General features: G+C 44.5%; 1 protein-coding gene across 2 annotated transcripts; it reads right to left on the minus strand.

Moving 5' to 3' along the window:
- Nucleotides 1-17,291: 17,291 nt before the first annotated feature.
- SUSD6 (sushi domain containing 6) lies at nucleotides 17,292-105,664 on the minus strand. 2 transcript variants are annotated; one of them, XM_082275092.1, is made up of 6 exons: nucleotides 105,530-105,664; nucleotides 76,637-76,794; nucleotides 34,460-34,657; nucleotides 28,020-28,158; nucleotides 21,919-22,343; nucleotides 17,292-18,496 (listed from the first exon to the last, which is right to left on the minus strand). In XM_082275092.1, exons 2-6 carry the CDS (start codon nucleotides 76,746-76,748, stop codon nucleotides 18,471-18,473), a joined length of 900 nt encoding a protein of 299 aa, XP_082131218.1. In that variant the 5' UTR covers nucleotides 76,749-76,794; nucleotides 105,530-105,664; the 3' UTR covers nucleotides 17,292-18,470. The 2 variants fall into 2 exon arrangements, with proteins under 2 accessions (XP_082131218.1, XP_082131219.1); XM_082275093.1 differs by lacking the exon at nucleotides 105,530-105,664 and adding an exon at nucleotides 94,850-94,937.
- Nucleotides 105,665-144,179: the final 38,515 nt, after the last annotated feature.

The raw sequence follows: 144,179 nt of genomic DNA on the forward strand, positions 1-144,179 counted from the left end.
GTACTGACGTCATCTCATGAGACTTCCTATTGATCCAAAACTGAGAATGATTAACAGTCATGAAAAAAAAACATATATATCAATTAGATAGAGGAAGCATTAGATTTCCGATCAGGTTATTAGTGCTATCTGCAGCTTTGTTGGAGAGATTTTCCCCTCTCTCACCATCACAGTAACAGTTTCCCCTGAGGTCCGGTTCACACTTACGCGATGCAGGAAGGCTGCGAATCCGCAGCCTGTTCCCGCATCGCACACGCACCCCCGGCAGTTCACACTGCCATATGCGATACGCTGGGGGTGTCAATGTAATCTTAACGACACCCCCAGTTTGATCGCATATCGCAGTGCGATCGTGCAGTTCGCACAGGATCGGATTGCACAAGTGTGAACCGCTGTGCGATCCGATCCTGATGCGGCTTCCAAAAAGGGTCCTGTGCGTGTTTGCTGCGGCGCGAATTTAGCCATACAAACTGTATGGCTAAACTCGCACCGCACAGCTGATCGCATGTAATGAAGGAGCAGTGCGCTCCGACATTACATGCGAACCCCGCACTCGCATAAGTGTGAATTAGGGTTATGCTGCCCTCTACAGGAGTAGGACTAGACAGGAAAGAAAACATTCTGGCCACACCTTAGGGGCAGTCCCAGAGGGTATATCCTCTCTCTCTCTCTCTCTGCTGCAGCAAATCAGTTATGTCACAAAGCAGTGTTTAGAGAATTTAACCCAACCCAACTCAAAAACAGAGGGGCGGGTACTACGTCTGTCAATGAGCTTAAGAGAAAAGGATTTTACGGTAAGATTTTACAAAAATCCATTTTTCTCTGTCGCTCATTGACAGACGTAGTCCTCGTTGATTAATAACTCGGGACGTCCCAAAGCAGTACCACAAATGAGGGGTGGGAAAATGGAAATCAAAATCCAATCTAGAAGGCCCAACCGGTGCCAACTAGAAGTTCTAAAGGCTCATCAAACAAAAGATGAGACTCAACAGAAATTCCAACGGAAAAAAACCCTCGAGGTAGACAACCGGTCTCCTCAAATTGCGGCCTGCAAAACCTTGCGGCCAAATGAGGCATCCGCCGATGCCATCACATCAACTTTATAAAATTTTGTAAAGGTGTGTACCGACGACCAGGTGGCCGCCTTGCACACCTGGACCACTGACGCCTGATGGTGGTAGGCCCAGGAAGTGCTGAGCGCTCGAGTGGAGTGCGCCTTAACAGGGAACGGAGGATTCCGACCCTTAATAGAATAAGCCTGTACCACCGTCTGTCTAATCCATTTGGAGATAGTCGCGGCAGATGCAGGCAACCCCTTTCTGGGGCCATCCGTAATCACAAAAAGTGAATCAGTTTTAAGGAACGATTCCTTAGCCTTCAGGTATACCCTGATTGCCCGAACCACATCCAAGGAATGCAACGCATGTTCCCGATGATGATTGGGCTGAGGACACAAGGAAGGTAGCACAATATCTTCATTCAGATGAAAGTCTGAAACCACCTTTGGAAGAAAGGATGGCTTCGGATGAAGAACTACCTTATCCCTATGAACCACTAAATATGGGGACTGGCAAGATAATGCAGCCAGTTCTGACACCCTGCGTGCAGAAGTGATAGCCACCAAGAAGGCCACCTTCTGGGATAATGTAAGCAAGGGAATCTCCCTGATATTTTCAAAGGGAGGTTTCTGCAGAACCGACAAAACCAAATTAAGATCCCAGGGCGGTAAGGGCGCGCGGACTGGTGGAGCCAGGTGCCGCACCCCCTGAATGAAATTCCGCACCAAGGAATGACTAGCCAAGGGCTTCTGAAAGAAGATTGCTAATGCTGAAACCTGACCCTTGATGGTGCTCAAGGATAGTTTCTGCTCAACCCCCTTTTGCAGAAAAGCCAAGATTCAGGTCACCGAATAGGTACGTGGAGGAAATCCCAAAAGATTCGCACCACGCGATATAAGTCTTCCATGTGCGATAATAGACCTTGCTGGAAGTCGCTTTCCTTGCCTTAGAGGGTTGTCAGCTTCAGTTATTCCTACTCTGTCCTTCAGTACCTGGGTCTCAATGGCCAGGCCATTAAAACCAGCGACTGTAAAGCACAATGGAAGATCGGTCCTTGAGACCGCAGATCCTCCCTGAGAGGAAGTCTCCAAGGAGCGTTCGCGACTAGCATGTCCAAGTCGGCCTGACCGGCTTGACGAGGCTAGCCTAGAATTTCCAGGATAACTGGAGTTCCCTCCATCTCTATCCTGCGGAGAAATCTCAGCAGCAATCTGAGAGGAGGGAATACATCTAATAGCTGACACTGCCTTTACAGGCCGTTCAGCGCGTCTGCTGCGTCCGCTAGAGGATCGTGGGCGCGCGTTACCAACCTCCGCGCCTCCGGGATGCTCTGAAGAAGACACAGATGGTGAAATCCTTGGTGATCGACCTAAGTCATCACCCTGATATTGTCTGACTGGATCCGAACCAGGCTGCCCAAGAACTACCTGGCCCAGGTAATCCGACAAAGTCTGATCGCTCTCTGTTCCCACACATTTATCAGACACCTGACTCCTATCAGGAGTGATGATTTCTCCTGGTTGAGCATTGGAGACCGAAGTCACCCGACTAGAGGCTCCTTGGTCTGTCTGCTCAACCGGATCCGATTCCTGTGGGGAACTGAGACTAATCTTTGGAAAATGTAAAGAAAATGATCTGTTCAGGGAACGATAACTACCGCTCCCTGTAGTACTTAAATGTTGGAAGGGAAGAATCGCACCGGTAGCAGTGATCGATGCTCGATCTAGTGCTCTGAATACCGGTGAAGACGTCCCCCCACCCTCAAGCCGGGTGGGGGCGCACCTTCAGGCTGTATAAGCCTTAACTTCAGGTTTGGCTGAGTCAGTCTTTTGTTTGTCCGACCAGCGCTTCTTGAACCCTCCTAGAGGGGTTTTGCCTTTTCCGCTCGCTTCAGCAGAGCGAACGAACCCTTTAAGAGCGGCAAAGAAAGGTCCACGCTTGTTACGAGGTCCTTTAGCTTTTGCAGCCTGCGGCAAAAAAGTGCTTTTGCCCCCAGTGACATCCTTCATGATCTCATCTAGGGTGGCCCCAAATAGGCGATTCCCCTGAAAGGGGAGATTCGCCAAGGTCTTTTTGGAACCTAGGTCCGCTGACCAGCATTTTAACCACAGCACACGTCTGAGAATTACCGCTGACATAGATGCATGCCCTAATAAGGGGGTGGCATCCAAGGCTGCGTCACAGACGAACTGTAGTCCTTGTTTAATCTGTTCCATCAAATCAGATGTTGCCTGGGGGATACCTTTCCCCTTCAGGTCCTGGCGCACCAATCTCGCCCATTCTGTTAATGTCTGTGAAACTAAACCAATGACAATTACTGGTCTAAAGGCTGACTCTATCAGGGAAAAGATAGTGCGGGACTCCGCTTCCATCTTCCGATCCACCGGATCCTTAAAGGACGGAGCTTCCTCCAACGGGATAACAGTGGCTTTATTCAGTCTGGAAATAGGTGGATCCACCACTGGTGGTACAGTCCATTTCTTAATGAGGGATTCCTCAAACGGATAGCGTCTAGCAATGCGCTTGGAAATAGTAAAGGTACGCTTTGAATGATCCCATTCCTCTGATCTTATTACCAAAACATTTGGGTAAAGGAAAAACCTTCACCGTCTTGGTAGGTTTGCTAGTACCAAAGGGAATTTCCATTTCAGTTGCCTCTGCCGGTAAAACCTCAAGTCTTAAGGTCTCCCGAACCGCCACAACTAGTGCGTCCACCAATGCTTCTTCTTGTGCTATGGCGGAAGCAAGAACGTCCTCCTCACCGTCTGAGGGAACTTTACCTGAGACAACAGCCCCTGCAGAGGGACCTGCAGCTGCAATGACCATCTCAGAATCTGAATCTGAAGTATCAGATGATATAAGGGTATGCGGGGGTCACTTTCTTGAACCCCGTTCCTGACAGGCCGTCTCCACCCGAGACACCAAAGACTCCAAAACTGCTGTAAATGCATCCATACTCTGAACTGGCGGGTCCTGCGGCCACCTCGAGGGAAACAGGTGGGGGTACCTGTGTGGCAGGGTCCATGATAATTCCAGATACTAACCAGAAAAAATCAATTGCCAAAAAAAATAAAACTTTTTTTTTTTCAGACCCCCAGTGCCACAATGCCCCTCAGTGTTACCTGCTTAGGGACCCCTACAGAGCGAGAGAGATAGATAGACCCCAAGGCTCACCACTTGATGCTCAGAGTCTCAAATGCAACTTGTTTCAGCACTGTATTACAGACAGGAAGTCTTTGGCTGGCTTCCCGGGTAAAAAGGAGGCAGCTCCGCCCCTTTGCACGCCTTCCGGCGCCTCCCCTAGCTCCTCGAGGTGTTTTGGTCACCTCAAACATGGCCGCCCCCATGCTGGAGACACGAGGCTACGCCAATATGGCGGCCTCGTGCGATCTACCAGACAATGGCGGCGGCCTGTACAGGATAACGGCGTGTCTGGCGGCCTGCGGGAATATCTCGGCCCCACAAACCTTCACCCTGATAAACCTGGCCGGCAGTACCGGACCGTGGCGGGCCGCATGCGGTCCGTGGGCCGTGGGCCGTCGGAAGGCAGCCCTCTGCCCTTGCTGGACTGCAGTGATTCATGCCTGACAGGTAGGATACCTTATGCTACAATAGTAACATTCTAGTACTGCCACTGACTTCAGTCACTTTTACAATTTTGAAATGACAGATTGTCAGCTCCCAAACCAAGCCTCCTGGTTTCTTGTTCACAAAAATCACACTCAAATAGGGGGATCTGTGACCTATTATAGGATAGAGGGGAGACCCATCCTTACCATTTCAGAGAGGGGCCCACGTTCACCACAAACCCGTCAGGGGGAAAAGGGGGAACATACTACTCACCATACTGGAACCAGGCGGGCGTCACTCCTGACAGAACCCCTCTCCACCGGGGTGGGGGGGCTGTCGACCAGTACGGACGCCGTGACTCTTGGTCATTGGCGTTCAAGCGAGACGTTTAACTCGCAGGGTCAGTCCCCGTCCAGTGGGACTGTCGCGGCCGACCCAGCGCGGAGCTATGGCCTGCACGCCCTCGTAGGCTGAGCTGGGGTGACCACTGGATCTCAACATCCAGCCCGTCGCCCAGTTACAGCTTGCTTGCTTGAAGATCTCACAGGAAACTGGAGAAAAAAAGCTGTCTAAAAAAATCTTTCTAAGGAAAAAAATCCTGCCAGGACCGAAGATCCTAGCAAGGCATCTAGGTCCTTACTCCTAACTAGACAGAAAAAAACTGATTTGCTGTAGCAGAGAGAGAGAGAGAGAGAGGATATACCCTCTGGGACTGCCCCTAAGGTGTGGCCAGAATGTTTTCTTTCCTGTCTAGTCCTACTCCTGTAGAGGGCAGTATAACCCGAGTTGTTATTAATCAACGAGGACTACGTCTGTCAATGAGCGACAGAGAAAACCAAATTCAGGTCCCAAGGAGGCAAGGGTGCCCTCCTAGGGGGAGCCAGATGATGCACCCCTTGAATGAAAGTGCGGATCAAAAAATTTGACGCCAGTGGGCGTTTAAAAAGAATGGCCAGCGCAGATAACTAGCCCTTAATAGTGGTCAGCGCCAGACGCTGCTCCACACCAGTTTGCAGGAAAGCTAACACCCTCACCACCGAAAAGGAGCAGGGATGGAACCCCTGGGATTCACACCAGGCGAAATAAGCCTTCCAGGTACAATAATAAATCTTACCTGATGAGGCCTTCCTAGCCTTGAGTATGGTAGGAATGACCGACGAGAGACTCCGGTCTCTCAAGACCTGGCTTTCAACAGCCACGCCGTCAAAGCCAGCGACTAAAGCAGGATGGAAGATCGGCCCCTGAGAGAGAAGATTGTCTCGTAGTGGGAGCCACCAGGGAGGCTCGACGACCAGTTGCATGATGTCCGCGTACCAAGACCGGCGCGGCCAGTCTGGGGCTACTAGAATCACCAACCTCGGTTCAGAGACCAACCTGCGAAGGAACCTGAACAACTGAAATCGGGGGAAAGGCATAAATCAGGCGACAGCGATTCCAAGGCACTACCAACGCATCCGAGGCATCCGCCAGAGGGTAGCGTGTTCTTGCCACGAACCTTCCCACCTTGTTGTTTAGCCAAGACGCGAACAGATCCACATCCGGGGATCCCCACCGCGCACACAGCTTTTGAAACACCTCCGGGTGTAGGGACCATTCCCCCTGGTCCAGGGTCTGGCGACTCAGATAGTCCGCCTGCCAGTTCTCCACACCTGGAATGTGAACTACCGAAATCGCCGGGACCTGCGTCTTGGCCCAAGACAGAATCTCGGCCACTTCCTTGGCCATTGATGTACGCCACCGCAGTTGCGTTGTCCGTCTGCACACGCACAGGGCGGCCCTGAAGACGATCCGACCAACGGAGCAAACAGAGCCTGACTGCTTGCAGCTCCAAGACATTTATTGGAAGGGAGGACTCCCTCTCTGACCAAGTGCCCTGGGCAGACAGATTGCCCAGAACGACACCCCAGTCCGACAGGCTGGCATCCGTGGTTACCACAGTCCATAGCAACGGTCGAAAGGATTTTCCTTCCTTCAGAGTCAGAGACTGGAGCCACCACAGAAGATCCGATCTGACTTGGGAGGCTCAAAGAGATCCTCCTTTCCAAGGAGTGAGGATGCCTGTCCAACCTGGTCAGAATCTCCGCTTGCAGAGATCGTGTGTGGAACTGTGCAAATGGTACCGCCTCAAAAGCCGACACCATCAAGCCCAGGGACCGCATGCAGGTCTGGAGTGAAGATAACTTGTTGTCCCTGAGGGACTTGACCTTGTCCTGCAGAGTCCGGAGTTTGTCTTCCGGAAGAAAGACCTTCGCCTGGGCGAGTCCAGAATCATCCCCAGGTAAGGGAGACGAACAGAAGGGGACAATGTCGACTTCTGAAAATTGATGGTCCACCCGAACTCCTGGAGCGTCTTAAAGGCACGAAAGGACCCCTGGTTAGGGTTAAAAGAAGGGCCCGCTTACCGCGGAAGGATCTTACCCTGGACACCTGGGGCAGCAGCGTGCTCTTACCCCCAGTGACCCCCTTCACCAGTTCATCCACAGAGTCCCCAAAAAGAAGACTCCCTGCATAAGGGATGTCAGACACCGTCTTCTTGGAAGACTGGTCGGCCGACCAGCTTTTCAACCAAACGATGCAACGAATCGTCACTGCAACTGCAGACAGGCGTGAGACTAAAGGGGCCTCATCCAAGGCCGCGTCACACAGGTATAAAACAGCCTGAATAATTTGATCCACCATTTCCAGAGTAGCAGGAGGGGCAGAGCAGCCTGAGAGACCATTACGGAAGCGAACACGGGTTTCATTAAGGAACCTACCATGTAGATGTGGCGGGTAAGAGTTTCCACCCGCCTGTCCGCCGGGTCTTTAAACACCGGAGAATCCTCCGCGGGCATTAAAGTGGCTTTATTTAACCTGGACACAGTGTGGTCCACCTTAGGAGCCACAGTCCAGTGCGAATTCACCGGAGCCGCAAAGGGATAATGGTACTGAAATTGCTTGGGCACCACAAAATTGCGCTTTAAATTGCGCCATTGGTCATTCACGGTCTCGTGAAACTCAGCAGGGCAGGGAAAAACCTGACCTGACTTCTGGGTTTTGCGGGTCTCAAAGGAAGACCGCTTACCCGACAGGTGGGGCTCATCATCTAAATTTAGCGTGTCTTTTACAGAGCTAATAAGCGGAGACATAGCAGCGCGTTCGCTTGCTGAACCGGAGGTGGAATCCTCCTCCTCCGACCGAGAGGACTGAGACCCCTCAGGGGGTACACGGTCTGTGGCAACCATATCCGATTCTGAATCGGAAGACTTTTCCTAGAAGCCCAGTCAGACATTAAAAAATCCACTTTTGACGCTAAAGTCACAGTAAGTGAGACTATAGCAGAGGATTCAGGGGTACCTGAACCCTCCACCAGAGCAGGGGGGAATTTGCTATCCTGGGACTAAATCATAGCACTTCAGAATTTAAATAGCGCTGGCCCTTTAAATTGGCAATTACCGCGGTTCCCACCGCAATGAGGAACTAAGCCTGTGCTACTAAAAACTGCAAAAGAATGAATGCCAGCAGGAATGCAGCCCAGGAAACACCATAAAATCCCCTAAAAGTGTGCCTATACCTTGCCACACGCTGTCAGCTCGATCTGCATGTGAGAAGACGGAAGTGACCTCACGCCACTAGAGGCAGAACACAGCTCTGAGCCACAACAAAATGGTTGCCAATACAAGTCTATGGATAAGGCTCTGAGAAAATGGCCGCTGTTCACATAAAGAACAGTGCCCACACTAAAGATGGCGCCCGCGGTTTTTCACCGATTGCGGCCCCCACACACCATGTCTGTACCCCCAAAACGTTGCCGAAGCACCTCAGGGACATCAGGCTCGTCCCTGAGGAAGGGGACATGGTTGTTTGCGAGGCTTGGGCGTACGCATAGCCTGCTAACGCTCTATGGCAGGCTGGGATTCCATAAGGCCCTAGAAAAACCAGTGCGATTCCCAGCCCGCAAAAACGCTGTAGTCTTCCGAAGTCCGACTAAGCGCAGGAACAAATAAATAGCTATTATTGTAAAGAAAAATCACTTTCTCAGAGAGAAAAAATAATAAGAAGTAAAAAGGCTGAGACTGCAGCCCCAGCCAGGGAAAAGCCAGCCTACTCCTATGCTAGGCAAAGACAAACTGATTTGGGAATGCTGCTAGCTGGGGGTATTGGACCAGAGGGACAGCCCCCTGTAGGTGTGTCTATACAAAGGTTTTGTGAATGTTTTCTAACAAAATGTTATGCCTAGCTTACTCCTGTGGATAAGACCAATACCCAGAAGTGCAGACTGTATGAGTGGGCGGCAACTGTCATAGGACGCAAGAGAAAAAGGAATTTTTAATTTCTGTGTTGCAGTTGGAGATTTTTTCCTTTCATGTCTGGTGAGACCATTGTCACTGAGGCACTGATAGAGCCTTGGACAGACATGAGCTCAAATCCTTCCCCACACTGTCCAAACGTAAAAAAAATTTGTCTGTGTACTTTAGAATTCCTTGGACATAATTTGGAACAGTTACAAAAATGCAGACTTAATGAATGAATGGTAGAAGGATGAATAACTAGCCATTCTAGTAATGTTATGCAGTAAAAACCATAGAGCCGAGTGAATTATCTCCCTAGGATGTGAAAGGCATTCTTTAAATGCTGCCATTTAATGGTCTTTATGGATTACCAAAAGTACTTTTGGCGTTTCAAGGGGAAAAAATAGAGATCACACAAATTTTTCTAACTGCATTATCAATAATTCCCCAGATAAGCCTCAGCTAGGAATAATTGACATTTTAATGTTGCCTGATCAAGCTGAAATAGCCAACTTAGTCTGTCCCAGGACATATTTCGTACAGGCACATAGGGCAGAGGTGCTTCTGATCAATAAAGAGGAACTTCACAAAATGAGCAAGCAGCTAGTATAAATTTACCTGTAGGCTACATGCACTCAAGCGGTTTGGCCCGTCAGCATTAGGGAATGAGCTCAGGCCTATTCATACACAAGACCAAACCTGACATCATGTGAGGTCATCAACAGGCATGTAAAATTCTTGTAGGGACAGTTGCTGGGAACTATTAATGCAAATACACCCCTAAAATATATCTCCCAGGAACCCTTTCCCTACACACAGTATGCAGGCAGGCGCTTGGGAGTCCAGCAGCTTTGTTTTGCTGAAAATAAAAATCAATGTGTGACAGAGAGGGCTGGGGAATAGGCAGAGTTTTGTAGTCAAGCCAGTTGGCAGGACTGACAAAGTTGGTAAGGATTTCAGTGCAATAAAGACACTGCATTGTCAGCTTAAACAGCTAGGCGCTCTCTGGATTTCTGACCGGTCCATACATTTTTGTACCTCTAGCATCTTTGATGGGATAAAGCAAGGAGGAGAGATGACTATATGGGAGATACATGTAGCCCAAAACAATAAATATAGTACTGCTCAAATGTTCTCCAAACCTCTCAGTTGGATTAGCATGTGAATAGACTGGTGTAAGACAGACAGGATCGGCTTGTTTGGTTCTAGTAGACTTTAACAAAATGGTGACCATCTGCACACAGACATCGACTCCTGATTGCATAACATTTAAAAATGAAAGATGGGTAAAAAAATGGCTTCAGCTCTTGTTCTCCATCAGTACAGAACTCCTCAGATGTGTTTCCCTTTTCAGGGCTTAATCGTATGTGAGATAATGGGATTTTTGACTTACCGAAAAATCCATTTCTCTGATGTTCACGGACGGACGGACGGACGGACACAGCTCCTGTATTCTTGACCATTGGGTTATACTGCCCCCTACAGAAGTAGGAAACTATGCAGAAAAAACTTCTGGCTACACCCATGGGCAGTCCCAGGGGGTAGACTCCCTCTCCCTGCTATAGTCACTCAGTTTTGTTACAAGCAGGTTCAGGAGAATTATAACTCCACAGAGGGGTGGGTGCTGTGTTGATCAATAAACATCAGAGAAAAAGTTTACAGCAAGTCAAAAATCCCATTTTCTTATTCGTTCATTGACAGACACAGCTCCTGTATTCTTGACCACTGGGACATTCCAAAGCAGTGTTAAACATGAGGGGTGGGAAACAGCAAAAAATTTGCAAGGTTAAAACATTAGCCAACCAGGCAACAGGGGCTCAACCAAAACAACTGGAGCCCACCTGTAAAAAACAATACACCCTCAAAGAGGATCTGGTCCTCTTACAGAGCAGCCTGCAAAACCTTGCGGCCAAAGGAAGCATATGCAGATGGCAACACATCCACTTTTTAAAACTTTGTAAAAGTGTGCACAGACGACCAGGTGGCCGGTTTGCAAACCTGCGTCACTGAGGCTTGATGATGGAAGGCCCAGGAAGCACTAAGCGCCCTAGTAGAGTGCCCCTTGACAGGGAAAGGAGGAACCTGACAGCTGATGGAATAGGCCTGAAACACCATCTGTCAGATCCCTCTTAAAATGGTTGCAGAGGAAGCGGACGACCCTTTACAATGCCCATCCATGAGCACAAAGAGTCCGACTTCCTGAAAGACTCCGTAGCTGCCAGGTACACCCTAATTGCCCTGACCACATCCAAGGCATGCAAGGCAATTTCATTCGGATGTTTAGGCCTGGGACACAGGGAAGGCAACACAATGTCTTCATTCAAATGAAAGTCAGAGACCACCTTAGGAAGAAATGACAGGTGCGAAACACCACCTTATCTTTGTGGATCACCAGATAAGGTGGACAAGCAGGATAACGCCGCCAGTTCCAACACCGTGTGCAGAAGTGATAGCCACCAAAAAGGCCACCTTCTGGGACAGCGTAAAACAGGGAAATCTCCCAAATATTTTCAAAGGGAGGCTTCTGTAGAGCTGAAAGCACCAGATTAAGATCCCAAGGCGGCAATGGAGCCCACACTGGAGGAACAAAACGTCTGATACCCTAAACAAAAGTACACACAGGGAGTGTGCGGCCAAAGGTTGTTGGAAAAAGACCGCCAAGTCCTGATCCTTGATGGTACTCAAGGCGAATTTCTGTTCAACCCCCCCCCCCCCAATTGAAGGATGGTTAAGATCTGAGCCACTGAGGAGTGAGGATGAACCCCAAAAGACTCACACCACGCAACGTACATCCACGTACGATGGTAGATCTTCCTAGATGTATATTTCCTGGATTTTAACAACGTAGGAATCATCGACTCAGACAAACCTCTATCCTTTAGCACCTGGTGTTCAACAGCCAAGCTGTCAACGCCAGTGACTAAAGCAGGATAGAAGATCCTCCCTGAGAAGAAGCTTCCAAGGAATCTTGACGACCAGCTGCACCAGATTGGTGTACCAAGCCTGGCAAAAGCAGTTCGGGCCACCAAGATGACCGGAATCCCTTCTGCTTCGATCCTGTGTAGGAATCTGGGCAGAAGCTTGAGAGGAGGGAAGGCGTAGATAAGACGATACTGACACCACTGAGCCACCAGCATGTCTGTGGCATCCTGCCAGAGGATTCGTTGACCGAGCCACAAACCTTACGATTGACATAAGCCACAGCCGTGGCATTGTCCGATTGAATGGGCACTGGGCCATGAAAATGATCCGTCCAACGAACCAAACACAGTCGATTGCTCGGAGTTCCAAGACATTGATTGGTAGTCTTGGCTCTTCCAGTGTCCAGATCCCCTGAGAAGAATGCTTGCCGAGGACGCCACCCCAGCCGGACAGGCTGGCATCCTGCCCAATACAAGGGGAGGAAGGCTTTTCCCAGCCGAAGCACCAAAGAGCGAAACCACCACATCAATGACTTCTTTGTTCCCCCACTAAGCTGGATCGGATTGTCCAGAGACTGCGGAGTCCTGTCCCACTTGGTCAGAATCTCTCTTTGCAGAGACCTCGTACGGAACTGTGCAAACAGAACTGCCTTGAAAGTAGATACCATCAGGCCCAGCACCCGCATGCAAGTCCGGAGGGATGACCAGTTGTTAGACAGCAGGAGGCGAATTGCAGTCTTCAATTTCTGGACTGTGTCCAGAGAAAGGAGCACTCTGGCTATGAGTCCAGAGTCAGTCCCAAATAGTGCAGCTTTCTGGACAGAACCAGGGTAGACTTTTGAAAATTCAGAATCCAGCCGAGCTCCCGCAGAGTTCGTATTGTGATCTCCAGGTTCTCCAGAGGGAAACTCAGCTTGCAGAAGTAGATCGTACAAGTAGCCCAGTACCGCGATCCTCCGTTGGCGTCACAAGGCTAGCACCTGAGCCAACACTTTTGTGAAGACCCAAGGAGCATAGGCGCGACCAAAGGGTAACGCCACAAACTGATAATGCTCTTCCCCCACAGCAAAGCGGAGAAAATGCTGGTGGCTGTCACATATTGGAATGTGAAGATAGGCATCCTTGATATCAATAGAGGCAAGGAAATCCCACTGACGCAGGGATGCCACCACCGTTCGAACAGACTCCATTCTGAACTTCTGTAACCGCACAAAGCAGTTTAGCGCCTTGAGGTCCAGGATTGGACGCGCTTTGCCTTCCTTCCTGGGGACTGAACAGGTTGGAATAACAACCCTGAAAACTCTCCGGGACAATCACGCCTTAAAAGGAACAGGTCTTGTACCACCCCAAACAGACCCTGCAGCAGGTCTTGGGAGAGGCGCAGTTTGGAAGGAAAAAACCTTGCCGGGGCACAAAAGCAAAACTCGATCTTGTAGCCGGACGGAATGACTTAGTGGACCCACTTATCTTGTACCAGGGAAGTCCATGGGTCTGAAAACCAGCAAAGACATCCCCCCATCCCTGATTCGGGTGAGGGCGCACCTTCATGCAGGAGCAGCCTGCTCTCGGCTTGCCAGACAAGGTTCGTTTGGATCTGCCAAGAGGCCCTGAAAGGCTTTGAGCCCTTGTCAGTCCACCCTAAGGGACGAAAAAACTTTGAGCCGAGAAGGAAGGTCTACATCTACGACGAGGTTCCTTGCCCTTAGTAGCCTGCGGAAGAAAGGTCTTTGACAATTCTGTTAAAATAGGCAGGGAAAGGAAACACCTTTGCCGCTCTGGATGGCTTGTGAGTGCCAAAGGGTACCTGCGCCCCGGTCGCAGATTCGGCTGCGTCCTCCATCTTCAGGGTCTCACGTACAGATACAATCAGTGCATCCATTAGCGCCTTTTCATGAGCGATCGCAGATGCCAAGGAAGTCATCTTCACTATCAGAGGATTCCAGGTGCGTGGTCGCAGACCAAGAAGGGTGACCCACGTCCACGGCGGCTGAATCAGATTCAGGATCTGATGAGACAGATGAGGCAGGGGAAGACAGGGGGTGCTTTTTGCTAGCCTGTCACCCGCAAGCCGCCTCCACCCGGGACACAAGGCACTCCAGGACTACCGTCAGTGCATGGATGGTTGGTTGGGACCCGGAGGGTCCTGCAGCCTCAGAGAGGGGATCATGTTAGAAAATGTGCTCCAAAGACTCCATGAGTCACTAGGGGGACCCCACAAAAGGTGTAACACACTGCTAAGGGACAACCCCCACCACGTTGGCAGCACAACAAACACAAGACGCAGAGAAATCCTCAGCAGAGAGGGAGAGGACCCCACCAGACTCACCACCCGCCAACACAGGCACCTGTAACCACCAGGAGTATCTGCACATGCAGCGATCAGGAAGCTAAATGATCCAGGAGTCAACCCCAGGAGATAAGGAGGGGCTCCCACCGCTGAATTCACAGCTCACAGGGCTCCACTGTCAAGGCCGCCACTATTTGCAAGGCCAGACCACAAGAAAATGGCCGCCGGAATACATAAACATGGCCGCCGTGTATAAGAATGCACAGGCTACAACAAAAAGGCGGCAGCACGAGGCATACAGGGTACCGAGAATTGGGAGACTAGGCCTCAAGGCCAGATCCTGGCAGGACGAGGGGCCCCCACCAGGTACAAACCCCCTCAGCACAGTCGATCGTCTGGTCGCCGGCAGCGCAACCCCCCCCCCCCCCCGGCCCCCATCGCCAGTTACCGCCCTGCCCCCATCCCAGGCCAGTGACCAGACCACACAAAAAGCCCCAGTGTATGTGGAAGGGGGGGGAGAGGCAGAGGGTTAAAAAACAGGTGGGGGGTGATGGTGGGAAAGAGGGAAAGAGTAACCCGGGGATCTGACCGTCCCAAGGAGGGGCCCACATGAACTCCAAAACCCTCAAGGGGTGGGGAGGGTGGGGGGGGAGGAACAGCTACTCAGTCAATTAACTAAATAAAAATGATTTTTGTTTTGCCTAGACAAACAGTTGAAAAACAATTGGGCCTGTCACAGAAAATTCCTTTCGATTTATAGGTAGAAAGTGAGGACATTTTTTAATGTTACTTTAACACTGCACACAGAAAACCACCACATGATTTAAACTTTAAAAGAGACTTTTTATTATTTAGAAATGCAGTTATATACATAGAACAATTAAAATTAAATTACTTTGTACAAATATTAAAATATTATCTTCAGCCCCACAGCAATGTCCAAGTTGACAGTCAGAGCAGAGGGAATAAAGCTGTGATTTGTTTATAATGTATCATTCTGGCACCAGAGGGGGTTTACCTGTCCCTGTATGCAGTCATGCAGTGCCCCATAAACCCTACAACACATGATGACTTCCAACATGCCCAGGGACAGCCGGAAGACAGTACTGAGGTCAGAACACCATTGAAGTGGTTCTCTATTGTCAACTTTCATGCAGTGTCATAGGGCAGTAACCATCCATAACTCTGAAATAGTGGGTATAATGAGGAATCACCTGATATATATTTGAGGGCACTGTTTGAAGAACATATAGAAATAAAAATATAAAAAGAAAAATGAAAAACACCCCAGGATATAAAGCCAAGCCTTGGTAATAGTTGCAGAGGAGTCTGATTATAAGTATTTACAAACTGGTGAAAGATTGTGCAGCTCACACATTAATGCTCTTGAAAATATTGCACTTTAGATTATAAGGAAGGACGTCTAGTGACAATGCTGTATGAAGCAGGCAAAAGCAACCTAAGGCCTGCCAGCTGTGGTAGCCCAACCAATACCAGAAAGCTCTGGTACATAAGTTCCAGCAGGTCATGCTAAGTTTTGCAGCTCCTTTACAGTTGATAAGCCACAGGCTACTTGATCCTGACTAAAGGAAAATAAAAAAGTGGCACAATGTAAACCAGCGGTGCTGAAATCAGGTCCTCAAGACCCATCAGGGCATGATTTTTAGTGGAATAATAAAAAGGTTCTCCTATACAATTTTCCAATTTATACAGCAGTTTCTACTTGTTAGTGGGCTTTGAGAACCAGAGATTAACACCACTAAAGTAAACCACCACTGTGAATGAAGGCCATTTTTGGTTGAATATTCACTATATTCATGCTTGAGGAAAGTGAATAGGCAAGCTGCAAGGTCCGCAGTATGGGCTGAATTCACAAAATGGCTGACCTTTCTATATATGCGACAGGCCCCCTTTTTTAAAAAGTGCATCATTTTTTTGCTCAACTGATACATTTTGTTTTTAGCTGTAACAAAAAAAAAAAAAAAAAAATATATATTATATATGTTGTTGCATGCCTGCATGTTAAAACCCCACTGCAACAGTGCCGCCTCTGAACAGTCGCTTATAAAACAAAACTAAAAAGGCCCCAAAAAAAAAGCATACAGGCTGCAACAAAAACATGAACAAATATACACACGCACTCAAAACCATACACACATACTCAAGGTGACTTGTGTAGGTGTGTATGTGGGCATTAGTCTTTTGTAGTAAAGGATATATACAACCATACTCAGATACACACACTTGCAAAAATTCCAATCTCCCTTCTTATTTCCTCTTTCTCACTCCGGCCAGCAGCTCCCATATCTTCCTATAAAAAACTTGATACACTCGATGCGTCCATTTCCTTGAGTTCCTGGTCAACTTAATGAACCTGACATTATATGTATGAAACACTGTTGGTAAGGATGGTCCTTTTACTGTGTTCAATATGCACCCCTCCCCCCCCACACACACACTCATATCCAATTCCCATTCTTGACATCTCCTTTTTGGCCTTTCTGGGACAACTCATTCTTTGTTAGGCTGCTGGTTTGGAACGGGATTATAAACTAGGATGTCTAGGATAGAGTCCTCAGGAGCACTGCAAACCTGGAATCTTTCCAGGATTCATATACGGGGCTATACATTTGTAGTTTAAAGGGAAAACATTTTAAAACGATGCATCTATGTGGCACGGCTCTGATAAAGCTACCTAAACTGTGCATTTAAAGCAGAGCCCCACCTCCACTTGTTTGCCTCCTCCTCCTCCGCTGCCATATTTGGCATCTTTCTGGTTTTGACAGGTCCCTGCTCACACTTCTGGCTGACTTCGCCGCAGCGAACTCAGCTGGAAGTTCGGCCCCCCTCTTCCAATGCCGCCGGGCCATTCACAAAGTGCAGCGTGCATGCACAGTAGGAAACCTTAGCCGAGATAGCAGCAGCACCCGAGAGCCGATTGGAAAATTAGCTTAGGTGCCGACACCGTTGGATTTGTGGACAGGTAAGTGTCCTAATATTAAAAGTCCGCATCTACAGTATTTGTAGCTGCTGACTTTTAATTTCTGCTGAAGGAGCCTGGAGCGCTGCTTCAAGAAAGCTCTTAGCATTTAATTCAGGCCTAAATTCTGTACAGATTTAGATCTCATATACCACCTTCACTAAACCATAAATGGGTTTATTGTCTTCTAACTGGATAAAAATCTTGGCCAAAAGGGTAGTTGACTGTAAATATATGAGAGATGCAGTTTCCTACATTATTGAGAAATGTAATTAGCTAGTAGAATTATCTTGAAGTGGAATTGTTAGACATACAGGACCTACTATACATGTGAGGAAATTTAAACCATTTTCTTCTAAATTACAATATTCCCATGTCTAGTGCTTGGCATACAATTTCGCACATGCACCAGTTTTTGGGCCTCCCACATCATCTGGGAGAGTCACACGTATGGAGCAATGAATCAGTGCATGAGATGCATCTCTCGATAAAACTCAAATTTTAAGATGTTCCTCCTTTTAAAGTTACAAAATGCTTTGCAGTAACTTAATAGTAGACATATATCAGAAACAAAATGCCAAACCACCAGCACAGTCTATGCAGGGGTCATGGAGCGGTGCTGCTTCTCTGGTACAAACAATCATTGATAGAAGATATCAATCATCAACCTATTTTTAAAAGGCAAACCTCAATAGGCAAAGTGCAGTAAATCCCTGTGCCAATCACCTTTGAGTTATTCAACATTGAAAGCTGATTGGGTACTGTACATTGTTTCTCCTTGCGTTATGAATTCTGTAATGATCATTAACAGAACAGTGAACTGAACAAGCCTCCAATGGGGAAAGCAGCCAGCCTGAGAAGTGGTCTACACCTTAGGTGTTGGAAAAATCCTTGTCCAGTGATGCTTGAGAAGACAGCGAATATTGCACTGGACAATGAATTTTTTTTTTAGCCACCTGAATTAGATGGCATAACCTGAGACAAGAGTCTTCCCTTGGGAACCATGTAAATATACATGTGAAAGTTTCTTATGGAGGTCCACAACAACATTTGTGCGTGCTGAAATCACTAGGAAGGCCAAGAGGTATTAATATTTAGTAGGAAAACGTGCCAGGCAATGTATGATCCAGCCCATATCACAGGAGTAATCTTATATAGGTTACAGCATAACACATACATATTAAATAGAGTTGAACACCTCTGCAAGCATGGCTCAGACAACCTGCTCCCAGCATTGTGTAGATGGGGAACAAAGCGTCTGTGCTAAATGGGTTGGTGGGGAGAGGGAGGCACATGTCCGCTCCAGAGCTCCTGTCCATACAGGAAATGAAGAGCAGGAAGATTGTTAGGATCCCACAGGGTTGAGTGAGGCATCAGATCTCTTCAAGCTTCTTTTAGTAGAGGGATATCTGAGGGGGAAAGATGAAGAGAAAACCATCAGAAGAAACCTATACACATTCCCCTAACACAATATGCATATAATACGAATTTATTTGTAATTTAAACCTGTTTCCTAGGACATTTTGCTGTTGAGGCAAGGTATCTAAAGCTGTCTGTACATATGCAACACAAGCCTTTTTATTGGCTTAGTATAGTGTGATGCCAGGAAGGGTTGTCGAAGCTCATAAAAGGCTTTTAAGGCTACAAGGCAGCAAAGAAGCAGCTTTTATCACCTTGGAGTCTGCCCTACAGACCTACAACGTTGTATACTGTACTATACTATACAAAGTGGAACAGCTGGGCAAAATATGACTTTCACAAGAGTGTATAAAGTTAAGGGACCAAAAGATTATCGTTCAGGATAGAAAGAAAGATATAAACAACATAACTAAGCGGTTTTCCCTGGCACCCACCCGCCTTATATCTAACCATTGAAACATACATGGAAAAAGAGAAAAAAGGAGCAGAATGTAATCCCAAATTGAATCCCTTTTTTTCCCAACCTCACCTCCCAACATTTTAGATAAAACTGCTCCCCAAGTTTTCCTTTGCTTTCCTCCCAATTCCCTTGATACGAGGACATTTCTAAGTTTACAAAATGTATGTTGTATCAGTTTAGCGGACTCAGAGATCTGCAATGTACATTGTAAAAATGATTCCCCCAATTATACATTATGATGAAATGTCACTCTGCAGCTCCCCTGCAGCCCCCCTAATCCTTACCCGAGTCCAATCATGATCCAGCGATGTGCATGAGAGCAGCTGCTTTCCCGGGGTTCTGCCTTCTCATTGGCTGCTGTCAATTACAGCCAGTAACAAAAGGATCAGGGGATAGGGCTGAGCCCTGTTCTGTGCGTCATTTTGAAGCTAGCACGCACGTGTGCCCCCATAGCAAGTGGCTTGCTATGGGGGCACTCATAGAAGAGGAGGAGCCTGGAGTGATGGTGGGGGACCCGATAAGAGTAGGATAGGGGCTGATCTGTATAAAACCATTGCACAGAGTAGGTAAGCATATCAGGTTTGTTTTTTTTCTTTTAAAATTATTTTTAAACCACTTGACCTCCAGAAGGTTTACCCCGCTTCATGACCAGGCCACTTTTTTTTTTTTTGCGATACAACACTGCGTTATTTTAACTGACAATTGCGCGGTCATGCAGCGCTGTTCCCAAATACAATTTTAAGTCATTTTTTTTCCCCACAAATAAAACTTTTTTGGTGCCATTTGACCACTACTGCGTTTTTTATTTTTTGCATTATTAACAAATTTTGAAAAAATAAGTGTGTGTGTGTGTGTGTGTGTGTGTGTGTGTGTGTGTGTGTGTGTGTGTGTGTGTGTGTGTGTGTGTGTGTGTACACACATACATACACACACACACATATATACATATACAGCCATTAACCACTTGCCGACCGCCGCACGACTATCTACGGCGGCGGTCAGCCCCTCACAGGCAAAGTGACGTAGGTCTACGTCGCTCGCCTGTGAGGGTTTAGGGAGCGAGCGCGCGCCGCCGGAGGCGCGCTCCCGCTCCCGCGTGGTCACGGACCCCCCCGCGCGTGTGACCGGCGGACCCGATCGCCGCCGGCCACTCTGTGATCGGCGGGGGAGAGGGAGAAAGTCAGGCAGCTTGTGTAAACAAGCTGCCTGTCATTCTCCTCTCTGTATGAGAGATGATCACATGGATCTACTATGTAGATCCATTGATCACTCTGCATACAGTTGAAGCCACAGCCAATCACAGTTAGAATCACGCCCCTAGGGACACACACAGCCCCTCCCTCTCAAATAAAGTTAACCCCTTCACTACCAGTGTATTTTTACAGTAACAGTGCATATATATAGCACTGATTACTGTAGAAATGTCACTGGTAACCCCAAAAGTGTCAAAAATGTCAGTCAAGGGTCCGATCTGTCCGCCGCAATGTCGCAGTACCGCAAAAAAAAAAAAATCGCAGATCGCCGCCATTACGCGTTAAAAAAAAAAAACAACAAAAATGACAAAAATCTTTCCCTTTGTTAGTAAACGCAATAACTTTTGCGCAAACCAATCAAAATACGCTTTTTGCGATTTTTTTTACCAAACATAGGTAGCATAAAACAAATTGGCCGAAAATATTAAAAAATTTTGATTTTTACATTTTTTTGGGGGGAATTTCATATAAAAAAAAAGGGAAAAATATTGCTATTTTTGCAAAATTTACGCTCTTTTTTTGTTTATAGCGCGTGATCAAAAAAAATCGCACAGGTGATCAAATACCGCCAAAAGAAAGCTCTGTTTGTGGGGAAAAAAAGGACGCCAAATTCGTTTAGGTACAGCGTCGCACGACCGCGCAATTGTCCATTAAAGTCACGCAGTGCCGAATCGCAAAATACCCTCTGGTCGTTTAGCAGCCAAATCCTCCGGGGCTTAAGTGGTTAAACATATCCAATAAAAAAAAATGTACAAAAAAAGAAATAAATCAAATTTATTCATAAATTTATGCCAATATGTATTCTGCTACATATTTTTGGTAAAAAGAAAAAAAAATCCCAATAAGCGATATATATTGATTGGTTTACGTGAACGTTATAGCCTCTATAAACTATGGGATATATTTATGGACTTTTTATTTAATTTTTTATACTAGTGATGGCGGCAATCAACGACTTATAGCAGGACTGTGATATTGCGGCAGACAATCGGACACTGACGCTTTTTGGGAACCAGCGACACTAATACAGTGATCAGTGCGGAAAATATGCACTGTCACTGTACTGGCGACACTGGCTGGGAAGGAGTTAAACATCTAGGGTGATCAAAGGGTAAATAGCTAGTGTTTTTGTGTACACTGTGTGCAGCTTTCGCTAGCGGAAGAGATAAGATTCTAGTCCCTGCTTTTCAGGAACACAGCGATTCGATCCCTCCCCCGTCAGAACTGAGATATGCCTTGTTTACATAGGCATTTCTCAACTCTCTGTGTACTGCCGACGATCAGTGGGTGCCGGAAGTCATTGAGTGCCTGGCATCTGCAGATCAGAGTCTGCTATGAAGAATCATAGCAAAAGCGGCACGCCTCCTGAAGGCAAAAATGCAGAATTGCATATAATATATATATATATATATATATATATATATATATACATATACACACACACACACACACACACACACACACACACACTACACACATTACACACACACACGTGATCCTGTGCACAGCTGCTGTCCTGTAGCAGGAAAACTGCTATAGGGTGGGCAACAAGTGGTAACATCACTTTAAAGATATATAAATGGGTTAATGTCCAAAATGGGAAAAAATGCACTTTAAAATTAGTCTTAAGTGCAAAACACAACTATAACTTGAAATGAACTATAATACGTGTTAATGTATCTACATGACATCCACTTACCATCTGTATATTCCTCAGAGGAGAGTGAAAGAAGACTCTGCACATCGCTGTTTTCAGAGTCAGCGCCCTCCCTTCCCAGTGTCCGTCTCTGTGCTCCAGACACCCACTGGGAAGAAGTCTGATGGACGAGTACAGTCTCTGATCGCTGTGAGCTGCCAGCTGTACACTGTGAATTATGTGCTATGGCTGGGCTAGCGGCTTGAGTATTCTGCAGAGATTGTCCTGGTATGCTGGAGTCGGGTACTTCCTGCTGTATATCCTGCTCTTCTCCTGGTCCTTCAGATAACACAATCTGTACACGAGAGCTGGCAGATGGGATACAATTTCCTGCACTGCCATAAACAGCTTCTTCATACGAAGGAAGGGCAACCTGCACCCCATCAACCATGATGGAAACTTGCTCCCCCGTCACATGTGTTTCACGCCTGTATCAGATCATATAAAAAAAAAAAAAAACTGTTAAAATTCATGAATGCTTTAAGTGCCTTTGTTACAGAAAACTTTACTACTGGTAAAACATGATAAAACAAAGTAGCTGAATGAGCCATTGTGGATTTAAAGGGAACTTTTATCGGATTAAAAAGCGGGCTGAACTAGCGGACCTATACTTCTGATGCTGCTAGTTGCCCATCTCTCTGACCTGGAGCAAGCATGCAGATCAGAAAAGTCATAGGGATGTCAGAACTCCTGATCTGAGTTGTTGGCGTTTGCAACATTTTCATATCAGAGCAGTTATTAAACTGGTATGGCAGTAAGACTGATTATCAATGGGCGATCTGTTGTCACTACAGAAGAGAACCCTAAAATCAGTGGTGCAGAATTATCCAACAAGAGGTTTATGGCTGAGGACCATAAATGGAAAGCGGTCTCCTGGATAAAAAACTTCACGCATAGCACCCTATAATGTTTTATGGGGGTTAGATCTGTCCCAGTGTGAGATTCCATCACAGTTCCAGAGAAATGTATTCATATCAAAGCACCTTTGAGATGCCCTGCAGTGCTGATGACTATAATGTGCTTATTGCCCATCACCAAGGCATCAAAAGAACAGACTAACCTGATAGTGACTTGCGTCTCGGAACTTGCCCGCAAAATGAGGGTGCCATCTGCTAGAGCAGTGGTCCTCAACTCCGATCCTCAGGGCCCACTAACAGGCCAGGTTTGCAAGATAACTAAATTACGTCACAGGTGGTCTCATTTGCTGCTCAGTGATTGCAGTATTCTAGTCTGCATCTCCCCAAGGTAATACTTAAAATCTGGCCTGTTAGTGGGCCCCGAGGACCGGAGTTGAGGACCACTGTGCTGGAGGATGTCAACAAGTGTAGAAAAAAATAATCATATGAAAAAATGTGGATTGGACAGAGGACACTTAGGGGACTGTGAGGACAGCAGATGAGGGTGCTTCATTGTGTGAATGAAGTCCTGGGTATTATAAAAGTAGTAGCCAAGGAACAGAACTTTCTGCATAATGTGTTATCTTTGCTCTTTTATTGTAAATACTTTATAAAAAATAACAGATCTAAAGACACTTACAAAGAAAGAAAAAAAACCTTCAAGTAGTACACAAGACCTTTATTTTAGCACCTTTAATATCATTAGAGAACTGGCTTCTATATAGGAAACTCAATATGTCTGGTATGGATTTTGGAGAGAACTCTAACATTTCTTTAATTCCTTCTGTAGGATGTGTTACAGCAACAGTGACATTTAAAAATGAAAAATGCCCACTTTTTTATTATTTGAATTTAAAGAACAGCACACAGACTCCTCCAAAAGGTTCCCCAAATATTTGGGGGAACTTTAAATGAGTGCGTTTTCCGATTTTTTTTTTTTTTTATAGAAGCGTCTTTTGCTGGCAGTTTGAAACCAATTGTAAATGTCAGTGTTTTCTGCTCCTGGCAAAATAGATTTTTTTTTTTCACTGGCACATGTTCTCCAGGGCAGTGAAGGCATTTTGATTCCCTTGGTACCTTCTTGCCATTACCTTTATGATTTTACTGTCTCTACTATATTGTGTTTCTATTCCCCCCTAAAAAACCTTCCACTCTCTCACAGCTGGGTATTGAATCATTTGTATATTCTACAGCATGGAGCATCTCTTTGGGGGACATGTCACCACCATCTGTCCCCTAATGGCCACACAAAGGGCATTTCCATGAAGAGGAGTCTGCGAGGTAGAATAATCCAGTATGTGCTTTTCCAGCAACCACATAACACTGAAATATCATTTTGGGTGGAGATGTAATTTACTAATCATCTTTTTGTCTCCACAAATGGTAGCACTCAAACAATTAAGTCTAACATGTGTAAACCTAAGGTGTCCACAGAGAGTAGTGGAAAATCAATTCTAGAGGCACAATATAGCCAAATCGGAATTCCAGGCAAACAGCTAAATACACAGATGAAATATTAAAGTAGTATATGAGCTGCTTTATCTGTCAAGGGATTTATATTTCTAACCATCTTGTCCCAAGATTTTCATAGCTCTTTCACATAGCACAGCCCGGCCTTGCAAGGTAGGGCATATGATATTTCTCTGCTTCAAATTTTATTTTCACTTCTAAGTCTCTTTCCGTGCAAACAGTGAAGAAAAGAAGGAGCACACTGATACCCTTAAAACAGTTCTAAAGTCAGAAGGTTTTTCATCGTAATGCATTCTTCACATTGACATAAAAAACCTGTGTGCAGCAATCCCCCTCATACCTGAGCCCCATCTTGATCCAGCGATGTTGCATGAGAGCCTCGGATGTCCGGGACTCTCCCTCCTGATTGGCTGAGAGACAGCAGCGGGCCGCTGCTGTCAAAGTCAGTGAGACAATGAGGAGAGAGATGGGGCTCTGCGTCTGAATGAACACAGAGCAGCAGATCGGCTCGGGTGCCCCTATAGCAAGCTGCTTGTTCTGGGGGCACTCGGCAGGAGGGAGGAGCCAGGTGCACTGGCGAGGGGTGCAGGGGTGCTCTGTACAAAACCACTGCACAGAGGAGGTGAGTATAATATGTTTATTTAAAAAAAAACAAACACAAGACTTTAATATCACTTTAACTCCTATCAGCATGCTACTTGCATGGCAAAACACTTGACTGACCTCTCACTCCCCCCACAGCAACCAGAGATCACCTCTATCTGATGCTATTGGTTGTACCAGGGAACTGTGTGTCCTCATAATGCAGGATTGTTGGCTTTGCCACTGCACCTGATGATGTTACAGCTGTGACTGCCAGCCAGAACACTGAGAAGAAGATTTGGGGGACATGTTCCATTAAAGGGGCAGCCTGCACGAGCGAGGGATAACGCAAGTAAAATGTGAATTAAACTAGCCTTTACCTGGGGTAAAAAATCTAAATGTATCCCTTGCAGTGCAGGGGGAGCTCCACTGCAACAATAGATTTTTTCATTTTTTTTGCCCAGAGTTGAGATTAAAAAAAAAAAAAAAAAAATTTGCTGATCTCTTCCTGGCTTAATCGTCATTTGAGCAATATCCGAGGCCCTATTGTCCTGCTTATCCAAGGGGCTACAACAAGGTACCTTAACTTTCATGTTGCGGTAAACATTTAGGTCTTTTTCACACAGACGGACCAATTGGGTCCACCAGACAGTTTTTCAGGCGGAACCGACCGGACCATCTATTGCTCTCTATGAAGTTGGGGTATCCATTGACACTCGCTAACACCCAATCTGATAAAAACAAACAGGTAGGATTCCGTTCCCCATCCATCTATTGGATCAGATGACAGTCGGATGGAAACGGACAGGCAATCCATTTCAATTTCACAGCCTATAGAGGACAGCGGGCTGTGTCCATTCTGCATCAGCGGAGCGGACATGGACCGGTTATCCGCCTGCTCAGCAAGGATCAGTGGAGAGATTCCCTGCTGAGCAGATGGATGCGCTGATGGACTCCACTAGTATCAAAAGGAGCCTAAATCTATGTCAGGTTTACTTTCACACCTGAATCAGATAAATGAAAAACCTACAACTAGCAGCCGGCTAGATAAAAGCAACAAATGCATGATCATAAATTTTAACCACTTTACGACTGCTCACTGTGCTGCTACTGCAGCACAGTGGCAGCCCTGGGTCCAGCGACGTAGACTTACGTCACTGGACTCCTAGCTGTCTCGGCAGCGCGCGCCACCCGGAGGCTTGCTCCCGCTGTGTGTAGACACAGCGGGAGTCATGCCGGAGGAGGTGAGGTGGCGATCGCCGCCTCTCTTCCCCGATCATTGGGGGAAAGTGTGAGAAAATATGCCTGCTTGTGTAAACTTCTCTGTGACAGACAGGGAGAGATCACAAGATTTAGCATAGCTGAACCTGCAATCTCTGTCACAGAACCCCCTTTCCCCACACACATCAGTAAGCATGAGGCATACATTTAACCCCTTGATCACCAACAGTGTTAATCCCTTCCCTGCCAGTGTAAATATTACAGTAACAGTGCATATTTTTAGCACTGATTACTGTAGTAATGTCACTGCCCCCCCCCCCCCCAAAAAAAGTGTAAAAAATGTCAGTTAGGGGTCCGATCTGTCCGCCGCAATCTCACAGTCCCACAAAGAAAAGAAAAAGAAAAAAAAACGCAGATCGCCGTAATTACTAGTAAAAAAAAATAAATAAATAAAAATGACAAATCTTTCTCGTAGTTAGTAAACGCAATAAATTTTGCGCAAACCAATCAAAATACGCTTATTGCGATTTTTTGACCAAAAATATGTAGCAGAAAACAAATTGGCCTAAAATGTTAAATTTTATTTTTTTTTGGGGCATGTTATATATCAATGTGAAAAAAAAATATATACATTTTTTTTTTTTTCAAAATTGTCGCTCTTTTTTTCAAACATTAAATAAAATCGCACAGGTGATCAAATACCACCAAGAAAGCTCTATTTGTGGGGGAAAAAAGGACGTAAATTTAATTTGGGTACATCGTCGCATGACCGTGCAATTGTCCGTTAAAGTAACGCAGTGCCGAATCACAAAATATGGCCTGGTCAGGAAGGGGTACAATTTTCCGGTCTTAAAGTGGGTAACAATACGTTCATTGAGAATTTTTTTTTTGTCAAAGACATGTAGCTAAATACATTTTGGCCTAAATATATGACAAAAATTGAATATATTGGATATTTTTTAACAGTTAAAGTAGAAAATGTCAATTTTTCGCAAAATTTTGGCTATTTTTTTATTAATATCGCAAAAAAATAAAAAAGCACAGAGGTGATCAAATACCACCAAAGGAAAGCTCCGTTTGTGGGAAAAAAAGGAGGTAAATTTTGTTTGGGTTTAGCTTTGCAAGACCGTGCAAGTGTCAGTTAAAGTTACGCAGTGCCAAGTTGAAAAAAGTGCCCTGGTCATTGAGCAGCAAAATCTTCCGGTCTTAAAGTGGTTAAGAAACATACATGCCCCAAGCCAGAACTAGAAAAAGTACATAAACACCAACATACTGTACACATTTTAGGATAAAACACACATTTAGGCCCTCTATCAGTATATATAAATTTTGTTAATGGGGGAACAACGAAACTGATCAAAATATTAGGAAAGTTGGTGAAGAGCAGAACTTCCTTATCAAGAATAGGCAGCTCTTCTATAAAAACAGGGGCCTGCCAGTCCCCTCCCTATTGCGAGTCAGCTCATTTTAAGCTTCCCTTTATATTAGTACATTTAATACTAGTACCTTCTGCCTGTGTATGCATGTTTCACAGCAATCAAACAGAATTTACAAAAAAAATAAATAAAAACACAATGAAAATACCAACTGCTATAAATGACTATATTCCAAATGTCCAAACTTATATAAATGTTCAATATTCAGTGCCGACACCAACCCTAGGGGCCGCCACCTACTTCTAGAAGAGACCAACATAGTAAAGTGAAAGCAGTCTGACATTATTTCCCTCTCAGCATATAGAGTATAGTTTTTCTGGTTCTACAGAAACCATTAATTAACTTTTAATAAATGGAGCGTCTTGAGCTCTAGCTTCAGTTGAAAGCTGCCTGAGGTGAAAGTGAACCTGTTGAGACAGCGACGTGCTTTCTTACATGATCAATTATGAAGGTTTTGGAAATTCAGAAGATGTACAGAAACTGTTAGCGTAACACTCACCTGCTGTGGTGGAAGGACTTGATTTTGGGTTGTAGCAGGACAAATAAGACAATTAGGAGTAATATCAAAGCCACAGAGCTGGCTGTTGAGGCAACAATGGAAAGTGTGGGGACCCCAAGGCTGGTATTTCTATTGGGTTCTGGAATAAAAAAAAAAGGAAGTTACAAAGATTCTCCTCTACATTGCAGTGTTAACTTGGAAGTCTGGACAAAACATTTTTCTTATTGTTTTTTTTTTAATGGTTATCCAGATTATTCCCCCCCCCCCCCCATTTTTTACTGACAGTAAGTGAGGAAAAAAACAAAACACACAAACCGCAAAAAATTCAAAAAAAATCGGGTTTTTGTCTTACCGTAAAATCCTTTTCTTTGATGTTCATTGAGGTATACAGCTCCAGAATCTTCTTGACCATTGGGTTATGCTGCCCCGTACAGGAGTAGGATACCAAGCAGGAAAAAAAAAAAAAAAAAAAAAAACTTTACCACGCATATGGGGCAGTCCCAGGGGGGTATACTCCCACTTGCTGCTATAGGCAACTCAGTTTTGTTGCAAGCAGTGTCAGAAGAAATATAACCCAACTCAATAGAGGGGTGAGTTCTGTGTCCATCAATGGACACAGCACCCACTCCTCTGTGGAGTTGTAATACTTCTGACACTGCTTGTAACAAAACTAAGTACATCTAGCAGAGGGGGGGGGGGGGGGAGTATACCTGCTGGGAGTGCCCATAGGCATATAGGCATAGTCAACTTCTTTTTCAGCCCAGTGTCCTACTCCTGTAGGGGGCATTATAACCCAATGGTCAAGAAGATCTGGAGCTGAGAATCAGAGAAAAGGATTTTACGGTAAGCCAAAAGTCCAATTTTCTCTTTCGTTCAATGGCAGACACAGCTCCAGAATCACCTTGACCATTGGGATGTCCCAAAGCATTGTCAAACATGATGGGTGGGGAAAAAAAAAACAAAGCAGAAGAAAATTCCCAAAAGGCTAAACCTAGCCAACCAGGTAACAAGAGCTCAACCAGGAACAACTGGAGCTCACCTGAAAAATACACCCTCAAGAGGACTAGTCCTCTCAAACAGTGGCCTGCAACACCTTGTGGCCAAAGGCAGCGTCCGTAGATGCCAACACATCAAAAATTTTGTAAAAGTGTGCAGACGACCAAGTGGCTGCCTTACAAACCTGCACCACAGACGCCTGATGAATAAAGGCCCAAGAGGCACTAAGCGCTCTTGTAGAATGCGCCTTAACAGGGAAAGGAGGATCTGACCCTTAATGGAATAGGACTGCACCAACGTCTGCCAGATCCATCTGGAACTGGTCGCAGCAGACGCAGCCAGCACTTTACGAGGTCCATCCGTAAGGACAAAGAGCGAGTCCGATTTCCTAAACGGCTCATTCACTGCCAGATACACCCCGATTGCCCAAACCACATCCAAGGAATGTAAGGCAATCTCCTTAGGGTGTTTAGGCTTGGGACACAAGGAAGGCAACACAATATCTTCATTTATATGGAAACCAGAAAGGACCTTATAAAGGAACGACTGACAGGGAGGAAGCACCACTTTGTCTCTGTGGAGCACTAGATAAGGTGAACAAGACAAGACAATGCAGCCAACTTTGACACCCTGCGTGCAGAAGTAATAGCCACCAAGAAAGCTACCTTCTGTGTCAAAGTGAGCAGAGAAATTTCACAAATATTTTCAAAAGGCTGTTTCTGAAGAACTGACAGCACCAAAGTGAGGCAATGGACACCTTACCGGGGGAGCCAGTGCGTAGCCAACGAGCGTTAAAAGAAAATCGCCAAGGCTGAAGCGTGGCTCCTGATGGTTCCCAATGCCAAGCATTTATCTACCCCTTTTTGGAGGTACTCCCAAGATTCTAGCCACTAAACAGGAACAGATGGGGGGGGGGGGGGGGGACCTTCCCGAGCCTCACCCCACGCAAAGTACACCTTCCAGACGTGACGATAATTTTCCTAGAAGTACACTTCCTAGCTTTCAACAGTGTGGGAATCACCGATTCCGACACCCGGCTTTCAATAGCCACGCGGTTAAAGCCAGTGACTGTAAAGCAGGATGGACGATCAGCCCTTGAGCCCGAAGATCTCCAAGAGGGAGTCTCCAAGGAACGTCGGCGACCAACTGTACCAGATCGGAGTACCAAGCCCAGCGAGGCCAGTCTGGGGCCACTATAATGACCAGAATCCTTTCTGCCTCGATTCTCCCAGAAGTCTTGGCAGAAGTTTTAGAGGGGGAAAGGCGTATATCAGATGATACTGGCTCCAAGGGGCCACCAGAGCACCTGTGGCATCGGCCAGAGGATCCCGAGACCTTGCTACAAACCTCTGTACCTTCCTATTGAGACGAGAGGCCAACAGGTCCACTTCGGGAGTTCCCCACCAGAGACACAGTTGATAAAACACCTCCGGGTGAAGTGACCATTCTCCCTGGTCCAACGCCTGCCGATTGAGGTAGTCCGCCTGCCAATTTTCCACAGCAGAGAGGGCTGGAACAAAGTGCTTTGCCCACCTTAGAATGCCAGCAACTTCCCCGCCGCAAGGACACTTTGTGCCCCTCTGGTAATTGACAAATGCTACGGCCATGGCACTGTCTGATTGAATCCTGACTGGGCGCCCCTGCAGATGATCTGTTCATTGGGTCAGGCAAAGCCTGATTGCCCAAAGTTCCAGGATACTGATCCGCAGTCTGGACTCCTCCAGAGTCCAAACACCCTGAGCGCAATCCATTCCCAAGACAACTCCCCACCCGGACAGGTTGGCATCTGTGGTGACCACCATCCAGTACAGGGAAAGAAAGGATTTTCACTGTCGAAGAGCCAGAGAGTGAAGCTACCAAATCAGGGACCCTCTCGTACCCACCCCGGTTCAACAGGATCAGATTGTCTAGAGACTGTGGATTCTTATCCCACTTGGCAAGAATCTCCCTTTGCAGAGGTCTTTTATAAAACTGTGCAAACGGAACTGCCTTGAAGGTGGAAACCATCAGGCCCAGCACTTGTATACAAGTCCTGAAAGATGACCTCCTGTTGGGACCACAGGAGCTGAATCGCATCCTGAAATTTCTGGAGTTTTTCCCCCGGAAGAAACACCCAGGCTGAGTCCAAGTCCAAAGTCAGGACCAGGTAGTCCAGCTTGGTGGACAGACAGAACCAGAGCAGATTTTTGGAAATTCAGTTTCCATCCGAACTCTTGCAAGGTTCGCACAGTGATGTCTAGGTTGTCTTTCATGGCAGTAGGAGACATTGCTCGCAGAAGGAATCGTCCAGGTACCCTGGTACTGCAACCCCCCCCGCTGGCGTGACAATGCTAACACCGGGGCCAACACATTTGTGAACACCCGAGGAGCTGATGCTAGACCAAAGGGAAATGCAATGAATTGATAATGCTCCTCGCCCACAGCAAAGCGAAGAAAACGCTGATGTCCGACATATTAGGATATGAAGTTAAGTGTCCTTGATATCTATAGAGGTCAGAAAATTCCCTTGATTAAGGATGCCACTACCGTGCGAATGGAGGCCATCAGGAATTTTTGTACCCGCACAAAGCGGTTCAAGGCATTGAGGTCCAGGATTGGACAAACTTTTCCCTTCTCCCTGGGAACAGTAAATAGGATTGAGTAAAACCCCTGAAAGCCTTCCTGAATCGGGAACCAGTACAGTGACCCCTTGTAGAAGTAAATTTTGCACCGCAAAATCCAGCGCTCCGGGGACAAACACAGGTTGGAAGGGAAAAACCTTGCCGGAGGCAAAGACGGAAACTCGATCTTGTAACCGGACTGAATCAGCTCCTGGACCCACCCGTCTTAAAATCAAGGAGGTCCAAGGGTCCGGAAAAAAGCAAAGACGTCCAATCCCACCCCAGATACGGGTGAGGGCGCACCATCAAGCAGAAGAGGGCTTGTCTGTGGGTCTGAAGGAACCCGCTCTCGGTTTACCAGACCAGGGCCTCTTGGAACCTCCCAAGCACCAATTTGAGATCCCAAGGCAGTAGTGGGGACCGCACTGGTGGAGTCAAATGTCGAGCCTCTGAATAAAAGTAGACACCAGGGAGTGCGTGGCCTAGGGTCATTTAAAAAAGACCATCAAGGGGGACACCTGACCCTTAATGGTACTCCAGGCAAATTTCTGCTAAGCCTCCCGTTGAAGGAAGGTGAAGACCCGAGCCACCAAAAAAAGAGCGAGGGTGAACACCAAGCGACTCACACCACGAAATGCATGCTTTCCACGTACGATGGTAGATCTTCCTAGAAGTAGACTTCCTAGCCTTCAGTAATGTAGGAATCACCAACCCAGACAAACCCCTGTCCTTCAGCACCTGGCTTTCAACAGCCAAGGCGTCAAAGCCAGCGACTGTAAAGTAGGATAGAAGATTGGCCAATGGGACAGCAGATGAGAGGTAGTCTCCAAGGGATGTTGGCAACCAGCTGCACTAGGTCGGCGTAACAAAACTGGTGAGGCCAATCCAGGAGTCCCTAAATAGACTGGAATTCCTTCTGCCTCAATCCTGCGCAAGAGTTTTAGCAGAAGCTTGAGAGGAGGGAAGGTGTTATCAGACAATAGTAGCCTCAGGGGGGCCACCAGCACGTCTGTGGCATCTGCTAGCAGATACCGTGACTGTGCCACAAACCTGTGCACCTTCCTGTTGAGCCGAGACACCAAACAGATGCACCTCGGGGTGCCTCACCAGAGACACAGCTGGTGAAACACGAAACGTTCTACCCACTTAAGAATGCAGGCTACTAGAGCTGCCAATACAATCCTTGTTCCACCCTGGTGATTGACATAAGCCACGGTGGTGGCATTGTCCAACTGGATTTGCACTGGACACCCCTGAAGACGATCCGTCCAGTGATTCAGGCACAGCCTGATTGCTCAGAGTTCCAGGACATTGATCGAGAGTCTGGACTCTTCCAGTGTCCAAACTCTCTGAGCGGAGTTCCCACCTAGGACACCTCCCCACCCAGACTGGCATCCGTGATGACCACTGTCCAATACAGGGGGAGAAAAGATTTGGCCTCGTGAAGAAAAGGAAAGCGAAGCCACCAGATCAGAGACCCTTCTGTTTTTCAGCTCATCCAGATTTGATTGTCCAGAGACTTTTGACATTTGTTCCATTTGGCCTTTGCAGGGACCTCGTATGGAAATATGCAAAGGGGACCGCCTCTAAGGTCGAAACCATCAGGCCCAGCACACTCATGCAAGTCCGGAGGGACGACCATCTGCTGGACAGCAAGAGAGGAATCGCAGCATGCAACTTCTGGCGGTTGTGCAGAGGAAGGAACACTCTGGCTAGACCTGAATCTAGAGTCAGACCCAGATAGTCCAGTTTCCTTGAAGGAACCAGAATGGAATTCTGAAAATACCAAAGCCAGGCCAACTCCCTCAGAGACCGTATAGTGATGTCCATCAGAGCAGTAGGAGACTGTTTGCAAGAGAAGGTCATCCAGGTAGCCGAGCACTGCGATTCCTCCCTGACTTAACAACGCCAGTACCGGAGCAAACACCTTTGTGAAAACCTGAACAGCAGAGGCGAGACCAAAAAGAAACGCCACAAACTGATAATTGCTCCTCTCCTACAGCAAAGAGGAGGAAGTGTTGTGTTGGTGACAGACACATATTAGAATGTGTAAGTAAGCGTCCTTGAGGTCGGTCAGGAGGAACACAGACGCAGGCCGAGACCCAGTCATATGGGACCTCACGAGGCGTTAACTCACAGCCCAGCCCCCGTCCGGTGGGGCTATGTCGCGGTCCACCTAGCAAGGAGCTGTGGTCTACGCCCACTCGCTGTCAAGACTTGGGTGACCCCTGGATCTAGATTATCTAACCCCCTTGCTCAGTCCGGCAGTTGATTTAGAGATCTACAAAGAAAACGAATTGCCAGGACCAATTTAGTACCTATAGCAGAGAGGGGGAGTATACCTCCTGGGACTGCCCATAGGTTTAGTCAAGTTCTTTTTCTGCCTAGTGTTCTACTCCTGTAGGAAGCAGTGTAACCCAATGGTCAAGAAGATCAGGAGCTGTGTCAGTCAATGAACGACAGAGAAATATAAATATATACTGTGTATATGTGTGTATATATATATTTTTTTTTTTTTTTTTTCTGTGTGCATCGCTGTTAGAGATTTATCTTTGAAATCTTTGTCACCAGAATAGTAAGTGATGGGGAATCTAAAGCAAACCCAGATAGAGGAAGGAAGCAGACAGAAGTTCTAACATTTTCCCACTATCTGATATCGGGAATGACAGTGTACAGTTCAAGCAGACAGATAGCTTCATCTTTTCCATGGAATACCTATAGCAATGCATATCTTGGACGATCGCACATGACGGAGAGTGCCTTCCATTGATTCCCATAATACAACAAACATCGCTGCATTTCTGGAACCAGGTATCCCCCTTAGCTGTAAGTAAAAGCACTCACCTTGGTTCAGTCTACAACTAACGCCCATAGGTGGGCTCCAAGCACCATTCTTGCATGTTAGGAACTTGTAGTCTCCTTTCAGCATGTACCCCTCGGCACAGAAGTACTCTATGACACTTCCAGAAGTAAACGACTTTTCACAGTGTGGGGGGTGACACATGAATCCACCATTCTCTGGTTCTGGGGGTGGTGGACACACTAAAGAGGAGACAACATAGAAAAAATATGTTACAACACAACTAAGCCAATATTTCTGCATTAGGCATTTCATCATGTACTATAATCATGTACTATAAATTCACAGTAAACATTATTGGAGAAAATATTGTTGATGCACAAAAGTCCAAAACCTTTTTTCAAGGACTAAAAACATTTAAGGAAAAGCAATTTATGGCACAGCAAGAGAAACAAGGAAAATACTGGACTCCAGGGCCTGTAGGAATGTCTAAAGGAAGAATCATGGGCATGTTCAGCATAAAGCTAATTTCACTAAATGGACAAATTATTTTTCGTTGACCATTATGTTATCTAATGACAGTGGTCTCTAACAAAAAATGCTGTTTTACAGATCAATAACAGCCAGGGCAACAACTGTCCATCATCTGCTAACTGCAGCTGGTTTTCCTCTGACTTACCTAATGGAATAAAAAATGTGACAATTATTATTGCCCTCCAGCACAGCAGAAGCAATACAACTTTTTTAAGCAATGGTTGAAATGGAGCATTGCTTGCTGTCAGTTTTCAGCAAGTACTGCTGTTTGGAAAGAAATGCCAAATATCACCAAGAGTATTATCCCCAAGAAGATCTCTCCATGTAAACAGACTGTCACCAACTTACAAATGCAGATAAAAGGCCCATAAAAATTAAGTATTTAAATAAAGTTTAAATTTTAATTACTCAGAATGATTTTTATTTACCAGCAACGTACCTCTGAATTTGGTAGAAAATTTCACTGCAAGCGAGTCAATTCCCTACTTAGTCCCCTCCTTTCTGGTACATCAAAGATGGGCTTTCGCAACCTTTTTTCAGTCACTGCACCCTTTTAAACTATGCACACAATCTTGAGGCTACCTTAGTCTAAACATGTTAAAACTGTAAATGTTACTTATAAATGGGGAACTTAAGCCTGGGAAGATGCACACTATAGTCTTGATTAAATTACCTTCACATCAGAGGTCTTCTCATCACATGAGAAGTCCCCTTCACATCAGAGGCCCATTCTCCATGCCAGTGAAGTGTCCTCTCGTCACACCAGTCTCCCCCATCATCGCAGACCTGGCGTAGTGCAGGCCGACTGCTAACACCATAGCAGCAACTTAAGCCATGTATTCAAGTCTTAGAGCTTCAATGGCTGTTGTGGAGCTGGCAGAACCTTTCAAAACCATAGTAACTAATGATGCTGATAAAGGGCAAACTAGGATCCGTGCTCATAGCACCCCAAGTGAATCCAAACATTAACCTTGTTGGGAAACAGAGTCATAGCCCTCTCCTCCTCTTTGAGTGTATAACTGCTCCCTGTGCTGGCCCAGCTCCTCTACCCTTCTCCTTACCTTCCAACATAACCTTTTATTTAGTTGCCAGGGAGAAGCAAGGGGGAATACTAGAGTGTCACTTGAGTAACACTCTGTCACTTGAGTCTGCTGGGGCTGATATCACGCCCAAGAAGGCAGCAACTCAGGGCACTGGAATGTCTACACAAAGGAGGCTTTTACAGCGTTTAAATAATATCCCTAAAACATGTTAAATGCACAGATCATCTTATATGAAGATTTTTGTTAAATGGAGAGTTAGATGACAGTCTGTTGTATAAACAGCTCAGTTCAGCAGTCTGTGTCTCAGTCTCCCGCACCTCTCCGCGGGCTCTGGACAACCTGGGCTCCAAAGGCCTCCGCCTCCACCGCTATGGCTTATTGCCTCGGCGGCTCCTAGGTCCCCTTAGAGTGGCGAGAAGGTCAGGAGGGAAGGGGATTGTACCGAGCTAGATAACGGGGTGCGGTGGGCTGGCTACAGGGCGTCGGAGGTGCTGCATAGCAGGATGGCCTGTTTATTACAAGTCAACAGTTAGAGATTTTGGAGTCGCTGACTTTTAATAAACACCAATTTGACTTGAGCTCCTCTTTAGGAGATCTGTAAAGATAATTATCTTGCAAATAGATGTATATTTCATAAATTTTTTTGTTAGTCATATCGAAAGGGAAGAGGTTACTTTCATACGAAAATCCTCATATGACAGAATTAAACTACAGAAGTAATGTCATGTGTTGAATTGTTTTGAATGTATTCTTTTGTTTGAGCAAGCGCTGTCTGGTTCTTAAGATTTACCGAACAACTAAACAAAAATCGGACGTTGTGTTCATGTACGATAAACATTTTATAGCCTGCACATTCGGTTTTTGTCACCTGAAAATTCATAATGGGCTGTCAAAAGCACTATTAACTATCTGAAAATCGGCAGATCGTTCGGACACAATTTTACTTCAGATTTTCTTATAGTTGGTATGGGCCTTTAATGTCCCCTTCACAAAGGCAGACTGATCGGGTCTGTCAGTTTTTCAGGAGGCCCTGATCAGACATCTATTGCCCTCTATGGAGTGGCGGATGTACAAAAACATGTCTGTTTACACCAGCCGACATCCTATAAGATCCTATCCGCAATAAACCGATGAATGGGGGATCCGTTTCACATTCGTCTGGTGGACTGGATTGGATGGACAATCCATTTACATCCAATCCCCAATGGAGAAAAGCGGGCTGTCTGTTTCTACTCTGCGTAAGCTCTCATCTGCCTGCTCAGCGGGAATCAGTGGACAGTTCCCCTGCTGAGCAGGTGCAGTCTGCTCATGTGAAATAGCGCCTAACCATCCCCTACTCTATTCAAAAATAATAATATTTTGGACTTTAGATATACAATACTTGAATAATAAAACACAGCCATCTAGAATAAAACTATTACAGTGGCCTCAACTGTGGCCCCTTAAGGTCATCAGTATTCAGTGCAAGTAATGCTACAGAAGACTGTAGTAGCTTGCAGACGTGCCACAGCTATGGTTGGATCCATGCTGCAGGAGATAGTCCTAGACTTAGGAACATGTAACATGAGACTAGGTTTCTAAACTTTCCACTCTCCTCAAAAAAGGTTTTATTTGCGGTCTCTCCCATTGGAGAGATTTCCTATGACCAATTCCTTCTGTGACATCCTCTTACTGGGACAGGAAATGAGGGAAAAGATTCCTCATAGGGATGCAGAGAGCAATAAAAACACAAGACAGTTGCTAACCCTTCCCCACTCTGTACAAAAAAAACTAAACAGAAAACTTAAGCTGGAGTTGGCCTTTAACATTCAGCCCCATTTTTAGTCAGTAAAAAATACTAATAAAATGGACATTTTTTAGATATCCTCCTGAAGTAGTTCTTTCCTGATGTGCACACAATCCAGGCTGATCCTCTCCGTAGCGGATGTGATGACAGCTACGACATTTCAGACAACATCAATCCACCCAATACGTATAGTCAGCACACCAATCGGAGACAGCTGGAGTGATGACTGAACCATTTCCTTCAATAAACATTAACCCCTTCCCAGCACGTGACAACACATGCGGCCCTAATGAAGGGCTTACCAGTATTTGTCCTGTGATTGCGCTGCATAGCGCGGTTCCAGCACAGACTGGGCTCTCACCGAGATCCCCGAGTCTCATACCAACATTTGGGAAACAGGACCCGAGGCTCCTGATTGGCTATTACAGTGATCACTGTGCAGCCAGCTCCTTTGTTTTTTCTTCTCCTCTGAATGGAGAGCACAAAACATTGGTGTTGATTTACTAAAACTGGAGAGTGCAAAATCTAGCTGTACATGGTAGCCAATCAGCTTCTAACTTCAGCTTGTTCAATTAGAGGATAGGTTCACCTTTTAGAAGAAAATAATAAATGCACATTTTTGTGAAGGTAAAAAATGTCCATTTATTTTTTGTTTTTGAACCTGTAAAGCATTGCACTAATGATCAGCAGATCACTGGTGGCATGCAAGTCCCCTTCAGATCTGCCAGTGTATCTATCTGTGTGCCTGTATGGGAAGAATCAATGAAATTCATTGAAAACTACAAGCAGACAACCGCAAAGAATGTCAGGGCTTGTAGTTTATTCACACACAGAAGGTGGACGGAGCCCAGCACAGACATGCTGATTTTAAAAAGTGACAGCTAGTTGGGGGAACTTATTTTTCGTACTGCTGTCACACTGGGTGGGTACTATTGGACAGCGGCTGCAGCATTGGGAACATGTTACATGTTCCACCCTAAAAACTGGTGGTGAACTTATCCTTAAGGTCCGGTTCACACTGATGCGATGCGGGAAGGCTGCGAACTCGCAGCCTGTTCCCGCATCGCACACGCACCCCCGGCAGTTCACACTGCCATATGCGATCCGCTGGGGGTGTCAATGTAATGTTAACGACACCCCCAGTTTGATCGCATATTGCAGTGCGATCGTGCAGTTCGCACAGGATCGGATCGCACAAGTGTGAACCGCTGTGCGATCCGATCCTGATGCGGCTGCAAAAATGCCTCCTGTGCGTGTTTGCTGCGGGTGCGATGCGAATTTAGCCATACAGTTTGTATGGCTAAACTCGCACCGCACAGCCGATCGCATGTAATGTCGGAGCAGTGCGCTCCGACATTACATGCGAACCCCGCACACGCACAAGTGTGAACCGGGGCTTAAGCTCTGACAAAAGAAACCAGATTTGTACCTATACAGAACTGCACCAGAGTTTGCACTCTCCAGTATTAGAAAATCAACTCCACTGTAGATTTCTCTCCTTGCTAGGAGAGATAAATGTAAATCAAAAGTGTGTAAATAAAAAAAACTGGATCAAGGCTTGGTCTAGGTCAGTGTTAGTGTCAATGGTCCAGGTAAGGGTCAAAGATCGGGGTCAGCATATTTTGGGTAGGATTTATTTATTTATTTTTTTTTTAATTAGTATTGTGTTTTAGGTAGGCTGAAAAAAGCAAAAACGTGCACTATTGTTTCTGGGCCCAACTCAGGTGTAAACAAATCACAAACCTATTGCTGTGATCTTCAGGAGAATTTATTTTGGGTTGTTCTTTGGTGGTGAGTTAGGGCTCTTTCACACGGAGCGGACCGTATTTTCTTTTTTTTTTTCACGGAGCGGATGACACAAGTGTCATCCGCTCCGTATGTCCGCATATCATCCCATCCGTTTGCGGATGTCTATGGGCGGATGTCTATGGTCTATTCTTGTATGTCTATGGGCATTGCGGATGTCAGCGGATGACACTGCTGACATCCGATTTTGCATCCGCATCCGAAACAAAAATAGGGTTCCGTTCCAAAAAACGGAACAGAACTGAAAGGACGAAAATCGGATGTCAGCGGATGGTCATCCACTGACATCCGCAATGCCATGGACATGCATTATGTCCGTATATCATCCGCAAAAAAATAGGATGATATACGGACATGCGGAACGCCCGTGTGAAAGGGCCCTTCTAGTAATTAGTATTTTGGGCCTTTGATTAAAAAAAAAAAACAAAACAAACAAACAAAAAAAAAAAAAACAAAACCACGCAGCACCAACAGCAGATAACCAATACCATTTACCACAAAATAAAAGCCCAATTCGTCCTAACAAAACAATATAAAAAAGGTATAATCCACCTGGATATACAAGTAGATGCGATAATATGTACAGTTTTACTAACATGTCAAAGTTCCAAAATTGTGTTCACACATTAGGATTCGTTTTACCCTCTGTCACAAAGAGGTTAAATATGTATCCAATAAGACGACATTGTTTTCCGAGGAGAGGCAACATTTTTCACATTTGTGACTGCAAAACCCCTTCAAAAAGGTTTGTATCTGTGAGTAGGCCAAGCAGATGAAGTGTAACAAAACATAAGCTATGAGCAAGTCGAGGCAGGAAGACTGCAACAAATCTTTATGTCTCATACAGCAGATGCTCTGTTCCCTCAGGACCCCATATTTAGAGTAACTGTCCACGTGGCTGGAACAGCTGAGAACACACAGTGATCTCTACTAAAGGCTGTACAGAGCCAGAGCTTTTGAGCAGGGACATTTATGTGGTTCCAACAGCTGAGGCAGAACATCAATAACTGCAGGAAACCACACACATGAACACAAACAGATGGGGGGGGGGGGACAAGTAGAACAGCACTCATATCTATGCAACTGATGCAGAGAGAAAGGAAGTGGGGGGTGTGGGCAATGGACTTTTTATAGAGTCACCAAAATGCCAGATAAAAATGCACTGAGCAATTAAAAGGCACTCTTTCAATAAGTCTTCTCATTTTCTAGGAGAACGTGCATGTTCTTGTGCAGCATTCCCTTGAGCAAAAAGGCAGCAAACCTAGTATACAGTTTTTTTTTTAAGTTTTTCTAAGATCAAATAGAAGAGATGGAAGGATTGAGATAGTTCTAGGTACTGAATAGACACATTCACTATTACATCAGCCAGCTATGGTGTGTTTAGACTCAAGAGTTTCCCCACTTGGTAATGTGTATTTCAATTGCTTCCCAGTGTTTAAAACAACGCTAAATTATATTCTTATTTGATAAATTTACTTTAAAGAAAAAAATAAAATGCACATTTTTTTGCCGGTTAATAAAATATGCATTTACTATATTTTTTTTGTAGGAGCCTGGAAAGCATTGCACCCATGATCACAAGATCACAGGTGCCATGCAGGACTCCTACAGACTGCCAGTTTAAGCTGTCTGCCTGTACATCAAAGGAGCAGGCAGTTTCACAAAGTTAGGAAGACTCAATGATTTACTCAGGTGCTCAATATCGTCCTAGTAATTCACTCAGAACTACAAGCCAACAGCCACAAAGGCAGTTCACTGAGAACTACAAGCCGACAGCCACAAAGGCTGTCAGTACTTGTAGGTTATTGATTCACAGGGATCTTTAAATCCAGGACACAGCCGTGTGGGAAGCAACAGCAGGTACGGGGAGGAGATCCCCAACCTTCTGTCATATGGAGTGCAGGGATCAGAGTGGCTGAGGATTGGGAACATGTTACATGTCCCCCCCCCAAAGGACAGGTGCAACATGTAACATGTTCCTGAAGGTGAACTTAGCCCATAGATTACTCAATTTTCTTTCCTTCCACCACAGATGGGGGATGGGTGCACAGGGAGCTTTCACGGCCCGCAGAATACCACGATTACTGTTATCGGCTATAGCTGCTGGCAGTGATCACATGTAGAAAAATCCAACAGGCTGGTTGTACCCAAGTTGATCGATGTATTGACTTGGGTACAATCAGCCTCCCCATACATTGAATTGAAATTTGGTCAGTCCCTGAACTGGCTGAATTTTAAACACATGAATCCATTTTTTTTCTCCAAACATAATCCATCCACATAGTTAAATGGCCCTGCAATCTAATTTTCATTCACTTTTTACTGTGTTTCTGGTCTCCTTAGAACATCCTTCAAAGTTTCCAAACCTCTCCTTCACACCGCATTCAATAGGTGTTGAAGTCTGGATGTAGTTTTCATTATTTTCAGTTTCAGTGTTAATTTCCAACACATCTCAAGGGCTCTGAGGGAGCTGCTTCATCAGGGGGATAAACGAGCAAAAAAAAAAAAAAAACCCCTAGGGTGGAACCACCGCTTGAAGGACTTTACGCTCAAAAGCCTGATCCTTAACAGACAACAGCTACAGTCTGTAGAGCTTGGTAGAGGTAGAAAACCTGGACCAGGTTGATGCCCAATAGATCTGCTCTGGCATAGCACCAGCTCTCTCCACATGGGAAGTCGTCACAGCCCTAATGGAACGTGAACCGATACCCACCGGGACCTCCTTCCCACTTGCAATATAGGCCTGACTAATGGCTAACCTAAGCCATCTGGCTAAAGAAGATTTAGAACCCTTACTAGTCCCTGAAAACAAAAATAGGAATCAGACTTCTTAAATTCCTTTGAACGATCCAGGTACTGAAGAACACATCTTCTAAACACACCTTCTAACATCTAACTTATGAAAGTTATGTGCATCCACAGGATTCGAACAGAAGGTTGGTAAAACGACTTCTTGGCCTCTGGGAAAACACGAGGCCACCTTTGGCAAAAAGGCTGGATCTGTCTTAAAAGCTAAACGATCCGGAAAAACTTGTGGAAAAGGAGCTCTAAGAGAGAGCTTCCAATTCACTAACCCTTCTGGCGGTAGTGATCGCCACTAAAGACTGTCTTGAGGGTTAAAAACTTCACCGCACAAAACCTAATAGATTCAAAACAGCTCTCCTAAGAGCCTGTAGAACCACTGATAAATCCCACATTGAAAAAGGGGGATTGCACACTGGTCTCTGCCTGTTCAAGGCCCTAAAGAATCTAGTCACCCAAGAGTTTTCCGCTGAGGATTAATCTAAAAAGACAGCACTGAGACCTGACTCTTTACGGTGCCGACAGCTGCTAGACCTTTATCTGCCCCTCTCTGCAGAAATTCCAAACACTGCCACTGGGCTGCCTACATTCAAGGAGCTCCATGCACACCAGCTGTTGAAATGCTTTCAGGTTTTCCTGCTACTAAGGAGAGTCGCCAACAACTGATTCGAAAATTCCTTGCTGTTCAGCAACTCGTCCTTAGAATCCAGGCTATGAGATTCCAGCGCTCCACCTGGGGACAGAAAACCAGACTTTGAAAAAGAAGGTCCTCCCGAACTGGCAGAATCCAGGGGGGTTCCACAGACAGACCCTTCAGAACCGAAAAACATGGTCTCCTTGGCCAGTGTGGCGCAATGCAGATAATGGTAGTGTCTGCTTTCTGAAATTTCCTCAGGACCGCTGGCAGTAGTACAAACGGAGGGGGGATTGCATAGCATCTGCAGAAATGCCAGCCCTGAGCGAGCCCATCCATTCCAAGTGCCTCGTCCCACCAGCTCAGGGAGAAAAGCCTTGTTTTTGTATTCTCCCGTAAGGCAAACCAGTCCCATCTCTGGGTAATCATTCTGTAGACGTCCTGATTGAGGGTCTAGTCGCCTTTCTTCAAAGTTCTTCTGCTCAGGAAGTCGGCCAATTGGTTCAATTCTCCCTTCAGGTGAACCACCGAAAAGGGAGAGCACCCGGGCTTTGGCCCATTGAAGAATTCCTTCTGCCAGAACGCACAGAGGCTTGCTCTTTGCCCCCCCCCCCCCTGCCAGTGGACATAAGCAACTGCTGCGGAATTGTCAGCGCGGACTTGCACAAGGTGCCCCTGTAGTTCTGTCTGGAAGGTTCTGAGAGCCAGGTTGGTTCCTCTCAGTTCTCTCCAGTTTGAAAATTGCCTTGAATCTTTGCTCTTCCAAGATTCTTGCACTAGTCTGGAACCCAGGTGTGCTCCCCAACCTATGCCACTTGCGTCCGTAGTGATGACTCTGGACACCGATGGGACCCATGAGAGACCCTGAGAAAGGTTTGAGACCCTCCTCCACCACCAGAGGGATCTTTTTATCTGTACTGGTACATGCATCAGGAATCCAACGACAGCTGACTGCGGTCCCACACAGTTGAACAGTTGGGAAAGAATGGAAGTGAAGTCCCGCCCACTGTACTACCGGACTTGCGTCTGTCAACAAACCCAGAGCCGACATGGCCTGTCTTACTGATATAAGCCGACTGCTCTGTAACAAGCTCATTGATCTGTCTATCTTCTGACTCTTCTCCAAAAGGAAGAAAGTCCTTCTGAAGTGTGGAATCTTAACTCGTAGCCCAGAAAAGTGATCCTTTGTAAGGGCACTAGGCTTGCACTTTTCCAGATTAAAAGGAGCAAATCCAGACTCTCCAAGAATTGCCTTGACACAAGTAGGCCCTTGGACAACGGTTCCTGAGAAGGAGCAAACAGAAGCAGATTGTCCAGGTAGGCAATAACCGAAATGCTCAAATGCCCCTGAGCCGAAAATAAGCCAAGGCCTCCGCCATGACCTTGGTGAAGACGCAGGGGGAAAAGAATATGTAGAAGGGGAGGGCCCGAAATTGCAGATGTAACGTGCCCTCTACCGTCCTTATGGCCAACCTGAGAAAAATGTCTGACACCTTTTTCGCTGGGAATGTGTAGGTAGGCGTCTCTCAGATCTATCCAGGCCATGAAGCAGTTTGGGGGGGATGATACCCCCTATCGAGAAGATTGAATCCATCCTGAATCTTTTGTAAGCTACCAAGGCGTTTAGGGGTCTTAGGTTCAGGATAAGCCTGAACTTCCCTGAAGGTTTCTGTACAACAAAAATGTGAGAAAAAAAATCCTCTCCTCCGGTGGTACCTTCACCACACCCTCTGCTCTTCCAGGGAGGAAAGTAGGGCTGACGCCTTTTCTGTGCATCTTGCTAATTCGGTGATGAACATTCTGCGTGGAGGGGGGGGGGGCTTGAAAACTCTGGATGATAACCCCTCCTTACGATCCCCAAAATGAACTGACTGGAGGTGACAGCTTCCCACAGTGAGAGGAAGGCCTCCAACCTTCCTCACACCATGGTCCGCCCGTCTGAGTTTTCTTGGGTTGTTCAGGAGGGAGAAATTGGTAAAATGGCGCAAAAAAAAAAAAAAAAAAAAAAAAAAAAAAAAAAAAAAGCTCCCCCTCGGCCTCTGCCCCCAAGATTTCTTCTGCCCTTCGGTCCTTGGAGCAGAAATCTTTTTCTGAGAGTGAAACTTTTTTTAGTCTGTTCACGCTTGACAGGAAAGGATTTTTTCCTGTCAGGCATCCGATCCTGGCTTCCAAGCCTGGCCCGAACAAGTGGTCCCCTGTAATAGGAAACATGCAAAGTTTAGCCTTGGACCCGCTATCACCCTGCCAAATCTTAAGCTAAAGCGCCTTCCTTGTAGAATTGGCCAGGGCTGAAGATCTAGCAAACATACGTACAGATCTGGCTGATGCATCTGCAATATAGGCCACGCCCCATAGGAGCATAGGAAAGAAAGACAGAATTGTCTCCTTTGAGGTTCCAGCCTCAATGTGTGCCTTAATCTGGTTTAGCCAGTACTCCAGATTGCGGGCAACCGCCATCATAGCCATGGCAGGCTTAAGATTTCCCAGGGAAGAGTCCCAGGTCCTTTTTAGGAGTGAATCCATCCTTTTATCCATGGGATCAAAAAGAGAGCCCATTACCCTCGAAGGCTAGGTCTGTCTGCCTCGAGACGAGAGGAGGCCGCGTCCAACTTCGGGGACTTGTTGCAAAGTGAAGCATCCTCCCCAGAGAAGGGAAATCTCAGTTTCAGGGCCCTAGAAAAGAAAGGCTCTCTTCTCTGGGTCCTGCCATTCCTTTCTAACAGCTTCCACCAGGACGTAATCTACCTGAAAGACCCTCCTTTTCTATTCGCCCAGTCCCTGGTACATCTGGTCATGAAGAGATAAGAGTCTTCTCCTGGATTCCCAAGGTGGTGTGGATAGTTCCCAAGAGATCCTCCACCTCTTCCAGGGTTAACATGTGCCAAGAAGCTCTAGTACAGTAGTTCTCAACTCCTGTCCTCAGGACCCACTAACAGGCCAGGTTTGCAAGATAACTGAAATATATCACAGGTGATAATTCGCTGCTCAGTCACTGCAATATTCTAGTCTGCATTTCCCTAAGGAAATAATTAAAATCTGGCCTGTTAGTGGGTCCCGAGGACAGGAGTTGAGAACCACTGCTCTAGTGGATTCCCCATCCACACCTTCTCCCTCTGACTCCACCTGGGAGCCTGAAGCTATACTATCACGCTCTTCAGCTTCTTTTTCAGTGCCCCCTGGTGTTCCTCCACTGGGGTGGAGCAATGTGCTGCTCTGCTGGCTAACTGGAGTTCTGGGGCTGATTGAAAGGCGCTGGAAAGCTCCTTGACTGATGCAGCCAAATCAGTACACTGCCAAAGCCGAATGTTCCCTAACCAGGCCCTCAACACACTCCCTACAAAGCGCTTTTGTCCAGCATTTCCCCATAGTAGCCTTGCATGATGGGCACCTTTTTATGGAGCCATGTGGCTTTGTCCAAGGCCTTACCCTGTAACATAGAAAGAAACTGAAAAAATGCTAAGCACCTGCAACCCCCCCCCCCAGCACTTGCAAGCACAGCATGCCACCAGGAGTGTACTAAGGACCGAACCACCACCAGGGTCCCAGAACTACCAAATACACCCCCTCCCCCACTCCAGACCACCAAGAGGGGATTACACCATGGAGCTAGTGGGGGAAAAGGGATCACCCCAGGGTTCCCCTTATTTTGGAATGGCTGGTGCTGGCTACGGCTGGAGCAGTCTTGTAGCCTCTGCTTAGGACATCTCCAGGCGTGGTCGCAAGCTTGCAGTGCCTCTCAGCTGTCCCCACAATGTTCGGCTTGCACCAGCCTATCGTCTGGTCCGCTCTCCAAATCCTAATGGCCGGAACCAGAAGTTGCGGGTCCAACGGAAGTTCCCGCCTCCACCAGAAGTGATGTCACCCGCCACCCCGAAGCTCCATGCTGGCTGCAAGATGCAGGAGGAACGGCCATCTTGCAGGAGGAAATGTGAAGGCGCTGATGAGCGTCATAGTTCATTACATTTTTTTTCCTGCTCTTCAGTAACGGTCTGCTTGTATGGGAGGCACGGGCAGAAAGCAGTATTGAGTGTCTGCAGGAGCATGACATCACAGCCATCATCTAATAGCAGGTGCAATGCAAAAAAAAAAAAAAAAAAAAACAAATGCACTTTTTTTTTTTTTTTTACCTGCAAAATCATGTGCGTTTATTATTTTTTTCACAAAGGGTGAACTTAGCCTTTCAGATCAAAGTTCTTTTAAATGTATTGGTGAGCCGCTGTGTCTTATTATTAGAATCTATCTCCAGGAACAGAGAACATATGCTCAGCTAATGGATACATATTTACGTCATGTAACAGCACATGGAGCTTCACACACCACTGCCAAAAAATCATGTCATTAGCTGGACAGTTACCAAGAAGCTCTACCTCACACTATGACAGATTGGTGTGTGGGTGACTATGTTACATACAGTTCAGAATAGGGGTGAGCGATGCTGAGATAGCAATATATGCCCACTGGGTGCAAAGGAAAGGATGCTGCACAAGCAAACGAAAAATCCACACAATAGATTCAATTTATTTCTGCAGTGCAAATTAAAAAGTAAGGTAAGGTAAGTATGCTGAACAACATTTCCAGGCATGTATGTATGTATGCATATATATATATATATATATATATATATATATATATATATATATACACAGTGGGTACGGAAAGTATTCAGACCCCCTTCAATTTTTCACTCTTTGTTATATTGCAGCCATTTGCTAAAATCATTTAAGTTCATTCTTCTTCCTCATGAATGTACACATAGCACCCCATACTGACAGAAAAACACAGAATTGTTGACATTGTTGCAGATTTATTAAAAAAGAAAAACTGAAATATCACATGGTCCTAAGTATTCAGACCCTTTGCTCAGTATTAAGTAGAAGCCCCCTTTTGATCTAATACAGCCAGGAGTCTTTTTGGGAAAGATGCAACAAGTCTTTCACACCTGGATTTGGGGATCCTCTGCCATTCCTCCTTGCAGATCCTCTCCAGTTCTGTCAGGTTGGATGGTAAACGTTGGTGGACAGCCATTTTTAGGTCTCTCCAGAGATGCTCAATTGGGTTTAAGTCAGGGCTCTGGCTGGGCCATTCAAGAACAGTCACGGAGTTGTTGTGAAGACACTCCTTCGTTATTTTAGCTGTGTGCTTAGGGTCATTGTCTTGTTGGAAGGTAAACCTTCGGCCCTGAGGTCCAGAGCACTCTGGAGAAGGTTTTTGTCCAGGATATCCCTGTACTTGGCCGCATTCATCTTTCCCTCGATTGCAACCAGTCGTCCTGTCCCTGCAGCTGAAAAACACCCCCACAGCATGATGCTGCCACCACCATGCTTCACTGTTGGGACTGTATTGGACAGGTGATGAGCAGTGCCTGGTTTTCTCCACACATACCGCTTAGAATTAAGGCCAATTCTATTTTGGTCTCATCAGACCAGAGAATCTTATTTCTCACCATCTTGGAGTCCTTCAGGTGTTTTTTTAAGCAAACTCCATGCGGGCTTTCATGTGTCTTACACTGAGGAGAGGCTTCCGTCGGGCCACTCTGCCATAAAGCCCCGACTGGTGGAGGGCTGCAGTGATGGTTGACTTTTTACAACTTTCTTCCATCTCCTGACTGCATCTCTGGAGCTTAGCCACAGTGATCTTTGGGTTCTTCTTTACCTCTCTCAACAAGGCTCTTCTCCCCCGATAGCTCAGTTTGGCCGGACGGCCAGCTCTAGGAAGGGTTCTGGTCGTCCCAAACATCTTCCATTTGAGGATTATGGAGGCCACTGTGCTCTTAGGAACCTTAAGTGCAGCAGAAATCTTTTTGTAACCTTGGCCAGATCTGTGCCTTGCCACAATTCTGTCTCTGAGCTCTTCAGGCAGTTCCTTTGACCTCATGATTCTCATTTGCTCTGACATGCATTGTGATCTGGAAGGTCTTATATAGACAGGTGTGTGGCTTTCCTAATCAAGTTCAATCAGTATAATCAAACACAGCTGGACTCAAATGAAGGTGTAGAACCATCTCAAGGATGATCAGAAGAAATGGAAAGCACCTGAGTTAAATATATGAGTGTCATAGCAAAGGGTCTGAATACTTAGGACCATGTGATATTTCAGTTTTTCTTTTTTAATAAATCTGCAACAAGGTCAACAATTCTGTGTTTTTCTGTCAGTATGGGGTGCTATGTGTACATTCATGAGGAAGAAGAATGAACTTAAATGATTTTAGCAAATGGTTGCAATATAACAAAGAGTGAAAAATTGAAGGGGGTCTGAATACTTTCCGTACCCACTGTATATATATATATATATATATATATATATATATATATATATATATATATATATATATATATATGGGCAAATCTATCTTTATTTAAATAGCATTAAATCTTTATTTAAATAGCATTGGCAGGTTGTGACAAATTAGCTTTCATAATTGCAACTTCACTTTAAAAAGCGAATTTCTCCTTTTCTATGCTCTGTAGAACATCACTTTCCTGTGTTTTAAATCTTTAACCACTTGCCGACCACCGCAAGTACATATACTGCGTCAGTCAGCCCTTCACAGGCAAAGTGACGTATGGGTACGTCACTAGCCTGTGAGGCTCTGGGGAGCGAGCGAGCGATCGTCCCTGACAGCGGGAGAAAGGCAGGAGGCTGATGTAAACAAGCCGCCTTTCATTCTCCCCTGTGTATGAACAGTGATCATACGGTTCTACTATGTAGGACCGTTGATCATTGTTTCTACACTTCAAGCCACAGCCAATCACAGTAAGAATCACGCCCCTCCCTCTCAAATAAAGTTAACCCCTTCACTACCAGTGTCATTTTACAGTTACAGTGCATATGTATAGCACTGATTACTGTAGTAATGTCACTGGTAACCCCAAAAATGTCAGTCAAGGGTCCGATCTGTCCGCCACAATGTCGCAGTCCCGCAAAAAAATAAAAAATAAAAATCACAGATCGCCGCCATTACTCGTTATAAAAAAAAAAAAACAACAACAAAAATGACAAAAATCTTTCCCTTTGTTAGTAAACGCGATAACTTTTGTGCAAACCAATGAAAATACGCTTTTTGCAATTTTTTTTACCAAACATATGTAGCATAAAACAAATCGCCGAAAATTTAAAAAAAATTTTGATTTTTACATTTTTTTGGGGGAATTTCATATAAAAAAAATGTGAAAAATATTGTTATTTTTGCAAAATTGACGCTCTTTTTTTGTTTATAGCGCATGATCAAAAAAAAAAAAAATATCGCACAGGTGATCAAATACCACCAAAAGAAAGCTCTGTTTGTGGGGAAAAAAAGGATGTCAAATTCATTTGGGTACAGCGTCGCACGACCGCGCAATTGTCCGTTAAACGCAGTGCCGAATCGCAAAATAGACCCTGGTCAGGAAGGGGGTAAAATCTTCCGGGGCTTAAGTGGTTAAAGACTACTTTCCTAGCAGGTTATCACTGTCCGGCATTTTTTTTAATATATATATATATATATATATATATATATATATATATATATATATATATATATATATATATATATATATATATATATATATATGGGATGCACCGAAATGAAATTCTTGGCCGAAGCCGAATAATAATAAAATGTTTGGCCGAAGGCCGAATACCGAACGCGGTGTTTTGCATTTTTTCCATTTATTTTGCCAATTTTTTGTCCTCTCTCTTGTCCTCTCGTGTCTCTCTCTCTCTCTCTCTCTCTCTCTCTCGTCCTCTCATGTCTCTCTCTCTCTCTCTCTCTCTCTCTTGTCCTCTCATGTCTCTCTCTCTCCCTAAATGTTACTGTAGGGAATGGGATTCAGTGCACACTGCAGCCTTGTACCATAGGGTTAATGTTAGTGACACTGTAGGGATTGGGAAGGATGCTGGGAATGGAAATCAGGAAGCATGCAGGCAGCCTTGTAAATTTTAATTGCAGATGCAGGGCACTGGGCAGGTCAGGGTTAATGTGGTAACATCAATTACTCAGTGACAGTCAGTCAGTGTTAGTGTGGACTCGATCAGATTATACAGTGACAGACAGTCTCTCATAGTGGTGGTAGTAGGAGGCTGGAGGTGGACTATTAGGAGCCTGGAAAGGAGCACAGCCGCATACATACATTACTCACTCGTGCACTGCAGCCCGCCCCACACATTCAGTGAGTCTTACTCTCCTCCCTAGTTTTTTCAATGGCACGTTCAGGAAGCCAATCACGCCGTGAGTAGCGGCACAGCGGAACCAATCAGGTGTGCAGGCACGCGTGATTGGTTCGCTGTGCAGCTAATCACGGCGTGATTGGCTTCCTGAATGTGCCATTGAAAAAACTAGGGAGGAGAGTAAGACTCACTGAATGTGTGGGGCGGGCTGCAGTGCACGAGTGAGTAATGTATGTATGCTCACCGCTGAAGTGTCCCGGCTTCCCCTGCCTAACACGGAAGTCTGTGAGTCCTCCTGTCCTCCTCCGAGTCCCTTCCCCTGTAAATATCGCCTACGGCCACAGAACGATAGTCAATATCATATCGACTATCGTTCAGCCCTATTATTCGGCACAAAATTATTCGGCCTTTTGACTTATTCGGCCGAACACCGAAAGTGCTATTTTTTCTATTTTCGGCCGAATAATGTTCGGCCGCCGATTATTCGGTGCATCCCTAATATATATATATATATATATATGATATATAGTGTCTTTTTTTTTATTGATTTTACATGAGCGAAAAGAAAAAGTTGTACATCTCGTACAAAAACAAGAAAATACAAGAAATAAGTGTTTCCAAACAGTAGCACACCAGCCAATCCTATATTTTATTTTTTACTATTGGTAGTTATATAGCACTGTCAATATACGCAGCACTTTACACACACATATATTTATTACATTCACATCAGTCCCTGTCAAGGAGCTTACAATCTAAAATCCATAACTCACATTCATACATACAGTACATATACTAGGGCCAAATTGAACAGGAGCCAATTATCCTACCAGCGTGTCTTTGGAGTGTGGGATGAAACTGAAGTACCCTGAGGAAACCCAGGCAAGCACCGGGAGAAAATGCAAACTCCAGGCAGGTGATGCCATGTTGGGATCCATACCGCTGCCAGGCGGAAGTGCTAACTACTTAGCCACTGTGCTGCCCTATAACATACTATACAGTATCTATGTCTCTAAAGTTCAATGACAATGTATACATCATGGGTCATCTTAACCACTTGCCGACCGTATAACTTAGATGTACGGGGACAAAATGGCACAGCTGCTGCGGATCACGTACCTAGTATGTGATCCAACACTTCCAGGTCTGGGGCGTGCCGCCGCAGGCTCGCTCCTGCTGTGATCACACACAGTAGGAGCCCAGCGGCAGGTACTGCAGACTCAGTGTCTGCCGACACCTACCGATTGTTCAGTACACAGGCAGAACAGCGATCTGCATATGTAAACAAGGCAGATTGCCATTCTATCAGTAGGGAAGGCATTGATGCAGTAGTCCTGCAAAGCAAGGACACAGATCTACGCCTTCCGTTCGTAAGAGCACCTCCCCCACAGTACACAAGCTCTAGGAACACATTTAACCCTTTGATTGCCCCTGTAACCCCTTCCCAACCAGTGTCATTAGTACAGGAACAGTGCATATTGATCAATGTATTCGTGTCACTGGTTCTCAAGTGTCAGTGTCCAATTCGTCCATCGCAATATCGCAGTCCTCCTATATGTCACTGATCGCTGCCATTACTAGAAAAAAAAATGTTTTAAAAAAAAGTAATATCCCACAGATTGTAGATGCTATAAAATTTGCGCAAGCCAATCAATATACACCTTTTGGGACCAAAAATATGTAGCAGAATACAAATTGGCCTAAATTGATGAAGAAAATTAATTTTTTACATATTATACATACAATAAAAATAAATAAAAAAATAAATAAAAAAGTATAGCTTTTTCTAAAATGTTTTCTTTTTTTGTATGTTTAAAGAGCAAAAAATAAAAACCGCAGAGGTGATCAAATACCACCAAAAGAAAGCTATTTTTGGGAAAAAAGGACAAAGTTTATTTGGGTAGAGCTTCACATGACTCCACAATTGTCAGTTAAAGTAATGCAGTGCCGTATCACAAAAAAAAAAAAAAAAAAGCCTGGGCATGAAGGGGGGGGGGGGGAACTTTTCCCGGAGAGAAATTATATAATAATATATATATACACACACATACACACACTTAAAATAATTATCCCATGTGCAGGTATTGATACAAATAAGATATCATAAAATATTACTAGGTTGTTTGGTTTCCGGTGCAGCAAACAATGCGTGATACAGTATATCCGCAGAGTAGATTCTTCACCACTATGCACTGATCAGAAGGTTAATAATCATTAGCTTAGCAAAACACTCCAGCCTCAAGGGACATCCACAGATCCCTCTTTGGAGTAGATGGCATGCAGCCAGAGAGGAGCCCAGGGCATTACAGAACATGCTGCCCATCCTCTCCTCTCCTTAGCCGCTGCACAGAGGGCTCAAATACAGTAAATCTCACAGCTCTTCCACCAGAAGTACCTTCAAAGGCTTTCAACAACTGCAGGAACATACAGACCTAATGCATAGAGAGATTTCTAAAGATATATTTTATTGAGACATGCTGTGAGATAGCAATTTGGGTCTCTTTCTGAGAATCTGGAAATGTTACTTCTGGACCAAACATAATCCAAAGTGGTCACTACCATCTATAATATATTGAGGGCAGCCAGACCTCAGCCATTTAGTACATCTCACATAAATGGGTCGTATACATTCACAATCTGTCCCAAGAGAACTGTCAGGATGGTGACTGCACCAACAGGTACCCTGCAGCCACGCTATAAATCAGTGGTCGCCAAACTGCGGCCCTGGGGCCGAATGTGGCCCTTTGGGCACGGTTCCTCCCACTAACACGAAAAATTGGGCACTATTCCTCTCAATGACAACAACAAGCAGACACTATTCCTCTCACTGACACCAATGAGGGGCACCATTCCTCCCAATGACACCAACAGGACAGCATTCTTTCCAGTGACACCAATGATGGTGTTACTTACTCCCACTGACATTAGGACATTCTTTTCTCCCAAAGGCCACAGTCCTGCCACCCTAAACTCTAAAGGACTGTAAACTTGCCCTTTGTTTAGAAGGTTTGGAGACTCCGGCTATAAACGATAGCCTAGGAAAGGCATACCTGAGTAGTATACACCAACAGACGACTTGCAGCAGAACAAAGCTGTGCGGCACATGTAGGAGTTGGATCTACAGAGTGTAAACCACACTGGTAGAAGTAAACCCTGGGAAATGGATCACACTGGAAGAGATGAGTGTGAGGATGATTGACCTCCTGTGCAAGAAATATGTCCTCCCAGGCCAACCAGTTAAGATATTTAAAGATGGAGGTACTAGGAAAGGAGCTCAAAAGCGATCATAAGCAAGGCTACTTTTAATCTATATAAAATCCTTCTCTAAACAATAGAGAGAGCAGTGCTGGGGCACAATGGATGCCTGCAATTTTAAGGGTCTGACTTGGAGCCTTTTAAAGAACAAGGACACCATAAATGCATGAATTGAAAACAGGTCTGCTGAAATGAAGAGATTCATTTTTAAATTAATTTTAAGCCCCTCTGGTTTAAAATTTAATACAATGTGTATGTAAAAACTTTTTTAGTTTTGGATATCATGGAGAAAAGTTTTAACATCTATCAGATTTCATTTCTACCTGGGTATCCACTGGGGAGACATCCACCTTATCTCCTTGTCCTAATGATGGCTGCATCTGTGGCAGCAAGTTAAGGAAGACCTTTCTTACTCTAGCCAAAACAAAAAAATATTTGGCTGGGAGTTTTACCCCAATACTGTAGGGATACAGAAAGCAGAAGGTGCTTAATGGACATCCAGATAGCCAGATAGTGTACGTCTATGACTCCCAGGTGCTTAGCAAGGCCTACATTTTTTTTTTTTTTCCTTAGGAGGTTACACTGGTGGGAAACATGTACATTGCTGAGCAATTCTCTTTATTAAAAGAACCTAGCAACTTTTCTAATAAATTGGTTTATACATGATGAATTCAAAACACATGGAAGCGTGACTCAGAAGCTAAATGACATATGAAAATATCAAGGACATGGAGTAGGTACAAAATCTAGAGTGCATAAATCAAGCTGTCAATCAGGCACTGAGGATTATGCAGGCCATACGTGGGTTGAACTCCGAAAGAATTTGCTTTAAAAAAATTAGGCATTTTTTGCATTTTGTGACCCGATGTGCCACCACTGATTTTGAAATTCGATCAACCAAGACTTCAATTTCACCTCATGTTGCTACAGAAAAGAATTTGTGGCTGGACATCTTTTCTTTCCGGGAATTTTCTTATCCTGCACTCACGCGCATTTCTTTTTCCATTAGATTTCTAATACGATTCTCCCATCATTATTAAGAAAATAGTTGGTTTTTCAAAAAATTTCCAACATGCCCGATCATTTAAATTCGATGGCCGCACGAAAATTGTCTGTTGCTGCAGCCAACTAATAGTACAAAAATTAGAACGAGAATTCTTATTTAGGATTTTCTAAAGAACATTCTTTCGAAATTGGACCCATATATGACCAGCCTTAGACTGAAATTTATGAAAGCTGGAGTACTGGTTCCTACAACATTCAATACGATTCCAGTCAATCTTGCTAAAGCCCCGTACACACGTACTGATTGTGGGCCGAACGATCGGCCGTCTTTTGTCCAGGGCTGTCGTGTCTGTTGAAAAGTGCAAAAGACTGCACACGAATTTTGTCGGCCAACAACAGCCGACTGCAGAAGTGATGTCATGTGATGGCTAACTTTCCGTGTCTTTTTTATTTTCTGAGCATGCCCAGTCTTGCTAATCTGCTGTCTGTCGGCCGAAATCTGTACTGACTGGCGAACAATCGGCCGTTCTGGTGTTGGCCAACAAAAATTTTAATGCCTGCACGACAGATTCTGTTCAGCCGAAAATGCGCTGTCGGAAGCATCATACTAACAAGCCTACAATCGGCCGATCGGTCGACGGCTGAATATTTGCGGCCGACAATCGGTATGTGTGTACGGGGCTTTAATGTTTTGCCTATTGTAGGCAGGAGTTCTACTTTTGCTGTAATCTTCATACATCACTTAAATTCTTATTTGTCTGCTGCTTCTGAAAACGGTTACGAGAAGCAACATGGAAATAAATGTGTTTTGGTTGATAAACCCGGAACATTGTGGCTAGCACATGCAAGATCACAAGACACAGAAAAAATAACTGACAGAAACCACAAGGAGACTTACAGATAACAGTGGGAGGAATAACACCGCAGACATAGCCGCCATATAGGTCAAATAAGGGTAAAAGCGGAACTGAACGCAAAATATAAAACACCTACAAACTAGCAGGTTCTTTATTGCTGAAGAGGCAATGCAAGTCTCCTCTGCAACAGCATAAGCTTCCTTGCAATAAAATAAATTGCAATCCTCTGCACGTACAGCGCCGTTTACATTTCCCCCAGTGTTAGTGGCTAGTGTGCCATGATGAATGACTCCCGTGCATGTGCGGAAGTGACATCATCCTGCACCACCCTACCAAAAAGGCAAAAACCAGCACCCGGAAGACGTCAGGGAGGAGATGCCAGCGCAGGACCTGGATAGCGCTGGACTGTTGGAACATGGGTACAGTAAGTATTCTTGCCTTTAGTTCTTCTTTTAAGTATGCCCGTCCTGATAAAATCTTTGAGCTGTCGAAGGAGCCCCTTTTATGAACGCGACTTGTCTGGCAGCATTTGTGAATTAAAGACCCAAAGAAACAAACAGCAATGAAAGTCAAAAGAAAAGGGCACATTTCTTATCTTTGTACTTGTTTGGGGTCAATAATTCAAAGTATGGAAGACAAAGTACGATGACAGAAGGAAAGGTCTGTAAACAGCAACCCACACCATTCACCCTGCTCCTTTCACCAAAAAGGCATACACACGTAAATAAACCAAAAGACCTTATAACTCTTATCTGGAACCTGTTATCTAGTGAAGGTTCAGGACCACACAATTCAATTCAATCAGTATATATCTTCCTCTACAAAGAGAAGAAAACAACAGCTCTAACAAAAGTGTACCGTTGTCCCTGGACTTCCTTTGTGAGCTTGTTTATTAGTAGCGTTGGTCTCATAAAATGCATTTTGGTACAGTCTGCTCCCCCACTGGAGTGTTTCTACATCACTTCCTGTCACAACAGGAAGTTTGGTAAAATGTCCCCAAAATTGGACACAGACAGCCATAAAAACCATTTTCTGTAAAACAGGTTGGAATTGCCATGGTATTAATATTAAAATGTCTAACTTCCTGTCCTCAGCGATTCTTCGAAGTAAAGTTTAATTTTGCCCATGGGGATGCACACAATAAAAACCCAACAGAGGTTATATCCTTTGCAAATTATATCCAAAACAAACAAAAAATAAAGTCACTTAAGTAACACAGCAACACTGTGGAGGGTTATAAATACTGGGCACAGTAGGAGCCATTCGTTGTCAGGCCATCTCTCTCTAACTGGATCTCTATATGGTCATGTAAAAGAGGCAAGCAGTGGGGAGGAAAAAAAATGATAACTTACTATTAAACCCTCAGAGTTCTATAGCTTAACACACAGGTGTCAAACACAAGGCCCGCGGGCCAAATCCGGCCCTCCAGTCCATGTGGCCCTTGCACCTCCTGTAGCTGCAGGAGAGCTCCAGTCCTCCTCTAGACCTTATACTTTCTGCTTTCCAGCAATGCCTCCAGCTTCTTCCCAGCAGCAGCACAAGGTAAGGGAGGTGCACTGTGATGTAAGGGAGGGTGGGGGACTCAACTTCTGATGGTGGAGAGGCTCTTGACATCTTATGTAAGGGTAGGGGATGCTCTTGACATCTATTCTTACAGATACAATCGGCCCTTTTGAGGGCAATCATAATGCTGATGCAGCCTGCGATTGAGTTTGACACCCCTGGCTTAACACATTGAGCACATCTAAATAAAAATTAAACTATTAAAGAGGTAGTAAACTTTTTTTTTTTTTTTTTTATATTTTTACCTATAGGTAAGATTATAAAAGCTTTCCTGTAGGTTAAACGAATATCTCCTAAACATGCACCATTTATGAGATAGGCTAGTGAGCAGCAGCTGGTGACACCGAGGCATGCGCTCTGAAATATACCGGTGTTACGTCATCACGAATCAGCCATGTAAGCAGCCGCAGCCCAGGAACCCAGAAGGAAGACTGGGTGAAGATGGAAGCCGCTGGAGGGCTTTGGTTCAAGGTAAGTCCATAATGTGCTAGTATGCAATGCTTTCTAGCACATTATGCTTTTACCTTGCAGGGAGAGGTCTTCCGCCCTCAACATTACTACAACTTTACAATTCTTATCCCAGCACTTGCAGCTTACAAAAAACGTCAATGCTGCTGGTTCCTGCTTTTAGTACTGCATCCGGTCTTCATAGAAAAAAAAAAAGCGTTAACAGTCGACAGTGCAGTGTCTAGCCAGTCTGTTTGCTTGGAGAAGGGAGAGAGGAGGAGAAGGGGGATGCCTTGCCATCCTAGGCTACAGGGCTGTGCATTTCTATTGATGCACACAGTGTAGAAAGACACATTAGTCCGTGCATGCAAGGCTGGCTCCACAAGACACTGCAAGAGACAAGAGAGCCACCCTAAAACATGAAAACTGAGGTAGTGGTCATGCCACCAGTAGCCTAAACTGAAAGATAGGCAAGGATTAAAAGAAAGAAATTGCTTACCCCGTAAGCGATTAAATCAGCTGCAGAGAGCGCGTAAAAACTGGAGGATTTCATATCACCTCCTGACTGCGAATATAAAAACGTTCATGTGCAATATTTCATGTTTACCTGGCTAAAAACAGTTACAACTTTTTATTTTCAATCCTGAATAAAGATAAAAAATACTCCACATTCCCGTCTAAACCGAGTACATTTCTGGAGATGCTGATTCCTTGTACTGATCTACTTAAATATGTATTAGAATACCCAGAATGAAATATCTACATCATACCTATTCATTACAGCAGCAAAGGCATAGGCTGAGCTCCCACAGATACTGCTCATTTACATAAATTCTGAGGCACGATAGATGGGATTTTCCCAGTGAGGAAACCACATTGCATTTTTGGTTTTTACAGTTTGCTTACGTAGACCTCTCTTGGGGACATAGGGGGTAGTGCCGCCCATATCATTTAGTACAAGATAAAATCTGAAGCAGAATGAATAAGCATGGATACATCTGTTACAGTGCAGAGACAAATGGCGTGAAGGAATGCTTGTGAAACTTCTCACAGCCCTAGAATACCATTTTAGAGCAGTAAATATATTTGTTTTAGACATGCTTTGTCGGGTCACATGTTTCAATGAAAATGTTCCCGTTTGACAGCTGCCCAAGCTTGGTTCTCTCTCATTATAAGCGGTCCAGGCTGGTCTTACCATTTGGTCTGGTGATGAAGGTTGTTCACTGTGAGTGTTGTACACAGGAGGGGAATATAAGGGTGTGAGCAAATTAACTCACTAGAAGGGAATGCGGCCTGTAAATATGAGGAGGGGAATTTCATAATGCTAAGCATTTAGCTACAAAGCCTGGATTGCATGCAAATGCTCTTTGTGACTAAGGTTTTAGAACACCTAGGCTACAGGTATCCAGCTTACCTGGTCAATTACGTCAATTAGGGGTGGGTTAAACCAAAACTGAAATATATTTTTCTGGATACAGGCTGGCTATCAAATATACAAGTATGTTTTCTAAAAGTCAAAGTAAATGGAGAATGGGGCAGAAAAAAAATATACTCTATCGTAATGGCCATATCTAAAGGACCATGCTGGGCACTTACATGGGAAAATGTAGCTGATGGAGTTCCGAAACTGGATCTAAAGCCAAAGCCGTTTTTTAGTTATCACTGATGGAGGCTCAATGCATTTCGTGAGATTCGACTCACTTCTTCAAGAGCAGATGTGTATTTGGTCTATAAATATAATACAACAAAATATCAAAATACAATGCAGTAATCATAAAATTTTATTTTAAAATGGACCTAAAGGCGGATAAAATATTCATATCGGCTGAGCCGGGATGAGAGACCCATGCAACCCCCAGGTAGCAGCTGCAAACGCCTAATCTGGGAGTTGGAAGGAGTGGAACAAAACAGACAGCCTACAAGGGGGGGGGGACATGTGGGAGATAAGTGTGGTATATCCAATGTGGGAAGATATCCCTTGTGCTCCATAGTGGTTTGCTGTAACAAATATATGCGTATATAAGAATATGTAAAAATAATCAAATAAGGTCATCTACTATAATATAATGATTACTGCATAATAATATAATATAATGATTATTGTATTATATTTAAAGACCAAATACACATCTGCTCTTGAAGAAGTGAGTCGAATCTCACGAAATGCATTGAGCCTCAAGATGTTTATGTACCAATATGCAATTTATACTGTTATGGACCGAATATGTATACTTTTTTGTATTTTTACTGTTTGATCCCGTCTACTGTGTATTGTATGACAAAATAAAATGCCGTATTTATGGCCTACGGTACCCACCTCATTTAAAGTCCCATGGGCGTTTTTCTTTTCTTTTTTTGTACGAATAGGGATGGAGGTGTGTTACCTATAAGCAGTCTCGGACCCTGCTCTCTTTTCCGCATTGTACAAGTCTGGACAAAGCCCAGAAATTAAAAAAACACAGTTCCTGCCCCCCTCATTCTCCTCTTGTGGCTAAAAAAATAGTCAGGTTCAACCCAGAAAGCCCTCAGATACAGCTAAAAACATACGTTTATAAATCTCAGTTGAGCGGTGTAATGCCATTTTTTTGCTGTAAGAAAAGTCATTAAAAACCAGATGAATGAAAAGACAGACCAGACAATTTTACCTATTCCTCCACAAACATTGAAGACCTACAAGCAATCCTGACTACAGGATCTTTTCAGCCAATAAGTGACTGATAATGTCCATGCTATAAAATTGGAAGAGCTGCCTTGTATATTTTGCAATTGCTTTGCCAATATTTAAACAGAGATTAGGATGCAATAATGCCCACAATGGGAACGTTTGCAACCACAGATGGCAACAAAGACAAAACAAAGAAGACTGTGTATTGCTAAACACAGGGAGTTCTAAATGTGGTCATGTCAAGTCATGCAGAAACTGACTACAGCTGAAAATGAATACAAAGCATATATTTATGGAAGTGGTCCATTAACAATGGAGTGCCAATATGGAACAATGAAGATCGCCATGAAAACACCCATACAACTGTTGGACTTTTGTTATTTCTGGATTGGTAATTTTTAGCATGCAGAAATTTTCATATTCAGTCCACATTTGTCACTCTAATCAAAAGGGAATTCTACCTCCACATACCCAATTATTGTATGGAACAAGAAGCCTAAATGCATGAAAAATGTACCGGCACTTCTGTTTAGGCACCTCAAGTACATTCACCTAAATGTGATGCCATACGTTGAAGTGCCAGTGTGTCAGCTAACACTGTATATGTGAGTTAGAGCACCACTGAGAAAGAAAGCCAACACTGTAGGTTTTAACACGTTACTACGCATAGAAACAAACCTGACTAAATAGCAGTCTTTACCACACAAGCCTTTGGGCAGGGCTTAACAAATTTGCTTTGAATATAGGAGCCAGAATTTGTTTTTAAATAACAAAGCTTTATTTTCAACGACAAAAACCCCTTCTCTTATATAGCCCTTACGGGTATCTTTACAGATGCACGACACAGGTTTACACACAGTTATGCCTCTCAGCTTTTGTCTATTAACTTTCTAAGGATCCCTAAGAACTTCATACATATAAAAGTGAGGTACAGCACATGCTGAGACTAAAGCCCCGTACACACGTACCGATGGTCGGCTTACAAATGTTCCTCTTTTCTCCCCGGGATGTCGGTGTCTGCTGAAAAGTGCAAAGACAGCACAAGGACAGCACAAGAATTTTGTCCGCCGACTGCTGAAGTGATGTCATGTAATGGTTAACTTTCCCTGTGTTTTCTATTTTCTGAGCATGCCCAGTCTTGCAAATCTGCGGTCTGTCGGCCGAATTGTGTACTGACAGGCGAACAATCGTCCGTTCTGGTGTCGGCATACAAATATTTTCATGTTTGCACGAAAGACTTTTGTCCGCGGATTGTGCGCAGACATCTGTCGGAGGCACCATACTAACACGCGTACAATCGGCAGATCCTTCGTCCACCGACGTTTGTATGCCGACGATCGGTACGTGTGTACGGGCCTTTAGTTCTATCACAGTCTCCAATGGAGGTACAGCACATGCTGGGACTTGTAATCCCCCAGCAGCCCCTGCACCCATTGTACACACACCCAGGAGGTATCCCTGTGCCATTGGCAGCACACAGGTGTGTATTGCCCCTTCATAGATGACACGACACCCCTCCAGCCCAGTGTCCAGGCCCCTGCCCAGCTGTCTGCCACCCAATCCAGCCCAGTCCCTACCCCCAGGGCCCCTCAGGCCTGCTCTATTCCACTGCGTCGCTTGTCAGGGACTCCGCTTCACCACAAACCCAGGAGGAAGTGAGTGCAAGGCCCAATCAACCTGCCCCAGCCAATCCTTGCCCAGGTACTTCAGACTGGCGGGCCACTCAACGGCAAAGCACACTGGGCGGGAGCTTGCCCAGTCTCAGCGCCAGGCTTGGGAGCATGTGAGGTGGTGTCAGCTCAGGCTGTATGATCCCAGTGAATGGGCAGACAAAATCCAAGGTGCCAGGACGCAAATTCTAGTTGCCATGATGACCTGGCGCCTAGGATTTGTTGAGCCCTGCCCTTGGGGTTGTTTCCTGTGTAAATTTAGGTGGCAGCAGCGAACCCACTATATATTCATCTATAGGTGTGAATGTGTTACACTAGTTATACCAGAAATATTGTAAAAAAAGTGTGTGGTCTCGTACCAGAATGATATTGATTACCAGGAGGAAACCAAATGTATACTGTCCATGAGACCAGGCTCCAACTATCCTTGTTCTAGTACAGAATAAAGCCAAAACCTTGTTGACTGTCATGTGCCTTTTCTCTTCCACTGTGGCTTCAGGGAAGGCTGAAAGAAATACAGGACAAATCCCGTGAAGCCTCAACCACCAGCAAGAGATCCGCTGTCCATACGATGGCTGACATAAGGCCGGGAATAATTCTGCCTTGTACAAATGAAGTAAAAATGCTACTAGCTGGCTCATGGCTTTCACTCTCAATTAACTCTCAGAAACCCCATCTCTGCGGGTATTGAAATGCTAATTAAATTCAGTCCCAATTCCAAACACAGAAGCTGCCTGTGTCCTTTGTAGACAGATGGCTGGGTCACTGCAATGCCTCAGGGTCACCCCAAGCATCAATCAGACCTTCCTATTGAAGCAGCAGAGACCGGCCTGTGGCCTTTGTGTATATAACATACAGACAACAGTGCAGGGACTCAGATTTGAGAGGTCCCTTTACATAAAAATGGTTAGACATCATAAATGCTTTCTCTGTCTGGAGAGTCACCCGAAGGAAATGACCACAGCGTCATCACCCTACACTGGTGATCAGATGAAGATAAACTCATTCCTCAGTCAGTAGTTTGATTTATTAAAACTGAAATGGTCAGCCAACAAAAATCCCAAGCAACATTCATACGGCCATTTTTTTTTTATTTTTTGGAAGCATGCATTTATCACTTGTAATTCAGTTTAAAACGCAAAATATACTCAATTATGGTGCTCAGACCATGTATGTGTCTTTATGCACAAAAATTACTTCTGGAATCTGTCGGATTTCTGTGAGCCAAACAGATATGTCCCTTTCATAAATTTTGGATACAACCATATTAGGTTTTCCACAGAAACATACAATTTAGAATGTAGAATACTGTATTCTGGTGGATTTGGCAGGACTGTACAACAGCTGTGATGTCTAGGGGTCTAAGGGAGAGGCTATATATGGGTATCGTGACAGTCATCCTATATTTTCCCACAGAGTAGAACAGCCTGGGATGTGCCGGCTGCCCCTGTAAAGTATTACCATGCATATCTTTGTGCCCATCCTCATTGCAGAAAAGACCATTCCAGCACTTTGTCAGGTCAGCATATCTCAGTAGTTAATAAGTGTTATCAAACTCAGGAGGAAAATTACAAGTTCATATGCACATCTATATTACATACAATTGAGGGGACGTGGCCGGACCGGGCATGTGAGCAGATCTAGCTCACGGAGCTCCCATTCTTAACCCTGCAATTTCATCCTTCCCCGGCCGGACGATAGTAAATTGTGGACTGATATTACTCGGCTCGCTTTTGCACTTTTCCCCTGCATGGTACGGTGTTGGAACCACAACCGAGGTGGTACTGTTTAAGCGAGCCGTACCGTTTGGTTTCATGCAGTGGAAAAACGCTGCCGTACCGTACCTTTAGGGAACGGTTTGGTACGGTACGGCAGCGCTTTTCCACTGCATGGAACCAAACGGTACGGCTCAGTTAAACAGTACCACCTCGGTTGTGGTTCCAAGAGGGCCGTACCGGTACCATATCCCACAATCCTTTGCATGCAGCCTTGACTGTTTGTCACTACTAGCCACCGATTGGTCAGAGAATCGTTATCCCACCCACTTACTATTAGTGTCAAAGCAAACCGTACCAAAACGTTCCAACACCGCACCATGCGGTACCATGCAGTGGAAAACCAAACCGAGCCAAGCAGGGCAAAGTGGAGCCGAGCCGGTACTTGCAGTGGAAAAGTGCCATAGCTATGCTGGGAACTTTGTGCACTCTCCTCCAATGATCAGACTTGTCCTGACATGCCCCTGCTGTACAGCCATTCACTGGGAACAAAAATGTTTTGCCTTTCAATTCTATTTTAAACTGAATGGGTTGTTTTACAAGGTGATCATTTACAATCACTTTAACTCACTCTTGCAAATGACAGGGCCAGCTTTGTATTTCTTTCTACCTTGACTTTCTTTCCTGCATTCTACTCTCTCCCAATGGTGTCTTTGAGTAGACACTGCGGCATGCGCATTCTCAAATAGGGAACTGTAACTCTATATCTTCCCACTCTGTGCGGGGGTCTGAACACTAAAAAGACAGCATGCATGCGCAGTTAGGAAAAAAATTAGGGATGATGCACAGATATTTTTTAACACCAAGTATGAGTAACGATACTTTCTCAAGTACTTGCCGATACCAATTATTGATACCCATTTTTAGTGTTGTGACGGTTTTTGGGGTTTTTTTTAAGACCCTTTCACACGGGCTTTCCAATCAGGTCCGCCTGTCAGTTTTTCAGGCAGACCTGATCAGATGCTCCATGTATCTCTATGGAGCAGCGGATGTCAGCGGTGACATGTCTGCTGACACCCGCTGCAATGCGATCCAATGTGGTCCGTGAAATCCAGACAGATAGAAACCCTATTTTCCATCCATCTGGAGGATCGGATCAGATGAAAACGGACAGGTGGTCCGTTTTCATACGATCTCCCATAGAGGGGAGCCGGGATCTGACAGCGCCTTCTCTTCAAATTAAGTGGAGACGGAGCGGTCATCCACCTGCTCAGCGGGGATCGATCCCCGCTGAGCAAAACAAAGTCCCCCGGGCAGAAAGCCCGTGTGAAAGGACCCTTAGGGCAAGTTTACGCCACACATGCAAGAAAACGGATAGGAAAAATGCACAGATTTTACTTGCAGAGACATCAGTGTTCAGGGGTTTTACAGCCTGTTCACATATGTGCGGACAGGTGGCAGTGCAATTTGAAAAATTCCAGTGCAGATTTCAGTCCAGTTCAGAACTGATTTTGAATTTCATACACTAAAATTCACACTGGAATCACACCGCAAACCGGCCCGCACATATGTGAAAGGAGTTTGAAGGTATCGGTTTCCGTATCAGAGCCTTTGCGCTAGCACAAGGTCTCATGCAAATGTTTAGTATTGGCACAGATACTGGTATCAGTGCAACGCTAAAAAAAAAAAAAAAAAAATGTATGTGCTCATTAGAAATGCAGTTGCTGTGAGGTTGCAGAGAATGCAGATTGTAAATGGAGTGGACATCAAAGTATTACTAATATATAGAAGTGCTTTAGACAAAAATAATGTTTACTACTTTAGCAAAATGCCATTATGTACACATAGACCATTTATAAAATAGGGGTTTAACCACTTAAGCTCCGGAAGACTGTTCCCCTTTTCATCACCAGGCCATTTTTTGCTATTTAGCATTGCGCTACTTAAAGCGGAACTCCATCCAAAAGGGGAAGTTCTGCTTTAAAAAAGGACTCGTCCCTCGCCGTCCCGTCCGATTTTGACAGGTATCTGCTTCCCACCGTTCCGAAGTTCTCCTTCCTCCCTCACCCTGCAGTCTTCTATGAAACTGACAGGTCCCAGAAGACTGCATCCACCATTCACAATGCGTAGCTCGACTCGAGCATGCCCAGTGAACACCCGGCTGTAAAGCTGTCACAGCCAAGTGCTCATAATGAAGATACTGGCACTGTCAAGGGAGGACAGAGGATGAAGACGGCTGGGCTGGGTACATCACTGGACCATGGGACAGGTGAGTGGCTGTTTTTTTTTTTTTTTTTTTTTAAAGTCAGCAGCTACACTTTTTGTAGCTGCTGACTTATTTTTTTGATAGCTGACTGGAGCTCCTCTTTAAGTTGGTAAGGTAACTGCATCTTTTTTTTGACTAGGAGTGCGCCGATTATAGCTGGTGTGCCACTGAAAACAAATCTGCCTACTGTATAGGCAGACGGACTTGTAGTTTATTTATTCACAGATGTCTGAATGAAGAACATGGCTGTGAGGTCACACTGAATTTAAGGCCCCGTTCACATACAAGCGACGCGACCTCGGAGCGGCTGCCACGGACTTCATAACATTGAAGTCTATGGCGGTCGCCTCCTGGTCGCCCCCAAAGAAGCTCCGGACCCTTTTTCTAAGTTGGAGCGACTTGTGTCGCTCCTATTAGAACGGGTCCGCAGCTTCCCTATGGGAGGCGACCTGTGAGGCGACCAGGTCGCATCACAGGTCGCGTTAGTGTGAACGGGGACTAAAAGTGAGAAACCCCTGCAGACTTTATGAGGGGAGGGGGGGGTTACCAACATATTACAGGTTAACTAGGGGTGTAACATGTTGCTAAAGGTGAGGTATGCCTTTAATACCACTTTAAGAATGGATTTACACTTGCCTGTTGTGAAAGTAATGACATCGACACTCCCCAGAGAGTCAACAGCTCACCAGCCAGAAAAACAGAATCTAAAGATATTGCCACTGCCAAGCTGGATGACCAGAGAAAGGGTGAAGAGTCAACAATCACCATTGTATTTCAAGGTTCAGGGAAGTGACTGTATTTATTGCTGCTGTATAACAGAGAATTACGTTTTAGACACTGAATATTCCACATTAAGATAAACAAAAGCTGACATTTAATTATTTTCTGGCATTAGAAGAACCACCATTGTTATGTCTAAATATAATAAGGCTGGAAACAGACCTTATAAGAAATATAAGTGTAACTGGTTTTACCTGTCAGAGGTATTGAATGACACACCTTACAGGTATCTAACCTCAGGAACTTCTGCATAATTTATCCTGACAAATGTTTATTTCTTTATAAAAGCCTTTGAATCAGCCGCTTTGGATGTTGTTTGTTATATACCATCTTCTAGTTCTAGATTTTACTAGCCCCTAAAATAACTCATGTAGCACTTCTCTAAAGGGTCAGAAATCATTTCACACAATTACATAGTCTACAAATTGTTTACTTCATCACTGCAGAGTTTTAGCAGCTCAAGAAATAAAACCATCAGCTGACATTATGACCAAGTACTAGGTGACAGAATGGTACCTCCCATTGCTATACCTTGTGCTGCCAATTTCATCTTAGCACCTTAGAACTAATACAGTATTGATGTTATGGAGATATATGGGGGACTCATTACCTGCATTTGATGTGAGTCTGAAATGCACAAATACAGGTCAGCACATTGCCCTTTATCATAACAATGAAGGTGGATAATATTCAGGGTTGGATTTCGATTAACTCAGCATGTCCTATTAGAGATGCGTTTCCAGTCCAGCCAAAGCAGGTCAAATGCAGACTTTTCCATTCAAACAAATGTTCCAGGGGAAATTCAATAAAGCATTTATGAATATCTTCTGTTAGTTATTTCCACTAGGCAAGCATTCAGGCAATGATTTGTACCAGTTTAGGTAGAATTACCGATATGTGCACCAAACTCAGGTAGTGCCAACTATTTCCACATTAAAAGAGAAGTATGGGCTGTGGAAAAAAAAAAAAAAAAACACATTATACTCACCTAGGTAGATGCAGCATCGATCCAATGCTGCATCAGTCCACCGCTGCCTCTGCACAGAGAACTGAGCGATCAAACCCTGCAATTGCTCAGTTCTACCCTCCACTCTGAGCAAAGACTGTCAGTCACTAGCTTTTTGCTCTGCCCTCCGGGCTCACTGGAGTGCTGAGCTGTGGGGGGGGGGGGGGGTCAGTAGTGGCTGTTTCAGGCTTTCCGCGGATCACTGTGAGACTGAGCCAGGTGCCAGTCCAGGGTTCTGGGTGGTGGTCTGGATCTTTCCAGAGACTGGACCAGATCTGCGACGTCAGTCAACAGCAGGCTAAAACCTGCCGTCGGGTGAAAACGGATCACAGAACTAACTGCACTCCTGTGATCCATAGGAGAAGTACAGCTTTGGCTATACTTCTCCTTTAAAGGACCTGTCACTACAGCAACAGTTTCTAAACCACTTGTAAACCAGGCCAATTCTGCCACTTCTGTCACATGCAAAAATCTGTATTTTATTTTGATAAAAAAAAATTACTTGGAACCCTCAAACATATACACACACACACACACATATATAATAAAACGGCAGTTGTTGCAATTTTTTTTTATTTCACAGCGTTTTTGTTTTAAAAAAAAAAAAAAAAAACACACACTTTATTGAACCTAAGCAGAAATAAGAAATAAGCAGTGATCGGTCCTCTTTATGGAGAGATCTGGGGTCAATAAGACCCCAAATCTCTCCTCTACAATGTAAGGCATTAGATAAAAAAAAAAAAAGAGCTGGAACCGGAAGGGGCATCATGACCTCTATGGCCTAGGAGGACCGAAGCGAGATGAGCGTAGGCCATCTTTCCTCCACTCAATTCTGTGACCAGCAGCCGGAACCACCGGATTGATTCCATTTTGCCAGGCGAGCCCAAAAACCCCTGCCACCAATTCTGCCACTCTGACCACTTTAATCGGTTAGAGAATCACCAGGTGAAAAAAAAAAAAAAACAACAATACAGGGGTTATGGCATATTACTGCAGCCATAACCCTGGTATTCCACTGCCAACAGAGAATGTTTTTGGTCTATGGCTCAGTTGGCAAGTGGTTAAAGAATTACTGCCAGTTTACAGTTGAGGAAACTGGCTGTAATTAGGACCAGCTCTGAGCCTGCGTACGGAAATATGCTGGTGCTTAGAGTGGGTCACCTGTGCTGGGAAGTTAACATAAATGCAGTAAGATTGCTGTACAAATCAGCATACATATTTACCAGCACACCATGAATCTACAAGTAACTCTTTTATTCAAAGAGATCATATCAAAAGCAGAAAAGTACATTTCAGGGCCATGCAGGACCCCTTCCTCAGGGCTTAAAGAAGGGGTCCTATGTGGCCCCGAAACATTGCACTTTTCCTTAGTGATGTGATTTCTTTGAATAGAAGTGCCTGGATGCTAATTAAAGAGCCATGGTGCGCTGGTAAATATGTACACGTTATTCTGTGATGTTACCAGTTCCCAGATAGTTATTGCTGCAGCACCCATTTAGCTGTTGGCCAGGGGATTCCCCAGCCCAAAACTTAAATGTACTCAAAGGGGCTGGAGATAACTGGCGATACCTCATGAGTCAGATGGGAGGCGGACCTGATGGGGAACCAGTCGCCCACGGCGGTAGCACCTATTGCGTGAACAGAGCCCGATAGGGAACTGAGAAACTAGTTCTTCATCAGGTCTGCCTTACTTTTTACTGACAGCCTATGTTAATTTCATGGACTAAAATATTTTCGTTGACTAAATTAACAGTATTTTAGTCTACTAAAATATGACTAAAAAAAACAATTCAGATGATAAAAAAATGCAACTAAAACGAAATTTGATGTCAAATTAACACTGCTGACAGTGAAAGCTGCTATTGGACTGAACAGTGGCTATGGATCCACCCACTGCTGTGCGCTTTCAATAACAGCAAGGTGGGCCTGATGGAGAACTAATCCCTAAAGCAGGCCATACACTGTGCAAATTTCTTTCCTGCAACCATGGGTCATATTATTTATCCCAGCGGGGAAGCTGTCCCCACCAGAAGACCGTGATTATTGAAAGCTGCCATGCCAGCCACTAGCAATAATCGCATGCAAGATCGGCAGGCTGGTTATACCAAAGTTGAAAAATCAATCAATTTGGTACATTCAGCCTGCCTAACATTGTTTAAATGTGGACCGGTTCCTGCTGAACCGACCCAGATTCAGACCGTCTATGGCCAGCCTGAGTTTATTATCAAGTTCTGTGCACCACACTGAAAACTCCTCGACCATGTGCCTGTGTGAGGAGTGCAGTGCCTGGGGAGGAAGCACACTGAACCCAGAAAGTGTGTCTAGTATGGAAACTCCAACCCCAGTGTTGGGCTCTGACAGAATATGAATATAGTTGAAACATGTTATATAATGATTTATCTTGATAGGTATTTAATAAAAGTAAGCTATTCATTGAATTCAATGTCCTAATAATTGAGTTTAATCGAGGCCCAATACCGGTCATGCAGGTGAGCTGTCTTGTTTCTGCGCAATATTGAAAATTAGCAAATATGCAGCTGATTTGAGTCATATATCAGACCATATTCTTAGGTCTTTGATCAGCTTTGGTCAACAAAAAGCTGGGTTATACTTACTGATAACTCCTTTTCTAATAGTCTTCCAGGACAGCCCATGAGACGTTAGGCTCCTCCCCCAGGGACAGGAAACACATTCCAAAATTAAAATAAAAGGCGGTCCCTTAGTCCTCACCTTCAGTATTTCATGAGAACCACAGGACACCCTGTAAAACATATACATAGATATATAGACACATATCATACATTATACATAATACCAGATAGTTCGGGTGGGAATCCGGCTGTCCTGGAAGACTATTAGAAAAGGAGTTATCAGTAAGTATAACCCAGCTTTTCTCAAAGTCGTCTTCCAGGACAGCCCATGAGACGATGAGCAAGCACTTACCAGTCTAGGGAGGGACAACTGCCTGGAGCACCTTTCGACCAAACGCCTGTTCCTGAGAAGAGAGGAGGTCCAGGCGATAATGTCTAACAAAGGTCGAAAAGTTAGACCAGGTAGCTGCCTTACAGATTTGGTCTGGTGAGGCACCGGCCCTTTCAGCCCAAGACGTGGACAATGCTCTAGTAGAGTGTGCAGTAATGAAAGGTGGAGCCACCTTTTTCACTATATAGGCTTCTGTGATAGCCTGTTTGATCCATCTAGCTAAGGTTGCCTTAGAAGCTTTTTCCCCTTTATGGGAGCCGGAAATTTGTAAAAACAAAGTATCAGTCTTCCTGAAGGTTTTAGTCACCTCCAGGTATCTCAAGAGGGATCTTCTGACATCCAAACAGCTAAATTCTTTCTCTTTATTGTTGTGTGGGAAATTGCAAAAGGAAGGAAGGACTATGTCCTGAGTCCTATGAAAAGAAGAGACCCTTTTTGGCAAAAATCCTGGATCTGTTTTTAGCACAATCCTGTCATCAAAAATCATAAGAAAAGGTTCTCTGATTGAGAGAGCCTGTAATTCGCTAACTCTTCTAGCTGAAGTTATAGCTACTAAAAATAAGGTTTTTAGGGTGAGCATTTTTACTGATAGGTCTACCAAGGGTTCAAACGGACTGGTAACCAAGGCCTGGAGTACCAGGGATAGATTCCAAGCTGGACACGTTTTAAGCACGGTTGGCTTTGTCCGGGCAATTGCTCTGAAAAAGGCATTCACATTTGGGTCTTCTCTAAGGGAAAACTGAAGAAAGACACTAAGGGCGGCAGCCTGTACCTTTAAAGTCCCTAAGGAGAGACCTTTGTCTATGCCTTCCTGAAAAAAATCCAAGATAGTTGGTATATCTGGGGAATGTCTCTGATTCTCCAACATCCAAAAATGAAATTTCTTCCAGATTTTAGCATACATTTTTCTAGTGACCGGCTTTCGACAGCTGGTCAATGTTTTGATGACTCTGTCTGAGAACCCCTGAGAGCCTAGTATTTGTTCCTCAGATACCAGGCCGTCAGGTTTAGGGTCCTGAGAAATGGATGGACCACCGGACCTTGTGTTAAGAGATCTGGTCTCCAAGGTAAGGTCATTGGAGGTTGCGCTGCCAACGCCTGAAGGCGTGCAAACCATGGCCTTTTGGGCCAGTATGGGGTTATCAGTATCATCTCTGTGTCTTCTAGGATGAATTTCTGAAGAACCTGTGGGATCAATCTGATCGGAGGAAATGCGTAACAGAGTCTGACTTTCCAGGGGTGGGCGAAAGCGTCTATGCCTAACGCCTGATCCCCTTGAGTTATGGAAAAGAATTTTTCTGTTTTCCTGTTTGCCTGGGAGGCAAATAGATCCACTACCGGTAGGCCCCATGAGGTTGTGATTTTGAGAAACACCTCTGGGTTGAGGGACCAATTGTCCTGGTTCATCTGGTGGCGGCTGAGATGGTCTGCCAGATAATTCTGCGTCCCTTTTAGGTGAATGGCCGAAATGGATGTTAGGTTCCACTCGGCCCAGACAAAGATTTTCTGTGCAATGGTTTGTAGGCCCAGACTTCGAGTACCTCCCTGCTTGTTCAGGTACGCTACCGTTGCTATATTGTCTGACCTGATCTGTAGATGGCTCCCTTCTACCTCTACCTGAAAAAACTCCAAGGCCTTTTGGACCGCCATAAGTTCTTTTTGGTTTGATGAAGACTTCCTTTGTGCTGGGGACCATGTACCCTGCGCCCATCTGTCCTGCAGATATGCTCCCCATCCGGAAGCGCTTGCATCCGTGGTAATCCTCTGTGATACCTGGATGGTCCAGTTTAGCCCTCTTGATAGGTGAAGAGAGGATCTCCACCACCAAAGAGTCCTTTTTATCTTGGTGGGAATCCTTACTTTTTGTTGCAAGGAACTTGACTGCCCATCCCAATTCTGTAGAAAGAATTTTTGGAGTGGACGTTGTTGGAACCTTGCCCAGGGGACTGCTGGGAAACAGGAGGTCATCAAGCCTATCACTCTTGTGACATCCCTCAGAGAGACCCATAAGTTGGTCTGTAAAGAGGCAACCATCAGGTTCATTTTCTCCATCTTGCACTGAGGGAGGAAGATCATCTGATCCCGTGAGGAGATTTCGTAACCCAGGTAGGTCACTCTTTGTGAGGGTACCAGGCAAGACTTTTGTCTGTTGATTATCCAGCCTAGGGAAGTTAAGAATTCCTGAACTATGAGGAGGTCGGCTTCCAGTTTCTGGTATGATTCTGCCACTACCAAGATGTCGTCCAGGTAGGGGGTGATCATGATAGCTTTTAGCCTTAGAGGGGCTAGTGCTTCCCCTAGGACTTTGGTAAAAATCCGTGGGGCTGAGGACAGCCCGAAGGGCAGTGCCCTGAACTGGAAGTGCTTGACTTCCGGTCCTATCTTTACTGCTAGCCTCAGGAATTTCTGATAGGATGTGTGTATGGGGATGTGAAAATACGCATCTTTCAAATCTAGGGTTGCCATGAAACACCCTGGGAACAGTAGGTTCCCTATGGAGTATATTGATTCCATGCGAAAGCGTTTGTATGCTATTGAAAGGTTCAGATTGCGTAAGTTCAGGATCAGTCGATGACTTCCTGAGGGTTTTTGAATCACAAAGATGTGAGAATAAAACCCTGTTCCTTGTTCTTCTCTGGGGACTGGGATAATTACTTTTTGATCTAATAGGTCCCCTAACTGAAGACTCAAGGCGGAGGCCTTGACTGGATCCCTGGGAAGATTTGTGATCAGGATCCTTTCTGGAGGTTGAAGACAGAACTCCAGCCTGTGTCCTTGGCCTACTAGGTCCAGAATAAAAGGGCTGGAAGTAATCTTCTTCCACAGTGGGAGGAAGGCCCCTAATCTTCCTCCCACTCTGAGAAGGGAGTCATTGGGGCTGGTTGGGGCGTTTAGGAGGGTTAAACAGGATGTTACCCCTCCCCTTTCCTTTATGCCCCGTCCAATGTTTTTTGAAATTTTGCTGAGTTTCAAAGGACTTCTGCTGTTTGCCCCTGCCACGAAAATTCCTCTGAGCATAGGGGAATTTTTTCTTATCTGGGAATCCCTTCTTTTTATCCGCTGTACGCTCCAGGGCTTCTGTTAGGCCTGGGCCAAAAAGGTGGTCGCCTGTGAAGGGAAGACCACAAAGGCGAGATTTAGAAGTAATATCTCCCGACCATGTCTTGAGCCATAGGCTTCTTCTGGCCGTATTAGCTAAAGCTGAGGTCCTTGCTGCCATTCTTACAGCTTCAGCTGAAGAATCCGCCAGGAATCCTATTGCCTGGAATAAGAGTGGAAAGGATTTATTAATCTGTTCCCTCGATGTTCCTGCAGTCAAGTGTGTTTGGATTTGAGATAGCCACAGCTCCAGGTGTCTGGCTATGCAGGTGGATGCCAGGGCTGGCTTTAAGCTCATAATGGAGGCTTCCCAGACCCTACGTAAAGAGATATCTGTTCTCTTATCCATAGGGTCTTTTAGTGCTCCTGAATCCTCAAATGCCAAGTCAGTTCCTTTGGAGATTCTGGCAAGAGAGGCATCCAGCTTAGGGATTTTGTTCCAGGGCTGTTCCACACTTTCGTCAAATGGATACCTTCTTTTTAAGTTTCTTGGAAAAAAAGGCTTTTTATCAGGAGAATTCCATTCCTGTTTAATCACATCCAATAGTGAGCTATGCACAGGGAACACTCTAGCATGCTTTTTATGACTAGCGTACATTAAGTCATGCTTAGAGAGATGCACTTCTTCCTCCTCAATCTCTAGAGTGGTATAAACCGCTTTGAGTAGATCATCTACATCCTCCAGGCTCAGTTTAAAGTTGGAGCTATCATGGGAAACATTGCTTTTTGGTTCCTCTCCTGATCCTGATCCCTCTGCAGAAGAGTGGGAAGAAGAAACTTCCTCCTCCAAAACCAATGGGTCAATTAGGGATGGTGGAGCCTGAGCTGGGGTGGAAGGCTGGGCTGATGCCTGCATCTTTTCAATGAGAGTCCTGAATGAACTAAATGTACTTTTTAGCTCATCTCTCACTGAGGACAGCATTTTCTGGGTAGAGACTGCAGAATCGTCTCTGACCAGTTTAGCTATGCATGCCCGGCACACTGCTTTGTTCCAAGAGGAACTCAATTTTTCTCCGCATACAGCACATTTCTTTTTGGGGGGCTGAGGTGGGTTATTGTCCTGAGCCTTGGCCTGGAAGATAAAAGACAAGGGAATTTAATTAGAGATACTTGTCCTCCTCCCACCTCCCCTTTTTCCCCCTCCACCTTGTGGATAGAAAAGAGGGAGCGGTGCTGCTTAACCCCTGCCCCTAACGATAGAAAAGAGAGGGGGGAAGGGGAACGGAGTTCCTAACAGGTACCTGCAAATAGGGTGTCGTTCCCCCTTGCTTACCTGAGAGGTGCCGATGCCAGAGCCGACTTCCGCCGCCTGTGCGGTTGCTGCCGTGGTGTCCATCGCTCTGTATGGTGGTCCCAGCAACTGCTGTTTCCCCTAACATCGGTCGCCCATTTGAACTCTCTGTTCGCGCCTTCGGAAACTGGAACGAGGGTTTCCGGCGCCCGCGGATGCCGTCACTGCGCCGGAAGTGACACTGTCACTTCCCGTGAGGCCAGAGTGGATACGCTGAGTTCCGCCCCCTCCGTCTTTGGCGCCAACTTCAAAATTTCTTCCGAAGTTAGCGGTTCACGGGTACACAGCACTGCTGCTCCAAGGAACCGGCCGACCAACGGAGTGAACTCCCCAACGCTCCACCAGACAGCATCCGTAGTCCTGCCGAGAGGCTAGGAGAACAGGAGACAGCGGTCAGCCCCTATTGCGGCACTAAGGGGTACCGCTATGGGCCGAGGAGATGCATCTTTCCAAGTCTTTCCATGGACAGTCCAGGAGACCGGGAGCTTCAGTTCCAGGAACATGTTACCCCCTGTCCGGAGGAAACAAAAATACTGAAGGTGAGGACTAAGGGACCGCCTTTTATTTTAATTTTGGAATGTGTTTCCTGTCCCTGGGGGAGGAGCCTAACGTCTCATGGGCTGTCCTGGAAGACGACTTTGAGAAAATTACCTGTGTCTTCATCAGGAACACTGAAGTTAACAAAAGACAACTTCAGTGTTATGCTGAAGCCTTGATAGCGCCAACACATTGTTATTTGCAACGTTTTTTCCAAGTTTTTTCTATATAAAAAAGGACCCCCCTATCCCATGCAATGTGATGTGATTCTAGGTTGATTCTGTGCAGATGTGAGTAGACGTAACGTGCCAAGTACAACATGAATGCACTTACCTGAGCTTAAACTATAAGGTAGATAGGAAAGTAGTAACACTAATACTCCACTCCTTCCTGAGGACCAGACTTTATGCCACAGACTTTTCCCTGTGGATACTTGCTGCCACATCTTCCTGGATTAAGGTAAGCCAAGGGGCAGATATGACAACCAGCACCTAGTAATGAGAAAATAATCCACTGGTTAGAATGCACAAAAAGAGATTCAACACATTTTATGTAAAGAGATCATATCACAGTGGAAAAATGGAATGCAGATGTTTATAGATGACCATAAAAAACACATGCTAGTATAGTGTGCTTGGAAATGTAATCCAACAGCTGTAATGTAACATTTTATTGCCTCAGCAATATATACCTTTGTTCTATGACTGTGCTACATAGTTACACTGTAACATTCTCATTAGCAGGCCAATCCTGATAATCAAGAAATTCACGGTTACTGCTTCCATACCATTATGGTATTGTTCAGTGTCGTCATGCATGTTAAATTAGAAAAAGTTGCTACAGTGTTCCATAAAAGGTAAACAGAGGGAACATTGTCACCTTACTTCAAGCAACAGTTCGCTTTTATGATACTGCATCTTGACATTGATTAACCTTTAAAAGGTTTATTGATATTTTAAAATGCATGTTTTATGTGTATATGTTATGGACATTTAGCGTAAAATCCTTGGCTGTTTGCTGTGCCGCTGGTGTTGTATACAAGTGAATTGAACATGGCTAAACTTGTGTAAGCTCGTTATTGCTCCTGCATCAGCATTTACCTGTGCAAGCATATTCCCCCAAATGTGAATGTGGTGCGTTTGGGGAAATATGTTGTATGCATATGCACGGGTAAATGCCAATGCAGAAACAATCAGCTTTTACATGAGTACAGCCACTTGCATCCATTCAATTGAACTGGCGGCTGTACATTACATCTGCGGCTCCCGGAGTGGGGGAAAGCACCAGAGATTTTATGCTAGAAGACCTGTCAGCATGAAAAAGATCTGTGTGCATGAGATCTTAAAATGGTTGTAAACCGCTGGTGTAAAAGAACGTTACCCTGCAAGATAATTGCATAATGTGCTAGTATGCATCGCATACTAGCAAACTATGAAACACTTGCCTTAGAACGAATCCCTCCAGGGCACACTGTCACCGCTTACAGGGCTTCCATCCTCCCCCGGTCTTGCCTCCGGGTTTGTGGGCTCCGGCTGTAGGAGTGGCTGGAGCTGTCATGATGTCACTCCCGTGTGTGTGTGCGGGAGCCCTTGGTTATGGCGCGGTGCTCTGAAGGTTCGGCATATCGTGCCGGTGATGTCACCTGCTGCATACAGTGTTAGGATCTCCTCAACGGTGACCGTTTAGGAGATATTCATTTTACCTACAAGTAAGCCTTATTATAGGCTTACCTGTAGGATTTTTTATCTCAAAGCAGACTTTACTACTGTTTTAAACCGTTTCTAAAAATGTAACTTTTTTTTCTGATCATACTTACCTGCTCTATGCAATAGTTTTGCACAGAGCAGCCCCGATCCTCTTCTTTTTGGTTCCCCTGCCAGCTGTCCTGCCACCTCCCCCCAGCCGAGGGCCACCAATAGCAAGCCACTTGCTATGTAGGTGCTTGAGCAGGCTTGCTTCTGAGCTGCACTCCTGTGAATGGACATTGTGCATTCATACAGAGAGTTTGGCTCAGCCAACCCCACCGCTCTCTTCTCATTGGATCACTGGCTGTGAATCAGTACAGCAGAAGCCACTGGCTCCAGCTACTGTGAGAGCCAATGAGGAGAGAGACACTCGGGAATGCCGCTGCTCTCATGCACATCGCTGGATTGAAATTGGGCTCAGGAAAAGTAAAAAAAGGGGGGGGGGGGCTGCACCCAGAAGGTCTTTTACTTTCATGCTTCGAATGCGTGAGGTACAAAAAAAAAAAAAAAAGTAGTAAACCATTCATTTCAGTGTGTTTAAAGCTGGATTATCACAAAAAAGGGTATGCAGTCAGATAGATAATGAACTAATACCCTCTTTTTTTATTAACTTTCCACTTCCCCGTTAGAGCAGCTGTGCACGGTCTCTAAATAGGAGTGTAGTCTAGGGCTAGGTTCACACTACTGCGATCTGATTTTGATTCAAAATTTCAACGTGATTTTATAGTGCAACTTGGTTGCATTTTGGATGTGGTTTGCACATTCTATGGGACCAAAATAGTACAGAACTCTTTCCCAAAATCGCATTGTGCTGTGTTGCAAGGGCACCATTGAAAGCAATACCATTGCCATGGTCGTGCGATTCCATACAACTGAAATCGTACCTGAAATCGCACTAGTGTGAAGCAGGCCTTAGGCCCCACGCACAATGGACGTTATCAAAACACCAGCAGAAAGCTGTAGGAGGAGTTTTTCAGCTTTTTGGTAGCAGCGTTTTTCAGCTGTACCTGTTTTTAACTTTTCTTAGCAAAACTATACTCCCACAAAAGCTTATGGTTTGAAAACGTAGATAAAAATGCTGAATAGCTGCGTTTTTAAGCTTTTATCAGAGTTAGGCCCCTTTCACACTAGTGGGACTTGTCCCGCGATTTTGGACCGCAAAATCGCATGACAAGTAATTTTCCATTATTTTCAATGAGCCCCATTCATTTCAGTGCGTTTTGAAGTCGCACCGACTTCAAAGTAGTTCCTGCACTACTTTGGCACGATTTGAATGCGTTTTGAGGTATATAGCCCTGAGCCATTGCTCAAAATTGCGTCAAAATTGCGGCAACATCGCGTCAAAATCGTGTCGCAAAATAGCAGTAAAATGGAGTCGCATAAGTGTGAAAGGGGCCTTAGAGCGTCTTTACAGCTGAAAATCTCTGCTCTCTCAAAACTCACTAGTTCTGGGGGATTTTTTCCAGCCAGAAAACGATCCTGCCAAAAACTACTGATAACAGCCTGTGTGTGCATGGAGACATAGGATAACATGCTGGGGAGTTTATTGGCTGCAGAAAAACACATCTGACGCTAAAAACAGCAGCTGTAAAAATCGTCCAGTAAGAGTCAACAGAAAAAGCTCAGGACTCCCAGGCTTTGCTGGTATGTGGCCTAAGGATGTTAACAGCTTAGTTTCCACAATGTAATACAAATGTTCAGCTCTATGGTATGTGTAAGCTTTGCTGTCAATCATCACAATAAACTGGAGGAAATACAATTATAAATAAAGACTCAATTTTACCTTGTTAAAAAGAAGTTTTTTTTTTACCTAGAGCAATTTTTAAAATTAGACATTAGACAAAGTCTCAACTGGACCCCTTCTAGTACTGTTTATTTGTAGTGTGTTAATATCTATACTGCCCTTTGGAGAGACAACTAAAATCAATTTGCAACAGCCACAACCCCACTTGAGCTCGCAATCTAATTTCCTGGCCATTTTCTCTAACCAAACCTTTTATTTCATTTTTAATAGTACGGAGTTGGTTTAGAAGCACTCATGTTTTTATTGCTATTAGCAGAGAGATTTCACCTCACTTCCGGTCAAAACAGGAAGTGATCGCAAATTTCTCCAACAGAGACACAGACAACAAAATCACGCTTTTAGTAAGGTAGGGGATGCCTTTGGAATTTCTGACAATGATTTAATTCCAGTCCTAGTGACAACTGTTCCCCATCAACAAGACAGGAATCAGGAGAAAAACTTTCCAAAAAGAGGGCCAAACTTTACAGTTATTTCCCCACCCCACCAAAAACAAAATCTGGCTGGAGTTGGGCTTTAAATACAACAGTCCATATGCATACCCCCTTATTGGACATGCTAAAGTTGGGCTTTAAATCCAACAATTTATAGGTTTACCTCCTATTTGACAAGCTGGAGTTGGGCTTTAAAGACAACAGTTCATACATGTACCTCTTATTTGACAAGCTGGGGTTGGGCTTTAAGACAACAGTTCATACATGTACCTCTTATTGGACAAGCTGGGGTTGGGCTTTAAAGACAACAGTTCATTCCTATACCTCCTATTTGACAAGCTGGGGTTGGGCTTTAAAGACAACAGTTCATACATGTACCTCTTATTGGACAAGCTGGGGTTGGACTTTAAAGACAACAGTTCATACATGTACCTCTTATTGGACAAGCTGGGGTTGGACTTTAAAGACAACAGTTCATACATGTACCTCTTATTGGACAAGCTGGGGTTGGACTTTTAAACACAAATGTTTGTATACAACCACCATTGGATTGTGGAAAGATAATACACAGTATTATTCAGCCAACACAAACTAATGAACAGATTTCAATTGGACCCCGTTCACACTGGGGCGACCTGTCAGGTGACCTGGTCGACTGACAGGTCGCCGTAGGTCGCCTGGCATAGAGAAGCTGTGGACCCGTTCTAATAGGAGTGACACAAGTCGCTCCGACTTAGAAAAAGGGTCCGGAGCTTCTTTGGGGCGACCTGGAGCGACCTGCATTGACTTCAATGTTATAAAGTCTGTGCCGGCCGCTCCGAGGTCGCGGTGCGAGCTGCGCACCGCGACCTGTGAGGTCGCCCCGGCAAGTCGGATCGCCCCAGTGTGAACGGGGTCTTATAGCAGGATTGTTTACACCATCAGCGTTGCAGTAATGTACCCCATACAGGCTCTGTAGCACATCATTCACTCATTTCAGTGTATTTTCTTTTGTATGGTATGGCAATGTATGTTCTATTGCTTCAAGCATTGAGGTGCATTGCAGCCCCTTTATTTGAAAATGGTTGCCTAACGCAAAACACACCACAACCTACAAAAATGGGTGTAGCAGTGAAGTTAGGTATAGTGCAGAGGTTTAAATTCAAACTATGGCCCTCCAGTTGTTTGGGAACTACAATTCCCATCATGCCTAGTCATCCCTGTGAATGTCAGTGTTTAACAATGCCTCATGGAATGTGTAGTTCAACAGCTGATGGGCCGTAGTTTGAGGATCCCTGGTGTAGTGTGAACGAGCCCTTAAATGCACTTTTGCTACTACAGAGAGGCATACAAACTCCATGCAAACAGAACCCTGCAGAATGCATTGCATTCATTTAATATACATGGGCCAAACAACTAGAATCAAATGAAATTCTATAACATTTTTTATAAAATATTAACCACTTAACGACCAGCCACGTAGATCTACGTCGGCTGACTTTGAGTGGTTATACCGGGATGATGCCTCTAGCTAGAGGCATCATCCTGGTACCGTTGTTTGAAGCCGACGGTCGGCTTCCGCGGCTTTGCTCGGGGCTCCCGTCCCACCGGGAGCCCCGAGCACCCAGCCGGCGCGTCCGCCGGCTGGATGGAGTCCCGATGAATGCCGGAAACGGCATCGATCGGGTCTCCAATGACGTAACCCCGAGGCGGCGTCCATGACGTCACATCCGGGTTACTGTGCTGCAAAAGGCGGCAGATTTGAAAAACGGCTGTATGCAAAAATGCCGTTTTCGGCGTTTTGCATACAGGGAAGTGTAGTGGAGGGGTCTAGGGTCTTTTAGACCCTCGATCCCTCCATAAAGTGTACCTGTCACTACATATTGGTGTCACAAGGGATGTTTACATTGCTTGCGACAGCAATAAAAGTGATCAGATTTATTTTTTTTTTTAAAAACCTGTAATAAAGTTAAAAAAAAAAGAAAAAATAAATAGGAAAAAAAAAAGAGAAAAAAAATTTAGCCGCCCCCGTCACCGTTAGCTCGCGCACAAAAAAAAAAGTATACGCAAGTCGAGCCGCAAATGAAAATCGCTGTTCAAACCACACATGTGAGGTATCGCCGCGATCGCCAGAGCGTGGGCAATAATTTAAAGAAAAGAGCTACACTAACTCTAAACTGGTAACCGTTAAATAAATTTAAAGCGTCGCAGATTGAGATCTCTATTGACCGTAGTTTGTCGCCATCCCACGGGGGGGGCGCAATTTTAAACCGTAACATGTTTGGTATCCATTTACTCGGCGTGACATCATTTTTCACAATATACAAAAAAAATGGGCTAACTTTACTGTTTAGTATTTTTTAAATGCAGCGAAATGTGATTTTTCTATTTTTTTTCCAAAAAAAATGGCGTTTTAAAGACCGCTGCGCAAATACCGCGTGACAAAAAATTTTGCAATGACCGACATTTTATTCTCCAGAGTCTTTGCTAAAAAAATATATATAATGTTTGGGGGTTCTAAGTAGTTTTCTAGGAAAAAATACTGGTTTTAACTTGTGAACAAAAAGTGTCCGAAATAGGGCTGGGGGTAAAGTGGTTAACCACTTGCCGACCGCCGCACGACTATCTACGTCGGCGGTCAGCCCCTCACAGGCAAACTAACGTAGGGCTACGTTGCTTGCTTGTGAGGGTCTAGGGAGCGAGCGCGCGCCCCCCGGGGCGCGCTCCCGCTCCCGCGTGGTCACGGACCCCCCCGCGCGTGTGACCAGCGGACCCGATGTCCGCCGGTCACTCGGCGATCGGCGGGGGAGAGGGAGAATGTCAGGCAGCTTGTGTAAACAAACTGCCTGTCATTCTCCTCGCTGCAAAGACACTGATAAAACGGATCTGGTATGTAGATCCGTTGATCAGTGTCCTTACAGCTAGAGCCACAGCCAATCACAGTAGAAACCACGCCCCTAGGGACACACACAGCCCCTCCCTTCCAAATAAAGTTAACCCCTTCACTACCAGTGTATTTTTACAGTAACAGTAACAGTTTACAGTAACAGTGCATATGTAAAAACCTCGGTAACATGGCCCTAATGAAGACTTTCATATATGTCTTCCTATGAAATATGAGAGGAAATCTGTGCACTGCTGTATAGGGAGCAGACACCCAATACTCCCTTCTGGTGACAGAAGCACAATCATCAGTGGTGAACATGATCTCCCTGTGAACATGAAACAGAGTTACTGTTCTGCTGAAAAGGTATTCAAACACTTTACATGGAATCGTTGCAAACTATTTAGCCTACTTTCACTTACTAACATCCACTAATCTCTGCTCTGTCATCATATCGGAGCTACATACCCCTTCACATCGGCTCATGGATAGACTTGAACTTGGATTTACAGTAAATCTCTGTGCTTTTAAACAATCTGTCCTTTTAAGGAATTGGAGTCCATAAAAATAGTACAGGAAGGGAAAAAAAAGGAAATATTGGCAGAAATATGCAAGGAGGATATCCAGATGGAACAACGTGCTGTTTCTCAAGAAGGGGGAATGAGTCACTGTGAGAAGTAGCGATTAGCTGATCAAACTGTCTGAATGCAATGATTTGAGTCCATATGACGCAGCATTGTTATGTCAATGTGCATCATTATTTCCATACCAGAAGAAACAGGCTGAGCAGGACTAGGATGTGTGCAGGCCTGAAAAACCTGACCTGCAGAAACTTTCCTCCCCTAATGTGCTAAATCCATTGCCTGGTCATTCAACCTTTTACAAAGCTTAAGGCTCCATTCACACCTGAGCGTATCGTTTTCAGGCTTTTTTTTGGGCTTTATTCAGGCGTTTTTTGCACATGTTTGGAGGCAGGCATTGACATCTAACAAAAACGCTTGTAATCAGCCAAAAAAGAAGCTTGTGTACTTTTTTGAGCTTCAGGCGTTTTTCTTCTAGAGACAAAATGCTCAGATGTGAACAGGGGCCACTGAAATGAATGGAATTTTGAGACTTCAGAGGTGAGCGTTTTACGAGCTGAAATACACTCAGGTGTGAACAGGGCCTGAAGCCCCATGGCCCCTGTGAGAAGGATTTGTGTACAGCCATGTTATAACCAGTAGGGAAAGTAGTTACCAGGTTCTACATGGTTTGGTAGGGAAGATTTAGGATGGCAGCTCTTTCCATGTGCTACTGGGGTATGTAGGTTAGAAATCAAAGGTAAAAATGAACTCCAGACAGCTATGTGGGTTCACGCACACAGGGCTTTAACAGGCATTTTTCATGCTTAGCGTAATGGGAGCCGTGCGAACTTCATACGGCCTGACGTACAAGTGAGGGGCTGTATGTGACCATGCTTTTGTAAATGTCAATTCTTACGAGCTTCGGCATTTACCACGTTTTTTCCTAACACAAAAGTAAATGCCCCCCAGTTAAAGTGATTGTAAAGTTTACATAGATTGTGTGTGTGTGTGATGATTTTGCTCAGAGTGGCCCTGATGCTCCTCTTTTCTCTTGAGGTCCCCTGACTGTACTTTAGGCTCTACCTCATCTTGGTGTGCCACCATAGAAAGCCACTTCCTATGGGGGCACACTTGCAGGCATGCTCAGAAGCTGGGCTGTGTCCGTCTATAGACACACACAGTGCAGCTCAGCCCCACCCCCTGCTCCCTTCTCACAGAAATGGATTAACAGAAAGATCCAATGGCTCTCAATGCTCTCACAGGGTCTGTGAGGAGAAGAAAAGAGTTGCACAGAGGCACAGAGCTGGATCGAGACAGGACTCCAGTAAGTATTTACCGGGAACATGCGCTCACTGGCCATTTAATTAGGTACACCTGTTCAACTGCTTGGGAACACAAATTGCAAATCGCATGGCAGCAACTTAATGCATTTAGGAATCTAGACGTGGTAAAGGTGACTTGCTGAAGTTCAAACCGAACATCAGAATGGGTGCCAGACGTGCTGGTCTGAGTATTTGCTGATCTGCTGGGATTTTTACGCACAACCATCTTTAGGATTTACAAAGAATGGTCCGAAAAAAAAAAGAAAATATCCAGTGAGCAGCAGTTGTGTGGTCAAAAATGCCTTGTTGATGTCAAAGGTCAGAGGAGAATGGGTAGACTGGTACCAGATGATATAAAAGGCAACAGTATCTTAAATAACCACTCATTACAACCTAGTCATTACATTTAGTGGGCCTTTTAGAGGACATGCTAAGACATAGGTGTAAGTAGGAGGCGATAGCTGATAATTATAAAATATATATATTATTTTGAGCTTTAAATACCCTGTAACTAAAAGAAAATGGTGTCTGTAATATTTCCGGCGGAGGCGCCAGCTATATCCAGTAAGGCAGTGGTCCTCAACTCCGGTCCCACTAACAGGCCAGATTTTAAGTATTACCTTGGGGAGATGCATACTAGAACACTGCAATCACTGAGCAGCAAATTATATCACCTGTGATGTATTTCAGTTATCTTGCAAACCTGGCCTGTTAGTGGGCCCTGTAGGCCAGGGTTGAGGACCACTGCAGTAAGGTGTCACGAACATTCAATAAGATAGTTGGTTTTAATATTAGTAAATAAGGACCATGGTTATTATTAAGTTACAGATATTTCCAGCCGTTGTTCCAATAGATCCAATTCTAGTAATAATGAACAAGGACCACAATTAAAATAGAGTTTTAGGTATTTCTGGCCGTTGTGCCAATAGGTTTAGTAGGAATTGGTGGAGCAGGAAGAACCATTAGAATAAAAGATAGACGCTTGTAGTATGTGTCAGCTTCCGATGACGCCCAGTGGGAGGGGCGAAACGCATCAAGCTTGACACTAGCGTCTTACGTCACATCCGCCCTGTGGAACACACGCCATTCCACACAGAACCGCCGAACTATACAGAGGAACTACTTGTATTTCATGTAAGTGGATATTGTCTTTATAAGAATAAAAAAACTTTTGAAACGTTTTACACTATGGAGAGTCTTTTTGTCTTATGCATTATGGTGGAGGAGTATCCATAGAAGCTTATTTCCTGGTTTGCATACATCCATGGAAGAGCTGGTTACCAGTGCGGGGGATCCATCATTTAAATCTGCATTACCCGCTATTGCTCCGGTGAGTGCGGGGACATAGGGGAGCACACTGACCACCCATTGCACATATATTGGATGGACCACTGGATTATACTAGCAGCACTTTGAGGAATAAGATTTGGACTTTTTATGGAGTGATCTATGAAGTTTTCCAGTTGCACCTATCTGGTCACTTGCACTTTGGCACTATTGATATTGTTTATATATGGTATTTATTGTATTTGTTGCACAATATATGTTGGTTTTTGGAGCAGCACTAACACTCACCTTCACATATCATTACAGAGATTTCTCCTCACTATGCCAGGGACAACTTTTTACAAGATAAGATGTGAAGGAAACTTTTAGACAGCAACATGCTGAAGAATGCTAGGACCCCTATCAACCTCTTTGATTGTTTTTATCGTGGTTTCCCTCTTGTAGATTTTCCCTCACCTTCCGGTCTGGTAAAAAGGTTTTCCCCAGAACTGAAAGTGAGGGGAATTCTCTCTACTGGAGCACCAGATAGCTGTAAACCCGGACAAGGGTTTTAATCCTTCTCCACGCTATCCAAAATGTTAAAAAATGGCTCTAGATACACTTTACTTTCCAACATTGAAATTTATCTTGGAGCAATGGTAAATGTAGTCCAAAGGATGAGGCTCTGAAGGTGCATGGGACGTTGGAACTGGCAAAGAGAAAAAAAATGTACTTCTACTATTCTTTTAATGTTTATTTGTAAGGAATAAAAGTTAATTGCATACATTTACAGCCTATATATAGTTCTGTGTGTTTTTTTCCCCCTTTGGTTGAAAGTACTGTTATTCTTTAAAGTGGAACTTCAGCTAAAAGTGAAAGTTCCGCTCATCATCCCCACAACCCCCCCCCCCACCACCACATGGCGGTGCAGCCAGTGAAAACTGATGAAGAGCCAGCCTGGGTAAAGATAGCTGGACTGGCATGTGTCTGTATTAAAAGTCAGCAGCTACGCTAATGAGCTTTGTTTGTTTTTTTAAAATGACCCAAGTTCCTCTTTAGGGATCAGGAAGTATTCATTGCCAGTCTTCCACTCATTTGCAATTAGAGAGGAAATCTAGAAGAGGGGAAGTTTTTTCAATGGCACTTTAAGTATGTCGTTAAAGTGGAACCTCATCCCTAAAAGAGAACTTCTGCTCTTATGTCTCCCCCCTCCCCCTTTAAATTGTTTTTGGAGGGAGTGGGTACCTGGTTTTAACAGGTACCTGCTACAACTTCTGCCCAGATCGCCTAGGAAATCTGAGAGGAAGTTCCTCTTGGGACATGTCACAGGTCCCAGGAGGCTCCAGGACCATTCACGGGGTGCAGCAAGGCTCTTGCATGCACAGTGGGGTGTGAAGCTGCAAGGAATCCCACAGTTATGGTGGTACTGGGGTCCTGAAGACAGGTGAAGGATAGGACAATGCTTTATTCCTAGATAGGGAAGTGTCCCTTTATTAAAAGTCAGCAACTACAGTATTTGTCACTTTGTTGGCACCATTTAGAACACTTTGCATTTTCTCAATTACTGCAAAGTGTTCTCGGATAGGACGAGGTGGGGATTGTGCGTAACTGACCTACCCATCCACCTTGGCCAATCAGATAACACTTTGCATTCATTGAGAAAATCCTAAGTGTTCTCTGAATGGCGCCAGTACGAAGGGGGAAGACCTCTTGGGTTCACTAAGTAAAATGGCAGTCGCTTCACAAGGGAACCAGAATCTAGCAGTGGTGACTGTATTAGCGGTGCCTACTACAGTGATTTCCAGAATCTACAGGCACCACGTTTTGCATTTACATACGTACGCTGGTCCAAGCTAGACCAATGTAACTATGCAAAAAAAAGCCATACTTGCAATTCAGCTTTAAAGGAAATCATATGTGGATATAACCGTCCCCACAGTTGACTGGCTGGCTATCAGGCACACACCACATTCATCTCTGCCCCAAAAAATTGCAGATATGACCTAGATTTTAGTATACCGGTCTGGCCCTTAATTCTGGGGATTGCGATTCATAAATTGTATCTTCTTTTACCTTTCAGCCACATTTTTTTTTACATATTTAGGAAAATCTGCTATTGCATGCTCCAGTGATCTTTTTGCATGCCTGCATAGCTCCAAACTGCCCCTCTTTTGAAATCCCCCTTTTTTTGGTATGTATAAAGAATATACAAAGCCTTTCACCCAAGCTCTAAATGACTGCATATGTTATTTTGAAAAGCTAGCAGAAGGGTATGTTCACACCGACCGCTGAGTTACAATCCACTGGTTGGTGTGCAATGCAGATCAGTGCAGTGCTGACAACCCGATCCATCTTGGTGCATCACAGTTTTTTTAACCCTATTGAAATGTCAGACACATTTCATAAAGTGCATTGGCCACTGCACTGAGAGGCAGTGGATTGCCTAGAGCTGCGTAAAAAAATAAAGCTTGCAGTACTTTTTTCACTGTACACCACAGTAATGCAGCAATGTGAACTGGGCAGATGAGGAGAAAAGAAAATTTGGCTTGTCAAAGCTGTGGGACAGCGCTGGAATTGCCACCCAACCTTGTGTGAAAAACACACTCGTGGGTGTCACCAATCACTTATTAAATCTTCAGGGTCTGCATAATAGTGGCACATCTGGGGTGTGTCCTTTGTCCCTTGCCCTAATAATTTGTGCTTAATGGTTGTCCCACCATCATTCTAGAAAAGTTGAGAGGTACGAGATCTGTAGCGCCGGCAAAGCCATTTCATGCCCTCAAACAAGCAGAAATAAAAACAAAAAGCTAAACACCCCCCCGTACATTTTCCTGTAGGGCCTTCCCGTAATTTACTGCTCTTTGTTCCTTCTTTTGCAAATAACTTGAACCGCGTCATTTACACTGAATTTCACACCACTTCCTGCATTCACTTTCACACCCCCTTCTCCAATAATTCTACCACACATACAACTCCCAGACGCCTTCTTCCTACATCACAAGCTCGTTTCCGTATTTCTGTTTGAGGCTCAAGTTTGTACATTTTGGATCAGAGGATCTCGGTTTTCTAGGGGACACTGATTACCGAGACCTAAAGACAGTTGTTAAAGTAATAATAAAGGTTTAGGATTTTTTTTTTTTTTTTAATACCAAACAGGTTATACTTACCTGTTCTGTGCAGTGGTTTTGCACAGAGCAGCACAGATCCTCCTCTTCCGGGATCCCCCGCCCGCTGAATGTCCCCCATAGCAAGCTTCTTGCTATGGGGGCACTCCTCCATGCTCCTTCCCCAGCTGGCTCTATGTGTCCATAGACACACAGAGCATTGTTCGGTCCCACCTCCTGCTTGCTCCCCACTGGCGCAGCGTCATCTGAGGCAATGAGGAGCAAAAGAGCCGAGACAGCCTTGACTCTCCAGCACATTGGGGGAAGCTGCATGCAGAAGGCTTTTTTGGACCTTACTGCATAGAACCTTCTACCTTTACAACCACTTTAACTAATAATTCTAGATCGAAAACCAGAGGTCTCAATAGACAGAAGTTAAAGCTGTGGCAACTCCAGAAGTACAGTGCTACTAGGAAGGCCCTTGGGATATTTCCACCTATGGCCTTCAAGCTGAATTCCAGGTACACTGCTGCATATGAAACACATATGAGAACTACCAAAGGGATTTGCATCCCTGTCCATCCAGTCCTAATATTTACAGAGCTCTTGAACACTGCACAGTCCTGCCTGGCAGAAAAGGGGACCTGATCTTTCTCTGCTGCAGTTTCACTTAAAGCTTTTATGTTCAGGTATGGCAATATTTATATATAGATTACATTGGTCCAGGTTGGATCAATGCAAGTATACATGTGCCACTCCTGTGGGATCCTCGCGAAAGCTGGAAATCACTGTAGTAGACATCGCTAGTACAACGATCACCACTAGCTTTAAAGGTCCTGTGCTAAGCAGCGGTGCTGCTGCTTACTGAATACAGGTCGCTAGCTTAGCACGGGTGCCATTCAAAGAACACTGCAAAGTTTTTTCTGAGTGGACGAGGTGGAAATCAAGATATCACCACTCTGCCATTCCACCTCTTCCAATCAGAGAGCGCTTTGCAGTCATTGGGAAAAATGTAAAGTGTTCTCTGAATGGCAGCTGCGCCAAATGAGCGACCTCTTGTGTTCACTAAGCAACAGGGCAGCTGCTTGGCACAGGGAGCTAGTGGTGATCACTGCAGTAGCGGTCCCTATGATAATGATTTCCAGCTTCCAGGGGGATTCCACAGGTATTGCACTTGCATCCTTACATGCAACTAAAAATTGCCATACCTAAACTTGAGCTTCAAAAGTGATATTAAAGAGTAATTGTTTTTTATAAAATAAAAATTAGATTTAAACTTACTTGCTATGAGCAACATCTTTGCAGTACCCCACTGGCACTAGTCACATCATGTTCCTGCAGCTGCCCCCATAGCAAGCTGTGGTGCTGAAGGGGCACCTGTGCAGGAGTGCTCCCAAGCCGGGCTGTGTGCATCCTTAGAGACACACACAGCACAGCACAGCTCTGCTCCCCTCCCCCATTATTCTCCACTCCCTCCTCACAGGATTTCACTGACAACAGTGAAGGGAGAAGACCTGCAGCCAGGCTCAATGCTGGATCAATCAGACAGATAAGTGTTTAGGGGCAGGAAGGTAGAAAATGTAGCAAAACTTTTTTATACTTTAATGCAGGGCATGCATTAGAGCCGGTTCACACTTGTGCGGATGCGCTGATCGCATGTAATTCAGAGCACACTGCTCCTTCATTACATGCAATCTCCTGTGCGGATGCGAGTTCAGCCATACACTTTGTATGGCTGAATTTGCAGCGTATCCGCAGCAAACTCGCAAAGAAGGCATTTTTTGAGCCGCCTCAGAATCGGATCTCACAGTGGTTTACACTTGTGCGATCTGATTCTGTGCGAACTTGCAGATCGCACTGCGATATGCGATCAAACTGGGGGTGTCGTTAACATTTTATTGACACTCCCTGCTTATCGCATATGGCAGTGTGAACTGCCAGATGTGCGGATGCGATATCACGCTGCATATTCGCAGCGTTCCCACATCGCACAAATGTGAACCGAGCCTTAAAGAGGAAGTAAACCCTCCTCTGACACTTTTACCTATAGGTAAGCCTATGATAAGGCTTACCTATGGGTACTGTAAATATCTCCTAAACATGTACCGTTTAGGAGATATTTACCTTACATGCAGCCAGTGACATCACTGGGGCATGTGCTCTGAAGGAACGGCCGCTGGTGCCGTTTCTTCAGAGCCCCATGCCGTGACCGTCGGCTCCCGCGCGCGTGCGCATGAGTGACGTCACCGCGGCTCCGGCCAATCAGATGGCCGGATGCCGCGATCCCGGAAGACGGGCGACTGGACATGTCGCCCATCATACAGGTGAGCGGGCGGCACGGCGGGGGCTCGTTCTTAGGCAAGTATTTTATAATGAGCTAGTATGCGATGCATACTAGCTCATTATGGTTTTCTCTTTCAGGTTGCAGAAAAAAAAAAAAAAGTTGGAGGGTTTACAACCTCTTTAAAGTAAAACTAAAGTCTTTTTTTTTTTATTTAAAAATAAACGCTTCGTACTTACCTGCCCTGTGGTTTTGCACAGAGCAGCCCGGATCCTCCTCTTCTTGGGTCCCTCGCTTGCTCTCCTGGTACCTCCCTCCTGCAGAGTGCCCCCACAGCAAGCAGCTTGCTATGGGGGCACCCAAGCCCCTGCTGCACTGCGAGTCCATTCAGACACGGAGCAGTGGCTCGGCCCTGTCCCCTCTCCCCTGAATGGCTAACTGACTTTAAAAGCAGCGGAAGCCAATGGCGCCCACTGTATGTTTCAGCCAATCGGGAAGGAGAGTCCCGCACAGCCGAGTCGCTCGTGCAACATCGCTGAGTCGAGATGGGGCTCAGGTAAGTATTAGGGGGGCTGCTGCACACAGCAGGTTTTTTATCTTAATGCATAGAATACAATTAGAACCACTTTAAGGCTAAAAACATTTTAAGGTCTCTCCTTCCTCCCCCCTCATCCTGCAACTGGACAGTGAAAGGAGAAGCAATCTATAGACTAGCGAGTACCTGTTTTTTAATTTATTTAAAAAAAAATCTTAGTGATGTTCCTCTTTATTCATGCATTAATGATTAAAGAGCTGCATTGTAGATCTGCTTTAAATTGAGCTTTAGGCCTCATGCACACTGGACATTATAAAAAAAAGCCAGCAGCCAAGCTGTAGAAAGCTGTAGAATGAGTTTTGCAGCAGCATTTTTTAGTTTTTTTTTTTTTTTTAGTAAAACTATACAAGTAGCCACATTTTCAGCTTTTATCAGAGTTAGAGCGTTTTTACAGCTGAAAAACTCCTCTTATAACCCACTAGTTCTGTTTTTTTTTTCCAGCCAGAAAACACCTCTGCCAAAAACTGCCGATAACAGCCTGTGTGTGCATGGACACATAGGATAACATGCTGGGGAGTTTACTGGCTGCAGAAAAAAAACATCTGAGGCCAAAAACAGCAGCTGGAAAATTGTCCAGTGTGCATAAGGCCTTAAGCTCTCAGAATACATCTTCATCAGGGTGACAACCTCACCATCTGTGGGTGCCAGCAAATGCTGCTGGTCAGCAACTGTTTAGGAGGAATGAGCAACTAGGAAACATTTTTCTTTCACTATTAATCCAGGTTCACACTTGTGCGATGTGGGAAACTGTGAATCCTGTGCACGTTCCCGAATCGAACCTGAGTCTCAGACGGTTCACACTGGCATCTGCAAACCACTGCAGGTGTCAATATAAAGTTAATGACACCCCCAGATCAGCTCACAGTACAAACTGAAATGGTAAAGGAATAAGATCACATGGTTGTGAACACCCATGTGATCCGATTCCAGTGCGGACCTAAAAAGGGTCCTGGACCATTTCGGTCTGAATATGATGCAAATTCAGCCATACAAACCGTATGGCTGAATTTGCATTGCACAGACATCGCATGTGATCTGCACAGCAATGCCAATCACAATTGTGATTTCTGGGTTTGTACGAGTGTGAACCCAGCCTTATGCCTGTTCCCTTACTAAGAAGGCACTGTCAGTAGCCTCTCCCCTGTTCCCCACTCTTTAATGTTTCCTAGAAGTAAAAAAAAAAATAAAATAATAATAAAAACACTCCACACAACACAAAACTTAACTAAAAATACTAACAATGACCGAACTGAGTTTGAAGTTTATGGATCACTCTAAAGCCCCGTACACACGTACCGATCGTCGTCATACAAATGTTCGTCTTTTCTCCCCGGGATGTCGGTGTCTGTTGAAAAGTGCAAAGACAGCACAAGGACAGCACAAGAATTTTGTCTGCAGACTTCAGCTGACTGCAGAAGTGATGTCATGTAATGGTTAACTTTCCCTGTGTTTTTAATTTTCTGAGCATGCCCAGTCTTGCAAATCTGCGGTCTGTCGGCCGAATTCTGTACTGACAGGCGAACAATCGTCCGTTCTGGTGTCCGCAGACAAAAATTTTCATGTTTGCAAGAAAGACTTTTGTCCGCGGATTGTGCGCAGACATCTGTCGGAGGCACCATACTAACACGCGTACAATCGGCAGATCTTTCGTCCGCCGACGTTTGTATGCCGACGATCGGTACGTGTGTACGGGCCTTAAGACAGTTGTCCCTGGAACAGGTGTTGGACTTTAGGATTTTCCCATCACTTTGTTTCATTGACAGTGGTCACCAAACAGAAAGGAAGAATCTTGCTAAGAAGAGCACAGACAGCAACAGAAACCTGACAGGGATTCTAACCCCTTTCCTCTATCCAAGGGGAAAAAGAAGGTTTGGCTAAACATACACTTTAAGGAAAGTACAAAAACAAACATTACATGACGGAGCTGTTATTAAACTTCAAATATTCACAAGTTTGGGATTGCTGATGTGGTTTCCGAAGTCTGTATTCCTGTAATGCACATACAGATGTGACCTGGGCTTACATGTACCTACACCTGTGTGAAATAGAGGGATCTAGATTCTCTACAACGTTGTGTGCAGCCTGCTCTCTATGTAAGACACTACGCATACAAACCAGGACTTCCATGGTATGTTCTAAAATCTGAAACTTTATACACACATACAGCAAAAAGGGATCAATCCCAGCACTGACCAACAACAGTATAACAGCTTACAGGAGGCAGGCCAACAATGAATTGTTTCTCTTACAGAATAAACTAATACAGCACACTGTAAACATCTATAGTACAGTGAGAACACAAGGGTTTATGTAGTAAGAATGTACTAACACATTCCATAGCAGGTATGGACAATACTTGTGTGTATTTGGCACAGTTCATGGAATACAGACAATAAAGCTGAGGACTATTTGGACAGACAATACAGGCGAGTAGAGCCCAGCACTATCCTGTACAAACAATACAGCTATGTAAGATGGAGCAACACTTCCTGTTTCCCACCCCAGCCATACATATCACTGTATACATGTCATCTACTCCTCACAGTGCCTACAGAGGGGACCCCCTACTTACCAGCTAGTCTTGGGGTTACCCGCTGCTCCCCCGGTGTCAGTCCTGGCTTCAGTGCCTTAGCTGCCAGCCCCCCTGGCGTCAGTCTTTCCGTGTCTGCTCCGTGGTAAAAATGGAAGAAAGCAGCCTGGAATCCCTTTAGCTGTGCAGGTTTCTTGTGCAATCCTGCCTGTCATGGGTGATACCAATCACAATGAAACTACAACAGGGCTATAAATGCAACAGTTTCCAAACGGCATATTTTCCATTTAGAAAAGGAATGGATTGTGAATTGCATACTAAGGGCATCTTTAATAGAGAAATATGACCAAAGCTTTTTTAGCCTTACTTTTTTTGGTTAGTCACAGCAGTGCACTCACTTTTGCATTGCTGTGACCTGGAGTCAGCTGTCCAGGCTCTGGAAGGATCCCAACCATATGGTCAGGATTCATTCGAGACAAGGTGGTGATGTCACACACTCCACTTCATCCAATCAGAGAATGGTTTGCATTCACTCTAATGCCCCGTACACACGCATCGATTATTGGCCGATCTTCGGCTTGTTAGTATGATGCTTCCGACAACCGACTCAGACTTTTCGGCCGAAAAAAATCTGGTGTGCAGACTATAAAATTTTTGTTGGCCAACAACACAACGGCCGAATTTCCGTCAGTTAGTACAGATTTCGGCAGACAAAAATCTGATGAGCAAGTCTGGGCATGCTCAGAGAAGAAAAAAAACACACGGAAAGTAAACCAGCACATGACATCACTTCTGAAGTAGATTTTTGTTGGCCGAGAAAATTCGTGTGCAGTCCAGGCACATTCTAACCAACAAAACACCACTCTGGACAAAAGTCGGACATTCGGTCAGCCGATAATCGTTGCGTGTGTACGAGGCATAAGGGTCCTTTCACACGGGCGATCCGATCTGCCTGTCAGTTTTTCAGGCGGACCAGACATCTCGCTGACACCCACTGCAATCCGATTCCTATCCTGTCTGTGAAATCCGGACGCATGGAAACCCTATTTTCCATCCGTCCAGCGGATCAGATGAGAACGGACAGGCGGTCCGTTCTCATCTGATCTCCTCAGAGGACAGCGGGGAATCTGACAGCTCCGTCTCTGCACACAGAGCAGAGACGGAGCTGTCATCCGCCTGCTCAGCAGGGATCTACGGATCGATCCCCAGCTGAGCAGAGAACGGATCGCATTGCGTGAAAGAACCCTAAGGGTCCATGTACACTGGGCTTAAAAATGGCAGCTTCTAGAGAATTTTAACACTTTCCCTGTACAGGCAGCTCAATGTTATCCTATGTCCATGCACATTAGGACGTTTAGAGACATTTCAACTCAGCATTTAAAAGGCAGTAAAAAAAAAAAAAAAAAAAAAAAAAAACACCTTCTGGTTTACGTTTTCGAGAGCAGTTTTTCAGGCACAGAAAAAAAAAAAAAAAAAAAAAAACGCTAAACGCTCCTAAACAAACTTTTTTTTTTTTTTTAAGCCCAGTGTGCATGGAGACAGAAAACGCAATGGCACATGTGGCAAGCGGCTAACCTTTTGTGCCCTAAGTGCCGGCCACTCAGCCCAGGACCTGGAAGCAAATGGAGATCTCTGAAGTAGCTGTGTCCACTACAGTGATTCTCAACTTCCATACTTGACCAATGTAACTATGAAAATGTAAACAGAAGGAGCAGTGCTACTACCCATACAGCTCACCAATAAACGAGCTCCCAGGTGCCCGATCCACAGCCGTTTAACTGATTGCATTATGTAAAAAGATGATCGCACACCGGTAGTTGCTCTTAAAAAGATCATCATCTTTATTTAGGAATCACAGAACACAACTGCTGATAAGATCAGTTGACATGTTTCAACCTATGATGCCTTAGTCATAACAACTGTGAAAATGTACCATACCTGGAATTCATTATAAGCACATTTTAGGACAAAGTACACTTATCCCCCCCCCCCCCCTCTCTGATCTAGAAGACCCCACCCTTCTCCTCCACAGATTAATACTTAGCCCACTCGCTGCTACCCAATCCAATTTGGTCTGTGAAATCCTGATGGATGGTAACCCTATTTTCCATCCGTCTGGAGGATCAGATGTAAATGGACAGGCGGTCATTTTTCATCCGATCTCCTACAGAGGAGAGCAGGACTCTTATAGGTTCGTCTCAGCACAGTGAGCGGAGAGAGATCGGTCATCTGCCTGCTCAGCGGGGATCGACCCCTTGCTGAGCAAAACCAAGTCCGCCAGGCGGAAAGCTCCTGTGAAAGGACCCTTCCTGACATACATAGCCTGTGCCACCTGCCCATGCAGCAGAGCCCCATAAAAGTCTTAGGGTCTCATCTATTTTCATCTCTTGGCCACTAGGGGGAAGGAACGGCCATGGACTTCTATGAGGTTCAACTGCATAGAGCTGGGCAGCGGACATAGGAATTGGCTGTGGGCTTTGGATCTCAGTAAAGAAAGCACCTGCAGAAGGTGGAGGGTGAGTTGAATTTGCTAAGGACATGCTCTTAAAGTCAAACTCAAAGTATTTTTTTTTTTTTTTTTAACGTGGAAGTAAACCCTTTTTTGCTATCTGTACCAACAGGTAAACCTATAATAAGGCTTACCTGTAGGTTCAGTGAATATCTCCTAAACCTGCACGGTTTGGGAGATATTCACATTGCATGCAGCTGGAGACGTCATGAGCGCATGTACTCTGAAGTGACAGCATACCCGTGCCGTCCCTTCAGAGCTCTGTGCCGCAGTCTGTGACGTCACCGCGGTGTGGCCAATCAGACGGCCGGAGGACGTGAAGGAAGGCCAGGTGGGGATGGAAGTGTTGACAACACGGTGCAGGAAGGCTTATTTCCAGAGTAAGCATTTCATAATGTGCTAATATGTGATGCAGGTTAAAAAATAAAAAATTATGCGGTTTACAACGACTTTAAAAGAGTGGGGAAGGGATGCTGAATTTACTGTGGATAACCTCAGTGAAAAAGGTAATAGGGATATAAAAAAAAAAAAAAAAAACATACATCAGAATTCTAAGTGTGAATTGCTACTTAAAGTCTCAGGTTGGTACTGATGCCTTTGTTGGGAGATTTTCTATGTGTTGTTGCTGGACAGGAAGAGGAGGAAACATCCCCAACAGGAACTCCGATATCAATAAAAAAATAAATAAAAAAAAACACCCAACTCAGCTCTTTGATCATGCTATCCAAAACCAATAAATCTTTTAGCCGTCATATATCTGAGGAAATACTGTATGATGCCCCAAGTCACAAGGATACCTTCTATCCCATGAAGATGCCAAATATCTTATTTAGATGTTATGCATGTAGAAGGAGGATGAGAATAACAAACAGGCGATACTATAAATAAGGAAAAAGTAGCGCACAATGCAGGGGAATTAGGGAGCACTAAGTATATCATCGCTTATGGCAGATGTCTTGTGTCGTTACAAAACAAAGGGAAAGAAAGGTCAGAGGAGAGGATGCAAAGACAAGAACAGAACAGGAACAACTAAGGGGATGCTAGGGATGCCTTCCTTTATGAAGCGATAGTCTTTGATCAACTCCAGGAAGTGACATCCCCAGGCAGAGGAACTGCTGGAACTCCTCCTACCGCTTACACCATCTGTGCCAGAAACATATTCCTAGCACCTTACTGTGTGAGGACTTAGAACCCTCATATAGTGTGTGTGTGTGTACTGTGGAGATCAGGCAAGGATTCTCTTAGGCAATGCACACATCGGTAGCACATGTACCACATATTTACATGTCATCTGCTGATCAGTGATACACAGGGTTGCTGGTGGGCAAAACTATTTAATGCCCTTAACAGCTTCAGTCTGTGTTCATTCTCATACTGCATTGCATTTTAATCCGTTCGCTGCCAGAGCAGTTTTTGTACACATAAAATAAATAAAAAAATATAACATTTTACGACTGAAGATTAGGTAAAACAGTAAAGATTTTCCAAAAGCAGAGACCCCGGAGAATTAGATGGTGGTAGTTCCAATATATAATGTCACATGGTATTAGTGAAATGGTTTATTAAATCACCAATTCCTAAGCCCTGACTCGGGTTAACTCCTGAAAACAATAGAGACCGGGGAAAAAACAGTATTGTAAGATTCCATGACATACAGCACGCATGCCTTCCACAGCAACTCCCGATGTGCCCAAATAACTACTTGGATCATGGTGCTCAAAACATTTGCTTTGAATCTAGGAAGCAGCTAAAAAAAGTTAGGAGCCGTTTTTTTCTTTATTTTAAAAAAGCATCAGCGACAAAACACTTTCTCTTATGTAGCTCTGATGTGCATCTTTAGAGATGAAAGAAACAGGTTTCCACATGTAGAATACACAGAGGTGCCAGTATGTAAAAAAACAAAAAGGTGGTAAGCAACAGAGCTAAAGTTTTTTTTTTTTTTTTTTTTTTTTTTTTAAGATGTTAACCACTTGCCTACTGGGCACTTTCACCCCCTTCCTGCCCAGGCCAGTTTCCAGCTATTAGCGTTGTCATACATTGAATGACAATCGCGCGGTTATGCAACACTGTACCCATATGAAATTTTAATCATCATTTTTACACAAATAGAGCTTTCTTTTGTTGGCATTTCATCACCACTGGGCTTTTTTTGCTAAATATAAAAAGACAATTTAAAAAAAAAAAAAGTTTTCTTAATTCTGCAAAAAAGTAATTTTTTTCTTCACTGATGGGCACTGATTGAGGTTGCACTGATAATCAGTGTAAATGTGCCTGTCAGAATTGCCTGTTACCAGCTCTCCTTTCATCACAATGTGGCAGCGCTGAGGAAAGTACTGCTGATAACCTGCAAGCCTGTTGGTCAAGTGACTGGACACAGCTGATCAAATGGTAAAGGGCCACTGTGTTTGGCCCTTTACCTAGAAATGTGATCAGCTGTGTCTCCAGGGGCAAGCAGGGGGGCGGGATTCTGGGAGGACGTCAATAGATGCCTTCCCAGAACTAGTCAACCATGCGGCAGCACGCTGGAACTATATGTCCAGTGCATTGGGTAATAGTCATTGCTCATGCCTGGGAATAGGCTGACAAAAGACAAATGGCGACCTGGGATTTGTTGAGCCCTGGTCTAAACAAATAACACCCTTGTCCGGGTGAAAAAAAAAAAAGAAGAAGGAGCCCTCTGATCACTATAGAAAAAAAATACTCAAAAATCACTAGACTGCCAATCAGTCACTAACCCACACATTGGTACTTGAGTGTAAAGGCCCGGGGGTGAAATCTCAGCTCAGAAAGCAGCAGAGATTTCCAGGGAACTACCATAAGGGATCTGCTTTAAATACAACACCACTGTGGAAATAGTTGTGGCCTTCCTGGTGGAAGGGAAACTCCGGGCTTACCATAGAAAAACCCAAGCAGAATGTATAAAAATTGACCTTTTTTCTCCCATGTACCCTGTCTAGACATACAACCAAAAAACAAAACAAAAAACAGTGGGATAGGCAGCCGAACAGGGAAGACTGCAACTAACGTCAGCCTGAAAGATTGGTGTAAAACATCCAATGGCTCCTGTTGGTCCAGGGGAAAAACATAAAACTGAGGCTTAGGAGTATGTTGCTCTTTATTATAATGATGGATGATGGGTTTCCTGTTTCTAGGTGGGAGAAGACTTTTCCCAATGCTGCTCTGAAAGAGGACTTAAGAAAAAAAAATTGCACAAATTAAGTTTTTAAAACCGTGCCAAAGCATTTTGGCATGCAAGTTACAAAGATGTGTTGGGTTGCTGATACTGGCCACTAAAAATGCACACGATTTTGCCATGAATTTTATAGGTCAAGTGACCCAAAAAACACATCACAAACACAATACAGGTGCGTTGTTTTTATGCGTTTTCGCCCCATTTCCAATGCATTTGAATGAGGCGGCGTGTAAGGGCCCTTTCACACTTTACGTTTATCTCAGCGGGGGATCGATCCATCGATCCCCCGCTGAGCAGAAGGACAGTTGTGTCTCCGCGCTGTGTGCAGAGACACAGCTGTCAGGTCCCCATGCATCTCTATGGGGGAATTGGATGGGAATGGACCATCTGTCCGTTCTCATCCGATCCCATCTCGTCCAATCCGCTAGCCGGATGGAAAATAGGGTTTCCATCCGTCCAGATTTGACGGATCGGATGTCAGCAGACATGTCCCATAGAGATGCATGGGGTGATCGTTCAGATGTGCCAAAAAAAACTGACAGGCAGATTTGAACGGTCTGCCTGTGTGAAAGGGGCCTTACACTGCAATGGTCCAGTGTGAAGACATACATAGAATTTAAAGTGATGCATTTTTCTTGAGCTTTTCTTGCGCTTTCTTTAACGCAAAAGAGCTTCAAAAACCATTAATTAAAAAGTTGAATACATATATTATCTCTCTCTATATCTAATATATATATATTTTTTTCTTTTTTAACTGTCCATTTTGTTTTTTTGCCAAGTGCATTCTGAATTTTCGGTTTCTGCCCAGAATTTTAATTTCGGTGCACCGCTATACTATGCCAAGCTGGACCAATACAAGAAAATATTTCAGATCATTCCTGGAGTTTAGCTTTAATTGTTCAGTGACTGACCCACAAATGGATTGGAATTTTAGCAATCTGGACCTTTCATTGACTGCAATTGTCGCTTAGCAACGAAAGTGCAATAGGAGAACAGTATTTCCAATAATATTTCCAAGGCCTGGTATTTTATCCCCACAAAACAGCAGGTAAAAAAGCTGTCATCTACATAAAGGAGTACCGGTCACCAATATTATCCTTTATGATAGAATAGCTCTAGGAGCACACACCCATGTGAGACTAGTCAGAGTTTGGTGATCTGAATTCATGTATATTACTAAATCATGTAAAGAAAGAATGGGGAGCACAGACAACACACCACAGCATAGAACTCCGCACCCAGACAACACACCACCATACGGGACTCCACATACAAACATTATACTATATAATGGCATTCTGCATCCAGACAACACACCACAATACAGCACTCCCCATACAGTCAACACAACCTCAAAGCTGATGAATATACCTGCAGCTCCTCACCTACATTCCGAGACCAACTGCACAATAAAATCTCATAACACTGTCTGTGTACTAAATCTACACGAGAAATCTTCAACCACTGGGAGGGCGGTTGGTGCACAGATAGCACACAGTCTCCTGTGCGGGAGCACGAGGGGTTGATTCACTAAGATATATACTGCATGAACTTTTGTGACATTTTTTTCAGAGCCAGGAAAATCACAAAAAAAAAAAAAAGTTAATTTTTCAACCCACTGGCATCCTAAGAACAATAATCATCTTTATCTGGCTCATTCAGCTGTCAGCTTGTAAACAGATGAAAGTAAACAAAGGGGCGGGGACAGTGTAGAGGAAAAACAGCATGGAGAGCCTTCAGGTATTAAACTGATGAAGGACTTCACACTTTCTTTTTTGGTGAGGGTCCCTCTCCCCTTATACCAGTATGTGAGAAGGAAAAAGGGCGGGTGTTGTTCACCATGACTGACGTGGACTTGCATCAGTACATAAAAAAAAAAAAAATGCACATTCATGTATATAAAGGCTTGCCAGGCTGCATGCTCAGATAAGGTCTGGAATTTTTTTTTTTTTTTTTTTTTTTTTAAGACATCGATCTTAGCCACCCCTTTGTTCACATTCACCTGTTAGCCAGAAATCCCTGACTGATAGCTCATCTCATTTCTTGAGGCCCTAAAATGCCAGGCCAGTACAAATAACCCAGCATATTACCCCTTTTCAAAAAGCCGGCAATCCAAGGTATTTAATAGGAGGCATGGTGTAAATTTTTTGGCACAATTGTTTGGAAAATCAAGTGTTACTATACCCAAGACCCTGCGTTCACTATATCTGGTCTCTCACAGTACACAGAACATAGAAATGCAATCATTTTAGTAAATAAAAACTGCTAAATACCTTTCTCTCAGCAGTATATAGCAATCTTGTGACTTCTATCAGTTTCTGCTTAAAACTTGTAGGAGTAGTTTTCATCCTCCTCTGAGGCTGCAGGACCCCTGACCCTCTGTCTGGACAGTGCTAATTGGCCCTGTGCCAACCACATGCACTCTTACAGGAAAAAACAATAAATTTAGCATCACACACCAAAGTGAGCATGTGCAGAGTGTCCGCAAATGCTCTGTTCTATCAGCGGACAGATTGGGGACTGTGGAAGAAGGGGAGGGCCAGAGAAGACAGGATTAAACAGCCTTTTTTACATGCGGAGGAATAACCCCTTAGGTTAGTAAAGCATGTTTTACTGCATACAGACTGATTTTACTGTTATGGGTTAAGTATTACTTAAAAAAAAATATATATATTTTTTTTCACAAAGTTGTCATTTTAACATTTTGTTTCACACACACATCATTTGCCTACTTACAATTACACCCCAAAACACATTCTACTGCGCTCCCAAGTATGGGGCTAACACGTGTGAGACTTTTCACAGCCTAGCCGCATAAAGAGACCCAAAATCCTGGGAGCACCTTGAGGCATTCTAGGGGCATGAATTACACATCTAATTTCCTGACTATCTATCAATATTTTAAAAGACCCTGGAGCACAGGGACAATGGAAACACCCACATTACCCATTTTGGAGAGAAAGACTCCAAGCCATTTTCTGAAAAGCATAGGGAGTCTTTTGAAAATGTAATTTTTTTAAAGCACATATTGGAAATTTCAGGAAATAAATTTTTTTTTTTTTTTTTTAAACACAAAAGTTGTCAATAAGATATTTCTAGCACACAGCATAGACATACTTAGAATTACACCTCAAAACACATTCTGCTACTTACTCCTCCTGAGTATGGGAATACCACGTGTGAGATTTTTTTTTTACAGTCTAGTCATACTGAGGGGCCCAATATCCAAGGAGCTCCTTCAGGCTAAGAGTATAAATTGCGCTTCTAATAATGTTCAGGAGCACTGGGACCAGCTCAGGCGCAATCGGGGATACCGGTGCAGCCGTGAACGTGGACACTTTAACTGGTGCGGCTGTGATCATGGACACTGTTGAGGCCGTGATTGGGGAACACTGCAATTGGTGCGGCTGTGATTATGGACACTGTTGAGGCCGTGATCGGGGACACTGTAATTGGTGCAGCTGTGATCAGGGACACTGTTAAAGGGCCGTGATCGGGGACACTGTAATTGGTGCAGCTGTGATCATGGACCCTGTTAAAGGGCCGTGATCGGGGACACTGTAATTGGTGCAGCTGTGATCATGGACACTGTTGAGGCTGTGATCGGGGACACTGTAATTGGTGCAGCTGTGATCAGGGACACTGTTAAAGGGCCGTGATCGGGGACACTGTAATTGGTGCAGCTGTGATCATGGACCCTGTTAAAGGGCCGTGATTGGGGACACTGTAATTGGTGCAGCTGTGATCATGGACACTGTTGAGGCTGTGATCGGGGACACTGTAATTGGTGCAGCTGTGATCATGTACACTGTTGAGGCTGTGATCAGGGACACTGTAATTGGTGCAGCTGTGATCAGGGACACTGTTAAAGGGCCGTGATCGGGGACACTGTAATTGGTGCAGCTGTGATCATGTACACTGTTGAGGCTGTGATCAGGGACACTGTAATTGGTGCAGCTGTGATCATGGACACTGTTAAAGGGCCGTGATCAGGGACGCTGTAATTGGTGGGGCTGTGATCATGTACACTGTTGAGGCTGTGATCAGGGACACTGTAATTGGTGCGGCTGTGATCAGGGACACTGTTGGGGCCGTGATCGGGGACGCTGTAATTGGTGGGGCTGTGATCAGGGACTGGTGTGGTGGTGATCAGGGACATTGGTGATGGTATGTACAAATAAAGATAAAATTATAAATGTATATTACATACGGTTACCATAGTGTACTGCTCTGGGCAGGTGATCAGGATTTCTTTTTCTTTACATTGTGATTTCTTATTACAGTAATGATAACTGTGATACTCTCATTACTCACCGCTATCACATGATACATGGCTTCTGTGATTGGCCCTGGTGCCATGTAATTACTATGACCAATCACAGAGATCACACTTTGTTTACAGTTGTAAACAAAGACAGCCTTGTCTTCCACTGTACCTGTGATCGCTCTGACTGCTCATAGTAATCACATGGTATCAGGGCCAATCAGAACGATCGGTGTTATGCTGTGTCCGGTGGACATTATCGGTCACAGATCTCGCTGCTGCTGGCTCTAGAGAGCGCACACAAGCAACCAATGCAGGACGACGTATGGGTACATTCACTTGCTACAGAGCTGCTCCCGTCCAGCCACATATATATATATATATATATATATATATATATATATACTGTATATACACTGGCTGGACAGGAAGTGGTAAATACACCAGCAGATAATCAGAAATTGTATTCTTTGTTGTTTTTATGACTTTGCGGTGATATTGCATTCTTTGTGAAGTTTATCACCTGTAATTACAACATATTTGCTATTTAACGGCAGTGAACTGACAGATAAAATATCGGGTGTAATACTTCCTACAGAACATAAATATTACATGCGATAAGGGTGAATGAATTGTCCGCCCACCTCCTATGAGGGGACAGCACAGCCCCCTATGGTGTACACGGAGTTCCGGGCTCTCTGTAGTCACCTCTTCCTGGCCCTCGTACCCCACCTACCCGTCCAGACACACACTCACCGGCTGCTCCCAGGGCTCCCCTCCCTGTCACAATGTCCTCCTCGGTCGCCGTGTCTCCGGTAGCAGGCCCCAGACCTTCCCCTCCGCTCTTTTCCGGGATCCGATCGGTGAATACTGGAGGAGAGGGACAGGAAGTGACGTCTGCGGGAGAGGGCGGGGTCTGGGCTCGGGAGGAACAAAGCTCAGCTGTGCTGGTTCCGTGTACAATGTATTCTGTATTGTCATACTGAGAGATGATGGAGGGGTTCTAATGTGTGTTCCCCGGGGGGTGTAGAACATGTAATATATATATAAAGAGGAATACTGATTTCCTGGTGTAATGGAGTGAGGTGTCGTATACGTGGTTGCCCTCAAAGGGCCAGTGACCTGTTGTATCTGGGAAGAGATATGTGCAGACAGTTCAGGAGTGTGCTACATACAGAGCTCAGAGGTGTGCTATGTACAGAGTTCAGTTCCAGGGGTGCCTTATGTACAGAGTGCAGGGTTCAAGGGTGCACTGCATGCAGGGTTCAGGGGTGTGCTTCATGCAGAGTTCAAGAGTGCGCTATTTACAGAGTGCAGTTCCAGGGGTGCGTTATCCACAGAGCGCAGGGTTCAGGGGTGTGCTTCATACAGAGTGCAGGATTCAGGGGTGTGCTTCATACAGAGTTCAGGGGTGCGCTTTGTGCAGGGTTTAGGGGGGGCGCTTTGTACAGAGTGCAGGGTTCAGCAATACGCTTTGTGCAGCTTTTAGGGGTGCGCTTCGTACAGAGTGCAGTTCCAGGTGTTGCTGTATATACAGAGTGTAGGGTTCATGGGTGTGCTTCATACAGAGTGCAGGGTTCAGAGGTGAGCTTTGTGCAGGGGGGCGCTTCGTAAAGAGTGCAGGGGGGTGCTTAGTACAGAGTGCAGGGTTCAGGGGTGCGCTTTGTGCAGGGTTTAGGGGTGCACTTTGTACAGAGTTCAGGGGTGTGCTTTGTTCAGGGTAGGGATCGACTGATTATCGGAGGGCCGATATTCACTTTTCCCGATATATCAGTATTGGCCCCGGAACTTGCCGATATTGTCGTGACGTCATTGCGTATGTTGCGCCATGCCCCTCCGCGCACTAGGCCTAACCTTCTGCCTTCTTAGGCCGCCTCCCTCACCTTGGACAGCCTCGTCTTGAGTCGGGAGTGTATAACACAGCCATACACCCACCCACAGCAGCCCGGTGCCAGCCAGCCACCCACAGGCACTGTACCAGCCAGCCACCCACAGCCCCTGTGCCAGCCACCCACCACAGGGTGCCAGCCAGCCAGCAACCCACCGCAGGGTGCCAGCCACATACCACAGGGTGCCAGACAGCCAGCCACCCACCGCAGGGTACCAGCCACCCACCACCACAGGGTGTCAGCCACCCACCACCACAGGGTGTCAGCCAGCCACCCACCACCACAGGGTGTCAGCCAGCCATCCACCACAGGGTGGCAGCAAGCCAGCCACCCACCACAGGGTGACAGCAAGCCAGCCACCCACCACAGGGTGACAGACAGCCAGCCACCCACCACAGGGTGCCAGCCACCCACCACAGGGTGACAGACAGCCAGCCACCCACCACACGATGCCAGACAGCCAGCCACCCACCACAGGGTACCAGCCACCCACCACAACAGGGTGTCAGCCACCCACCACCACAGAGTGTCAGCCAGCCACCCACCACCACAGGGTGTCAGCCAGCCATCCACCACAGGGTGGCAGCAAGCCAGCCACCCACCACAGGGTGCCAGCAAGCCAGCCACCCACCACAGGGTGACAGACAGCCAGCCACCCACCACACGGTGCCAGCAAGCCAGCCACCCACCACAGGGTGCCAGACAGCCAGCCACCCACCACAGGGTGACAGACAGCCAGCCACCCACCACATGGTGCCAGACAGCCAGCCACCCACCACAGAATACCAGCCACCCACCACCACAGGGTGTCAGCCAGCCAGCCACCCCCCACCACAGAGTGTCAGCCAGCCACCCACCACCACAGGGTGTCAGCCAGCCATCCACCACAGGGTGGCAGCAAGCCAGCCACCCACCACAGGGTGCCAGCAAGCCAGCCACCCACCACAGGGTGCCAGACAGCGAGCCACCCACCACCACATGGTGTCAGCCACCCACCCACCACAGAGTGCCAGCCAGCCATCCACCACAGGGTGCCAGCAAGCCAGCCACCCACCACATGGTGACAGACAGCCAGCCACCCACCACACGGTGCCAGACAGCCAGCCACCCACAACCACAGGGTGCCAGCAAGCCAGCCACCCACCACATGGTGACAGACAGCCAGCCACCCACCACACGGTGCCAGACAGCCAGCCACCCACAACCACAGGGTGCCAGCCAGCCATCTGGAAGAGCAGGATGTTGCAAAAAGAGAAAAATGTCCAAAAAGACAACGGACAGAAGAGAAACTTTATTGTGGTCGAATAGATGCCATGTTCAGTACAAGTGAGTGCGCTACTGCAGCAGTTTATTTAGATTTTGTTTTAGAAAGCCTTTAGTTATTATTTTCCCAGAACTTTATTTTTCACAGTTGTCTACTCTTCTAGGACTCGTACGTTCACATGATGTGAAAATGATGTACCTGCAAGTGAAAGCTGTGCGGTTTTCCTATCAGTTTTCATGCAGGTAGGGTGTGAAGAACGAGCCTTTAATGTTAAAAATTTTAATAAACAAGCATTAACATGTTCAGTACCAGATTTGTGTCAAAAATTGTCTTTATTTTTCAAAACTTTAAATGTACAAAATATTGGCCAATACTGATACTTCGTGACCAAAATATCGGTATCGGTATTGGCCCTGAAAAAAACATGTCGGTCAATCCCTAGTTCAGGGGTGTGCTTCATACAGAGTGCAGGGTTCAGGGGTGCGCTTCATACAGAGTGCAGGGTTCAGAGGTGCACTACATAAAGAGTTCAGAGGTGTGCTATGTACAGAGGGAAGTTCCAGGGGTGCCCTTATGCACAGAGTGCAGGGTTCAGGGGTGCTCTTCATACAGAGTGCAGGGTTCAGGGGTGCACTTCGTACAGAGTGAAGGGTTCAGGGGTGTGCTTTGTACAGAATGCAGGGTTCAAGAGTGCACTACGTATAGAGTTCAGAGGTGTTCTGTGTATAGAGTGCAGTTCCAAGGCTTCCTTATGCACAGGGTTCAGGGGTGCGCTTCTTACAGAGTGCAGGGTTCAGGGGTGCACTACATAAAGAGTTCAGAGGTGTGCTATGTACAAAGGGAAGTTCCAGGGGTGCCCTTATGCACAGAGGGCAGGGTTCAGGGGCGTGCTTTTTACAGAGTGTAGATTTCAGGAGTGCACTACGTGTAGAGTTCAGAGGTGTGCTATGTACAGAGTGCAGTTCCAGGGGTGCCTTATGCACAGGGTTGAGGGGTGCTTTTCTTAGAGAGTTCAGGGTTTGCTTCGTACAGAGTGCAGGGTTGCAGAATGCATTTCATGCAGAGCTCAGAGGTGTGCTGTTTACAGAGTGCAGAGTTCAGGAGTGTGCTACGTATAGAGTTCAAAGGTGTGCTTTGTACAGAGTGCAGGGTTCAGGGGTGCGATTCCTACAAAGTGCATGTTCAGGGGTACACTTCCTACAGAGTGCAGGGTTCAGGGGTGCACTATGTAAAGTGTTCAGAGGTGTGCTATGTACAGAGTGCAGTTCCAGGGGTGCCTTATGTACAGAGTGCAGGGTTCAGGGGTGCGCTTTGTGCAGGGTTCAGGGGTGTGCTTCCTACAGAGTTCAGAGGTGCGCTTCATACAGAGTGCAAGGTTCAGGGGTGAGCTTTGTACAGAATGCAGAGTTCAGGAGTGCACTACATATAGCGTCCAGAGGTGTTCTATGTACAGAGTGCAGTTCCAAGGCTGCCTTATACACAGGGTTCAGGGGTGCGCTTTTTACAGAGTGCAGGGTTCACTCCGTACAGAGTGAAGGATTGCAGAATGTGTTTCATGCAGAGCTCAGAGGCGTGCTGTTTACAGAGTGGGTTCAGGAGTGTGCTACGTATAGAGTTCAGAGGTGTGCTATGTACAGAGTGCAGTTCCTGGAGTGCCTTTTGCACAGAGTGCAGGATTCAAGGGGGGTACTTTATACAGAATTCCGAAGTTTATTACGTATAGAGTTCAGAGGTGTGCTGCATACAGAGTTGTGCTTTGTACAGAGAGCAGTTCCAGGGGTGCATTAGGCATAGAGTGCAGGGTTCAGGGGTGCGCTTCCTACAGAGTGCAGGTTTCAGGGTTGTGCTTTGTACAGAATGCAGAGTTCAGGAGTGCTCTACATATAGAGTTCAGAGGTGTACTATGTACAGAGTGCACTTCCAGGGGTGCTTTATGTACAGAGTGCAGGATTCAAGGGTGCGCTTCATACAGAGTGCAGGGATCACAGGTGCGCTTCGTAAATTGTGTAGGGTTCAGAAGTGCACTTTGTACAGAGTGCAGGGTTCAGAGGTGCGCTTTGTACAGAGTGCGGTTCCAGGGGTGCCTTATGCACAGGGTTCATACAGATTGCAGATGTGCAACCCCCCCCCTCCCCCCCACACACACCCACTAAAGCTTCCTCGCATCTCCCTCTCTCGATTTTCGTATACTGTGTATACATCTTTCGGCATCCGATTCAGACTTTCCAAACGAAAACTTCCGAAGGGATAAACACTCAAATCGTTCTCATACGTGAACAGAACTAATGCTTTTCGTTTTATGTGTACTGTTTTCGTATGGTTTCTGTACAAGAACAATGGGATATGAAAGACTGCACATTATCAGAAGCAATAAACAAAAAAAAAGCCTTTGTCGTTTGAGAATTTTTGTACAATTAGTACCATCCTCAGTTTCAACTTGCTGTGAAACATCGAGGAAAACCAAGCAATCATTTGTCCAATTTTCATTTAGTGTGTACTGGGCTTTAGATGCACATTAATAAACAATATTATTTTGACATTTAACTTTCTGCTCAAATATTCCATGCTGGGTAGTTTACTTTGTCATCATTTCGTTCTTAGATTGGGAACATGTAGTAAACAATGGGGGAGTATTGGGCACTAGGTTTTGGTTCTCCGGCTACCATTTTGCCAATGCCAATCTCACTCTCCCTAACTCCTGGTTCAGCCTATGTTCACACTTAAGTGCTTTTTTGTGTGTTTTCCATTTTTCAGAAATGCACTACAGTTTATTTAACATTGTTTCCTATGGTACACGTTCATAGCTATGCGTTTTCCAGCTAGTGCGTTTTTGGAAAGGATCAGGACTTTTTTACCCCAGCAGATTGCGTGTAATATACGTCAATGGAGTCACCCTAGAAGTGCCAATGTTGCATTTCTGATTCTTTTTTTAATGTGTTTTTGTGGTTTGTTTTTTCCCTTTAAAAGCACTGTATATAGCTGGTTGCTAAAGAGAGGGCTGGGAAGCCGACCACTGAGTCCTTAACCTCCCTGGCGGTAACCCCGAGCGTGACTCGGGGTGGATTTTTCATACCAGGATCGGGGTAGATGTGCAGAGAGCGCAGCGGTGTTCTCTTACCTTCTCCTGGCGATCCAGCGATGATCTCTCGTTGCTGTGACCGCCAGCCGAGATCCCCGCCGCTCTCCGTCGGTCTGAGGACTTCCTAGTTCCGTTCCCTGCAGCAGCAATGCTGCATGGGAGCGGAACTAGGGAGGGAAATTAAAAAAAAAAACAAAAAGACACATAACACATTTTATATTATATATATTATATGCATATATATATATATATATATATATATATATATATATATATATATATATATATATATATATGCGCATATATATATATATATATATATATATATATATATATATATATATATATATATATATATATATATGTATATATACATATATACATATATATATATATGCATATATAAATACATATATATATATATATGCATATATATATATATATGTGTATATATGTGTATATATATATATATGCACACACATATATATATATATATATATACACCTATATACACACACATATATATATATAAAATTATATTATTGATTCGATTATAATTCATGCGTTATATATACACACACATATATATATATATATACACACATATATATATAATATATAACGCATGAATTATAATCTAATCAATAATATATTTTTATTACATATATATTATAAAATAAAATTATATTATTGATTCGATTATAATTCATGCGTTTGTGTTTCAAATTTATCACATCTGGGATGTCTACTAGAGTCTTGTTTTGGTCAGGTTTAAGTCAGTAATTACTAAGAATTGTAGGCCTATAATACATAACGCCAAATTTCCATGAAAAGAATTGTACCGCTTTTGGTACAGAATTCCTGACAGAATCATACCGCCAGGGAGGTTAACAACCTATAAGTCATTATCCGTCTCTGTCAGTGAGGTTCCCTGCTGACAGCTGAATGTGAAAAAAACATTGTTGGCAAAAAAAATAAAAAAATAAGCAAAAAAAATGGTGTGCCCCCCCCCCCCCCCAATCAGATCTACATCAGGGGACCCCGTGCTTTTTTTTTTTTTTACATTTTGGCTTGGGATTCCCCTCAAAATCCATACCAAACCCAAAGGCCCTTATATGGATTTGGGGGGGGGGGGTGCCCTTTTGCAGGCAGTGCTTTTTTCACATTCATCTGTCAGCAGGTTTTCCCGCTGACAGCTGATGATTCATCAGTTGTTAAGGATGCGGCAGGTGGCTTTCCGGCCTACTCCTTAGCAACCAGCTATACACAGTGTATTAAAGTGATACAAAAAAAACGCAAAATGCATCAAAAACCATGTTCAAAAACGCACCGCAAAACGAGGCAGAAAAATGCATCAAGCACAGCCCCCATAAATGTAAACCTAGACTAGGTTTTTCCTCCTTTAGGTTCATTATGATCTTCAGTCTTCTTTATCATTCTCATTCACCTCATATGATAAAGTCCAAGTAAAGCAAAACAGTTTTAAGCTTTCAACCTCCTCTTCTCTCCTCCTGATTTCTTGAGTAATAGTTTTTTATTGAGGTTAACATTTTAAAATCAATAGAGGGTACATTTGATTAAACAGATGCCTTTAGACTTACCAACAGTTATTTAGAGCAAGGATGTGGCTGGATAAATCCAGCATTAATAGCTAATGAGTAACTTTTGTAAAGCAGCCCACACTACTGGGATATACTGTATTAAAGCGGAGTTCCAGCCATTGACTCACCTATCCAACGGTCCAGCGATGCGGCCGCCCGAAGCCTCGATCCTCTCCCTCGGCGTCACTGCTGTGGGTACCCTGCTGTGACAGTTTGCGGCTTCACAGCTGGGTAGCCACTGTGCATGCGCGAGTCGCGCTGCGCGCCGTGATTGGCCGGCAATCTTCTGGGACCTCTGACGTGTCCCAGAAGATTGCAGGGAGGGAGGGGGAGAGGAGAACTTCCGCTCAGGGCGCCGCGGCGCTCCGAGCGGAAGTGGGAGCGGGTACCTGTCAAAACTAGGTACCCGCTCCCCCCCCAAAAAAATGACATGCCAAATGTGGCATGTCAGGGGGGTAGGAACACCTAAAGCGGAAGTTCCACTTTTGGGTGGAACTCCGCTTTAACAATCATAATGAAAGCTGAGGGTTTCTGGTGGTTTACGAGTGTCGGGCCTTGCATCTAGTTCAAAAAACATTTTAATGGTTATATGGCATACAATAAAAAATAAAGAATACAAAATGAAAATAAATAAATGGATTAACCGCCCTGGCGGTATGATTCTTTCGGATTTTAGGTGCTGAAAGCGGTAACATTATTTTGCATGTAATTCTTAAGAATGAGCAGCCCAAACCAACTATTTACATATGATTTTTTTTTTTACTGTGCGTTCTTCTTTATAACATCTCGGGTATGATAAAGTTTGAAACACAAAATCATAAATTATAATATAATAAAAAACAATAAATAAGTTAAAGTATGTATACATATATATATATATATATATATATATATATATATACTGTATATATACATATATATATATATATATATATACGTATACATATATGTATATATATATATACACACACATGTATATATATATATATATATATATACAAATACATATATATATATACATATATATATATATATATATATATATATATATATATATATATATATACACACAAAAAGTACAGTAAAACTACAGGAAAGGGCACTGGGGGGCAAACTAATGTGAATTTATTGTATTTTGTAATGTATCAGTGTGTTTGTTGTGCTTTACATTTGAATTTGCCGCCGGTTCCACCCCCCTCCGAACGTCACGTCGCAGGAGACAGAAGCCGGGGCACACAGAGCATCAGGAGAAAGATCCGCCGCCACACACCGCCGGGATACATCGCTGGATCCCGGTGACAAGGTAAGTAACCCCTCTACCAGGATCCAGCGATCTTCCTAGCTTTTGGCACTGAAATTTAACCCCGAGCCACACTCGGGAATACCGCTAGGAAGGTTAATAAAAAATAGATTTTATTTTTTATCAGGTTTACTTTTATTAGTAATGTACATGTTTTATCGCTTTTTCATTAAAAAGATGTTTTCTCATTTGTTGTGTGTGTTTATTCCTTTGCATGCCAATGTGCAGGTTGGGCAACGGTTTATTGCTGTTTGCTTAGCAATTGTTGATTTTTACAGTGCCAAGTTGCTAGCTTTGCACCTAGGTCTTCTTTATTAGCATGGACTTGGTACTGGTTATGGCTAACTACCAACCTCTAGACAGGAAAAGCATTGTTTTTTTTTTGTTCTTTGACTGTAGCAAGGAACAGCTTGTATGCATGTGGAGAGGCAGAAAAGACTGGGGATAGGCAGAGGCCTTAGTCTAGATGGGGGAAAACTCAGGTAGTGCTGACAACACTGCTTGGCATTTAAGTGCAGCAGAGACAGCGGATGACGACACTTTAGAGTTGATTTACCAAACGCAAATAGGCTATTTACTTTGCAAGGGAGTTTTTTCCCTTTGCTTAGTAAATGTAGTGAAACTTCACTTTGCAAAGAATACCCAGTCATGTGCAAGGAAATCAGCATTTTTTAATTGCATATACTGTAATTGGATGATGGAAGTCAGCAGAGCGTCATCTCATTCACTAAGTTAAAGGACTATTCCCCTGCAATGTAAACAGATTATTTGCCTTTAGTAAATCAATCCCTGTTTCTCCATTACCCAATTGTCCTCTTGCCTTGTCACTCTCTCACATGTGTTTCCAGTGGAGACTTGAAGCGGCCATGCCAGTGGTCATTGTGTTTCCATCTTTTTACCATTATCACCATCAGAAAACAGATCCTGAGCAATGATGGTAGTCGCCCCTGGAGGGAGAGCATATAAACTAGAAGTAGCTGTAAAGAGGCAGGAGCACTTTGCTTGAACACAGCAGCAATAGAAATAGGTGAAAAAATGACAGTTGGTTTTAATATACAGTGTGTAGCTCCCTCCTAGGTAGGCGCTAGGGAAAAGCATATATGTGGCCCTGTCTGCTTATCAGGGGGGCTGATCTTTTAGTTAGGCTGTCACATGTTTCCAGGTGTGATCTGTTAAGTCTGGGGAGTCTCTCCACTGTATCCAATGAGGGCTTTTGTTGGGCAGTGGAGGAAACCTGGCCAATAGCACACCAGAGCTTAAAGCTGTCTAAGTGGATGGAGTTTGCTGCAATGCACCCTGGGATGGGGTATAAGTCTGAGGGAAGCATGTGACAAGGTGTCTTTGGTGGGAAGCAGAGTCCCAGGAAGAGGGTGACGGCTGTCTCTCCTCCTGTCAAAGCAAGTGAGGGTGTCCTGGGTGGTCGGCCTAGAGGACTGGAGGTTGAGCTGGGCTGCAGGAAGGATTCAGAGTGCTGTGGACCGAGTGGAGCTGCTGGGCAGAAGTTTCCAGGAAAAACAGTGTTGTGAGTACTCAAAACTGCCCAGGGGTCTTACTGAGAGAGGGGGCCACTCCAGAAGGTCAAAGGGATCCAGAAGCCAGCTAACCAGTAGTTGTGATTGAGAAAAGGGGTGCCAGTGTCTAAGCCCTGAAGATTAGTGAGAGAAAGAGGGCGCAGGTGCGGGCCCTGAAGTGTTAATAGCTACCTCAGCAGGAGTGCTTAGGGGAGCTTGAAGAGGACTCTTTTAATCAGGAAAGCAGTCCCAAGTCAATTCAGCGTTAACAGGCATCCGGCCAGGCGTTAACCAGCGTCAAGTCAGCGTTGATAGGCATTCAGCCAGCATCAAGTCAGCGCTAAACAGCAATATTCAAGTGTCTCTGCCAAACGAGCCTAGTTTAGTTCAAGGAGTATCCCACACATCCCTTCTCCTATCCAAGGTACCAAATAAATACAAAAAATCCAAAGATACTGGTCATTGTCTCAGTGCTCACACTTAGAGAAACATGCTTAAATGTGCTGTTGTTGCTAGCGGTAGCCCAGGGGGACCCATATCCAGCAAAACGGCTGGGAATTGTGCTACAAGTGCTTTAGATCTTTTTATCCCTTTCAGCTGCTTATAATTCCCTACACTTCTCCTCTACACCATTTGCCTGGGAAAGCAAAATTACATATTCAATGCTTCTGGAAATAGAGGAGCATGTGATCCCTCCATACTCCGTCCTTCTGCATTACAGCGTTGGTGCAACCCCGTAGTGACACATTTGTGAATGTACAAATCATTAGTAATACCTCATCTGGAATATGCAGTTCAGTTTTGGGCACCAGTTCTCAAAAAAGATATCGGGGAACCGGAGAAAGTGCAGAGAAGGGCAACCAAACTGATAAGAGGCATGGAGGAGCTCAGCTATGAGGAAAGATTAGAGGAACTGAATTTATTCTCTCTTGAGAAGAGGAGATTAAGGGGGGATATGATCAACGTGTATAACGATAAACACATAAGGGGTCTATATAGTGAACTTGGTGTTGAATTATTCACTTTAAGGTCAACACAGAGGACAAGGTGGCACTCTTTACTTCTAGATGAAAACAGATTTCGTCTCCAAATATGGAAAGGTTTCTTCACCGTAAGAGCTGTGAAAATGTGGAATAGACTCCCTCCAGAGGTGGTTCTGGCCAGCTCAGTAGATTGCTTTAACCACTTTACCACCGGAGGATTTTCCTGCTTTACGTCCAGGCCACTTTTTGCAACTTGGCACTGTGCGACTTTAACTGACAATGGCGCGGTCATGCAAGGCCGTACCCAAACGAAATTTACGTCCAATGATATTGCACAGAGCGATCCCTTACCTCCTTTTTTGGAGTCCCCCACCAGCGCTCTTTGCTTCTTCTTCTTTGTGAACCCTCAGCAAGCTGTGTGCTAAGGGAGCACCCGTGCAGACGCGTTCCCAAGCCGGACTGTGTGCATCCTTAGACTCACACAGCGATGGTAAGCCACGCCCCTCTTTCCTCCTCACAGGAGGTTGACTGACAGCAGCAGGAGCCTATGACTCCCACTGCTTTCAGAGTCTCTTGTGAGAGCAGGAGGAGGAGGAAAGGTGCTGCAGACAGGACAGCTCTGGATTGGTGAGAGAAGCCAGGTAGGTGTGTAAGGACGGGGAGGAGAGGGGCTAGGACAGGTAGTGGAGAATTTTTTACCTTAATGCGTGGAAACCCTTTTTCACTTTAGAGTCACTTTAAATAAATTTTAAGGAATAATTCCATGCATCATTATGTTGTACATAGTTACATGAAACAAATATACATAAACTGAAAAAATTCTGCGCTATTACTGATGAAATGAATGAAATGGTGAATCAAAAATATATAAATAGATAAAAAACAAGCGGCTCACACAAACCTATAGAAAAAGTTCATAAAGATAATATAAAAAACGTGTAGCGCTAAATAGTAATGAGTGTCAAAGAAAATTCCTAAATATATGTGCACATAAATCCAGAAACATTTTTGAAAGTGAGAAGTCCATATGAAAAGTCCATAAATAGGAGAAAATCCAATGGTAAAAAAAACTTTGTGCTGTATAGAAGAACCACAAGTCCCAGCATGCAGGTGTAGACGGTGCTCCTCTCACGGCAGAGAAAACAAATGGTAGCCCCCAGTGAAGAAAAGAGACAACATGGATGGCTGGAACCCATAATTCGCCATCAACGGAGATAATTGGGAAGCATTGATGGCATTATTGTGAGCAAACTCCATTCAAGGTAACAGGTCTGACCAGTTGTTATGGTGGTCAGAAATATAGTAACGTAGGAACTGCTCCAAGGTTTGGTTGGCCAGTTTTGAGGCTCCATTAAACTGTGGGTGATATACAGAGGAAAAGAAAAGCAGAACTCCCAACTGTGCACAAAAGGCTCGCCAAAACCTGGACACAAACTGGCTGTCCCTGTCCAAGATGATATCCTTAGGTAATCCATGAAACCGAAAGAGCTCCAGAGCTAAAATTATTGCCAGTTCTTTGGATGTAGGCATCTTTTTCAGCGGAATACAATGAGACATTTTTTCGAAAACCAGTCAACCACCATAGGAATAACTGTTTTGCCATGGGAGTTGGGTAAATCCACAATAAAATCCATAGACATGCAGGTCCAAGGACTCTCTCCACTGGGTATTGGTTGTAGGAAGCCCACTGGAAGCTGTCATTGTGTTTTATTCTAAGCAAACAAGGGACAAGTAGCTATGAAGGCGGTTACATCAGCGCAGAGACTAGGCTACTAGAATTGTTGATACATAGACCATATGAGTTGATTCTGCCCTAGGTTCCCACCTGCCTTAGGAGAATGGTAGGTCTGGAGCAAAGCAGTGCGGAGATTCTGGGGGACAAAGCAGTGGTCACAAGATTTTCAGGAGGAGAATGGATCTGAGAGGCCAGAATTCTCTCACCCAAAGGTGAAGTGGGACTAGTGCAAATAGTGGCTAAAATGCGATCCAGAGGTATCACAGGAATAGGAACTGACTCCATCTTGGAGGAGGAAGAAAACTGCTGTGACAATGCATCAGCCATTAAATTCTTTGTACCGGGTAAGAATGAAACTGTGCCTCCTCCTCTATAGAGGAGCCATGCGGCCTTAGGTAGTCCACCTAAGGGCCTTGAGAGTGCTAGTGAGGAACTTAACCCAGAGGTCCTGTGAAGTTGACTGAAAGGGGAGACACTGGAGGATCTGATTCTGCAGTATAGTGAGTACAGATCTTTGTCAAGGGGCCTGACCTGAGGGGGGCCACCCCTGCAGCTAGAACAGTCAGTGGATGGGTGTCAGTATAGGGGAAAAAAGAAACAACAAGGCGCCTCTAAATGTAGACTGCAGACAATTTAATGTAAGTGACACATTATGAAACACTCACATGTTCCGTGGTACATAAAGCCTGAAGTTGGGGGGTAAAAAGTCCCTCTATGGCATCCTGGGCAGTGGTGCTCCTGTTCTTCCAGCAGTATCTGATAGACCGTGGTTTTCCTCCTTCCTCCGTGAATGTACAGGCCAGCTTCCGGGGAGCGGAGATGGAAACGAGCGATCCAGTGACATCATGAGCTTGTGACGCGTTTCAGAGCATGCACCGTATGGCATTAGCCTGATAGTGCGCTCCTTTCTCAAGCTAGGATGGGACTGAGCTGTAGGCCATGTATATATATAAACCAGACGCCACTTAGTGGCTGATCATATATACATACATACTATGCTGAAAAAGCTCTCATCTGATGGATAAAAGAATCTATAGAGATAGACTCATGCTCAATGAAAAGAGGATAAATACATCATTCAATACTATAAATGTCAGCACACAAGTGAAATAAAAAAAAAATATATATATATATATAATATATATATATATATATATATATATATAAAGATAATAGAGGACTAAAATAAATAGGAAAAAGAACATTTTCTTTGTGTATGTATGTCTAAATGTTATCATTAGTATCAAGGCGCAGATGATCTTATGCACTTGTATATATACTATCTAAATAAACAAATTAAGATTATAGTGTGAATAGATTAATATGGAAAAAAAAATTTCCCCCAATTGAAAGGCTTTACCCTTAGTGGTGAACTGTTTCTTGCCATGTGCTACAAAGGCACATGTTTTGCAAAGGGCCTTTTTGCACTGGTACATTCCCACCGGTGGGAGGAGGCAGGGTCGCCGATCCATCCACAATCGTGTCAGTAAAGGGGATGCTAGTGAGTGCCCCAAAGAATTAGTTCACCAAGTCTATTGCTGGAGAGAAAGAGTAAGGAGACTTAACCCTTTCCATACACATGGCAATATGGATTAAGCAGTGTAGCTGCTTCCACAAGCAACCTGGTGAGGTCAAGTGAGAGTTGTCCTTATCCATTGTGAATAGTTACAGGTGGAGTATCCCACTATTCCCTTCTCCCATCCAAGTTCCAAAATAAACACTAAAAAACAATACCCCTGGACTTTTTGTTGAGCGACGAGCCATCAGGAGTAAGGAGGGATGTGTGAATTGTACCCTAAGAGACTGTGTGCTGGTAATCAGAGGAGGCCCAAGAAGTCATCATACAGCAAGCCCTACGGGGACAGTACTACACTAGATTTTTTTTTTTTGGAGAAAAACAGTTACAAAGAACAGTTCAAAAGAACATAACAACCCTCCCTTAGTGTGAGTCATACACATGTATAGGGAGGGCCAGGGTACAAGCTGACAAAAAAGTCCATTGTCTGACATCCCACACATCATTTGTGGCCAGCAATTCATAACAAAGGATGTATTACAGTTTATGGATTTTAACAGTATGTTAACTTACATCTTAACGTCAGCTGAATCCCGTCTTACTTTAGTATAGTCAGCAAGAGTGGAAGAAAGACAAAATGCAATACTGCTCTCATGCGCTGAGATCGCCAGCCCTTATTCAACAATAATCTACAATATAATCAGACAGTTCCACTGGCCTCCAAAGATCATTTCACATGTAATACACACTTTCTCTGGAATGGGGTTAGTAGTATATAAAATATTTCTCATACTTTATTAAAGCCCAGTTGTAGTTTCTTTTTATAACCACTTCCATACCAAACCAATTCTGGCATTCCTCTCCTACATGTAAAAATCATAATTTTTTTTGCTAGAAAATTACTCAAAACCCCCAAACATTATATATATATTTTTTAGCAGAGACTCTAGGGAATAAAATTCAATTGCGATTTTTTAAATCACATGGTATTTGCGCAACAATTTTTCAAACTAACATTTTTTTGGGAAAAATAAAAACACTTTCATGAATTAAAAGAAAACAAAACAGTAAAGTTAGCCCAATTTGTTTGCAAAATGTGAAAGATGATGTTACCTTGAGTAAATAGATACCTAATATGTCATGCACGCTTTAAAATTGTGCACCCTCGTGGAATGGTGTTAAAGTTCAGTACTTAAAAATCTCCACAGGTTACACTTTAAACATTTTTGCAGGTTACCAGTTTAGAGTTACAGAGAAGGTCTTCACTTCTGCGTGTGAGCACAAGGGGACAGGTGGGCACTTTAATTTTTTTTTTTTATTATTGTTCAATTTATTTAAAAATGTTTATTTGTACACTTTACCTTTAATTTATTTTTTAACACTTTTATTCCTATTACAAGGAATGTAAAGATCCTTTGTATTAGGAACAGGACATGACAGGTCCTCTTTACAGCCAGATCTGGGGTCTGTAATTCCACGGATCTCTTTCTTTAATCTCCCCAGAGATTTAAAAAAAAAAAAAATGATCTCAGGCTTCCCAGCCAAAAAAACGGCAGTGTTTACATCTGCTGGCACTGGAAATGAGGTCATAATGTCACACCCGGCCTCCGAAGGTCATAGAAATGGCCCATCTTGTCCTCAATCAGCTCTATAGTTAACAGCCGCCTCCAGCCAATTCATTCTCTGGCTCGCCGATTGCACGGATGAGCCGGTAGAAGCACTGGAGGGCGGCAGGACATCCGTTATGATTGTTTTTAAATTTCAGGGAATCGCCGGCAGAAAAAAAAAAATATATATCTGAATCATGCCTGCAGCTTTTTGTTGAGCGCCATACCTTATATAAATTTTGCATGATTCAGATATCTCAACTTCAAGTCCAATACATCATATGACGTCCAGCGGTATGGAAGTGGCTAATTATTAGGTGAAGTTTGGGTGCTGAATAAATGGAGATTTTTTAGGCTGTATTTGAATATTTAAGTACAAGCACCTTCCCCACTTTCTTACCCAGTGGCGTGATAGAGATCCAGAATATTCGGCTCTGTGTGGGAGGAGCAGTCTGGATCTCCAGCAGTCCCACGCCCCTGCTTAGTACCCCAATTGATAGGATATCGATCTCTCTAAATATGGTTTTTATGCAAAAGTTGATCAAATAACACGTACTGTATTTGCAATGTGTGTAGAGTATATGGCATGCATAAGAACGAGGAAGTATCTTCTTTGTGTCCTAGCTGACCCCAGATATACAGACTTATGCCTCGTACACACGCAACGATTATCAGCCGACCGATCGGCCGTCTTTTGTCCAGTGTTGTTGTGTTGGTTGGAATGTGCTCTAGACTGCACACAAATTTTCTCGGCCAACAAAAATCAACTTCAGAAGTGATGTCATGTGATGGTTTACTTTCCATGTGTTTTTTCTTCTCTGAGCATGCCCAGTCTTGCTCATCAGATTTTTGTCTGCCGAAATCTGTACTGACTGATGGAAAATCGGCCGTTCTGTTGACGGCCAACAAAAATTTTATAGCCTGCACACCTGATTTTTTTTGGCCGAAAAGTCGGAGTCGGTTGTCGAAAGCATCATACTAACAAGCCGAAAATCGGCCGATCGGACGTTGGCCTGAAAATTTACGGCCAACTATCGATGCGTGTGTACGAGGCATTAGACAATGTCTTTAGTAAGCAAAATTTAGCAATAGTTTACAGGAGTTGTAGTTAGATTCTGGTAAGATGAGCACAGAGGGGGAAGTACTTTAGGGGATAAATTGACCCATTCATAAGAAGGGAATTATATCCTATCAAGAGATACCATAATTGAGTGCCACCTTTAATTGTCATGTGATATCCTATAGTGTGCATCAGCATATCCTGTAATCTGGTTTTGTATAAATGATTGTATGCAAAGATTAAACATTAGGCATCATACCGACTTCCATTGTAAGTGTGTGTGGTGTTTCCCACATGGTTTCTGAGCAGATTGAACAGAGGTAAGAGGTTAACCAGAGAATTTAGATAAAGTATAAACTAAAGTGCTTTCTAGAGAATGATAGAGAATGATATAATATTAAATGGTATCAGAAGTGTACTTAGCAAATGAGAACCAAACAGTCATTTGGCTATAATACTTTGGGAAGGATGTGGCCACTTCCTTGATGACAGAGTTGGTTAACTCCTAAGTTGCACCTGGGTGTTGCCCACCTTTTAGGACAGACCTTTTGAATGCTGGGAGCATTCAGGAAATGTTTGCACACAAATAGTATCACTGGTAGCATTTGAAGCTTGTGAGTACAGGCCCCTGTTACCTATGGAGGGAAGTTGAATTTTGAGCCTAGTACCTATAACGTTTTGCAATGTTAAGATGCTAATGTTTCTTAGTGTGGTAGATTGTTTAAATACAGTCTTAAGGTGACTACCTTTTTCTATATTTACTTAATTCATTACTGTTTTACTGTAACTGCTAATGGGTCAGAATATGTGTTAAGTTGTTCTGTTCTGGGACCCCCTGGCTCCAATGCTGCTGCAATATTAAGTTTGAGAAAGATGTTCAGTTGAATATGCATTGAATCTATTCATGTCTAGTAATGGAAACTGCTAGGAAACATGACTGCTGAGAAGCATAGGCTCCTTTATGAATCAACTAATAAACCAATACCTTGCCCCCCAAAAAGACACAGAAGCTGATTAGGTTGGAAATGGGGCAAGGCCACAGCTTTATTGAACTTTGCAAAAGTAACAACTTATCAAATGTACCAAACAACAATGCCAGTCACGGTTATACTGTGAGCACCCGTAAACATAAACTCAAATAGTCTAAGAGGCCTGTCCTTACCATCAGTGCCAGACAGGCATTAGACTGACCCAAGAATTTACCAAACAACAATGCCAGTCACAGTTCTACTGTGAGCACCCATAAAACATAAACTCACATTGTCTAGGAGGCCTGTCCTTACCATCAGTGCAAGACAGACCTTAGACTGACCCCAGAATTTAACTTGAGGGTATAGCCCATAAAGCAACATCAATTGCTGGCAAGATCAAAACCGCCAATAAAGCTGTGACAAAACATCACAACGGGCAGGAGGGTGGTCAACTCTTGTGACAGCTGAATCTCCTCAGAGCAATTGGATGTGCCCCAGTGTAGCCTTTTCCTAGAGTTCAGGTTCCACCCAGTCAACCCAGGTCTTTGTAGCCAATCATAAGGGAGCTACTTAACTTCTCTTTTAGGTTCACACCCACAGTGATGCCATGCTTTCAGCAGTCAAAGCTCCCTTTCCCTAAAGGAGGTTCAAGTGGCCTTCATTTCATCTCTGCATGCTTAGTGGATTTATGTTTGAATTATTAGACGGCAAAACCTCCAAAAGTTAAGATATTTTAACTTGTGGTTTAGGTGATCCTGTGGTTATTCATGTTGACTGGAGAGTATCCACGCTGCCCCAATTATGTGAAGAAATTAGCCCTCTCTCCCATTCATGCCCCTATCCTAATGCTCTATCTGAAGAAATAACTACATCTTGTACATGGAAATATTGATGTTCTAAAGCCAAAAACAACAGGAGGTCCTGGGATATCCAAAAGCTTTGCCAAGCCATCATCCTGGTATGACATGTCTCCACTCTTCATTGCTGAAGGTTATCCTGATTTGCCCTTGGGGCGTCATGTCACATCAGTGCATGCGGGCAGATTTCCAAAGGTTACGTTTTTGGTTTTAGACCGTATCCATCCTAGCTCCAGAGGCGGAGACTGGAACAAGCGTCTCCTGCAGCTGGAGCTTCGATGGATATATTCTCTTAAAGCAACGGAGCCCCCTGGGTTGAATGAGGCAATCTCGTTCAAGCCCTTCTTGGAAGGTTTTTGCTCAGGTGGTATGGAGAAATACGATGATACACTTTCTCCCTATATGTTATGTTACATCTCATTTATTCCTATATGTAACTGTTGTGTATTACATTCATCATTTTATGCCTGATGTACATCTCTGCTTCCATCTAATGATATGGGACTAAAAAAGTGCTGTGTTGTTCTTCCTCACATATAATAATGCTCACCTATTTTCTCTTCTTTGCCCTATGTAAAAAAGCAGGTTGATAGCTACGTCCCCCACAGCCGTGTGTTTATTACTTATTAGTTTCATGCAATTATCTCATTACAAATTCTATTTTTCCAAATATGCCCAATCTATCTTGAGTGGTTTGCTCCTTTTGTGAGTTGGCATACCATATCATGAGGGCTTAATGATTTTTCAAACTTATATAGTGGCCCCTTTTTTTCTCCTGTCCAGAGCAACCCGGCACGGAAAGCAGGGTTGTCACTTTTTGACATGCCCCCCCATCCGGGTAGATATGCTCACACTCTGCTGACACTACTCTTAGTGTCAGCTACATCCCTGGAATTTCATCGATCGCACATCCTGTGCGACGCGCTGACATCACTTCCGTGTCGGTTGGCGGAGTCCTGCCGATCGCGCCCACATCCAGCGCCATGACGCACATCCGGATGCGTCGGGCGCAGTGGTCGTGACTCTGCAGCTGATTACCAAACAGGGATCAGCTGCATGGACACTATTTTAACCGGCTCCCAGCGTGGGTCATTTGTGCGATCCACCGCTGGGAGAAGGTTGTCCATGCAGATCTCTGATCCCCCACAAGTCTGAAGGTAACACAACAATCTCTCTTTTTGCCTTACTATCTACTTTTATGGGATACCAGATTGGGATTAAATCCCCCTTCCCTTTTTTTCCTATATTAATACACAATCTCTCCAAACGCCTGTGGAATATCACTGTCATTCAATTGGCTTCTTTGCAGTTTATCTTTGTATCCTTTTGCCAATTGCCATATAAGTTGTTTGAACTCTGATGCACTCAAGGTGCATTTAATTTTCAATCACATTGCTCGTTGCATTGGCATGACTGCCTTTTCTCAAACAACTCCAAGCTTTTTTCAAATTAAATTAATATTAGACAAACACAATGAATCCCACAGGACTTTGGATATAAAGATATTTGGTGTTTTCTGGCAGTGGAGTGATTATATATTTTTATTTCTATTTTTCCATCTGCCACAAACATTTATTTCTTAAATATATTTCCCATGTATTCTATGAAATCTACATTTCTCCTTTTTTGGTCTTCTGCAGTGTGGACAGGCTTATGCTTGATCCATCCCGCCAAGCTAAGCTATTAATTGGACTCCAGCTGCCCTGAACTAGGAGATATTACGGTCACCAGTCTTTTTTCTCCATCTCATGAATGCTACACATAGCTAAAGAAAAACCCTACCATTAAAATACACGCCAGTGTCTGGATCGTAGCTCTCTTCCTGTTTTTAATCTGCAAGCTCTATGTTCATGTGCAAACCAACCATGTAAGTGTAAAACTATCTGCAAATATCTCATATATGATACTGTATAAACAAATGTTTTTTGTCAAAATGTTATACACTATGTCTTTTTGAACACTTACAGATAGGACACCAGTTTCATCCCTGACGAAGGGGGTCATAAGAACCCCGAAACGCATCCGGATCATCTGGCCCTTTGGTTGAGGTTTCTGGTTCATACCGCACATACACCTGCGCTTGCACTTGTTTGTTTTTAATGCATACATATATTGTTGTATTTGTCTTTTTGGATGTATTTATTAATAAAAATGTATTCAATTATTCATTATTTGTAATGCTCTATAAATTGGTGCCTAAAAAGTCCCACCCCCAGGGGAATTCTTTGTTTTTCCTTTGCTGAAAAAGGTTCCTGGTAAAACCTAGAAGAAGAGCCATGGTGCCAACTCAAGGCCTGAGAGCTCCAGTGACCACCACAAGAGAGATCTGAGGTACCAGCCCAAAGACCTAGTCCAGAGGATGCTTTGTTGCTCTGCCAGTCTGTCTGTGAATGTCAAGTTCTCTCCTTATCCTTACTGGAATTGGAGAACAGAATCAAAGTTTGGAGGTGTTGTGGGAGTTTAGGAAATGCACTTAAAGCGGAGTTCCGGGCACAAAATCGACCTAATCGATTTTGTGCCCATCCGCTTGGTCTCCTTTACCTGAAAAGGAATTGGATAGTTAGGTTTTTTTTTTTTTTTTTTTTACTTACCTTGTAATTCTAGAAAGAAATACTCACCTATTTTTCACTTCCTCCCTCTGTGGCCCGCGGCCCGCGCCGTCTCTTCCGGTTTGCAATGAATCCTGGGAGCTGAACGTCATCGCTCATGCCCAGAAGCTGTGGAGGAATGCGGCGCCTCACCGGAAGTGACGAAAGGAGCCGGCGAAGGCGCATTCTGGAAGAAGAAGACGCGGAAGAGGACGCAGAAGAGGATCGCGCTGGCTTCAGCTGCCCACAACAGAGATGGCAACGCTAGAGAAGAAATTTTAAAAGTAAGTATTTCTTCTTGCAGGTAAGTGTGAACCGGGACAGATCAGAGGCTAGCCATTGTGGAATGTACTAGCCCTGACTGTACCGGGGGTATGTTTATTGAAATTTTGTTTTTGTGCCCGGAATTCCGCTTTAAGGAGTAAAATATTGTGGACTTTGGAATTTGGAAATTTATGGACATTCGCAAGTCAAACAAGAGAAACTCTTTTTTGTGTTCTTCTCTATTTTTGCTGAGGATTATTTTTATCCATCTAAAGACTGTCATGTCCCCTTCCCCCTTAAATCATTCATGGACACATTTGCTAGACAAGTAAGATCTTGTCATCTACTCATTTTGGTATGTGTTGCAATCAGATTTGTTATGTGTATGATTTCAAAAATGACATCTAGGAAGGTGAAGCAGGTCGAGGAAGGTATGATGAGTTAGATTTGTATTAGTGTTCCTTTCAGGAGATTGATAGAATATCGATCTCTCTAAATATGGATTTTATGCAGACGTTGATCAAATTACATGTATCTGCAATGCATTATGATTAAGATTGAGGAGCTGCTTTAAACCAAGGTTTTGTGTAACAGTGTGTAGAGTATATGGCATGCATAAGAATGAGAAAGTGTCTTCTTTTTGTCCTAGCCACCCCCAGATATACAGGTCAGACTTGGACAATGTCTTTAGTAAGCAATACTTAGCAATAGTTTGCAAGAGTTATAGTTAGATTCTAGTAAGATGAGATGAACACAGAGGGGGAGGTACTTTAGGGGATAAATGGACCCATTCATAAGAAGGGAATTATATCCTATCAAGAGATACCATAATTGAGTGCCACCTTTAATTGTCATGTGATATCCTATAGTGTGCATCAGCATATCCTGTAATCTGGTTTTGTATAAATGATTGTACGCAAAGATTAAAGGTTGAACATCATACCGACTTCCACTCTAATGCCTCGTACACACGCAACAATTATCGGCCGACCGATCGTCCGACTTTTGTCCAGAGTGTTGTTTTGTTATTTGGAATGTGCCTAGACTGCACACGAATTTTCTTGGCCAACAAAAATCAACTTCAGAAGTGATGTCATGTGCTGGTTTACTTTCCGTGTGTTTTTTCTTCTCTGAGCATGCCCAGTCTTGCTCATCAGATTTTTGTCTGCCGAAATCTGTACTGACTGACGGAAAATCAGCCGTTGTGTTGACGGCCAACAAAAATTTTATAGCCTGCACACCAGATTTTTTTTCGACCAAAAAGTCGGAGTCGGTTGTCGAAAGCATCATACTAACAAGCCGAAAATCGGCCGATCGGACGTTGGCCGAAAATTCCCGGCCAATAATCGATGCGTGTGTACGAGGCATCAGTGTGTGTGGTGTTTCCCGCGCAGTTTCTGGGCAGATTGAACACAGGTAAGAGGTTAACCAGAGAATATAGATAAAGTATAAACTAAAGTGTTTTCTAGAGAATAATAGAGAATAATAGAGAAAGATATTCTATTAAAAATGAACAATGCTCATGATCTCTGAGGGTCCAAAAGATATGTAACAGCAGTGGAGATCCTGACCTCTTCTGTCACAAACAACTAAGTGGTCCACATATCCAGCATGTCTCCAGGGAGGGGGAGTTTTGAAAGGTACCGGAGTGCTTTTGGCAACTAAAAATAAAAAAAGGCCTTTAAAATAATTTCTTCACCTAATAATTAAAAGAGAAGCTACTAGGTTTGTTTATTTTAGACCTATCTAGGGGTGCTATTACCTTTGTTTCTAGTTACTAATACTTTAAAGCCTAAGTTTAGTTAAAAAAAAAAAAACAGCACATGGGATATAACTAATGCTGGCCATACACAATACGAAAAATCATTCAAACTCATTTTTGAAAAACAAACACTCGGCCTTGAGAGCAAACGATCATCCCATCGTGTAATGACCAATAAATCATTCAATGAACATAAATGGATTCGTTTTTTGCTTGTTTTTTTACATATACCTAGTGCAAACAGTTTGGACAAGAAACACATTACCTGTTAATTTACCGGCAGAAAATTTCCAAACTGGGAACTGTCATATGCTCTCATCTATGCCCGCTCTTCCCATACAGTACCTCCCAACTTTCTGAGATGGGAACGAGGGACACCTACTAGCAAACATATGTAGGCATAGGACACACCCCCTTGTCACACCCCCTTAAAGGAGAATTATAGTATACAAAAAATGATTAGTTAAATCCACAAATGTTTTTTTTTTCTTTTTACCACCAATATGCCATTATACTGGCTTTAAAATTTGCAAACAGAGAAATTTAAATTGGATGAAAGGTTTAGCACTGGGAAACACTTTTTGAAAGATAACTAGTGCATTTTTTATACAACTATATAGATCAGACCAAAATGAGAGACAAATGAGGAGGAAAGAGGGATTGAGGAACTTTGTTCCAAATCAAGGACAATACCTCAGGGACAGTTGAGAGCTATGCCTTTCTGTTCATCTCCTCCATTCATAGAAAATGTACAGCAGCTTTTATAAATAGGAAACCTTCTTTGAATGGGGGGCAGGTAGGAGAATACAAGGTCTGCTCCCACCATTCATAGATCATGTTGACACCCCATGCTATGGGGTGTCAGTATGGCTGTAGTATGGCTTCTATAAATGGAGGAGGTGGACAGAAAGACAGAGTCGTATGTATAGGCATAGTTGTATGAATGTATATGACAGATCCCTTGAATATATTAACCCCCCCTATTGAGATTATGACAGAGGATTTTGGAGGGGCGGGGGGATTGGAGGAGGAAGATTTTTAACTAATTCAGGAGCCAGCAGCATAAGGAACACATAACACTGATAAGAAGTAATTTTCTTTGTACTTATATTTTTTATTTTTTTTTACCAAAGCTAGTTTTTTTTTATATTAAATCAAGGCTCAGTAGCACCATCTGCTGTCTATAACCATAATATCAATATATGCAGAAACAACATCAAACTAAGGATTTTTTTCTTTTTTTAAGGGTTGATTCACAACAAATTGATGTATCAGGTTTAGGAAGATGCTTGACAGTTGATTGCCTTGTTGGCTTCTTTGGCCCGATACACATAGCCATCAGAATAGGCACTCATATGTATTTATCCAATAGGATGATGGCCCCTTTCACACATACGGACCGTTCTTCCGTTTTTTTATCTATCCATTGACGGATGAAAAAAGGGACATCAATGCATTCCTATAGAAAAAGGGATGTAAACTGACTATCATTCATTTACATCCATTTTCATCCGCTTCCGTCAGCATTCATTTTTTTGAACAGATGAAAGTCCCACCACACCCCCACTGCAAGACAAGGCAAAATGTCTCTGGTGTGACTGTGGAAACTGTGTGAAATGTCCCTGTGTAACATTTCAATAAAGCTTGTTAAAAAAAAATGAACACTACGATGTGCCGGGGTCGGTTTATCAACATTGGCTGGACCTCAACACTCACCCTCCCACTGAGATGTAATGCAGCAACTGATGTGATTGGACGTTAAGTGTTTTACTTTACAGTGCAAAATGTTACAACCAAATGATAGATTGCATTGCCTATCACATGAAGCTGACGTTCATTAGAATTTCCCCCCATCTAAGAAGGTACACAGTGAGAGATGGGACAAAAAGCCAAGGTGATAAATGTTCTTGTGCCAAACCCGCTTGTGGATTTCAGAGCAACAATTCCAAGCTAGATAACCCAGTCCTCCTATCCAAGTGAGGCATAATATTCTTCTTTTTGGATGTATAATTTATTAGCAGCAGAAATAGTGGGATTCTCCTACTGGAGTAAGAAGAATGAGATTCTATGACAGAGCTGAGAACCCAAAAAAAGGAGATTACTTCTGAAGTTTCTATGAGCTATAAGAACCCCAAGAACCAAACCTCATGAAACTTAAGGTACAGCAAACTATCTACAACTCAAATATTGTTAAAATACTTATTACTGGGGTAAAAAAGTTACAAATTAATAAAATATACTACATATATGTACATGAAACTAACCATTTTGGCTGCAGCAGCTTTCCAACAGAAATTCTGACACACAGCTGCAGTATTTGCTGGAATACATTAGTAGTTCACTGATTGGACTTACATTGCAGTAGTTGTAGTTTAGGCAACAAGCTTTGTGAACTGACAGCTGGGGGGGGGGGAGCGTTGAGGTCCAGCCAATGCTGATAAACCAACCCTGGCACATCATACTGTTCACTTTTTTTTTTTAACAAACTATATTGAAATAAAGTTTCAGTAAAACTTGGAACAACTTGGACCTTGTTGCAATTACATAGACATGGTTCAAGGATTCAACTGACTGGGAAATACCAATACCAGGATATACAATATACAGGAACGATAGAGTAGGGAAGAGGGGAGGTGGAGTTGCCATATATGTCAAAATTAGTATAAGACTAACATCAATTAACCACTTTACCACTAGAGCATTTTGCTGTCTTATGTCTGGGCCACTTTTTGCGATTCGGTGCTGTGCGAATTTAACTGACAATTGCGCGGTCGTGCGACACCGTACCCAAACGAAATTGACGTCCTTTTTTTCCCACAAACAGAGCTTTCTTTTGGTGGTATTTGATCACCTGTGCGATTTTTACTTTTTGCGCTATAAACAAAAAAAGAGCGTTTATTTTGAAAAAATAACAATATTTTTAACATTTTTTTATATGAAAAAGATGTAAAAACCAATTTATTTTTAAATTTTTGGCCAATTTGTTTTCTGCTACCCATGTTTGGTAAAAAAAATCGCAATAAGCGTATTTTGATTGGTTTGCGCAAAAGTTATTGCGTTTACTAACAAAGGGAAAGATTTCTGTCATTTTTGGTGTTTTTTTTTTAACGAGTAATGGCGGCGATCTGCGTTTTTTTTTGCGGGACTGCGACATTGCGGCAGACAGATCAGACCCTTGACTGACATTTTTGACACTTTTGGGGGTACCAGTGACATTACTGCAGTAATCAGTGCTATATATATGCACTGTTACTGTAAAAATGACACTGGCAGGGAAGGGGTTAATTTTATTGGAGAGGGAGGGGTTAATGTATGCCTGGTGCTTACTGACGTGTGGGGGGAGAGGTGACTGTGTGAGACAGGGACAGATCGGATGTCCAGCTATGCTGAACAGTCCGATCTGTCACTCCCTGTCACTGAGGAGATCCGCCCGCTTGTGTTTACACAGGCGGGCAGATCTCCACACTAGATCCCCGACGATCGGGGCAGAGCAGCGGCGATCGCCGCTGCTCCTCCCCTGGCCCGACTCCCGCTGTGAATGAAAACAGCGGGAGCGCGCCTCCGGCGGCGCACGAGCTCCGCCTACAGGGGAGGAGTCTGGCGACGTAGGTCTACGTCGTCAGACGGGAACGAGCCACTTTGCCACAGTACTATTCAAGTACTCAGCGGTAAAGTGGTTAAAAAAAACAACCCTCTGGGTCTGACTTTCAACCAGAGAGGGATCTTCCTTTAGAATTGGTGTAGTATACAGACCTCAGGACAGGCGGAAGATTATGATAACTTGTTGATTGACAAGATAACTCAAATGGCAATGAAGGAAGAGCTTTTGGATATGGATGACTTAACCATGCCTGACATTAACTGGAATTCTGAAACTGCTATTACAAGCAGGAGTAGGGATGTAATGGAAGCACTGAATGGGGTTTCTCTAAAACAGTTAGTAAAAAGCCCAACTCGAGGTGATCAAATTCTAGACATAGTACTGATGAATGAGGATAGACTGTCTGATGTTGAGGTGGGGGTTCTTGTGATCACCAATATCTTTGGTTTGACATTAAAACAAGAACAGGAAAATCATATACAAAAACAAAAGTTTTAGATTTCAAAAGGACAAATTTTGCTGAAATAAGGGTAATTTCTAAAAAATGAATTGAAAAGTTGGAGTAAAATGACAGGAGTAAGTAATCAGTGGGCACTATTATAGTCTACAATCCTGGAGGTAATTAGATTATGTCAGGCAAGTTAGTAAGAATAAAACGGAAGCAAAAATCAATATGGTTCACTAAAGAGCTAAGTAGGATAGTAAAGGAAAACAAATAGCATATTGAAGATTCAAGGAAACAGGAGTTGTAGCTGACAGAGAAGGGTATAAAAATAGACAAAAGGAGGCCAAACACATTATTAGTGCTGCCAAAGCACAGAAAGAGGAGGAAATTGCTAAATCTTTTAGGAAAGGAGATACACATTTTTTAGGTACATAAGAGATAGAAGGAAAAAACTCAATGTGATCACTAAAATGAAACACAACACATATGTTGAGGGAGAACATTTAAACAATTAGTTCTGTTCAGTCTTCTCAGAAACAAATTGCACTAACAATAACGAGTCAGTGATTTATTTTGGTTCTAGTAATGATGGTTAATTTTTTGGATTTCTGGAGACAGAGGTAGCAGAGGAACCGACTCAGTTAAAGCTTAATAAAGCAATTGGCCCTGATGGTATTCATCCCAGATTTCTAAAAAAAACATCAAGGTGTAATTGTTGGACCATTACCAGATTTTTTAAATCAATCTCTTCTAACAGGAGAAGTTCCCCATGACTAGCGGACAGCTAATAATGTTCCTATTCACAAGAAAAGCAGCAAGGTAGAAGCTGGCTATAACTAGTGAGTTTAACAATGGTTGTAGTCAAGTTAAAGGAATCACTCCTAAAAAAACAGGTCAACTGATCACTTCAGCACTGAAGATTAGTGAGTATAGCTGCCAGAGCTGTTTTATTAGGATATGCTGGGGGAGCCATCTTTGTCTTTTTTGACAAGCTAGAATGGAGCTTTAAGCTTGCCTTAACCCCATCTATACAGTTTTGTAACCTGGATTTCCTCTTGTTGTCTCTTTTTTTTTTCTTTAAATTAAAGGACCAAAGGACCTGTAAAAGAAGACTATTAATAGTTATCTGTCCCACCATCTGCACTACAGAATTTTATTCACTTAAAGTGAGCATACAACTGTACCTCCACTAATGTTGTGTACCTCATCCAATGCGAAAGATGTAGCAAAGGATTTTATGTTGGCAAAACAGGACAGAAGTTACGAACAAGGGTGAATTTGCACAGACACACCATAAAGGAACATAAAGAAGATGAGTTCTGTACACCTGTGGGACATCACTTCTCAAAACTGGAACACATTATGGAAGACCTCAATGTTATAGTTTTTAAAGGGAATTTCAAAACTATTTAGGAAAGGAAACCTTTTGAAATAAAAATGATAATTCTATTTGACACGAAAGATAACTGCCTAAATTTAGATTGTTCTGAAAAATTGTATGTTAGTGCAAAGTGCAAATAAAAAAAGTATCACGGACAGTACTTAATTACTCTCTCTTAAAGTGCCATACAGTCCAAAGAATCTTCTGCATCTGAAATACTTCCGGGTGTGTCAGACTTCTGGTTTCCCGCTGCACTCTGGTTTAGTCTGCCAGGCCATATGTACTGTATATACAGAGCACAGTAGTGACATAATGGGATCGGAATGCAGTAATGGCACAAGAGGGACCAACCATCCAACACACTCGGGAAAAGATCAGAGCATGGGGGAGAGGTATTAATAGTATTCTTTCACAGGCATAGTTTTTTTTTTGTTTTAGGCAGTGAAGAAGTGGCTTTAAACTTTAAATAGTTCAGCATTCTGGATGTGTCTGGTGCATTCAAAATCTGAAGAGGTTGAAACAAGCTCACTACTGCAGTAGGAGCTGTGAGCTTGCTTCTGTGTTGTTCAACATGCTTCAAAAGTGATCTGGGCAATTACTTTACTTGTGATGCAACCCTCCCCATAATGGACCCCCATTCTGTGGTTCCCATGGCCTCCTTCCAGAAACACACAGAGCTGAGTGCTTCTGAGTACATCAGGAGATCAAGATGTTCCCCGCTCTCCCAGGGCCAGTGCTTCCACTAGGCAAACTAGGCTGCCGCCTAGGGCGCATTGCAACCTAGGGGTACAGCCAGGAGTCGGCACTCTCTGTCCATCATGAATGATCCTTGTGAGCTGAGGGGAGCGGGCCACAGTGGGGGAGGAAGAATGGACAGAGGAAGATGCCAGGTGTCTGGGGCAGTGGCTGAACTACCAGGCCCTGGCTTTCCACCACTGTTGGGGGGGACCCCAAGAGGCAGGAAGGGAGCCCACAGGAGTGCTGCCTGCATGATGATCCTCTTCGGCTGGAGCTGAGGGGTGTAAACCCTGGGCAGGAAGTGACTCTCTGCACTGAGCTGGTGGGCAGCCGTTCATTTCCCTGGGTCGGTATTAAGCAGGGAGCAGAGGAGAGCTTAACCATGACCCCAAGCTTGGCACTGGAGGGTGGCACCTTTGCTGGAGCAGAAACGACGAAGCACCAGAATGGTCTGAGGAGGTCGGGGATTAGGGACGTGCAAAGCTATCTGACTGCTGCTTCTCCCTTCACCAGGAGCCGGTTGGAGCTGTGATGAGCACTGTGGTCCTGGAGAGGAGCATCCTAGGAGAAGGAATCAGCAGGATCACGGTGAAGGAGGGCAGAGTGTGGGCCACTCTCTTCATACTGCCCAGTGAGTGTCCCCAGAACAGGGGTTCAGGGTCCCTGGGTGTGGCATGGAGGTTCCGTGGTGTGAAAGGAAATCAGGGTCACCAGGTGTGCCATGGGGGTTAGGGGTCACAGGGTGTAACAGGGTTTTGGGGTCACCAGGTGTGCCATGAGGAATTGGGGTCCCTGGGTGTGCTATGGGGGATTGAGGTCCCCAGGTGTGACATGGAGGAACATCAGGGTCCCCAGGTGTGACATGGAAAAACATCAGGGTCTCTGGGTATGACATGGAGGAACATCAGGTGCCCCTGGTGTGACATGGAGGATCATCGGGGTTCCTTGGTGTGGCATAGAGGGACATTAGGGTCCCAAGGTGTGACATGGAGGAATATGGGGGTCACTGGGTAAGACAGCATAACATAGAGGAACCATCAGATCAGGGTCACTGGGTATGACAGAGGAGTTTTTAACCCCTTCTCTTTTTACTTTATTTTTTTTGGGGGCGGGGGGGCGCGAGTAGCTGGTCTTGCCTAGGGCGTAAAATAGTCTAGCATCGGCCCGGCGCTCTCCATCCTAATGTCTTCAGTTTTGGTCTTAGGATCCTGGAAATCTCTACCCACACCTTTGCAGTCTGCTCTCTCCTGCAGCTCAGCTTTATGTGAAAGAGAGCAGGATGCTCATGCATGAGTAGTTAGCAAAGCCATGGGCTCATTTGTGAGTTTCCATGGCTGCACGTCCAACACTTACCATGGTCTGCCAACTGCAGGACAGAAAGGGGAGGGCAATAGAATAAACAGCTTAAAATTAAGCATTCTTTTACTGCATGTTAATGTACTGAGAACACTGTAATTCATTGGGATGTTTCCTGGCAAAGATCATTATAAGTGAACTAACCCTTTACCCCTTCCCGCCCAGGGACGCATCGATACTTTAAATGCTAACACACGGGTTGATCGTGCCCGCATATATAAACAGCGATTGCCGTGAATATTAGAGTGAGAGCAATAATTCTAGCACCAGGCCTCCTGTGTAACCATGAACTGATAACTTTTAAAAGCTTTAAATAAGTCGCCTATGGAGATTTTTAGGTATCATAGTTTGGTGCCATTCCATGGGCGTGCTCAATTTTAAAGCGTGACATGTTTAGTATCTATTTACCCAGCATAACATCCTCTTTTTTTATTCTGGGTGAATACCAACCATATGGTTGGAATCTTTACCGAGTCTGGACCAGTTGAGTGATGTCACTGACAGCGGGCTTTATCCTGCTGTCAGCTGAAAATGTGTCACAGGAGTGCAGAATGAAATACACTCCTTTGATCCATAGGAGAAGTCTGGCCAAAAAGGCTTTGGCCATACGTCTCCTTTAAAGGAGAACCTTGGTAAAAAAAAAAAAAAAAACCCAAAATATACTATACTGTGTACAAGTCTTAGGCACAAAAATCTGCGCAAAGAAATATATCATGATCGTGATCCTTAATTATCCAATCAGCAGTGTGGAGGAAGATTGGTTATCAAGCTGTGCTAATAAACTCAAATGTCATCATGATAATCCCTTATTATCCAACCAGCAGTCAAGGTGAAGGCTGGTTACTCAGTTTTGCTACTTATTCCTAATTTAGAAGAGTAATGCCACTGACTCGTTATGATGCCTGAACCTTACAACTGGTTAAACAGAATTAGAAACATTTTGGTTTGTGGAACAGCTGACATTAAGGAAAATTGTTATTCCATATTTACCATAATTTTACTTTCCTGGATCCTCCTCATGTCAGCCCACCATGGGTCAGCTCCTTCCCCTCTGACCCCTCCAGGACACCCCTTTCTTTTAGCCCATAAATAGTGTCTCCCTGCTTAAGCCCACGTTCAATATACCCCTCCTCGCGATGGAAAATAGGAAGAGAATCCCCAGCTGACATGGGGAGGATCCAGGAAAGGAAAATTACGGTAAATATGGAATAATAATTTTCCTTATTCCTGGACCTCCCCATGTCTGCCTACCATGGGACGTAACCAAGCAAAACTGTTAAGGGAGGGAACAAACAAAAGAAATAGAAACCACACAACTCAAAGATCAATGCTGCAAAAACAAAATATTTTAATGGCCGACAGCCGCAGACAGAACCTTAGTACCAAAAGCCTCTGAGGGTGGAAGACATACATTCACTCGATAATGCAGAATAAATGTGTTAGGTGTGCTCCAGCTAGCTGCTCTACACAGTACCTCTAGTGGAATGTGCTGTGACTTCTGAAGGAGGAGGAAAACCCAATGACTTGTACACAATTTGTATAGGCTTGACAATCCAGGAAGACATTACTCTAGGTGGGACCGCCATGCCTTTCTTCAGACTCTTGGGGGGGATAAAAAGCTGATCTTGCTTTCGAAACTCTCTAGTCCATTCTAAGTAGGTTGCTACAGAATGAACTAAGTCCAGTTTTTTCCACTCATCCTCTGGGCTATCTTGTGGAAAAGCTAGCAGCACTGATTCCCAATTTATGTGAAATGAGATTGCCACTTTGGGAAGAAAACTCGGGACTGGTCTGAGTATAATTCTGTCTTGAAGAAGCAAGCAATGGTCGGACACCCTCCTAGCAGACGCAATAGCTGTCAAAACCACGGTCCGCAATCTTAAGTGAAATAAGGAACAATAGGTAGGAGAATCAGAGGGGCCAAAAGGGCTTTCAAGACCAAAGACAAATCCCATTTGGGAAAGAAGGATCTTACTGAAGGCCTGATTTTCATGGCTGTCTTCAAAAAGCGTACCACTAATGGTTTCAAATCTCATCTTCTGCCCGACATCGCTGACAGGGCAGAAACTTGGAACTTTAAAGAATTGTAAGCCAGACCCTTGTCCAGGCCAGACTCCAATATTTCAGAAATCGAAGGAAACATGGAGTCCCAAGCCCTCTCCGAGGAAAAGTCCAGGAAAGCTTTCCAAATTCTGTGAAATGTCTTTTTAGTCGTCCTCTTGCGAGCTTATAGGGTATCCCCAGTGGTGGGATTCAGCCGGTTCTCACCGGTTCCACCGAACCTGTTACTAACATTTTACAAGTTCGTGGAACCGGTGGAAGCCGAGAGCAGCGGCAGAGACGGCTCTTTAAATAGGCAGTTGCTAATTAAAGAGCCGTCTGGGGGTGGACAGCAAAGCTTCCTGCTCACCTCCGCGCTGGCTGCTCCTTGTCTTGAGTCCCCCCCCCTTCCTGCTCCACTAAGCAGCACAGTCTCCTCTCCTCCCCAGCCAGAGTCCCAACCTCACTCCCCCTCTCCCTCCCCCCCAGTCGGCTCCCACGCAAGTGAATGAACTGAAGCACACAGCCAGGTGCACTAAGAGAGCCGGAGGACACAGCAGGGATGTCTGCAAGGCTAGCCCCCCTCCTCCCCCCTGTCATACACAGGTCGCCCTCGGAGCTGATTGCCCATCCATGCTGCTGCTGGAAGAAGCCCAGGTAGGTGACTGTGGATGAGTGTCCTGCAGCTTGGTAAAGGTGAGTGAGATGACACCATCCCATACCCCACACTATCTCCCCTGGGGACAGGGACCCCTTCTCCCCTGGAGGCAGGGACCCCTTCTCCCCTGGAGTCAGGGACCCCTTCTCCCCTGGAGTCAGGGACCCCTGCTCCCTTGGAGTCAGGGACCCCTTCTCCCCTGGAGTCAGGGACCCCTTCTCCCTTGGAGTCAGGGACCCCTTCTCCCCTTGGAGTCAGGGACCCCTTCTCCCCTTGGAGTCAGGGACCCCTTCTCCCCTTGGATTTAGGGACCCCTTCTCCCCTTGGAGTCAGGGACCCCTTCTCCCCTTGGAGTCAGGGACCCCTTCTCCCCTTGGAGACAGGGACCCCTTCTCCCCTTGGAGACAGGGACCCCTTCTCCCCTGGAGATAGGGCCCTGGACAGGGATCCCTTCTCACCTTAAGGCTTCTCCGTGGCCATCTCCCACCAGGAGCTCCTTCCCTACAGGGGGTTCTGGGGGACCTACTGCTGCCCTGAGGTGAAACTCACACAAATCAATTTTTTTATCATTTTAGGCCAATTTGTTATCTGCTAAATCTTTTTGGTTAAAAAAAAATCGCAATAAGCGTATTTTGATTGGTTTGCGCAAAATTATCACGTCTACTAACTACGGGAAGGATTTATGTCTTTTTTTTTTTTTACTAGTAATGGCGGCGATCTGCGATTTTTAGCGGGACTGCGACATTTTCAGCAGACAGATCTGACACCTTTACTGAAAGTCGGAACTGGTTACTAAAATTTTTGAATCCCACCACTGGGTATCCCTTACCCGTTCCGAGACACCTAGGTAATTGAATGATCTCCTTTCCATCTCCATGCCATCAATTTCAGACTCTCGGGGTTTGGGTGACCTTCCCCCATCCTGTAGCAGGAGATCTTGAGCAGGAGGCAGTGGAATTGGACGAAACAACTTCATTCTCTATAGCAATGGAAACCACGGCCTTTTGGGCCAGAAGGGTAGAATCACAATCGCCTCCACCTTCTCCCTACGAATCTTCAACAAGACTTTGAGAATTATCAGGAAAGGAGGGAACACATACACTAGAGGGAAACTCCATGGCTTGAACAGAGCATCCTGGCCTTTGGGTGCCAAACTCAGAAGAAGTAGCAGGGAAGATGGAAATTCTTCTCCGAGGCCATCAAATCTATCTCTGGTGTTCCCCAAATCCTGAAGATCTTGACTAAATATTTGGGATTGAGGCCCCATTCTTAGTGATCTATGAACTTCTGACTTAAACAATCCATAAGAAAATTCTCGGCCCTTGGTAGATAAGCCGCCGATAGAAAGGTGAGATTTTTTTCCGCCCACAGGAAGACTGGCATCTGTCGTCACCACCACCGGGTCTGGGAGCTCGAGTGACACTCCTCACGACAGATTGTGAGAAACTCTCCACCAGACCAAGGAACGAGCTATTGGAGTCGGAATACAAATTTTCTGAATTAACCACTTTAAGACCGGAAGGATTTGCCTCCTTAATGACCAGGCCACTTTTTTCAACTTGGCACTGCGTGACTTTAACTGACATTGCATGCTGTACCCAAACAAAATTTACGTCCTTTTTTTTAGATTTCAATATTTTTATTAAGTTTTAAGAAAAGATCACAAGAATACAAAATTACAATCAGTCCATGACCATGAGACAAAATCACAAACAGGAACCATTCAAAACAGCAGACATAGAAGTGAAAATGGTTGAGCAATAGCACAAACTGTAGCAAAAAGTGCAGCCCCCCATGCCAACCAAGTCAACATAGGCCAGTCTTTTGGTGGTATTTGATCACCTGTGCGATTTTTATTTTTTGTGCTATAAACAAAAAAAGAGCTACAATTCTGAAAAAAAAAAAATTGTATTTTTCACATTCTGCTATATAACATTCCCAAAAAAAAAAAAAAAATTAAAAATCAAAATGTTTTAACATTTTAGGCCAATTTGTCTTCTGCTACATATTTTTGGTAAAAAAAAATCGCAATAAGCGATTGGTTGATTGATTGGTTTGCGCAAAAGTTATCGCGTCTACTAACTACGGGAAAGATTTATGTCATTTTTATTTATTTATTTTTGTTACTAGTAATGGCGGCGATTTGCGATTTTTAGCGGGACTGCGACATTGCAGCAGACAGATCGGACCCCTAACTGACATTTTTGACACTTTTGGGGGGACCAGTGACATTACTACAGTAATCAGTGCTAAAAAATGTGCACTGTTACTGTAATAATGACACTGGCAGGGAAGGGGTTAACATTGTGGGTGATCAAGGGGTTAAATGTGAGCCTAGGGGAGTGATTCTAACTGTGGGGGGGGGAGTGGCTTCTAAAAATGACCATAGAGACCTGCGATCCTATATAGAAGGATCACAGGGACTCTATGATCATTCCAAGGAGAAGAACGGTCAGCTGTGTTTACAACTTCTCTCTCAGCGGGGAACGATTGTGGGTGTCAGGCAGCAATCGGAGCCGTCTGACCCATGCATCGGTTTACCCTAGCTGCCTGCGTGTGACCGACATAGAGCCACCTTGCCGCAGTAAATAGGTGGCGGGTGGTCGGGAAGCGGTTAAAGACTGGCGATCCCACTGGGGAAGGAAATTGTACTAAAACCTCCTTCTTCGCCACCTGGCCCATGGGACTACCGGAACTGTGGAGGACAGAAGTCCGAGATACTGCATGCATTCTCTCGAAGACAGGGTAGACCGGGACATCACTGCCTTTGTTTGTTTCTGGATTTCCAGAACTTTTCTGCGAGGAAGAAAAACCGGACCTAGAATCGTATTGAATTGTACTCCGAGATATTCCAACACTTGCGTTGGGCACATTTGACTCTTCTGATAATTGATTAGCCAACCAAAACGAGTGAGCGTTTCGCAGGTCAGAGCTACCTGACCGAGAACGAAACTCCTGGAGGGCCCGAGCAGTAGTATGTCATTGAGGTAATTGAATATCTGCACCCCTTCAATTCTCAACAGCGCGATGATAGCCGACAATACTTTTGAAAATGTTCTGGGAGCAGTGCAGAGGCTGAACGAAAGACACTGAAGCTGGAAATGCCAACCTTCTATGACGAACCTATGAGAACGTGTAAGTAGGCATCTGCCAAATTGATGGAAGCCATCCAATTGCCTTCTCTTACAACAGAGATTATCATCTGCAAAGACTCCATCTTGAAAGGTGACACCTTTAAAAAAGAATTTAAACATTTCAAATCTAAGACTGGCCTGAAACCTCCTAATGCCTTTGCCACCAAAAATAAAAGGGAATAAACTGCTTTCCCCCATTCTTGCCTTGGAACCGGAAGAACGGCATTTGCCGCTAGCAAATCTTTTACATATGTTAGCAAACATTGTCTCTTGACAGAGGTTGGAACTATGGTCTCCACAAACCCGCTTCAAATGATGGTTAGAATCCAGGCGTCTTGAACTTTGTCCGCCCAGGCGCCCCCAAAATGAGCTAGTACAGTTCATATTCCTATCGCACACCTTAATGGTTTGTAGGCACCTGTATACTGGGTGCTGAAGCGATCACCAGCTGGCCACTGGATCAGTTACAAGTAAATACATATTCGCCAGCACACCAAGCATCTTGCAAAAGCAGTCCAAAAGTTGTCTTCACAAACTGCTGTCTTCACAAACTGTAAAAGAAAAGGATTCCCAGCTCCGACCACCTCTTCCGAAAATTCGGCCTTTAAATCAGCCACCCAAACTCTGAGGGCTCCCGCCACAGAAGTAAGTGCTACAGAATGTAAGCCTGCATGCCGCTCCTGCCAGGGCATACATTCTTTTTAAATATGTGTCAACTCTGCGATCCATTGGATCCTTAAAGGAGACTGAATCTTCTAACAGAAGTGTGACATAACGAGCCAAACTTTTCAATGAAGCATCCACTCTAGGTGTATTGTCCCATACTTCCGCGTCCTTATCGCTGAAGGGATATAACTTCAAGACCCTATTGTGGACATTAATCTTCTTGTCAGCCTCGCCAATTAGTCTTCCACAATTTCTTGAATCTCAAAAATGAGAGGAAATGAAGGAATTGACTTCTTCAAATCCGGATAATACCTGCGCAGCTTCTTGGGAGGGGAGACCTCCTCCCGCCACTTCATAGTGTCTTTGATCAACCTAGAGAGGGCTGAATTCAAAGACACCTCGAAAATCAAAGTGAAAAAATGATGCAGCAGGCTAGTCCATTTTGCTGAAATGTTTTTGCAGCAACTCAAAATGGTAGTCAGTAGTTTGTATGGTCCCCACATGCTTGTATGTATGCCTGACAATGGCGGGACATGCTCCTAATGAGACAACAGATGGTGTCCTGAGGTATTTCCTCCCAGATCTTGACCAGGACATTATTGAGCTCCTGAACAGGCTGAGGTGCAACCTGCTGGCGTTGGATGGACCGAAACATAATGTCCCAGAGGTGTTCTATTAGGTTTAGGTCAAGCAAGCATGGGGGCCATTCAATGGTATCAATTCCTTCATCCTCCAGGAACTGGCTACATACTCTCGACACATGAGGCCCTGCATTTTATCGTGCACCAGGAGGAACCCAGGACCCACGGCACCAGTGTAGGGTCCGACAATGGGTCCAAGGATTTCCTCCAAATACTTTATGGCAGCCAGGGTGCCATTGTCTAGCCTGTAGAGGCCTGTGCGTCCCTCCATGGATATGCCTCCCCAGACCATCACTGACCCACCACCAAACCTATCATGCTAAACGATGTTACAGGCAGCATAACATTCTCCACGGCTTCTCCAGACTCTTTCACGCCTGTCACATGTGCTCAGGGTGAACCTGCTCTCATCTGTAAAAAGCACAGGGTGCCAGTGGCAGGTCTGCCAATTCTGGTGTTCAATGGAAAATGCTAATCGAGTACCAGGTAGTGAGCACAGGGCCCAGACAAAGAAGTTGGGCCCTCAGGCCACCCTCATGAAGTCTATTTCTGATTGTTTGGTCAGAGACATTCACACCAGTGGCTTGCTGGAGGTCATTTTATAGGGCTCTGACAGTGCTCATCCTGTTCCTCCTTGCACAAAGGAGCAGATACCAGTCCTGCTGATGGGTTAAGGACCTTCTACAGCCCTGTCCAGCTCTCCTACAGTAAATGTCTGTCTCCTGGAATCTCCTCCATGCTCTTGAGACTGGGCTGGGA

Source organism: Pelophylax lessonae (assembly GCF_965119305.1).
Source record: "Pelophylax lessonae genome assembly, chromosome: 13".
Lineage (NCBI taxonomy): Eukaryota > Metazoa > Chordata > Amphibia > Anura > Ranidae > Pelophylax > Pelophylax lessonae.

Excerpts from the sequence above, each read along its gene's own strand:
- SUSD6 (XM_082275092.1), bottom strand. The coding sequence starts at position 76,748 with ATGTGGCAGCAAGTATCCACAGGGAAAAGTCTGTGGCATAAAGTCTGG. Across the intron at positions 22,344-28,019 it reads AAGTCCTTCCACCACAGCAG|GCGTGAAACACATGTGACGG; the intron begins GTGAGTGTTACG and ends GATCTGATACAG. Across the intron at positions 18,497-21,918 it reads CTCTGAGGAATATACAGATG|ATATCCCTCTACTAAAAGAA; the intron begins GTAAGTGGATGT and ends TTTCCCCCTCAG.